Source organism: Lygodium microphyllum, chromosome 23 (genome assembly GCF_053477565.2).
Source record: "Lygodium microphyllum isolate KBCC chromosome 23, Lygodium_microphyllum_v1.1.10, whole genome shotgun sequence".
Lineage (NCBI taxonomy): Eukaryota > Viridiplantae > Streptophyta > Polypodiopsida > Schizaeales > Lygodiaceae > Lygodium > Lygodium microphyllum.
Window position 1 is genome coordinate 972,276 of NC_141157.1, and position 144,179 is coordinate 1,116,454.

General features: G+C 40.5%; 1 protein-coding gene across 1 annotated transcript; it reads left to right on the top strand.

The window, feature by feature from the left end:
• Positions 1-12,762: 12,762 nt before the first annotated feature.
• On the top strand, positions 12,763-111,627 carry LOC148015797 (ABC transporter A family member 7-like). Its single transcript, XM_087663562.1, has 18 exons — positions 12,763-13,175; positions 34,238-34,616; positions 34,719-34,795; positions 35,055-35,196; positions 35,465-35,584; positions 35,685-35,809; positions 35,894-36,052; positions 71,938-72,100; positions 97,143-97,268; positions 97,362-97,445; positions 104,410-104,777; positions 104,871-105,071; positions 105,145-105,254; positions 106,408-106,492; positions 106,791-106,919; positions 107,044-107,149; positions 110,724-110,812; positions 110,894-111,627. Exons 1-18 carry the CDS (start codon positions 13,050-13,052, stop codon positions 111,182-111,184), a joined length of 2,880 nt encoding a protein of 959 aa, XP_087519688.1. The 5' UTR covers positions 12,763-13,049; the 3' UTR covers positions 111,185-111,627.
• The last annotated feature ends 32,552 nt before the right edge of the window (positions 111,628-144,179 follow it).

Genomic DNA, 144,179 nt, shown 5'->3' on the forward strand with positions numbered 1-144,179 from the left:
AGAAACCTACACCTTCTTGCATTTCAAACATCACCTTTTTTTTTAAATACATATTTCATCAAAGAGCATTTATGTCATGAAGTTTTACAAGTCTCATGATAGAACAATGGTCATTTAGCAAATCTCAAATCTTATTCCCAATGAGTTCAACCCTTGAGAGAAAATCTATATGAATGTTCACATCAATAATATTTAAATCTTATCCATAATAAAAACAAGCCTTGTGGGACTTTCAATTTGAATGCCAACCTTAGTATCTAAACATCAAGCAGAATAATCCATTACTCATATAGTTGATGCACTCATAATTATTATCAACATTAGTAGAAGCAAAATTATCCTTTTGTGTGTGATAACATATGAAACACAAAATGACTACTATCCATGGGGAGAGCCATAACTAATCGTGTTTCATATGTCAGGCTCTTTTAAGGAACGTATAGCATGATTCATTACACAGGTACAGAGCTATCTCAAATTTGTCAAAAAATTTATATTTTTAAGGCCTTGGCGCATATGCTGGGCGATGAAATCTTCCCAAGTCGCCTTGTGCTACGGAATAATTTTGAGCTGTGACCAAGTTAGCCTTGTGTTGGTATTATCGAGCATAGAAAGAGCTTTGTCTTTGGAAAACTCTTTTTTGGTTCAGAAATTGGGTTTAAAAGGATATTTGTTTACACATGTGGCTGCTATTGTAATGCGTAGTTAACTTGACACATGCGACGAGTAGACTGTTTTTGACTCGAAACTTGTGTCACATGTCACATACATTTTTGGCATGATAGCGCTTTTATAGCTCCACTTATTAAAGATAAAATATAATTGCTAGCCTCTTCTTTTTTATTTTAAATGCAACTCTTCTTAATAAGTGCACAATACTTCTTGAACAAACGTGTGGTGACAGTTGCCATATATATACAACTCAAGGTCCGATTTATGTTAATTTTTCTTACACGCATTTTGTTTTGTCTTCCACAAACCATTTATCTCGTGTACATTGCAAGGCCAAACCAGGTGTATTTCTACAAAAACCCATTTATTCTCAATAGGAAATACAATTCTCAGGTATCAAACTTTTTCTTGTCACTTTTTCTCTGCAATCCTAAATTTCAAGGCATTAAAGATGATCAAATTTGTTAGTTTTCCTACGAAATGATTCATTGACATATGAAACACGATTGAACCATATGCAAAGAGTTTTGGAATATTGTTGTCAAGTTTCATGAGTCCTAAATGTAAAATAAAAACAGATCGATGAAATGCAAAATTGCATGCCTCCTCTGTTGCTCAAATAGTCAACTCACTTTTTACAAGACACTGCTATTGTATTTTGATTAATTTAATATGTGTGGTATCTTAGGAATTTGGACATGAAGGATAAATGAAATAAGGTATTATTGTTGGACATTGTTCTGTGTTTGTTGGTTTAAGAGGACAAAGATACATCAAGAAGTTAGAAATTCTATAAAGGGTTTGACTAAATTTTTCTATCAATCTTGGTTTAATCTTGCACATATCTTGAATGATGTGGTTTTGATGTTCTAGATGCATTATCTTAGAAAAAAAAATTGGATGTATGAAACATAATTTCATCAAGTTTTTTGGATTGACTGACATATGAAACGTGATTTTATCAAAACTGAGAAGTGGTTTGGATCATTGTTATCACGTTTCATAAGTCCTGAATGTAAAATAAGATGAGACACGAAATTGCATACTTCCTCTACTGCTCAAAGGGAAAATTCCCTTTTTACAAGGCAATGCTATTATATTTTTACCAATTTAACATGTGTGTTATCTTAGGGATTTAGACATGTAACATGAATGAAGTAAAGTATCATTATTGCATATTTTTCTATGTACGTTGGTTTAGGAAGAGGAAGATAACATTGTTCTGTGTTTGTTGGTTTAAGAGGAGGAAGAAAACATTGAACCCTTGCTCAAAATTTGTTAGTGAGTATATCATATATAAGGATCCTAAACTTTAAATCCAAGAGTGAGTTCTTGACAGAATATTAAGTAGTCAGAAATTCTATAAAGGGTTTGGCTAAATTTTTTAAGCAAACTTGCTTTAATCTTCTTGATGTGAGCAAATGTGGATTGGTATATTGTGTCCCTAAATTGACTTTGTTGTTTTCAGGATTTGGTTTTGTAAGTAATCAGAATGACTAAAAGGAAGTTTTCTTTAGAGAGAATGAAGGAAGAGGATTTGGAGGATACGTATGATGAAAGGCTCTTTGATTTTCTCCATGCAACTGAAAATTCATCTAGATTTGTTTACAGGAGATATGCTCAATGTTCCCTTTGATTTGCAAGAGCTCTTGAAGGATCTTGAAGACAAACTGAAGGATTTTAGGGAGTTTTATGATAAACATATGGAAGGCCTAGAGATTGAGGGATTTGTCCATTATAGTGATGTAATAAAAGCTACCAATGCTGCTAGAACAACTTTGCAAACAAGGTTTAGCCTTATTTATAACGAATTCAAGAAGTGGAAAAAGTGGATTTCCCTTTTCATCAGAATCAGCATCATGTCTACTTGCACAGAAGGATGTTGGATTTCTTGTATATCTTCAATATATGGATAGTTGTTCTTTGGATACAACACAAGAGGAGAAGATAGAGGATATTGCAAGCAAAAATAAAGAGGTTAAAGAGAATGGAAAAATATTTCAGGAGGATATTGAGAATCTGTTAGTGCAAGGATTTGATGTTGCTTTGTTTAAAAGTGAGAACATTACAAAAGTGGAAGAAAAAGAGATAGAGTTGAGTGTTGAGATTGAAACAGGTCCTCTTGAATGTGTCCCAACATTTCCTAGTTATCTCATCAACAAAAAGAGATATGTACTGCTAAATGATATTCAACACATTTTTTATCTTAGAGAATATTATTGCTTGGCAATCCTTGCAGCATGGGGTCAAAATGATAAGAATTTAATAGGTTATGAACATGAATTACTAGTAAGTCTTAATGTTGAGGGAGAGAATTTTCAAGACAGCTCTATAGCTTACATTCATGTATTAATCAGATCATCGAATATGAAAATGGGGGGGATACTTGCATAGGAAGAGTTTTTACAAATTCAGTAGAGAGTTGGTATTTATAACATGGGGTATGAAGACAAACTGAAGTCTCCATTAGAGGAGAAACCAAAAAGTTCAATAAATCTTTATGATGATAGTCTTCTGGAAGAAGATGAAAACCCTAAAGTATAAAAGATAATTCTAATATATCTATTGTAGTTTATATTAGAGTATGTTATGCATTATAGACAAATATTATTGGATATTTATCTATTGATATCTTATACTATTGTGCTTTATTGTACATATAGAAATTGAAGATGCAGACAACTTTATTAGAAGAGCTAAGGGATCAAGGCCATTGTATCTTTTGGCAAAAGTCAAGACCTTGGTTATTATATTGAAAGCTTAAATAATCAAACAATTGCAATTTATCATACCAGGTTGTCAAGCTCTCCAAGCTTACCAATGATGGCTTTGAACGCTATCTCCAAGGTGATTGGATCCCAAGTTTTCAATAGAGGTTCAAACAATATAATTTTGATGGAGAAAGAAAAAGCTATAAGAGTTTCTGGCTTCATGCTTGGATACAATGGATCTAGGGCATGATACTTTGGAGTTCTTGGCTCTTAATTGCTCTCCCATGTAGAAGATGCCAAGAATTTGAAGCTCTTTCCAGGCTATATGAAACAAGAGTTCTTGAAATATAGAGGTCTCATTAAGTGGGATGAAACAAAAGATTCCTCTAGAGGACTTAGTGAATTGCTTGAAACTAAAGACTATTCTGCAAATAGAGTCAGACTAAAAGATGTTAAGTGTTTCTTGAAGCCCATCTTTTTCCATCTCTTTGTCTAGTTTGTAACCATTCTGAAAATCTTTACTTTGCACAAGAGTTTAAATATCCCTCTTTTCTTCTTTGGATAATAGTGGATATAGTCCTTGCCAAAGATGATGTATTACATGATGTGGTTGTGTCTTTGAGCTTGAATTTGTGCTAAATTTGTCTATAGAACCATTGAAAGACCTCTAATAAACTATTTACTTCGTATCTTCCACCTCCATGTCTTGTGTGTCTAAAGTATTTTATTCTTGCTTGATAATGTGATTTTCATATTTCTTGATAAAATATGGAGCATAGTTATATAAAATATGCCACATAAAGAAAGTCAATTAAAAAACCTTAAATGAGTTAGACAATAAAGAGACATACATATGTAAACTTCTTACTATATAGTAAGTGAAGTGTTGATTACCCCAAGCTTCTGTCATTGCCTTTTTAAAAAGATTCAATTGGTTTTTGAAGTCTTTGAGCTCATCATTCCTCATCATTGTCTTTTTAAAAATGTTCAATTGGTTTTTGAAGTCTTTAAGATCATCATCATTCCTCTCAGTTTTATCACAACAAAAGAATACTTAGTCTAGTGTTTTCCAAACATTGGCTTTTCTATTTCGAGCTTGTCCATTATTAGCATGATTCTTAACTACATTATATAGGGACTTCCATTGATTGTATCTAATAATTGAGCCACCATTCCTAGAGTTTATCTTACCAAGCCTCCCATGAAAGCCTAGGAACCTTCTAGCCTTCACTCCACCAATAGATGGCCTTTGGAGGACACAATTGTCAACCTTAGACTTTTGAAGATTTGGTTTAATAACAACATTACTACCATGCAGACTAATTGTAAATAAGACTTTTTCAATCTTTATTATAACATATGCTCTAATTGATAATGGCTTCAGCTTCCATGCAAATCCTATATAAATATGAACAAGCTTTTCAATCATCCTGCAAAGCGCATGAAGTATATAGATATGGGCATTCACTAAAGAAATATCTAGGACTGGCTTAAACTGTGGATCCTTGTTGTGCCTAGAGAGAGCTCTCTTCCAATTGCTTGAGTTCAACTCTATGGTTGGGGATATACAATATAGGCAAGGAGATCTGGAGTTGGCTCCCTCTTTGATACATTGTACATACATTTAAGTGTATTTAAGTCACTAGCTATGTGCCACTCAATCTTATAGTTTCGAAGTCCTTCAACAAATAGCTCTTCTTCTGCTTGTTGTCTCTTAATAATATCATGTATTGGTATTCGATAAAAAATCCAATACAATATATCAATATCCTTTGTATTTACTTCGAATGCTCCTTAGCCACCAGGTGTTGTGTTCTGATTAAACACTAAATGACATTGGGTAATTGCAATGATCTTATGAAAGTGCTCTATTCATCAAGGTAATAGAGACTCCCTCTAGTTTTGTGCATTTCAAAACCTCATTTTCATTCAATATAACCACAAATCTAACCATTCCTTGTGCCTCCTTTAGTGACAACTCATAGAATCTAATCATTAAACATTGTAGGGTGGATAAGTCAAGGAAAAAATTGTTAAATTCATTGAATACAACTTCTTTTTTCTTGCCCTTGAAGCTAGCTTTGATATGGAAAGGCTCACCCAAAATCTCCATCGCTTTGTTATTCACTCTCTATTTGATAGTTCTACACAGATAGCCTTGGAAGTATGCAATTGTGTACTTATCCTTGCTTCATATTTGACTGTAAAAGTTGACAAAGTTACATATAAGCATCTTGACTGATACCAATATTATCTAGTGCCTTCTGCACTAACTCGATATCGAAATAATGATCCTTTATAAATGACTCAAAGCATTGTTTCTTTGTCTTTTTAAATATATTCTTCTCCAAAATATATTTTGAAACTACTGAAGAAAGAAGATGATAATAAAACTGAGATACTTTTAAAAAATCTATTTCACTTGCATTCGATTGAAGAAAAGAGCTAAACAAAATCAACATCACAAATCAATACAATTAATTATAAACAAAGCTATATTTAATATTTTTAAAGTGAAAAAAAATATACATTGCTACTTGGATTCTTTTACTATAATCACCTTTTCCTTGTCTAAGACTCTCAATATTTTTAAGAGCCTTTTGTCGATTTTGAAGGCCTAAAATTGTTTGCTTTTGTTTATAAGATTTTATGTGTTTCTCTAACGAGAATGAATCCTTTGTAAATAGCCCTCTAGCTTCTACAACAACTCGTTGTTATGTTTTGATAAAAGATGTTTTTCCAATCAAATTACATTTTTTTCTGCAACCAAGTTAAGTGTATAACCTAGAAACCCATTATAACTATCACCAATGAACCTTAATAATGATGAAGAGCTATTATAGAAAGACGGAGTGCTATTTTTGCTAGGATCTTTGGGATATAGCCTGCCATCTAACCAAAGATCAAGATTCTTCTTTCCTTCAAACATGAGTATATGTTTCGTAGACTCTATAATAGTAATGTGTTTTGTTCTCTTCCTTATTGGTTTATACTCACTATCCAACTCAATATGAAGATGATAGAGATGTCTTTTACTAGAGCTACAAAGATCATTGGATGATTGATCCATAGCTAAGGATGTGATTAGAAGATTGGATTGAAAAACTATGCGAATTAGAAACAATAAGGGAAACGGAGAAGAAACTAATAAGGATGGGAAAGAAAGAAGATAGTAAACAAAATTCAAATTGAATATTAGTTTTCACTTGAGTGAGATCTTCAATATGACAATCTTTATCACCTTTATGGCGGCGTAGATTTCTAAGTTTGATGTGACCATGAGAATATCACGACAATTACTTATTAACAATTTTTGATATATTTACTTACAAAAATATAAAAGTTTTTAAAATTTTCTAAAATGATTTTATTTTCTAAAATGTTTTCTCTCTAAGGATCGCTTACAGGGCATTTTCGAGACCTCAAAACTCCCTTAATGCTAGTTATTATAGTTGTCATTGGGTACACGGCAAAAAGTCTCATATCTAAAGACTATAAGATGTGTATATAAGGGAGAATTTCCAAGCAATAGTTTCTCTACAACCCGACAACCAATAGTAGTGCATGGGATTTTGCATATCAAATGTATAGTAGTAGTAACTATCTCAATCAAAAAATACTGTGATAAGCCTTCTAAGCATGGACTTTTTTTTGAATGATCATATTCATGACATCTACAATACCATTGGTGTGGGGTGTACAAGGTAGTTATCTAATGCTTAATACCCCTCTTATCACAAAACTACTCAAATGCTTTAGAAACATACTTGCTCCCATTGTTAGAACTTAGGCATTTCAACCTATATCTAGACTGATACTCAATAAGAGCAAGCCAACGTTGAAAGATAGATAAAACATTTGATTTTTGCTTAATAGGATATGCCTAGACCTTATGCAAATAATTGTCAATGAATGTAACAAAGTGCTTTGCGCCACCCAATGACTGATAAGACATGGGACCACATACATCAGAATGCACAAGAGCTAGAGACTCACCTATGCACATAATGCTAAACTTCTTATGAGAACTATGTGTTTATCTACCATAAAGACAATGGTCACAAGAATAAAAACATTTGTAATCAAGAGACGAAAGATAATGCGAACGGGTAAGGATTTTCAATCCCTTAAGAAAATATACCCCAAGGCGACGATGCCATAAAGATACATGTGGTATGGCAACTACAACCAAAACATGTTCTAGAGATCTAGATATAAAAAGATAGAGGCTGTCAATCTTAGCTCCTCGAGAAAAGACAAGATTTCCATGAGTAATTTTCCACATGAAATCACCGAGGGATACATAATAGCATGCATTATCCAATTATCTAGCAAATAGAAGGATTTTGGTCAAAACCGATACATGATGTATTTTATGCGAAGTAAAAGAGTTATGTGAAGAAAATTGTAGCCCTTGACTCAAGTAGCTAATATCGAGAATATGTAGACAAAGCATTGGTCAACTGAGAAGCATCAAGACAGAAGCTGCTAAAAGATGTACTCATCATCTAACTCAGGCTATACTACATTTATCTCTTCAATCTTTATATTGGACTTCCTAGGGATAATGATGTGATCATGAGACTTTTCCTACACTTTGCCCTTGCCTTTCTCTTTGCACTTATCATCGCACATCTTATAGCACTACGACCAAATATGACCCTACTTCCCATAGCAATGGCATGTCAAAGAGGACTTACGACCATGGGACTTACTATGAGACTACCCATGAGATTGAGACCTTTGTGAGTCTCTACCACAACAGTCATTATCACTCTTACCATCATGTTTGGCTCTAGTAGTCAATGCATGAGAAGTGCGGGTTGCATCCGCATTCTTCTTGTTTATCTCCTCTATTAGTAAAGCACCCTCAACATCGTGGGGTTTCAAGCCATCCTTAAGCATATTTGTACACATGGTTGTATAGAAAGTGTCCCATGACTCGAGAAGTGTCACAAGCAATAACAAGGGAGATAGGTTATCCTTGAACTCAATGTCCTACAAAGTCAATTGGCTAAAAATCAAATGAAACTTATTTAAATGCATGGACATGCTAGTCCCTTCCTTCATGCAAAGGTCCATAAGTTGTTTCAACTAATACATCTGTGATGTATGACTTGCATTGTCATAAAGATTTATAACCATCATTATACTCAAGTGCAACAACATTGTAATAAACTTCTTTGGACAATGATATTATCAAGGTGGATTTACATATCTCATCGCAATCATCCTAATTGATGCCTTCGGGCTTTAGACTCTTGGTTTTCAACAATCTAACTTTCTTTTTGAACCATTACCTACCATATTTGCATCATTCAATAGGTGAAATTTATGCCATCAAGCTTTTCAAGATTGAAAATAGCACTATCATTCGAAGGACCATTCATAATGACTGTATAGCAATGCAAAATCCAAGAGAATGGGTTGCTGTATATGATTACAAAATAACCCCAAAACTCAATCAAAACTAGGGCAAAACATGAGGGAATATCAAAGCTGAGAGCTATCCACCAATTGCGAGCAACACACTACCAAAGTAAAGTGTTTGCTCTCCAAGACAATGCTAAAAACTATAATTACAACACCACTGTAATAAATACAGTAGTATGAGCGAGATCACTATGGGTAAATAATCAAGAAATACCGAGCATTGCCATGAATATTTGGGTAACAATTGGGATATATAAAAGCAACTAGTAGTGAATAGACATACAACCAACACTAAATTCCATCATAAACTCAAGGGAGTTAATAACCAATCTATCCCATAGGCATAGACATTGTGTATGTAAGAGATCTCAAGATCAAGTGTAGACATCCATCACATACACAACTGACTAAGCATAAAATAATGAATCTCAATACCTAACCAAGAAGCATGTATACATCACTGAATCTTATTGACATTGGTAAGTGCCTATGTCCAAAGCATGTAAATCAAATCAGCCCACTAGCAAGTGTAACTATATCCAAGGGTATCCAAGAAAGCATGTACATAAGGCAATAGTCCCACTGTCTTTGTAAAACAAACTCAACTGAAAATCCAAAGCTCTAATGCAATGTATCCAAGTAAATGCAAATATCCCAAATCATATCTATTGAAGCATATCTGGAGTGTACAAGAGCATTGTAAGACTTAGAACATCAAGTACATAACATTTGGGTGCCCATAGATATCAAGCAATATATTCGAGAGCATAAAACCCAACGAGAAACCCATAAAATGACAATTAGTGAAGCAACTGAAGTATGTAGCCAAAGCTCCAAGACATCAGATTCAGCTCAAAATCGAGTGTCAAAGCATTCCACAATCATATTTGGGTCCAAGCATCAATGCTAAACATCAGTATATTCAAATGGTACACTTGAATGGCATCAAGCCTTGATATGCATAACCTTCCCAATTAAAAAACTTGTTGTCCAAACAATGTACAACAATGAAACCCTACAAAAATTGAGCCATTTGAGCTCAAATGAAGCCAATGAGTACCTCAATACATGATCATAACATTCGGGCATCAATATCAAGCTCAAAGGCATCACATAAGCAATAAGAAGCTCAATACATACTATCCTGGGTGTTTACATTAGGCAGCCTACACTATTCTATAGTCAATGATTGAGATGTTTCACTTCAATGGAGACTTCGAATGCAACAAAGCAATGCTAGGAGGTGTCACGAGTGGTCAACCAAGTAGCCAAGAGGCCTAAGAGTTGGAGGAGTACTAGAGCAGAGCAAGAAAGTAGTGCTGAAAAACAAGTGCGAAACAATGTATTTTATTGCTGCCCTTGATGTTGATGTCACTACCTCCATTGTGGCACTTGGAGAGCTCTAGGCAATCTCAATAAACCCCTGAAGTGGGCCTCAACAAGTATGAACAAGTTGGAAAGAAGTGGGAGTACAATGTATACCTTGGAAAGAAGAGGGCTAAACTGCCATGAAACCTTCAAAATGAAGCTTATAGTCACGGGCTAAAGGAATGCTCAAGGAAGCTCATCGAATGGTAAGCTGTGATACTAGTTGAAGGGTGAAGCCCAAGTGGAAGCACGAGCAAATGCAAGCTATGGCGGAGAGAGAGAGAGAGAGAGAGAGAGAGAGAGCGAGAGAGAGAGAGAGAGAGAGAGAGAGAGAGAGAGAGAGAGAGAGAGAGAGAGAGAGAGAGAGAGAGAGAGAGAGAGAGAGAGAGAGAGAGAGAGAGAGAGAGAGAGAGAGAGAGGATTTCGGAGCTCCAACAAGCACAATGTGTGATTGGCCTTTCCTTATTCACTAGTCACTCAAAGAATAAAGAATAAAGTGACAATGATGGGCACTTACCACCTGTAGTGTACATGTGTTCGAGTACAGTGTATGTAGTGAATACATGGCGGTGTAGGCACATGCACCTTTACCCAAACAATTGTTTCTTTGGCATTCTCAAAATTGGTATCAACATTGCTTATTATAAGCTCAAGCTTCATATTTAGAAGAGCTTTTTAAGATCGAATTCACCTTGAAAGTGTGAGAGCAACATAACCTACACACTTGGGGATGTTTTTTATATCTAGTAAGCTACCTCTTCTCTTTTGAGCATTATGCTTACATAGGAGCCAACCCAAGCCCTCGTGCGATAAAAAATAATTATAGCTATCATCCTATGTTGATACTCTATCATCTCTAGCCTCGTACCTTTTTCAATTGCATCGAATAAGCAATTTATCACATAACTCTATTGTGATAATGCTTTTTCCACTCATTGTAACCAAGGTCAACTATCATGGAATTGTTTCTTGCCATGCAAGTTTGTTAATTTTAGACTTGGAACATTTTCCTAAGCCTAGGGAATTATAGGTTGTGTAGACAGTATAAATTTTGAAAAGTAGTCCACTATCCTTAACGTCCACAACAATTGCCATGTCAAATACATGAATAAAACATTACACTTGACTACAAGGGTTTTAATCTTGAAAGTTGACGCTCATGTACATGTGTCAACTCGATTGAAATAGTCAATTGTGTAATATCCAAAGCTATTGTATGCAAGTTGTATTCTATGAGATTGGGAGAGAAAAGATACCACTTCTTTTAAACTTGCACTTTTCGAAACTATGTACTTGGATAAAAGGAATGATGACTTTTTTGAAAGTATATTTTTTCAAGTCTATAAGATCCTTTAAAGAGCTTGAATAGTTTAATGGAAAATCAAAAGTTTCAATGGAAAGTGATAAGAATGTGCATCTAGCTTTCCAAACATATAATAAATATTCTAAAAAGACTCGACTTTATATATCACTATATCCTAAGAGATTTCCGTTCTACTTCCCTCAAATACCCCTTTGGACTTAACGTCCCAATTTGCCTTGAGAGCACTAGTATGCACATTTTTTAGAGACCCGTAGCTTTCACCTTATCATGAGAGTCATGTATCCCAAACATGTAAAACTACACGCTATCTAAACTTTGGTCTTGAAGGCCCCACATCTCCAATGGAAAGATTGTCTTTGTGCAACATCTAAGAGTTGGGTTGCACTTAGGGTTAGTGGGGGGGAGTGTGAATGTTCTCCCCTTGCTAACCCTTAGTCGCACCTAGGGTTAGCAAGGTGAGTGGGGAGAGGTTCACCATGCACTCACCTTTCTAGCACTTGTTAGAAACAAGGTGCTAGTGTTGTGCTACTAGGGTGAACTCATTTCAATCTCTAGTGGACGATATGTGCAAGTGGACCTAATTAGATTTACACCCTTTTTCTTTTCCGGTCCCAATGCTGACCAAAAGCCATTATTAATACTTGTATTGAATTCTCTCCAGCCCTTAGAGATCATGGTGCAACCGCAAGTTTAATGTGCAAGAAGGAGACGGGGTGACCCGGCTCTAATAAATTTAATAACAAAAGAAAGGAAGAGCCAACGGTTCTCCAGAGTCCAGACCCATCGAATGGAGGGGTCACTAGGACAATTTAATCAGTTAGCGTCACCGTCACTGACATATTCACGTAAGAGTAAATGATTGGAATCATTGTATTCGATATTTGCAAAGTGGCCCGAACCTTCTGACTTCAAATTTCAACAACCATACCGTTTTATTAAATCTGAACTTCGAAGGGCCTTCGTGAATCGTGATTTTAACTGAAAAGAAAAGTTGATTTCGCATTCGCAGATTTGATACTTTTTGGGAGAACGAAATGTCTCAAGAGAAAGGCTACAGTCAACGTGTTAGCGCTTTTCGAGGCCGACAAAACCAAAAAAGAAGAACACGCAACCACCACGCACGGTCGGGTTCGGGACTCGGTGGGCGTCGTGTGGAGAAGTAGGCTCGGTACCGAACCACACAGACTCGGTTTTGACTAAAGTCCAAAGGGCTGGCCTGACGTGGCCTAGTGATACACACACACTCTCTCTCGCGCGCGCGCGTCGAGGCAATCGCGACCCTCCCAGGAAGGAATACGAGCGCCTGTTGGCCATCGCGTTTGTAACCAATCCCCGTTTTCATCATCCCTTTCGAGCGCCATAAAAGTTGTACAGGAGCTCTTGGATTTCAATTCCCCTTCGATTGGCAGATTCACATTCCTTCCTTCCTGCTCGCTAATCTCTCTCTCTCTCTCTCTCTCTCTCTCAGAGGGAGTGTTTGCGTTGCTCTGTGTCAGAAGCGCGCCCCCCCCCCCCCCCCCCCCCCCCCCCTCGGGGCAAGAATGGAAGAAGCGTCGCCTCCCGCAGGCGACTCATCATCATCCGCGGCAGCTCAAATTAGAGATTTGCAAGTCACCTCCTTCGGAACGCAAGCCGATGCCCTCTTTCGCAAGAACCTCACTTTCCAGGTACTTGAGTAGCTTTTGCGTAATTGATTGCATCGTCTTGTTGCGATTGATTGAGTCTTCCCATCATCAACAAATACTCTGCTTCTACGTTCTTGAATTGGATGCTTTTGGATTGTGAATTAGGATGTTCTGCTGAGATTGCGATTGAGTCTCCTTTTCTTATGATAGTAGAAATAACAATATTCTACTCTGTATTTCTTCGTAGTGATTCATGGAGATTAAAAGAGCGTTCCTAGAAACAGGCCTCGTATAATTAATTACCCTCTTCACTATTTCCTCTTTGCTCTTTGAGAGAAGGAAGACACAAGCCCTCGCTTGTGGCTTCTACAACAAGATGTATAACTTTCATCGTGTAGCGCGTCCTTTGTTCTTTTAGCGAAAATTTGAATTCGTTGAAAATTCTAGAAATGCACACTCTTGAGGAATATGTTTACTTTGATTGAAAGAATGTGACAAGTCTTGAATTAGAGAGTAAGCAAACATTAGTAACTCAAATTTAGTGCTCAAGATGCAAGGAGTAATGTTCATTTTCAACTTAGAGGATTGCCATAAAACAAGTGAAGAGTTTGAATGGCATACAACAGTTTTTGCTTAAAGACATAACCTTTTTGTGAAGGGTAACAAGGAAAGATAATGTGACATGACCATGAAAGGCAATCATCATGGAGATGATATTTTTTATTCTAAATTATGTGGTACTAATTTAAAAAAAAAGATAACAATGCAATAAAAAAGTCAAATGCTGAAAAATAATAAGTTACTATGGTGAGCAAAACTTAAGCAGCTCATTGGAGCGGGTCGCTCGTTAGGCTACTTCTTTCCACTAGGCAGCAAAGGAAGGAAGGAGCTCCATAAATCTTACTAGCGTTCCGCGGCAGCTTCGCTGCCTTGAAGTGGCAGGCGAAGTTGCCATGCTATCACACAATAACTTTGCTCAATAATCCATTTCTCATATTTCTCTTTTCTTTTTTCCCTCTCCGTTTCTATTTTTTTTTTCACCCTCTCTCTCTTCTTTTTTTCTCCCTCTCCTCTCTCTCCACTCTCCTTTCTCTCTCTCTCTCTCTCTCTCTCTCTCTCTCTCTCTCTTCTCTACTTTTCCTTCTCTCTTTCTCTCCCCTTCTTCTTTCACTTCCCTCCCCCCCTCCCCCCCGCCCCCTTAGTCTCTCTTAAAGTATGTAAATTTTATCTTTTCCCTATATATAATTCTCTCTTTGTGTTCATATTCTCTCTCTTCTTTTCCTCTCTCTCTCTCTCTCTACTCCCTTTTCTTCTCCTCTCCTTTCTTCTAATTTTCCTTTTTTTCTTCTCTCTCTCTTCTTTCCCTCCTCTCTAAAAAAATATTTAAATTAAAAAATACTATTCTCTTTCCTCCTTTTGCTTTATCATTCTTCTTCTCTTTCTTTCTCTCTCCCCGCTTTTCTTCTCTCTCTTCCCTCTCTCCTCTCTTTTCCTTCTCTCTCTCTCTCTCTCCTCTTTTTTCTTTTTTCTCTTATTCTCTCTTTAAATTTTTTTATTTTCTCTTTCTTTTAAAATTTATGTTTCTTCTCTCTCTCTCTCTCTCTGTGTTTAAATTCTCTCTTCTTCTTCTTCTTCTCTCTGTCTTTTTTTCCCTTTTCTTTTCTCCCTCTTTTCTTTTTTTCTTTTTCTTTCTTTCTCTTAAATTTTATATTTCCTCTTTTTATAATTCTCTTTATTTTTCTCTCTCCTTATTTTTCTTTTCCTCTCTCTTTCTCTTTCAAGTTTTTTTCTCTTGCTCTCTTTTTTCTCTTTCTCTCTCTCTCTCTCTCTCTCTTTATTTTTCTCTTTCCTCTCCTTTCCTTTCTCTCTCTTTCAAATTATATATTTCATTTCTGTCGTTCTCTAAGAAAAAAAACTATATTTAAAAAAGTTTACTTTAAAAAAGACTACTCTCTTTTCTCTTTCCCTCTCTCTCTTTGTCTTTTTCTCTATTTTTTTCTTTTTTTAAAATATTTATTATTATTCTTCTATCTTCCTCTCAAAGTGTGTGAAAAATTATGTTCAAAAAATATTTAATTAGAAAAAGTTGAAATTAAAAAGTTTAATATGAGAGAGAGAGAGAGAGAGAGAGAGAGAGTGAGGGAAAGGGGAGGAAGAAAAATGTTTAATTTAAAAAAGACTATTTTCTTTTCTATTTCTCTCTCTCTTTATCTTATTATTATTATTATTATTCTCTATCTCTATCTCTCCTTTCTCTTTTAAATTTTAAAAAAAGTTAAAAAAATATTCAATAAAAAATTTAAATTAAAAAAATTTAACCTAAGAGAGAAAGAGAGCTTAAACTCTACACATGAGAGAGAGAGGGGAGGAATTTAATTAAAAAGGAAAGGGTGAAAATTAAGTGAGAGAGGAGGGGGTTTTAATTTGAGAGAGAGAGAGAGAGAGAGAGAGAGAGAGAGAGAGAGAGGTGGGAAGGGGGAAAAGAAAAGAAAATATTACATAATACAAGGGAGAGAAAAGGGAAAAGAAGGGGTTTAATTAAAAAAGGAAAATTTGAAAAAGCTTTTCCAACCTACAACCAAAATAATATAGTAATAAGAGTAAAATAAATTGGCTTTCCATTTATGTCTACTAGAATGGAGTTAGATAGGTGGGGTTCCCTATGAACAAATAATAAATTGCCTAACAAAATACAACAAGGAGTGGCCATGCCCCCAAGTCTTCGAGAGCTAAGCTGGAGAGGAGACTCGAGGGGAGGCTGGAGGGAGAGAGCGAGCGAGCCATGGTGCACACAAGGACCACTGGAGGAGGTTTTCCTTGTCATGTCGAGTTCATCAGCCAGTTTACGGAGTACCCCAAAGTAGTACCCCCTTTTGACGGGGTACCTACTACTACTACTACTACTCGCTCACTTACACTGCGCTCCTTTTTGATGTATATGTATCCTTCTCTTCTTATCGTTTGAACGCCCCCCTACAAAAGTGTTTGTACATGCACCCCCCTTTGTAGCTGTTAGCTCACACAAAGTGTAAACATGCTCTCTTTTTTCTGTCATGGACCACTCTGGGGTAGGCTTTGTGATGCACGTGCGAGAGAGACCAGAGGGGGTTCAGCTTCGGCATACACAGATAGCCTCTGCATTCGATGGAGTATATGCAAGATAATCTTTCGGAGACAAGGCACACACGGAGGTTTTGATGGTAATCATGAAGGAGATGATGGTGGCATCTTCGGGATGTAGTTGGCTCCTACCAATGAGCATTTTTTGCATGGGTTCCTATCAAAGATTGGAGGCTCGTGAAGTGAAAAGAACCCATTGTAGATGTTCTTGACAGACAGACAGCATGGTGGGTGTCACTTGGGAGAACGTCGACAAACAAGAGTTGGGAGGGCATTGACAAATGACTCAATGGGACCCAATCCGATCTCACGGTTATTTATCCTTTTCGCTCTTCTTGTCTCTTCTAATGAATATTCACCAGTGCAAGAAAACTTCTTTCCCATCATTTTGAGAGTGAGCTAATTAGATAAAAGGAATATTTTGAAAAGAAATCTATGACACTTGCCTAGACTTATAACCGAAGTGCCCAAATTTTAACCTTGAAAATTGAGGGCCAAATTAATTATGACTGAGATTTGTTGTTTTCAATTGATAAACTTAAATAACCCGGATCATATAGAGTCTATGTTGCTTGCTTGGATTTATAGCAAAAATAACAAACTTTTACCCTTTAACTAAGAGTTTTCATTTCTAACCTTGAAATTTTGCATTACATACTTTTAGTGCTTGTGAAAGCAAGCCCCACAAAGGTGGAGTTGTTTTCCATGACTTGCAAGGGAAGGGACAAATAGTCTTCTTATTTGTTCACTCACTCTAGAGGAGCATAAGCTCTTGGCCAAGGATATTACCATCCTTTCTTCATAGGGATGCTTTTGTAGACAAGAATCACATGACTAGAAGAGGATTCATTTAGTTGTAAATATGACTATGGAAACAAATTCAATATATAATTGATCATGGAAAATTTAATTATAAAGGAGACACATTCTTTTCCAATTGTGTTGTGACAGTCTCTCTATCACTTTGTCCAAGGTAACTCCCATGGTGGATCCATGGGTCTGTTTGAGGTGTGCCTCAAGTATTTGATGTGGTTGCAACTTCGAAAAGTCCTTTTGTGTGTGCTACCCTACATTCCAAGGTATCTCTGTCAAGACCGCATGAGGTGCTCTCTATGCTGGTACATCTCCAAAAGGAAGAGCCCAAGGCAACATTGATCTAGAAAATCCATCACCCTGGATTGTGGTTGAGATCCCTCTTGGAACAAGCAGTGGAAGCAGCTTTTCATCTAATTATTCATAGGGCATTTACATATGTAATGCTTAGTCTTTGGTTGAAGTTGATAGAGTTTGGCGAATCCGATCTAAGGGGAGAGAATTGGCTCTATAACAATTGGTCTCTATCCACAACTAGTGTGAGTATATTGAAGGTGGATTAGTTGCACATTGTACTCCATGAGCGAGGTGTATATCCATGTACCTCTACTCAAGGACAAAACCATCACCACCTTCGTCCCTAGTAGCTTAGTATGTGTAACTTATGTCTTAGCAATGTGTAGATGAATGACATCCATCCTAATGATTCTATTGAGCTCCTCTCCAGGAAAAGGGACTCCAGACTACATTATAGAGGTAGAAGATGATCCATGTGTAGCCCATATAGTTGTAACCATGTACTTGAGTATATCAACAATCTGTATTGCCCTGTGAAGTTAGTTGTTTAGATGTCTCTAGAGCAAGCCTACTATATCTTTGTCTCAGGAGGCTCCAAAGTCTATCTATATAAAGGTTAGTCTAGAAGCCTTAGCCACAATAAGTGGTGCCCTTGTCCCTCCTCTGACTATCTGATTTGGCATTGATGACTTACTCTTGATCATCTGAGATAGTATCATCACTAGGGATCTTTTCATCTGCTGCCATTCATCATGAACCTCCCCTTTGTTTGGTGGTGATTGCTCTATTTTAGGTCTCCTCTTGATGTGGTAGAGGCTTAGTCCCCAAGTAGGAGCTCAATATAAGTGTTGGTATAACCGATGTGTCAAAGAACTAGAGCTTTGTTTGGGGCTTCCAGAATTGTATGTGAAACCAGCCTTCCTCCTCAGATAGGGTGGTAAATAACTCGATTAAGCACTATTTGCAGCAATTAACAAATTCACAAAACTGAAATGCACACTTTACCATATAATCTTGGACATTGAACACCCTGTTGGCCCCAAAACTGGTGCCTCTTTCGGTATTTATTTAACTTAATTGAAGAAGAAGTTGATATACAATGGGATTCTCCCAACCCCTTTCGATATTTCAACTTCCCTTGTTGTCCGAAATGACTAGTAAGTCTTCAATCTGATTTACTCCTTGATTTGGGCAGTCAATTAACATTCACCCGCTTTGATGGAGATAGAAAATGCCCCAAATTCATTGATTTTATGGCCCCTCCACCCGAATTTAATTGAAAACAGTTCTAGTCATGTTGAATCCAAGTCTTGGGGCTTCCTATTTCTAGCACGCTTCTTGAGGCTGTTGTTGCTAAACCCTAATTTCTGCTACAGATTAGGGTTTATAGCAAAGAAATTTGAAATTTCTTAGCCTCTGGTGATCTCTATGTTGTAGCCTTCGGAGCAAGGCTGTAGAAAGACTGGGAGATGAGAGAGAAAGGAGAGGGGAGAAAATTCAGACTTTCTTCGCAAAGAACTGAAGAAAATCTGTCATATACTGCTATTGCCCTGTCTCAACAGCTTGTAGATGCAAAGAACTGAAGAAAGTTAGTCATTTACTACTGCTGCTTTGTCTCAACAGCCTGTAGATGCTGTCACCTGCTGTTGATTAGTCTTCTCTTGCCCTTGGCTACCATAGAAGGTCCTCCAATGGCTGCAAATTAAACTAGCAGCATCTCCTCTCTCTCTCTTGCAAGCTGAATACATTAAAAATGCCTCTCCAACCTCTAAAGACGTTTTTCAAACTTGGATGGGCATTTTTGACAGTGATAGCCTTTTCAAATGGTTTTTTCAGCATTATCTATAATTAAATATTAATTTTCAGTCTTTAAATACTGAAAATTATTTAATAATAATTTCGGTGTCTTGAAAAATAACGACTGGCCAATAATTAAATTGGCTTGGTAACTTTCATTCTCGAGTGTCTCTGTGCTATCTTTGACTATCAGATTGGCGTTAAGTACCATTAAACGCCACTTCTCGAGTGTCATCAACTAACATTTATGGCCAAATGAATGACCTAGGCCAACAATTGGCACCAATAGATACCACCAAGTACCTGTGCGGCATAACTTATAGCAACTTTTGCCTTTAACATCCCGTGATTTTCTCGGGTCTCGGGCATCATAAATTTACTCTAACCCTAGTTACACCTCATATGTGCAACATTCACTTAATCATATGATTAAAAATTAATCCACATGTTAGGTGAGGTTTAAAAAATACATGCCCTAATGACAGTCCTTCTCCATAAAATCCTTGCAATCGATCGATTGCACTGCCAGATGCATCAAAAGCAAAATAGTGGATTGGAATTTCCACAAGGCATCATAGTTAACACAACATTGCACATTTGTTGCTTAACCATTCCATATGCCCAACACATGCTGAAAATTACCAGCCAATCATAACGTAACATAAGACTCGAAGAATCTCAAAAAACATTACCAGATTATCATGTGACATGTCCATTTCTCATGAGCTCAACTCATCTGGTAAAACCAAACCATAGCATAGCATAACCAAATATAAACCATGGCTAAAACATCAATGGCAATATAACAATACTATTGTCCATGGAACCAGATGTAAACCATTGAAAACTGAGCATAATCTTATCATAAACTGATCACTTGCTGAATCTGAGAACTGATCACAAATTGCTTCAAATGTGACCCCAAACTGATCACAAATTCATTGCAAAATCTGACTAGCAATCAATGCAAAAATTGACGCAAAAGTGATCCCAAAAGTGACCATAAATGATTCTCAAGTTGATCACAAACTGAGCTGAAACCGATCAGAATTTTTGCCTCAAAATTGAGGCAAAATTCATGCCAAATTGATCATAAGCTGATGCAAAAGTATAGTTCCAATACTCGGGTGAAACTCATACCTCATGGCAAACATACTGTCAGCGCAATACCTTGGATACATGCTGAATATATCCAAGATCCACTACATACGAGAGTTGTCCATAAGTGGTGGAGTGGAAGTGCTATCTTCCCCTTGAGCATTAGGCAATACTCTGGACCCTTGCTTTGCTGAACCTGATGGAGCTCAAACTAAAGTCGGCTCTAACTGAAAGGCATCTAGGTAAAGCTGCAACAATTGAGGATGGTTTGCCAAGTCATCCTTTTCCATCCATTTGGCATCTATTGATGAATAATTCTGAAATTTCACCAAGTATCTCCTAAAAACTTTACCTTTGACATTTCTTTCCTTATGTGCCAAAATTTGCTCGGGTACTAAAATCTCATTCAGCTCCTTAACCTCAGGCTGAACTTCAACATACATATCTTTTGGTACATCACCATGAAAAGGCCTCAACAAATTGACATGAAAGGCATTGTGTATCCGCCAATGTGGAGGTAATTTCAGCCGATATGCCACAATGTTGATCTTGTCCAATACCTAGAAGGGCCCATAGTATCTCATACTCAAGTTCAGATACAATCTTTCTTTTCCTTTCATCTTTTTCAACCTTGCCCTTTTAAAATGCAACAATACATAATCATCATCTGCAAACTGCAAAGCATGTTTGTGGCGATTAGTTGCCCTCCTTCGCTTTTCTTGTGATCCCTGAAGTGCATTTTTTATCTTTGCATAGGCTATATCCAAGTTTTCCACATAATGATCAGCCTCAAAGATCTTATCCTTAGTTTACAAAATAGGTGGTATCTTCTTGCCATCCTCAACCATCTCAAATAGAGCTTTGCCCGTAGGACTATGCACTGTGTTGTTGTAAGCAAACTCGATCAAGGGCAAATACTACTCCCACTGTGTCTTGTGGTCTGAAACATAGCACCTCAAAAGATCTAACACAGTGGAATTTGCTTACTTAGATTGACCATTTGTTTGCTGATGGAAGGATGATGAGAATTTCAGCTTGGTACCCATATTCTCAAACAACCCCTTCCAAAATAAACTGGTCATTTGGGGGTCTCAATCACTAATCATCGACTCTGGCAGCATACCACGATACTTAAAGATGTATCTGCAAAAATAATCGTGCCATATGATTAGCCTTTATTTTCTTCCTCAAATGAAATGGGCTTGTTTACTAAACTTGCAAATGATAGTCCATATCCCATCATTCCTTGTAGGTATCTTAGGAAGCTAAAAAATAAAGTCCATTGGAATGCTCTGCCAGGGCCTATCTAGAATAGGCAAGGGCTGCAACAAGCTCGGCATCTTTTGCCTATCATGCTTTACCTTTTAGCATATGATGCATATCTTAACAAACTGTTCTACATCATGCCTCAAAGCTGGCCAATAAAAAGAAATGCTTCACTGCCTTGACCGTGGCATCAACACCTTTGTGTCTTGCATACGGAGAAGCATGGCTTTCAGTGATAACTCTAGGCCTTAACTGCTTTGTGACACACAGTGGTCCATGTATCATCAGAAATCCATCTCTTAGCATAGAGTCTTCATGCCTTTGGCCATTGCAAAGCTGACCTTAAACATTAGCAAAGCCCGAATCAGCAACATATTGCTCTTTCATGGCATCCAACTTAGTGTGATAAACCACTCTAACGGCTGAAATTTGTGGCTTACATGACGGTGCATCAACCACAACATTCTTTTTACCATCAATATATACAATTTGAAAATGAAACATAGAGAGAAAATTTGCCCATCTCATATGCTTCTCTGATAACTTTGTCTGCATTAGAAAGTACCTCAAAGTTTGACGGTTTGCTTGCGTACATACTTTCTGTAGTAAGAACATAAATCCAAGAAGTTGCGGATCTCATGCACATTTCTCCTCAACCTTTGCAAGGTCCATGGTAATACCATCAGTCGATACAATATGCCCCAAAAGATTTTCCAGCTTGCTGCCTATTGGGATGGTCCCTTGCAATGTGATCCTCTTGTTCACAAATAAAACATTTATTTGCAATCATCAATTCCCTGCATTGTGTCAATGTTTTCGAGCCCTTTCTTTGATGTTTTGGTCACTTTTCAAAGTGTTTTTCAGATTTTCCCATTTTCTCGGCCTTAAACAACTTTTTATTCGGCTTTTCTCCACTCTCTAGGAAGCCCGAATCCTTCTTACGTAGCAAAGCATCGGCTGTAGCAGCAGTCTCTATGAGCTGAGACATGCTAGACACGATGGATTTAATGCAAAAATCCCTTATTCCTTTGGGCAGCCCACAAACATATTTCATATTTTTCCACTTTGCTCATGAAGGGATATGGGGCAATAAGAAGTAATAGGCAACGATGCATCCCAAAACTTCTTATTATATTGCTCCAAATTCTTACATTCCTTAGCATCCAGCTTATTCCAAGCTGTCATGATGTCTACCTCAAAGGTACTTGTTAATCAACTCGATGCAAACATTTACTTGAATTGTATCCACATTGACGGTGCTCTACCTTGCATCAAAAGAGTGGACCACCATTGTAATGCATTTCCTTTCAAGAAAGTGGCTGCCTTTCGAATCTTCGAGGACTCTGTGAAGTTCCCCCTTGAATAGGTTGCATCAAACTACTGAATGAAAGTCAAAGCTTTCAGCCTATCTTGTACACCACTGAAGGACTCAAACTTCATTGCTTTTCCACCCTTATCATAGTCTTTTGCTGCCCCTTTGGGCGTCAAGTTGTCATACATTGGCTGCTGCAAAAAGAATGCATTTGCTGAATTTACATCAGAACCAATGCCAAACGGAGCATTTGCATGACTAGCATTCATTCCTTGAGCCCCATAAGCATTCGGGGGTGCAAATGCAGTACCAAATATGCTACTTTGTGTCCCAAGTATCAAGCCAATGTTGCCATACATAGGGTTTTGCATATTTCCAGCTATACGTGAATACATTGGGCCTTGCACACCATACATTAGTTGCTGCATACCATAGGGATTTGTGCTATACATTCCCGTATGTGGTCCTTGTCCAACCATAGCATGAAAAATTGTGCTTCCACCAAAATATCTTGGTTGCTCCATCATAGCATGCATGCCCGATTGTCTAAAATCCATTGGATTGGCACTTCCATGATGGCCTTGTATTTGCATTCCTTGCCCCGTAGCTAACAACTGTTTTATTTCATTACCATCTTTGAGAGCTTCGAATGAAGGGTTTGGCATTATCTTTGGTGCATCTTGTTGTCGTGAAGGTGTAAAATACGTTTTTTTCTTCTTGGCTTTGCTATCCTTCTTTGGAGCATTCAAAAATCGGGTAAATTGAGGATCCATTGTCAATTCAACAAAGAGATTTGCTGCTGTCCTCATTTGATTCTTGAACTGGTCATCAAATTCCTCTTCACTTTGCAGGTCATTAGCCTCCTTATGCCCTGAAGGCCGTGCATCTTACCCAACAGCAACATTTTCAGCTTGCTGTCCATGGTCTAAGCCTTGTCCAAGGTTAGGCATTGCATTTCCTTCATTCCCATGTGAATGTTCATATTGAGAGGTATCAACACTGCTTGAGTCCATCTCACTGTATGAAGACACATTGCTGTAATTTCTCAATTGAGAGTAAAAATCAGCACTAGGCTTTAGCTTGCAATTAGGTGTCTCGGGTCCACCAAATCAAGGGATTGAGTGGTATTCCAGCAATGGAACCATGCAACTAGCCTTTTTCCTAGGATAGGGTAGTAAATAACCTGATTAAGTACTATTTGCAGCAATTAACAAATTCACAAAACTGAAATGCACACTTTACCATATAATCTTGGACATTGGATACCGTGTTGGCCCCAAAACTGGCACCCCTTTTGGTATTTATTTAACTTAATTGAAGAAGAAGTTGATATACAATGGGATTCTTCCAACCCCTTTCGGTATTCCAACTTCCCTTGCTGTCCAAAATGACCAGCAAGTCTTCAATCTGATTTACCCTTGATTCGGGTAGTGGATTGGCCTTTATCCGCTTTGATGGAGATAGAAAATGTCCCAAATTCATTGATTTTCTGGCCCCTCCACCTGAATTTGACTGAAAAAAGCTCTAGCCTTGTTGAATCCAAGTCTTGGAGCTTCCAATTTCTGGCATGCTTCCCGAGGTTGTTGCTTCCAACAAGTCTTCAATCTGATTTACCGCTTGATTCGGGTAGTCAATTGGCCTTCACCCGCTTTGATGGAGATAGAAAATATCCCAAATTCATTGATTTTCTAGTCCCTCCACTTGAATTTGATTGAAAACAGCTCTAGCCTTGTTGAATCCAAGTCTTGGAGCTTTCAATTTTTGGCACGCTTCCCGAGGCTGTTTTGCTAAACCCTAATTTCTGCTATAGATTAGGGTTTATGGTAGAGAAATCTGAAATTTCTTAGCCTCTGGTTCCCTATGTTGTAATCTTCGGAGCAAGGTTGGGAGATGAGAGAGAATGCTGAGGAGAGAGAAAATTCAGACTTTCTTCGCAAAGAATTGAAGAAAATTTGTCATGTACTTCTGTTGCCTTATCTCAACAGCTTGTAGATGCAAAGAATTGAAGAAAGTTAGTCATTTACTATTGCTGCCCTGTCTCAACAGCCTGCAGATGTTGTCACCTATTGTTAATTGGTGTTCTCTTGCCCCTGGCTATCTCAGAAGGTCCTCCAATGGTTGCAAATTAAACTGACAGCATCTCCTCTCTCTCTCTTGCAGGCTGAATACACTAAAAATGCCTCTCCAACCTCTAAAGACGTTTTTCAGTTCCGGGCATGGTAAATTTACTTGAGTTCCGGGCATGGTAAATTTACTCTAACCCTAGTTACACCTCATATGTGCAACATTCACTTAACTATGTGATTAACAATTAATGCACATGTTAGGTGAGGTTTCAAAAATACATGTCCTCATGACAGTATGTGGGTGCATTGGTTGTCCATGGCTCCTAGTACAACATAGCCTTTGGTCAACCTATCCTGTGTGCTCTCCTCATGGTGGATCTTGGTGTATTTGCAACCTATATGGAGTATTTGAGATAAGTATAGTCTCATCAACTCATAGTAGTAAAGATATTAACACTCCCACAAGGCTAGCTCCATCTTATCCTAGCCTAATCTACATACCTCGCTTTACCCCAATGGTGTTGATAATCTCCTTTGACATGTCCCTTGGAGCTTGGATGCGCCCATTGAATAACTCTCAATGGGAACCTAGAGATCTGGAGTCTTTGTGCCAACGAAGCTTGTGGCACCGTATCAAAGGCTTTGTGGAAACCCATAGAGCAACAATAGATGCTCCCATGTGTGCCCTCCTTGATGATAACTTAGAGTATGTGGATGTGGTTGAGTAGTATATCCTCTCCTAATCTCTGCTTGTCCACATGCCCAATGTTTGTGCATCTCTATGCTTTTGCTTAGCTCATGCTTTAGTATGGATTCATAAATCTTGGCTAGCGAGTGGCCAACCATGATGATCTTGGCTAGTATGGATTCATAAATCTTGGCTAGCAAGTGGCCAACCATGATGATCTTGTTGTTACTAGGAACCATAAGATCTTTGGATTTTAAGATTGGTACTATCTTATTAGCTAACCAATTGTCAGGGAAGAGTGCTCTGTTGGTAGGGAAGCCTTCACAAAGGGCTTTATTGAACAAGTCACCTAGGAGTAGTAATGATATGTCCTTTTCATGTATAGGTGCTTGTGATTAGTCCATCATGGTCCTATGCCGAATTGTTTTGTAGTTTGCCGATGGCGTCTCAAAGCATGCCTATAGTGAAGAGGGTGGAGGAGGTGGGTTTGCTCTTTGGTAGTTGAAGGAGAGGGCCTTACTTTAAGCTATATGTAAGGGTGAGGAACCATGGGTGGGTATTGCGATTCCCTTTGTTTAAAAGTTAATGTATTCATCCATGGCAACACATGGATTCATGCTTCTTGGTGGCATTCGGAAACTTCGGCTCTCAAATTCTATGTTGTGGCAAGAAGTTCTACAAAATGGCTTCTTGAAAACCACAAGAAACTCTCAAAAGGCAATTCACTATAGTAAAAAAATTTGGTATCCTCCCAATCAATTACATGGTTGAACAAGCAACTCATGCATATACAATTCAATTGTATAGCAAGACTTGGTGTTATTAAGCCTATCTAATGTATTGCTTCCATGAAGGAAACATATTCCTATATTTTCATTTGGTACACTGCATTTTGGGAATTCGATGGGGACACAGAGCTATCTTGGAGCAGCTCCAAGGTAGCTTGACATCATTTTTGGTCATCTTGTACTTGGATTCTACTTGCAATGGATGGATTGGGTACTTAAAGGCCACCTGACACAACTTCAGCTTTTCACATGCCAATAAGAACAAATAAACAGGTTGGAAAAAAAGGCTAACAAAGCATGGCATTTATGTACAGCAGCCTCATGGTGGAAGGCAACAATGTTTCGTAGTTGGCACTCCCTATTACCATTCAAAGTTAAGGTCTTTATACAGAGAACTATGGTGGGTAGTTTACCAATTGGGATGCACTTTGCTGTGATGGAGAGTAATGGATGAGACACTTTTTTTGCACTACACTCCAATACTCTCTCTTCGCCATAGATTTACTAGATGCCAATAGCAGGTCATATTTGGTCCTTTTTTAGCTGTTTAGGCTTGGGTAGCTACCCAATGGAGTTGGGGCTTTAGTTGGTTCTTTGCTGCTTAGCATTCATCACATTTCAGGCTCCTCTTCAACATACTCTAATATTGGGTATTGTGAATCTATCATTCAAGCATTTTTAAGTTTCTTCTTTGTGAGTAGGTATGTGCTTGCGATTCATAGCACCTTTTTGACTGGGGTGGTATCATGGAGTTGCATTGGGATGTTGTTGTCTATGACTATACTAGGATATATATATTGCCTTGATTTGGTCGAGATTCAAAAGCGTCCTTGTTCAAGTCTTAAGCTATGAACACAGGTTGAGGCTTTTGCTCGACTTTGTTAACCTTGGCGTGTCCTTTGATAGGTTTCTTGGCCTATCCTTCTTGTTTAGTGCCTAGTAGTGCCACTACACAATATCCTTTTTTAAACTTTGTGAAATGTTTGGGGAGGTCTTTGGGCTTTCTCTTGGACCATATGAAATGCCTTTATTTTTCAGGTCAGTAGTGGAGTGAAGGGCCGCTTTCAATGCTTGTGAGGCATGCTACTTTGGCAAGTGTCTTCATGTGTCACCAATGGTACTTTAAACAAGGCATATTGACATGGAATGGCCATTTTATAGCTTCTTGTCCCAGTTTCAGTCTATCCTCAAAGTGTCCCAATCTCATCCCCTTGTTAGAGCCCCCTCTGATGGTGACAGGAAATGGCAATTCTAGTCCCCATCCCCGTTCCCATTCCTGTTCCCAAAACTCATCCCATGTCACTATGAAACAAGGATCATGTTGATCCTTGGATTGTGGCTCTTTCTTCAGTTCCTTTTTAGTTGAGTCCTTGGTCTTTATGATGAGGGGGCATCCTCATCTTAACATGTCTGTGTAAAATGCTAATACTACTTTTTTGTAATTATGAAACAAAACCAAAGTACATCTGTGTCTAATGTCATCTCATCATGAAAGAGAAAACAGTGTATCCTAGTATAAGGCTAATACCTAAAGATCTCTAATTTTAAAAACTGTATGTATAAGATATCTAGGTCCAATAGCTCCTCTTTGAATCTCAAGGTCAGCACATGATCCTTGCTATGATGTGGTCTGGGGCTGCTTTGTTGATGTGTCGAGGGGTGAGTCTCGTGTGTCTCATGATGATGACTCTAATCTAACCATGTTATGGCCCCTTAGTCATGGACTAGGAGGTCGACGTTGTGATACTAAGCGAAATGCTGTAGCCCTGTCTACTGTGACTCCACGGAGTGGGGTAGATGCAGTTTGGTGGGATGAGTGTTTGCTGAACCAGTAGTACTTGTGGAATCTGGTCTGTGGAAGAAATCTATCTCGCTGCTCTTTGCATGGGTTCCTTTGGGCAACTTGGTCTCCTATCTTGTAGTAGTGATGTACGACACTTCTGGAGTTCTAGGAGGAAAAGCCCTAGAAATCTCTGGTCCTCATGCTCCATGACATGGTAGAGATGTCCAACGCCTTAAAGGAAGAGACAATGTTCCTTGAGGGACAATCTCTGGTCCTCATGCTCCATGACATGGCAGAGACATCGAAAGCCCTCAAGGAAGAGACAATGATACTTTCCTTATATGTCATAATTCACTATACATCTGTACATGTAGTGCTTCTCCATCTCAGGCTCTTGAGTACATAGCTGACATATCCATCCTCTCTTGGAATATATGTCCATTTGCTTGTCTTCTCTATCCTCAACCGATGGGAGGAAGTGTGCCTTTGTCCAATAGCAGCCTATATACCATGGGAGAGGTGTGTGTTCATATACTATGGTTGAACAATAAATCCATCCTTAGAGAGATGTAGATAGTAACTTCTATAAACACCCCAAACAATGTAGTATATTCACTTATTTTCGTGGCTTAATCGTTCAAGAAATTGAAAAGAACGAATACTTGAGGCTGAACATGACAACTATCTAGAAATTTACAGGTATGCTTTGGCTCTATAAATGAAACATCATCCATGAGCACTTAAAAGAAATGGAGACAAATTGAGGTTGAGGATGGGTAATCCCCTCTCCTGCGTAGGAGGATTGTATTTTTGCTCAACCCAAGTCCCCTTAGGGAAGAGCTAAGCTACAAACAGCCTGAGAGTGAGAAGAAGTATTTCTCACTCTCACAAGATCATGTAAAGATATGCATGCATCACTTACTATGCAATAGAAACAATAGGTTTCTCTTTAAGATAAGAATAGAAAGAGGGAAAATCAACCTTTTTCCCTTGTTGATCAACAACACATTGATATGGCTTGCTTCTTAGTTCTTGAAATACTGCCTTGTAAAACAGCAATGAAAGAAGAGGGAATATGGAGGTGTTTGATGATGAATGGAGGTGGATGGGGCCATTTTTAGCCTAGCTTCAATTGCTGTAGAAGAGTTTACAGCCAAAAAAATTGACGTAGGATGAGGAAAAATGAGCTCTCTTTATAGGAGAAAGAGGAGAGCTAGTGCCAAAAAGGAAAGTGGAGTTGCAAAAATAAGTATTTTGCCACATGTCATGAGGTGTGATAAGTGGTGGGACACTTGGATCATCGAGCCTTTTTACCTTGCACAATCGATTCGATAGGCTATCCTCTCAACCCACTCTTGTTTGCACTTGCTGCTTACCCTATTCTTTCTATGCTATTGCATCTTGTGAATATGAGGTAGTTAGCTGGTCTTTCTTTACCTTTGCAACGACAATTTGTTGGTTAGGCACTAGCTAATGATACTTTTATGGTTTTGAAAGTGCATGCTTCTAATCTTTGGACAACCTTGAGGCTTGGATGTATGGGAATTATTTGGGTGTGTGTCAAGCTTGCAAATAAATGCTACCAAATCTTCCCTTATCTCTTATTGATTGCACGGCCTTCAATTTGCTAGATTTAGGGTGGTAGGGTATGCTTGTCCAATAGGGAAACGTTGTAAGGTATCTTGTTTACCTCTTGGGGGTTGATGTGTAGCTGAAAGTTTTGTTGAAATGGATATCACAAAAATTGGAAGCCAAGTTTGTTTATTGGAATCTCAAGCTTGGCCATTCCATGTGCACCTCAAAGTATTGCAAATTATTATGCTTCCCATGCTTATCTACTTCTTGCCATTGTTGTCTGGAGAGTCTCGGACCAATGTTGTCTTGAAGGATCTCAGCGGCACTTCTGTTTCATGCTTTGGAAGAAAGATTATGTGTAGGCAGATATATCTTGAATATGATGGGGTCATGTTTGCATCTCGAAATCCATTGGAAGTAGCGTTGTTTTGGATATGGGGATCCATATCAGAGCCCTCTGTTGGTCACTGTTTTAGGTGCTATGTATTGGTCAACTACTTTGGACTTTTATTGCTTGCGCTTTCATTGAGGATTGAGGCCTTTGGCATGACAATTCAAAGATTCACGGTTCGTGGTGGCATGTGCTTAATGTTGAGGCTCACTTTTTTATGTCTACCTTAGTTCTTCTTAATCATTTGGTGTCTTCATGGAAAATGGTCCTTTCCAAGGCCCGTTGGCATCTAATAGAGGACAAATAGACAACTAATTTATAGGCGATGGAAATTCTAGTAGTGTATCCCATTCTTTCTTGGGAAGGAAAATTCGAGGAGAGACCTAAGTTTAATGACATGTCTCGTCTTGGATTGACCTTGGTGTGGCTAATGCCACTCTCTTGCCCTGAGGCACTTTGATGTCCTTTTGCACCATTAGATGAGTCCTTTGGGTACCTTGTAGCTATGGTGATCTTTGGGGTTGAGTTTCTGATCTCTTGCAAGACTGGGAACCCTTTTCAGTCCTATATTCTGATTGCCCTTGGCAAGACTGGGATCTTGTAGGGCGTTTGACCATTCAATCCTCTTTAGTTAATCATATTTATCATTTCATGATTAGAGACTACACATGTTGACCACCAAAGCCAATATGTTGGCAGGGCGTCCTCCTTGTGTCATCACTTCACCATAGAGGTATTTCTAATGGGAATTGTTTCTTCTGTACCACTATGGTTGAGTCTTCCCATCACAGATTCCTCCTCTGCCCTTTTGCTTGGAAGATTTGGGCTCTTCTCTCGAACATTTGGCATGTTGTGGTGGGGACAAGGATGCGTCCTCTTGACTGGTTTTTTGGTAAAACTAAATATCATGGTTTGCTGCAACCTCATATGAAGATCCTATTTCATTTTTCTAGATTTTGGGGTTGTTGAGCCTTGGCATATTTGGGTCACTCGCAATGCATTCATTTTTTATCCTACTTCGGGCATTCAACGTCATGTTGGGAAGCTTAAGGGACTTCTCTAGTGGTAGGTTGACCTTCTAGAGTATGCTGATATCTTGGTCAGAGATGATTTAGCTCCTTGGCATATGGCAATCTCCTCTGTTCCTTTGCTATGACTTTGTATCTTTTTATGCATGATGGCCTAGAGGCTAGAACCATCCCGCATCTCGTAATCTTGCAATCTTGTACTTGTACTTCTTCACAATTAATACAATTACCTATATATATATATATATATATATATATATATATATATATATATATATATATATATAGAGAGAGAGAGAGAGAGAGAGAGAGAGAGAGAGAGAGAGAGAGAGAGAGAGAGAGAGAGAGAGAGAGAGAGAGAGGAGAGAGAGAGAGAGAGAGAGAGAGAGAGAGAGAGAGTTATATTAACGTCTACAACAGGCCAAGTTGGCCTATGAGACCAGAATGTTGCATACAAATGTCTGGGAGATTTCAAAAGTCCCAGTGAAGCTAACATTTATGCTATGTTGAACTAAATTGAGTAGGTACAAAATGATATATGGACTAGATACAATCTAGAGGTACTCCCAGTGCGGTGTGGAACTGCTCCTGGGGTGTTCATCCTAGGATGTCCCGCATGGGTCGGTCTAGCATGGAGAGGCTAAAGCGGCGGGGCAGGGCCCTCCGATGGCGGCGTAGTATCCCTTGTATCTTCGACCAGTGTCTAGCATGGAGAGAGAGAGAGAGAGAGAGAGAGAGAGAGAGAGAGAGAGAGTAGCATATTTACGGGGAAAAAAAAAAGAGAGTAGCATATAGATTTTATGGAGAAAAAAAGAGAATAGCATATAGATTGCTACAAGTATGGAAGTCAAAGTTTCCATACTAGGGCAAGGTCTTCAGAGTGTTCTTATTGGAGGTCTCTCTATTGGTGATGATGCAAGATCACCCTTGCTGATATTATAGAAGCTATGTACCACAACAATGAGACTCTAATGTGAACAATTTGACCATGAATTCGAGAGACAAAAGTCCAAGATAAAAGCACTTATAGTATGCGAGAAGTGCCAAAGTCCAATCCAACCTAAGAAGTGAAACAAATGAGATATTGTGGCTGCAATTTGTCATTTTGGGGTAATCTTCCCAAGACCCATGTGAGATTAGTGATTCTTTGAGATGTCATTGAAGTCCTCCAGGAAAATAAAATCCCAAATTTGTCTAGCAACCGGACATGAAACAAAAAGATGAGATGTAATTTCCACATATTTAGTGCAAAATATATGATGGCCACCCTGTGATGTGGCTGCCCCATGGTCAGGGATTATTTGTATGACTTTAATCACTGCTTGTGCATGATGGTGCAAGATATTTTTACTGCTCAAGGGTTCAACAAGTTTTCTCTTTCTTGTTGTCACACTTTGTGACTATCCTTGGGTTTTGTTTTTTCCGAGTGGTGAATATGGCTTTTGCATGCTGGCCAAATGACTTCCTATACATCTGATTATTTTTAAATTTCAGCCACACACAGAGAGAGAGAGAGAGAGAGAGAGAGAGAGAGAGAGAGAGAGAGAGAGAGAGAGAGAGAGAGAGAGAGAGATGATTTCCTTCTTTCTGCCGTTGCTGCTTTGGACTAAGAAGTCCCTTTTGGATTTGGTCCAGCCTATCAGATTTATGGTGTGGAAAAAGAAAGGCAATCGTTTGGGGTAGGTATGGATCTCTTGGCAGCATGTCACCACTCTGAAAAGGATGGGGGGTGCGGCTTTGTTGGATATTAATTTGCATATGGCCACTTTGAGGCTGTCCCTTTTGCAGAGTCTGTGTATTTAGTGTCATCCTTGGTCAGATATTACCAAATTCTTCATAGAAAAGACTGGCATCTCTCATGGAAGCACGGTTATTCATGCTTCCTGGTGGCATTCGCTTAATTCTACGAGGCCCATAAAGGTCTCCCAGCCTTTTCTCCTTTCTCATTTAATTGCTTCCTGGCAGGAGATGCTTCGTTTTGCTGTCTCGCGTCCTCCAGATATTCGTAAGAAGGAAATTTCGTTGCAAGGAGAAATACTGGCTTCCTCAAGGTTGTTGGATTGGCCACACAAATATTTGCAGCGAGATAAGTTTAATCGGATGGCTAGGTTAGGGTTGAAGACAGTCTGTGATGGGGTTATTCGTGGGCAGCCCCGCCTTTATTCTTTTAGGCGTATTCGTCAGTACTTTAGGGTGCCTCATGGATACAAGGAAATATTTGGTCATCAATATGAGACCTTCTTTAGAGGTTCTCTCCTTTGCCTATGTTGCAGCCATTGCATCCATGGTGTGATTGGAAGTTTGTGCTTCCTGATGACTTTCAGATAAGGTCAGCGAATTAGATATATCATCAGATGGTGGAAGCTAAAAGATGGGTCACGGGGAAGGTTAATAAGTTCTGGCATCTCAGGGATAGCAAAAAGAAGTGGCGGGACAGATTTATCCAGCTTTGGAAGTCTAAGGTTCCGTATTAGGGTAAAGTATTCATGTGGAGGCTGCTCATTGGGGGTCTTCCAACGGGAGAAGTGCTCCGAGCCCGAAAGATCTCTGCAGGGTGCTGTGTTTTCTGTACCACGTGCAAAGCCCTGTGGCACATATGGCATACTCGCAATGCCTTTATTTTTGATTCGGCATCGGGCATCCATGGGCAAGTGGCCCGTGTGTGTGGATTGGTGCTATGGCAAATCACTTCTATGATGTCAGCTGACCTGGTCCTTCCGGACATTGCTGCTCCCTGGCTGGCAATTGTTCGCTCTACTCCAGCTGTTCTTTCTGTCTGATTTATTAGAATTGGTTATATAATAGGTTGTTCTCAGAGCCTGCTTGCATCTTGTAAATTTCTATAGAAACTGTGAGAGAGATTGAGTATGCTGACCTGATGGTCTGATGTAATAGAATGTAAGAGATACAGAGAGAATGTTGACCCGATGGTCTCATGTAAATATTTACTACTTAATTCAATTATCTTCACGAAAAAGAGAGAGAGAGAGAGAGAGAGAGAGAGAGAGAGAGAGAGTCTTTATGCTCATACTGTCTGAGATCTTCTAGACCTTGATGTACTCTATATTCTCATGACATCCAGAAACGGAATGCAAAGACGAATTGCTGCATAATCTCTGTCCCTGTAATTCTGTGCATTTTTCTACTGGCACTTCAAGTTGCTATCAATGCACTCTTTAACAATTCAAAATATAAATGTGGCTGTGTACCCGTGAATGGAAGTTCAACATCTGAGAAAAAGTGTGGAGTAGAATATTCAAATGATATTCAAGCAGCGAGCTGTGCCATACCTTCACCCTCACAATGGCCAGCATTTCTTCAAGTACCTGCTTCTCAGTATCGGGCTGTGAATGAACTTGAAGATCCTGAGTTTTTGGATCTACCTGACGCATCTTGCCGAAATAATGGTTCCTGCCCTGCTACACTTTTGTACACTGGACTTAATCGTTCATTAGCTGATGGTATGTACATTAGTTTAGGCAAGGAGAATGCTGCATTGGTGATGTTTTGATAGATACAGAAATAGATATTGCCTCTAATGTTAATACTTCTTATACTGGCAGCCATGGCATCAGTTTTGTTTCAGGGAGTGCCTCAAACTGTTTCAGAATTCTTGGAGATTCTGTCAATTATAACACCTGTGAGTTTTCATTTTGCTCTCTTAAATTTGTTGCTTTACTTGCTAAAATTCTTTGGTTGTGAGATGATCCTCACATGCTGGACAAGGACCAGATCTAATGTAAGTGCTTTATCAGACCGTTGGGATGCTGACAAGTATTCATTCAAGCCCATGATCATCTCTGACACTTCATTTCTCTGCCCAGTCCTAAAGTTGGATTGAAGGAAAAGATACTCAGGCATTTCATGATATGTCTTGACCATGATGATTTGATTTTCAGGGAACAGATGCATGGAGTACATTGAGTAATTTTATTGAACCAGCAATCTTGGTGGATGACTTGTTTGTGCTTCCATCAAATTGTTCATTGTTTCCCTTCAGAACCATTCCAGTGTCACTTGGACAGCAATCTCTCTCCATAGGTAGACTTGTTCAATTACTTGCTGTTTTGGAAGTTTGTGTATGCCATTCATGTGTATGCTCAAACAGTGAGGCATACAATTGTATTCTGATATGTTTGCTTGGCCCTCATGTGTTTGTCTCACGTTCCAAGAAGTCTGATAACTTGCATTCTCACTTATCTGGTAATAGTTGGAGATTCCAAGATTAGAGAATCGAAATTAAGCTTACAATTTCAAGAACTTTAACTCTGTAGTGTCCTTTTCCTTGATCCTTGTTTGAAAATAAAAGACATCCAGTGTGTGAACACAAAACTTTTATGGAGGGAGAACTATGATATCATCAACAAAGAGCTCTATCAAGGATTTAGAAAGGGAAATCCAAGCAGGAAGATCAATGAAATATCAGTTGGTGAGTTTAATACCTCGAGATTGAATCATGTAAGCTTTCAACATTGGTACAGTACTACAATCTGTTCATGTGTTCCTTCCATTTCTTTTGCCTTTTTCAGCTTACGACTTTGGATCAACAACACTACAAAATTTCAATGTGGTTATTGGCTATAATGGCACTTATAAAAATGATACATCACAATCACCTCCTGGACTACTCCGTGTTTCTCGTTCAATGAACCTGGTAACTCATCACAGAATGTTTCTCTGAAAGAAAGGAGACTTTGACGCTTTCCTACAGTTCTTTACAAGGGTCATGATTATGCAGGCTGCACAAGCATTTCTTCGGTTATTTCAAGGAGCTGATGCAGAACTTCCTATATGGTTTGTATCAGAAATGCCAAAAGGAGAGACTAGTTTGAGAATAGATTTTGCCTCCCTTATAGGCCCTTTATTTTTCATGTGGGTCATTCAGCTTCTACTTCCAGTAAGTTTTTATTATTCCATATGTAAAATGAGCCAGTCTATCATTACATTTTTTAGATTTAACTATGTGTAATTGAACTAAATATGGCAAAAGCTTTTACTTATGATTAGCAGGATAGGAAAAATTTCCTGTGGTCTACTTTTCACATAACAGGCATTCATATTATTGTCACAAAGGAATTTTGGCCTGTACTTGCTTACAACCATGCAAGTGGTAACTTCTGATTGTGTAGTTTGTCTTGTATGGAGGCACCTCTGATCTGGTTGTGCCATGGTCTTGCTTGGAGGACCATATCCCTCTCTGAATAGACTGTTGCAGTATCCTCATTTCTCCTAGTAGGCAGGGCATCGGCATATTTATGCTTTCCATCTGGCTGCTCTGACATACTCGATTTTATGTATCTCTCATGAGTATCTGCCTGTCCTAAGCTTGAGCTGATGTGAGGAATCTGTAGTGGTCTACTATGGCATCCCAAAAGACACGAATCCGACTTGGTGGTGAAGCTCATCTGAAAGTGGCTAAGAGGATGATTCTTATAAAAGGCCATCTTTATGCCAAATGGTGCTCTCCAGCTGCAAGGCATGTCCTCAGATTGTCCATGCTAGTATGACTGTGTTGGTTTGCTAGAATGATCCATAGAAGATTTCAATACCACTCAGGATTATGCATGCTGAGTTGGCTGCTGCTTATGTGGTTGGTTGTATGCCAGCACAATCCTCACTGCAGCTTCCAGCAGGGAGGCACAAGCTGCTGGTTTGGTCAGACTGATGCATAAAAAGTAAATCATGGCTTCCAGATGGATGCATTGCCAACAGTCAAATAAGCATGGATGTGCCTACCTTACCTCAGCCACACAGAGCTAAACTGAGTCAGAAAAAAAGATATAAGGGCCTTTCCATCCTCCTGCATCTATGTGGAGATCTATCCCCATAAGCAGCTTGATACATTAGGGTAGGACTGAGTAGGGTGTCAAAGCAGCTTATGGACATATACTCCCCAATAAGCAGCTTGATACATTATGGTAGGATTGAGTAGGCCCTAGGGTGCCAAAAGAAAATTCTGTCAATAATACCTTGGAGGAAATGCCCTGGCCCCCTGAGGTGAAGTACAAAGAACTTTGTAAGGAGTAGCTAAGTACATCACAAATACAATGGTTGTGTGGACAACCAATCTAGTGGGTTCTAATGCCATACCATTGAAGGGGCAGTATGGAAAGAAGTGCCTGAGTCTTAGGTCCACAGGAAGGCCTCTCCTCAGCTTTGTCCTCAGCTCCTGAAATTGAACCTGCGCATAGTGTCTCTCAAGAGCCAAAAGGCCATAACATCCCATGCAAGTCTAACACATCTTTTCCTTTCCTGTGGAAAACTTAAAGCTAGAGAAAGTGATCCCACATGTACATGTGATGATAATTGCTCCACCATATCTTGTGTCCAGAGAATCTGTCCCCAAGATTTATGTATGAGTCTGTGACCACCAGTCGGAGTGTAGGACGGAGAGGATGCAACAAACGGAGGTCTCAGGAGGACTTGGTGCACCAAACGCAAGCTGGACAGATGATGAAGAGGGTGAGCAGCTGTCGCTTGGTGTGGAGAAGCTGTTGCCTGATAGAGGAAGCTGTCACCTGGGAAGATGACATCAAACGCAAGCTGTGGATGCAGTCGCTAGCTGCCGCCAAGTGTAAAATAGGTCCAAACGCAGCAGCAAAAGGTCACCTGATGATGGAGATGGGCTGCCAGCTGTCGCCTACACACTGGAGGAGTAAACGCAGCAGCAAAAGGTGTGGGAACAGTGTTTGGGGCTGGACAGCCACCCACGAATGTGTGGACTGATGGCTGAAATCTGCACTCAAGGGTGTGAAACCTGCACAGATGGGAATGAGGCTGAATGGGGGCAGCCAGTCTATTTATAGATTTTGAAGGGTGCCCCGAAGAATTAGAGTTTTTGGGGGACTATTGAAACTCTCTCGGACAGCTCCCCTTTTTAGGGTTTTTTCATTAATTAAGTGTGTTTTGGCGCTGTTTAAGAATGCTAATCAGTTGAAAAGCGTGTTTTAGCTCAACACCCCCTCTAAGGCCAAAAAATGGAGCCAAAATGTTAGGCCAACCACTTTGATTTTTACTTACTCCAAGGTGTTCCACCCAAAGCAACCAGGGTATCGGACAAAGGGTGCACGTCGGCTGCCCATTGTCCTACCGAGCTCTACAAAGGCGGATGGAACCACATTGAACTTAAAAAAAAAAGAAATGAGTTAAATTTTATGGGATGCAGCCAATTGAGTAACAATGACCTAGAAGACGGGAGTAGGGAGGGTACAACCCAACACATCACAAAACAGTACAAGCTTACCCATCCACTCAAGGGTGTCAATGATGAGGGAAAATGTGATGAGGGATTATGGTGGTGTGGTGTAAACAACCGCCGATGGAAACAACTTATGATCGGCTCAAGTGGTGCTTTGCATAATGACATGCAAAGTATGCTACATGTTGAAGAATGCTCATGTAGCAGGTGCCACTTGGATAGTGTCCCTCGTGGGAAAATTGTTCACTTGCCCAAGCGCCCTAGTACAAAGATGATGAAATCTTGCAATGCAAAGGGGAAAGGTACAACAGAGGGGAGAAGCCAATGTCGAAGACAAAGTGTTGAAGTCTGTAGAATGCCCAAGAAGGGTAGGAACCCTCTTTCAACTTGGATGTAGATGCCGAAGAAGGAAGAGCAGCTTGGTGTCGGTCTTTGTGTGGAGCTGAGAATCATAAGAAATGGAAGAAGATGAAGTGGATGAAGCACCCTGTTGGAAGAGCAAGTTAGAAGTCATCGCCACAATTGGTTCATACTCATTATCCAACTCAATATGAAGACGATAGAGAGGCCTTTCACTAGAGCTACAGAGATCATTGGATGATTGATCCATAGCTAAGGATGTGATTAGAAGATTGAATTGAAAAAGTATGTGAATTAGAAACAAGAAGGAAAACGAAGAAGAAACTAGTAACTGTTGCCTTTTATGCATCCATCTCACCTTCCTCTCCGCCTCGTCAAGTGTTCCCTTGGCAGAGCCCTGCTATGGCTGTTAGAAGTCATCGCCACAATTGGTTCATACTCATTATCCAACTCAATATGAAGATGATAGAGAGGCCTTTCACTAGAGCTACAAAGATCATTGGATGATTGATCCATAGCTAAGGATGTGATTAGAAGATTGAATTGAAAAAGTATGTGAATTAGAAACAAGAAGGAAAACGAAGAAGAAACTAGTAACTGTTGCCTTTTATGCATCCATCTCACCTTCCTCTCCGCCTCGTCAGGTGTTCCCTTGGCAGAGCCCTGCTATGGCTGTACGCGATGGTGGACACCTTCTTAGACTAGCATGTCTCTAGGTCCTTTAGGATACCCTAGGTTAGTCTAGCATTCATTTTTCGCACTCTTAGAGTCGGGCCCGTAGGATTCATTGTCCTTAGCTTTTCCATTCTTAAGTCTTCCGCTGCATTTACTCACACGCATACACATTCATTGCATTGTCTTTTCAGTTAGATTTTCTCTTTGTTACATTTTGCTTTGGAGCATCTTACCACTAACCTCTGTGTTTGTAGATTCTCATCTCTTTTGCAAGGTTTTGTCTTTCAGTGTAGGGCTAATTTGCAAATTGCTTTGGTCCTACCTAGGCTAGAGACGTGGGGAGACCTACAGACCAATCAGCTAGTCCCTCAGAGGTAGTAAAAGAGATTGTTTTTACTGAGGCTGTGCACGGGCCACATATCCAGCAACAACAAGGTGTGTTGAAGGAGCAGGTAAAGTAGGAGCAGAAGGTGTAGCCCCACTGGTCTGTGACGTCACAGCAGTTTGCGGAGGCTTTTTAGGTGGAAGACCTTGGGCCTTGGAGCGACACTTCTCGTCCATATGGCTTGCTCTCTGGCAGTGTGTGCAAAACCGGTTTTTCTTAGGGAGTTACTGCCATATAGGTCTAGATTCCTTGGTTCCATTTGAGGAAGAGGAGTCACCCTTTGATTGGCTTGCCTTCGCATCTTGTGAGTTCTTGCCACTATTGGTTTTCCCTCTCGAAGAAGAGGCAACCAACCCCCTCTGCTCTGAATAAGTTTATGATGAGGATTTCTTGTGGACTTAATCATGCAGTCTTGTGTAATGCAAGAACTGGTACTCAAACTCGTAGAAGTTTGGTAATCGAGGCTGTAAAATGATGTGCTAAATGAAATTGAAGTATTTCTCGAGCAACTTACTCAAGAAGAATATAACTTGATTGTGAAATGACGTGCTGAATGAAATTGAAGTATTTTTTGGGCAACTTATTCAAGAAGAACATAACCTGATCGTCATCTAACTTTGGAGAGTCAATAGTGGCAAACTCGGCGAATAACCGCCTATATTTAGCCAGCTTGACTTTTAGACCATCCCCTTTCTTAATAGAGAATTCTTGAAGCTCAAAATCGATATTTATGCGCCGAGTACGATCTTGGGCCGCATAGCGATGGAAAAGGTGACTCCAATGCTCCGGTGCGTGCAGGAAGTGCTATAACTGAGAGTGAAACTCGGGAAGAAATCCCTGCATCAGCTCAACATTGACTGTGGCATTGCAGGCTCTCCATTGACAGATGTAGTCAGGGTGAGCTAGTCGAGGGTCTTTGGCATAGGCTCTAGACCAATAACGAGGTCTCAAAGACTCTGAGACTCAAGCACTTGTTGCATGAAATTCGACCAAGTGGTGAAATTCGACCTGTAAAAATGAGTCTTATCCGTGAAGGCATTCTTGGCCGTTGCAACTGGAGTGGTAGTGCTCCGAGATGGGTAGTGTGAAAAAGTGTAATGGGTTTAAGATGGGGGAGTGGAGTGCACTTGGGAATGGGCCTCAGAGTGCCCACCAAGCATGCGGGTAGTGTACAAGGTGGATCCATAGGTAGGGATGGGCTGACTAGGCATGGGCATGGTAGCCGTATGAGAAGCCCATGGTGGAGGTGGGATGGGAACATATGGAGTAGAAGATGGAAATCCTTGCATAGGTATAACCCAAGGTAAGTGGAATGACGTACCATAAGCCGAGGATGGAATCCCCTACATTTGAGTTGTCATGTGAGAGGTGAATCTGGGAGTAGCAAGGGGGATGCCCATTATAGCCGTCCCAGGTGCTGTGAGTGTGCTCATTTGCGGAAAGGTGAGAGGCACTGTGTTAAAGGGTGTATTCCCCCTAATGAAGTATTGTCACTAAATTGATTGCTTATTACGCATTCTCTATTTAGTAAATTTATGTCAATAAACTAATGACTTACTTTTCTATAAGTGTTGATGATGATCTAGCATGGCCATGAGACCATTTAGACTATTTAGAGACTAGTATTCCTAGTACATCACTTAATGGGGTGATCAGAGCACTGTGACGTGGATATCTGGTACAAGCAGTACAAGTTATGAAGGGGGAAAGAAGTGTCTGCCAAGTGTAAGAGTGTACATAAGAACCAAGGAGTTACACATAAATGAAGATGGATTGAGTCCTAAGAAGAGGAAGTGCATTAGCATTGTGTATATGTATTTATGTGTGTATCTTGGGATGCCTGGGAATATTTACTTGTGTGTAATGAGGATTGCATTCATTTGGGGTCATCCTCTCCCTTACAAGTCAAGGTTTTGAGGTCTTTCATTAAGAAAGACGAGAGAGGTAATTCTCTCACTAAGAAAGACGAGAGAGGTAATTCTCTCACTAAGAAAGACGAGAGACGTGATCCTCTGGAAGTGAGGAGAGAAGTGATTTTTCCTTTCTAAGATCTAAAATGACACAAGCTTCTGTGTGAAAGTTAATCTTAAGGTTGAGGCCCAAGACAATCTAATGAACTCTCATTATCTATGGCTCAAGGTGATTGCATGGACCATAAGTTAAGAATAGAGTTTAAAAAGTTGCTTATATTAAAATAGACATGGTGAATCCATTTTTAAAATATCTTATGATAGAAAGTTGATCTCTAAAAGTGGCCCATGCAGATTATCGAAAACGGCGAGATCTACAATTTTTGTGTTAGACGTTTTTCCATCCGAGCAATGCACAGAGAGATATTCCAAAATTAGTGCTACAGAGTAGGTCCTGGAACATCCACATCTTGCATAAAGATCAACCTTTTCAATCTTGGCACTCAAGTCTCTCTCCAAGAAGAGAAGCTCTTGAAGCCTATAAAAGAGGAGTCTCTCCTTGGGTGTAGGAGAGGCGAAGGAAGCATCACTTTGCGTGCATGTAAGAGGAGAGAAGGTGGTTCGACTCTCACAGAGTGCTGTAGAAGCTCTGTTGAAATCAAGTTCCAAGAGGAGACTCCTACATATATTGTGTAGGAGAGAAGGTGCAAGTGTAGCGGAAGCTCTGCTAAAATCAAGTTCCAAGAGGATATCCCTACACATATTGTGTAGGTGAGAAGGTGCAAGTGTTGCGGAAGCTCTGTTAATCAAGCTCCAAGAGGAGATCCCTACATATAGTGTGTAGGAGAGAAGAAGAGATTCAAGAAGGATCAAAAGGTGCCAACTTCCAAGTTGTGCAAGTGTTAGCCAGTTGTATACTGTGCAAGGAACCGTGATCTTGTTCCCAAGATCTACAAGTTAAGAACTAGTTTATGTGTAACGGAGGAGCTTGCTCCTTGTTAATAATATAACTCCACAAGGGGGGGGATTGGCCCATCTTCCAGTCCCTAGTATGTTGTCAATCTCTCAATCTCTCTCTGTGTCTCTCTCTATATCTTTATTTTCGCTTATCTGTTCTCTCTCTGCGCTAGCATAATATTCACCATATATATTTTAAGTATATAAGAAGGTCGAGCATGTATCTCGGATCTTATAACAAGTACCATGGTGCAAAGAGGTAGAGAATGGGATAGAGAAGGAGAAGGTGCTAGGAGGGGAGATGGAAGATCCAACCCGTAGTGTGTGTGGAGCAGATGTGGAGTGTAATCCGAGATTTTGAAAGGATGAAGAGAGATGATCAAGGGTAGAGGTAGAAGAGGGTGGGATGGTAGGGAAGTAAGAAGTGTGTGTGACATGCCCAAATGAAATAGAAGTTGTAGATGTGCGTGAATTCCGTTTGCTTCGTGAGCCCCTCTATTAAAGTTCACTTATGCAAAGCCATTCGGATCCTGCATCTCAAAAGAAGAAATATGCGAGGGTTTTGATTCATTCAATTGAAAAGGGTTGTACGAACCTGACACTGGACCTAGCTGAAATGATGAAGATGGATCGCCAGACGCTCCAAATACCATATGTCCTCCATGATCGGAGAGGTGGCTAGCCTCACCAACCGGTCTAAATGTGGTAGCAAAGCCTGTAGGAGAGGTGTAAACATTACCGTACTGGTTGCGACAATGCTCCTCAAAGTCCTCCTTTGTCATGTTAGTGAAATTTGAAATAGGAGTAGAAAAGGAAGGTGAAGGTGAAAGTGGAGTGTCGTCCTCCTCATCGAGCCCATAATACCATCTCAGGGCCTCCAGTGATGGAGGAGCTTGATAGGACATCATAGGAATCTGAGAAGAAGGTGTCTGGGACATTGTGATTCGGTTATGAGTCGTATTGTGTGCCTCACACAAAGACTAGCTCTCCACAATATCTGCAGGATACTCTTTACAAGAGCACCGGCTTTGATACAATATGAAAAAAATTGCTAGGGTTTGCACTTAGGAAACACAGAGTGTATGACCACAACAAAAACACAAAAAGACAAACATAGACACAGAAAGCAAAACTCAAACCCTTAACGCAAAACTCAAAACTCAAACATAGAAACTCAAACACAAACAGAAGTAGGGAAAGAACACAACTCTGAAGTGAATGAATACTGCAAGTGAATGTAAGAGTGTACAGATACTCAAGGGCACAACAATGTGTTGGAGAGTGACGACCACCAGAGACAGATCTCAAGTGTGTGACCACTAGTTGGAGTGTAGGATGGAGAGGATGCAACAAACGCAGGTCTCAGAAGGACCTAGAGCACCAAACACAAGCTGAACAAATGACGAAGAGGGTAGGCAGCTGTCGCCCGGTGTGGAGAAGTTGTCGCGTGATAGAGGAAGCTGTCACCTGGGAAGATGACATCAAACGCAAGCTGTGGATGCAGTTGCAGCTGCCGCTAGGTGTAGAATAGGTCCAAACGTCAGTAGCAGAAGGTCACCTGATGATGGAGATGGGCTGCCAACTGTTGCCTACACATTGGAGGAGTAAATGTAGCAGCAGAAGGTGTGGCAGTAGCGTTTTGGGGCTGGACAGCCACGAGTGTGTGGATTGATGGGGCTGAGATCTGCACTCAAGGGTGTGAAACTTGCATAGACGGGAATGAGGCTGAATGGGGGACAGCTTGTCTATTTATAGATGTTAAAGGGTGCCCCAAAGAATTAGGGTTTTTGGGGGACCACTGAAAAACTTTCGGACTGCTCCCCTTTTTAGGGTTTTTCATTAATTAATTGTGTTTTGGGGTTGTTTAAGAATGCTAAACAGTTGAAAAGTGTGTTTTAGCTTAATAGGGGTGGCTGATTGGGTGCATGATGTGGCGCTAGGGGATGGAGGGGTGCCTGTATGGGTGCATGGGGGAGTTAGACTTAAATGGGTCGACCCATAAGCAGTGAAATTTTATTATGTTGTAAGTTATAGTATACGATTCTATTATCTGGTTGATAGTGGCCAAAGACTGACAAAACTCGTGTAGTGAAATTTTATTATGTTGTACGTTAGAGATACTAATAAAATTTCACTACACGAGTTTTGTCAGTCTTTGGCCACTATCAACCAGATAATAGTACGTTAAGAGAATTGTATCTCTAACGTACAACATAATAAAATTTCACTACACGAGTTTTGTCAGTCTTTGGCCACTATCAACCAGATAATAGAATTGTATACTATAACTTACAACATAATAAAATTTCACTGCATTGTAACTTACAATCTAACTAGATAAGAGAATTGTCTCAAACCTTTATCTGGCTAAATTAGAGAAATTGGTAAGTTAGGCAACTGTCTCAAACCTGCAGCAGCAAGAAACACAGAAAGGACAGCTGTTGTAGATGTTGCCTGCTGGCTGGCCTCTGGACTGCAAAACAGAGCCTATCATGTCAATCCCCAAGGGCAGGAAGGTGGCCATTCAGATGAGCAAAGGCAGCAGAAAGAAGTCTTAAAATAGGTTGCTGAAACCAGCCTTCCTCCTCAGTGTGGTACTAACCTGATTTAACACTAATTACAAGAAGTATAAAATTCAGTTATAAAACTGAAAATACAAATGTTACCACTAATCTTGGACATCGGACAGCCTGTTGGCCCCAAAAATTGGCGCCCCTTGTGGTATTTCTTTAAGTTGTATTGCAAATGGATGGAGTACAACTGAGATTCTTCGACCTCCTCCACTAATCCAAGTGCCTCTTGTTGTCATAAATGGCCAGCAAGCAAGCCTTCAAATCAATTTGTCCCTTAATTTGCTAGGGGATTGACTTTAACCCGTGCTCCTTGGGAAATAAATTAGCCCCAAATTCAATATTGGTTCATTGGCCTCTTGAATCCTCGTGAAAAACTTTGATTTTCCCTCTAAAAATTCAAGTTTGAAGCCTTTAAATTTGGGCATGCTTCTGGAGGTGGCTGTCAAACCCTACTTTTTGCTGTAAATTAGGGTTTATGGCAAAGATTCACCAAAATCTCCGCTTCCAATGGCTAGATTGCTATAAAACTTGGAGCAACCTTGAGAAATAGCTAGAGAAAGAGAGAGAATGATGTAGAGAGAGAAAATTTAGATATTCGTCGTGAGAATTTGGAGAAATTAAGCTACTGGCCTAGTTTTCCAGCTCCAAGTAGATTCATGAACAGCAAAGGAAACAACGGAGGTTGTAATATTCAAGAGAGAGTGCATTAATTGCGATCACTAGCTTCTCCTGGTTAAGAATATGCAATCGCCTTCATTGAAATGGTCTCCAATGGCTGAGAAGCGACCCCAAAAGTAGGCAGCATCAACCCCTCCCTCTCTCCACACACACACACACACACACACACACACACACACATCCTCTCTTCCCAATAGCTCCAAAATGCAAAAACGAGATTTCCCTTTCCCTTCAGCCCCAATTTGGCTTTTTCAAAATTGCATGGGCAAGTTTTGCTAAGTGACAACCTTCCAAACTGAATTTTCACCATTATCCAACCCATTAAATTAATTTAATAATTATTTTTGTGCCCAAAAATATAATCTAACCAACCAACAATGAAATTGGCTAGGCTAATTTATCACCCAACTGATCTTGAGCACTCATTAGCCCGGAATTGGCATTAAGTACTTAGTTAATGCCAATTCCCTAGCGTCACTATTGACTTTAATGGCTAATTAAATGTTTTAGGCCAAGTTCTCACACCCAATACCATTTAGTACTTGTTAGGCATTGACTTATTACAACTTTTGCCTTTGGCACCAATTGATATCTCGAGGTCTTGGATCCCACATCATGAAATAACTAATGTGCATCTCACATGTGTAAGTCACATTTACATATTTGATTTAACTTTTAATTAAAATGCTAAGCAAAGGAATATAATTTCACGTTCTCATGTGACTGACCACCCCCTTGAAATCCTTGCAATCATCCTTGATTGCACTGGGGTTTGCAAAACATACTACATTGTAATTTACCAAAAGGCATCATGGAAAAACAACATTGGCCACTGTTGCTTAAACATTCTAATGCCAAACAATTGCTGAAAATTCTCAGCCAGCATAAATAAGAGAATTCAAGATTGCTGCCAAGAGCCCATAGAATGCACATTTCTCATTAACATTTCCCAATTGTTCTGGTAAAATAACCATAGCAAAGCATAAATTGAGCATAAACCATGGTTGAACTACCAACGACATTCATAAAACATATTGCTGTCCACAAAACCAACTAAATACCAATGAAAACTTGTGATCATCACTAAAAACTAGCAACCAATAATCAATCTCTGATAATCATAGATTGATGCATATTGATGTAGTTTATAGTTTCAACGCTACGGTGAAAACCATATCTATCTGCATACCAACTACAATGACTAGTACATTGAATAGTGACCTCATGGCAGACATACTATCAGCACAATAGCCTAGATGCACACTTTGAATATATCCAAGATCCACTATACATGAGAGCTGTCCATCATTGGAGGAGTGGAAGTGCTACCTTCCCCTTGAGCATTAGGATGCTTTGGACCCATGCTTTGTTGAACCTGATTGAGCTCAATCCAAAGTCGGCTCTAATTGAAAAGCCTTGAGATAAAGCTACAACAATCAAGGATGGTTTGCCAAGTCATCCTTTTCCATCCACTTAGCATCCATTGGTGGATAGTTCTGGCGCTTCACCAAATGGCTTTTGAAAACTTTATGTTTGATCTTTCTCTCTTTATGTACCAAAATATACTTGAGTACCAAAATCTCATCTCGCTTCTCAACCTTTGGTTGATTTTTAGTAGATACATCCTTGGGCACATCACTATGAAAAGGGCTCAACAAGCTTACATGAAAGGCATTGTGTATCTGCTAGTGTGGAGCCGATTTCAGCCTATAAGCACCATCACTGATCCTCTCCAACACTTGGAAAGGCCCAGAGTATCTCATACTCCGTTTTGGATGTAACTTCTCTCTATCTTTCATCCTTTTTAGCCTTTCCTTTTCAAAATACAACAATACGTAATTGCCCTCTGGAAATTGCAAAGTATGTCTATGGCGATCAATTGCCTTTTTTTGCTTCTCTTGAGACCTCTGAAGAGCATACTCAACCTTTGTATAGGTTACATCCATGTTTTCTACATACCGATTAGTCTCAAAGATCCTGTTCTATGTGTAAAATAGGAGGCACTTTCTTACGGCTTTCCACAACTTCAAATGGAGCTTTGCTAGTGGAACTATGTAGTGTATTATTGTATTCAAACTCTATCGAAGGCAAATATTGCTCCCACTATGACTTATGCTTAGATACATAGCATCTCAAGAGTTCAAGCACAGTAGAATTTGCCTCTTCTAATGATTGACCATCTATTTGTGAATGGAAGAACGAAGAAAATTTCAGTGTAGTATCCATATTTTCAAATAGTCCCTTCTAAAATAAAGTGGTGATCCAAGGGTCTCGATCACTAATCATCGACTTTGGTATGCCATGATACTTAAACACATGCTAGAAAAATAAGCGTGCCATATGATCAACCTTTATATTTTTTCTCACAGAAATGAAATGGACTTGCTTACTAGCTTACAAATAATTGTTCATATCCCATCATTCCCTGTAGGTATTTTAGGAAGCTCAAAGATAAAGTTCATAGCAATGCTCTGCCAAGGTCTATTTGGAATAGGCAAGGGTTGCAATAAATCCGGTATCTTTTGCTTATCATACTTTACTTTCTGACATACGATACATATCCTGACAAACTGGTCAACATTGTATCTCAAAGAAGGCCAATAAAGAAAATGCTCCATTGCTCTTAACTGTATTATCAATCCCTCTATGACTTGCATAAGGAGGAGTATGACTCTCAGTGAGATCACTTTAGGCCTCAACTATTTTGTGATACACACTTGTCCATACATCATCAGAAAACCATCTCTAAGCACAAAGTGCTCATGCCTTTGGCCATCGCAAAGTTGACCATATATATTTGCAAAGTCTAAATTAGCAGTATATTGATCTTTCATGGCATCCAACTTAGTGTGATATATCATGGTGATAGTTGAAATCTGAGGCTTATGTGACAACGTATCAACCACCACATTCTTTTTTCCATCTATGTGCATAATTTGAATGTGAAAGTCCAAAAGTCATGATAAGAAACTCATACAACCCAAAAGATGTCACATCCTCTGGTCTAATGCAAATCTAATGATACCGACTTTTTAAATCTATATGGCTGTCCCTTGCAATCTATCCATAACATCATAGATCCGAGGGATCAGAAACCGATTCTTTATCGTGATTTTGTTCAAAGTATGATAGTCAATACACATATACCATGAACCATCCTTTTTTTGTACCAAAAGCATTGAAGAACAAAAGGGGGATGAGCTGGGTTGAATAAATCCTTTTTTCAACAGCTCATTTACCTGACTCATTATCTTCTCTTGCTAAGCTACACTTATCGTATAGGGTGGCTTATTAGGTGGGCTACTTCCACGGATAAGTTCTATGCCATGATCTTTTGGCCTTTCAGGTGGTAGTTGCCTTGAAAGTGATTGAGAGAAACAATTAGCATACATTTTCAGAAATGAAATGTGATCATTCTTTAACTTTGACATGTTTTCAAGATGTTCATTATCCTTAGTAAAAACGAGTACTTTGAAAGTTGATTGTTTCTCACTTTGGAAATGGCAACAACTAATACAAGAGGGATAGATTTTCTTTTCAACTTTACTTCCAAAATATGGGCCTTATCCTTATGTTGAATAATGATCACTTTAGTATGTGAATCAATCACTCCATGCACAAGATGGCACCAAGGTATACCAAGCAAGACATCACAACCTTCAAGTGGAGCAATAAATAACTCTTCGCTGTCCATGTATCCTTAAATGTGCAAACGAAGTTTTCCAATAAGTGGTGTGATAGGCCTTGCATGGCCCTTGCATGTCATACCAACTTCTCCCATAGGCTCCATCTCATCTTCTTTGACGCCTAGATGGGCTTCCATATCCATAGAGATAAACTTAGCTCATGCTTCATTATTAAAGAAAATCAAAGCATGTTGATCTCTAATTTTTCCGCATGCTCTACATAGCTCAGTAGCATCATCATTGGGTTGATCACTAATAACATCTGGCATTGATCTAAATGATGCTTTGGGATTTTACCCTTGGGATCTCCTTGGTTTTTTGATTTTCCAGCTTGGTGCGTATTGGGACAATCCTTAGCTATGTGACCCTCGTGTTCACAAACAAAGCATTTATTTGCAGCCCTTAATTTCCTATGTTGTGCGATTGATTTTTGGCCCTTTTCTTGTTGTTTTGACCTCTTTTTAAGTTGATTTTCAGATCTGCTCCTTTTTCCAACCTTTGAAAATTTCTTATTCGGCTTCTCCCCACTTTCTTGGAAGCTCAAATCTTTCCCATGTAGCAATGCATCAGCTGTAGGAGCAGTCTCTATGGGTTGAGACATTCTAGACATAGTGGATTTAATGTAAAAATCCTTGTTTTCTATAGACAACCACATATATACTTTTCCACTTTCTCATGAAAAGGAATTGGATGATAAAAATTTACTTGTAGCAAGGCATCCCAAAACTTCTTGTTATACTGTTCTAAGTTCTTGCATTGCGTTGTATCAAGCTTGCTCCAAGTTGTCATGATGTCCACCTCAAATGTACTAGTTAACCAATTTGATACAAATATTTGCTTGAATTGTACCCATGTTGACCGTGTTCTAACTTGCACTAGGAGCATGGACCACCACTGGAATGCATTCCCCTTTAAGAAAGTGGTTGCCTTAGAAAGGGCATGCGATGGTAAGTGTTGATTAGAATTTAGAGAGACACAGGGCACAGTTTGAGTATAGGACTACAATAGATTGCATTTAATGCAAATATGTTCAGTCATCTTTTTTTCCCTTGTTTTTTTTTTTGGGACAAGTAGGGGGCAACTTTGGTCGACAATGGGATATCTCTATTTTTAAAATATTTTCAAAAGAAAGGTTATAAATCTTACTTGGCTTTTCTTTGTTCTCAAGAAAAAAATAATTATACGTGGACAAAGAAAATTTGACCACGCGTCGCTTACGGCCTGCCTGCCTTCCAGGGAATGGACTCCCCCAATCCACGTGGCAGAAAGTAAACGTGCTCCAACTTGCGACTGGCCCCCGCTCCATCTCGTTAAGTGCCGTGAGCCCCATTAGTCCTAATTGCCGGATACATTGCGTGTCAGTCCTATCTGCCTCTTTGGTAGATGTTCTGCCTAATGTCCTGCGTGGAGACAATTCTCTCACTTCGTCTCCCCCCGGCCCGCCCCCCGACAGAGAGGAGCTCCGATGGAGAGGAGAGAGATACACTCTATATACGCTCAACACCTGCCGAAAGGCATCATGTAGCCAGTCAGCACGCACACTCTCTTCCAGAGACATAATTGTCTCTGTCCGGACTCTCTCTCTCTCTCTCTCTCTACATCTTCACAATCTTTCTCTCTCTTCAACGTCAGAATGTTTCTGATTTCTTTCTCTCTCGCCGACACCTTGGTAAGGATTAATATTGAAAGTAATGTTAATTACATTAATATTAACAGGAATAGTAATACCGCTATTGTCAACAGAAACATTAAATTTCAACATAATCATGCTAACGTTAATATCAATGTAACCCTTAACATTAAATGTTGAATAAACATCAAATTTCATGATTACATTAAAACTAATTGTTATTGTTATAATAAAACTTATTGATGCTTATACAGGCTATGAGAGTTCGGCTGCTAATGAGGGCTTGCCATAGCCTTGGAGTGGCAGCTCCTTGGACTCCAATCATTAGAATCACCTAAATTCTTGCACGCAAGTATCACCCCAACACAAAACCCAAGCATGAGTACTGGACAAGAAACATATATTATTAATGTACCCATCACCCGTAGCACGTGCCCTCTAAGTACGCCCCTCGTTAGCAGTATCCCATGCCATCCTTAATGAGATAAAAACATACTTGTCAGGCATTGTCGGAGAGGTTTCAGTCAAAAGGTTGTATCATCCACCGGGGAACAAAGAGAGAAGAAAGTAGAGATTAGGAGACAACAGAGAAGAAAAAGAATAGACAAGAGATTCAAATAAATCCCAATAATACTGGAAATCAAGTTCTCTTCAAGACTTGTCTATACATCATGAATCAATCATAAAACCTTCTGTGCCAAAGTCTTTACACAAGATAATGACAAAGCTCAATGATTTAGACTCTGCATTTATTATATGTAAACTCTACTATACATCCAAGACAAAGAGTCCAAATAACCCAAATGTCAATAGATTTAGATGATTTCTTGGTAGGAGGATCCCAAGTACTTCTCCAAGTAGCACTATGTATCAATTGAACTTGAGAAAGGAAACAAAAGCCTTGTGTAGGACTCCAAACACACTTCAGCCTTGTGTATTCGTGGTCATTACAGTAGTCATAAGCTGATCGTTTGATGGCTAAACTCCAAGATAAATGGTTCTTAGATTATCTAGACAATGTCTGCTACTAGTTGGATGCAATCTTTAAGCATAAGATCTCCTGGAGCTCCCTGTTATACCAAAAAATGTGCACCAAATACTAGCTTCTACTCTATTGCTTAGATGGCAAATCTGATGGTTCTGTTGGCTCCGAAAGGAGTGTAAAACTGTAGGACACTTGGTCAAAATTCTCGTTGATCGCTCCTTCTCCCTCCTCGCTGTTGAAAGTGCTGTTTGCTACAAAAAAATTGCGATTGCACACTATGCGAATTTAGGAGTCATTTTTTTATGATATTTCTCAAAATTGGCTGAAAAACCATTTGCTTTCTGCATGTCACCTTATTCTAGAAGTTTACTACACCTTTTGAGGATATTCATAAGAAATGATGGCCAAAATATAAAAAATAAACTAAAACGGTTCGAAAATCCCATATTTTTGAACCATCCATACTATGGATACTAACACTAATGACTAATATGACATTGACTCTCTAGATTAATAAGAAAGCTAGATGATGATGCACTCCAGGGTTTTTCACATTGTGTTCGTGTAGCGGCCCGACATCCACCCTCTCTGAATCTGCATATCTTACGGTATGTGCCATAGTCCTAGTTATCACTAGATTTAGAGTCCTCATTCTTTGCAACTATATCCTTTGCTTATTCATCTTTCATATCTTCTTGGTTAGCCCTTGTATCATGGCCACTATTTTCATCCAGTTCTGGCAACTCATAGGCAAGAGATTCCCGCATCTTGAATAATTTGATTCTTTTCTCTTATGTCGGAATTCTTATGGCTGTTCCATCCAACTCATTTAATGCATAAGTAGCACTATCAAACACCTATCTTACCACATAGGGTTTGAACCATTGTTTGGAGACTTTACGCATGGCACTATGTTGGTTTTCCAAACTGCTATCATAAACCAGTACCCAATCCCCAACTTGTATGGTTATTGGCCACTATTTTTATCTAGTTTTGGCAACTCATAGACAGTAGGTTCCTGCCTCTTGAATAATTTGATTCTTTTCCCTTCTATCGGAATTCTTATGGCTGTCGTATCCAGCTCATTTAATGCATAAGTAGCATTATCAAATACCTATCTTACCACCTAGGGTCCGAACCATTGTTTGGAGACTTTACGCATGGCACTATGTTGGTTTTCCAAATTGCTATCATAAACCAGTACCCTATCCCCAACTTGTATGATTCTTAGTCTCAATCTATGTCTTTTGTCAAACCATTTCTTGTTCTATATCCTTACTGCCCTTAACTTTGCAACTGTTGCCTTTATGCCTTCTGACTTCCTTTCCAACTATCTAATATGTAAAGCCTACGCTCACATAGGAGTGTCGGTGATCAGTAGGACATTGGGGTACTTTTTACTCTTGATAGGAGATAATTTTTTCCCCAGACTTATGGTATTATTTCGTATGTGCTTATGACACACACTTACGGGCACTTACTGTGTTCGGGAGTGAACACCCCCTACAACCCTAAGGTTTAAGGGTTGTACCTTGTACTTTCAGCTAATACTCTTTTCAGTCTATTGCATTGGATGTCGTGCTTCACTCTCATATTGTCTACTGTTTTTCTGTGCTGAGATTCGATCCTGCCTTCCTCTCTCACATTTGGTATCAGAGTAGCCTTGGCTTTGCTCTTTAGCTCCGTTCAGCTCAACTCCGCTCAGTCTGTGGGAGCTCCCTGCTCAGTCTAGTTCTGCCCCATAAGTTGCCTCACTAACAACACCTCAGTGGAAGACCACAAGGGTCCTCTGCAGCAGCAGCTCGACTTGCTCCTTGGAGCTGTCTAGCCAGATGCCTGCTGCCCCGCCAATCCGACTGCACATGCCCCGCCAGTCTAGACTGCACACGCACCGCCAGTGCCGCACGTCAACAGTCGCCACGCCCACCTGCGCCCGCCTTTTGTGTTGCGCTTGCTTGGACCAGTACCCACCTGGAACAACGCCCTTGTGTTGCGCTCGCCTGGACCAGCGCCCGCCCTTGCATGCGGCACCTTTCCTGTGTGACACACCTGCTAGTCTGCGACGTCTAGCCCGTCGATTGTCCTCACGTTAGCCATGTCACCCCCTTGACACCTATCTGTCGTCAGCGACAGCCCATCATTACCAAGGTATTTAAAAAAAAACTTTTTATCCTTTCATTCGAGAATAAATTTTGGAAGTGGGGGTTTCTACGTAGCAGACACAGAATTCAGGAAATGTGTCTGGGACACATTGGATGCAAATTTCTGGGCACATTCATAAAATTTTTTGGGGCTTTTATGTTTTTTGAAGACATTGGCATATGTATTGCACTTATAGTCATTGATAGATTGTTTTGAACGAATTTGGGGCAAGAAATTTTGGGGGTTTTGCTGATACAATGTTGCTGAACACTGATTGCACCTTGAATTACATGCATCAAAGACAGTTTTGACAAAGTGCACCTAAGTACACTAATTGCAAAAAGTTATTTCCTACAATTTCTGGGATTTTTCAGATTTTCAGTTTGGTCCTGCTTTGATATTGCTCTTTTGCCTTTCTTCCAGTAATTGATTATCATGGCAAATCAGGGAGGAGATGTCTTCACCTATGTATCCAAGGAGGATAGATTGGATGGAAATAACTATTCACTTTGGTCCTTCATGATGAAGAATGTACTTGTGGCAAAAAATCTTTGGGATTATGTCAGTGGAGAAGAAGCTAGACCTGGAGTTGTAGCTCCAGCTACTCCTCCTCCAGGAGGATATGCATAACGGGCACCTCAGCCTGCTCCACTTCAGCCACTTGCACAAAGATCAGCAGCTCAAAAAGGATGGGATACACGGGATGCACAGGTCAAATGCTGATTGCATTGGCAGTTTAGCGGTCAATCATCCCCCACATTTGTTCAGTAGCTTATTTATGAGAAGCTTGGCTAACTTTGGAGCAGATGTTTGCAGGCAAGAATGAGACTCGCATCTCTTTCTTAAAGAAAGAGCTAGAGACATTGAAAATGGATGAGGGTGATTCTATTCAGGATCACTTGAACAAAATTTAGGACTTGTGTGAGCAACTCATGAATGTTGATGAGTACTATTCGGATGTAGAGATTATATCTACCACTTTGAACTCATTACCTCCTTTGTACTTGGCTTTTCATACGGTCTTAAACCTCGCCATGAGGATTGCTGCGCAGCCAATCACTTTTCTTTAGTTAGTCAGTTTGCTTCTAGAGGAGGAGCAAACAAGAAGAAATAGTGATGTGGATGTTATAGTTTCTGAGCAGGATTTTATGGCTAGACAGAAGGGCAAAAGCAGCCAAGTGAAGAATGCTCTGCAGAGTTCTGGGACTTCTGGCACATCACAGGTAAGTAAAAAACAAGGGGGCACGCAAGCCAAAAAGGGCAAATGCCATTATTACAAAAAGCTAGGCTAATACATTACTGAGTGCAGAAAGCGCATTGCCAAGGAGAAGAAGAAGGAGTTAGGAATGTTTGTTTTTGATGCTCCTTCCATTGCTACTGAGTCTGCGTCCTTTGTTGTAGACAGGGACTATTGCTTTTACACATGTAGTTATGACACTTCTTGGGCTGACCGATCATTTAGCTCTACTAAGGATGCAGGGTCTTGGTTTTTTGACAGTGGTGCTTTGAGGCATATTACATCTCGCAGAGATTTATTTGCTTCTGTTGGTGTAGCTTCAGGTGGTAAGTTTATACAGTGTGCCAACAATGTATCATACCTTGTTAGAGGTATTGGGGAGATTGTGTTCACAGCCATTGATGGCTCTATTCTCCGCCTACAGGATGCTTTGTTCGTGCGAGGTATAAAGAAGAATCTGCTCTCTATTTCTTCTTTGGCATGTTGTGGATTGCAGGTCACATTTGATGATGACAGATGCATGGTGAGAGACAAAGAACACATGAATTTGGTCTTGACAAGCACTTTATGTCATGGGTTATATGAGTTGGATGCTCTTTCAGTTGATCAGACAGTGTACTTGGCATCCACTCTTACTTCTGCTATGATATAGGCAGAGTTATGGCATGCTAGGATGGGGCATGTGAACTTTGACAGCTTGATGCTCTTGCAGCGTACGTAGATGCTAGATGGATTACCTCTACTAGAGAGACCTCCTGAGCACTTGTGCGAAGGATGTATTTTGAGAAAAATGCATCGTTTTTCATTGCCTCGTGATTCTGCTTTTAGAGCAACATCCAAGTTGCAGTTAGTGCATTCAGATGCATGTGGGCCTATGCAGACTAAGTCATTGGGAGGATGTTACTATTTTGTGACTTTTATTGATGACTTTACTCGATTTTGCTGGGTCTACTCTTTGGTCATAAAGTTAGAAGTGTATGATGCATTTTTGGCTTTTATTGCACTTGTTGAAAACCAATTTGGTTGTAAACTTAAGACTCTCCGTTCAGACCGAGGGGGGGAATACATGTCCTCTATGCTGAATTCTTTTTTGAAGCAGAAGGGCATTGTCCATCATTACACTACTCTTTGGTCAAAAAGTTAGAAGTGTATGATGCATTTTTGGCTTTTATTGCACTTGTTGAAAACCAGTCTGGTTGTAAACTTAAGACTCTCTGTTCAGACCGAGGGGGGGGAATACATGTTCTCTATGCTGAATTCTTTTTTGAAGTAGAAGGGCATTGTCCATCATTACACTATTGCTTATACTCCACAGGAGAATGGGGTTGTAGAGAGGAAGAATCGCACATTCATGGAGATGGCCAGATGTATGCTGAAGGCAAAGAGCTTGCCTCACAGTTTTTGGATGGAAGCCGTCATGTGTGCTTGCCATGTTTTGAACAAATGCCCCACCAAAGCATTGAAGAAAATTACACCTTTTGAGTCTTGGAATAGCCAGAAACCTTATGTTGGACACTTTCGTACCTTTGGGTGCCTTGCATATGCACACATTCCAAAGGTACTCAGAAAAAAGTTGGATAACAAGGCTGTCAAATGCATTTTTGTGGGTTATAGTAGTGAAAGCAAAGGCTACAGACTCTATCATCCTGTTTCTAAAAAGGTGTTTGTCAGTAGGGATGCACTATTTGATGAAAAATCAGAATTGTCCCTGGCTGGTTTAGACACATATCAGGCTGCTCGTGATGTATTTGAAGGGCTGCTGCCCATTACATTTGGTGATTCAGCTGGAGTTTCAGCAACAAGTGAACTCAATTTTCAGCCAGTTGCTCCTTTGGAAAATGCAAAAAATCAGCCATTGGCTGATCTGAATATTGAGCAGAGTGCTGCAATTGAAATTCAGCAAGAGCTTATACACAGTCAGGAGGAAAGACAAATGACTAGATGGTATTTACAAACTATGAAAGATAGTCATATGGATGTACCTATGATTGGTCGTACTAGAAGGTAAGCTTGTATGCATGATACTGTACATACCATGGAGTTCGTTATGGCAGCAAGCACCCTTGATGATGAGGAGCTTGAATCTTTTGAGGATGCACAACAGAGTGTGCATTGGATGGCAGCAATGCAAGCTGAATTGGACTCTATCTCTAAGAATCAAGCATGGGATTTGGTGTCTTTGGCATTTGGGAAGAAAGCCATTGGAACAAAATGGGTCGACAAGCTGAAACGGAATGCAAATGGATCCATTGACAAATACAAGGCAAGGCTTGTCGCTAAAGGCTATGCACAGAAAAAAGGCATTGACTATGAGGAGATATTTTGCTCCTACTTCCCGCATGACAACCATCAGGTCTATGGTTGCTTTGATTGCTCATTATAGATGGACTGTGCATCAGTTGGATATTAAAACTGCATTTTTACATGGGGGAACTTCATGAGGAAGTATATATACAACAACCCATTGGTTTTACAGTTGAGGGCTCAGAACACTTGGTTTGCAAGCTGAAAAAAGCTTTATATGGCTTGAAACAAGCTCCTAGAGCTTGGTATGCAAAGATAGATGCTTTCTTGCTTAGCCAAGGGTTCATAAACAACTCATCAGAGTCTACCCTTTACATATGTAAAGAGGGGGGACCCATGCTAATAATTTGTCTTTATGTTGATGATCTCTTGCTTACAAGGGCACATGTTGATTAGATTTCAACATTTAAACAAAATTTGCAGCAAAATTTTGATATGTTTGACTTGGGGTCTTTGCATTATTACTTGGGCATTCAGTTCATACATGATGCTAGAGGTATTGGGCTATCACAGTCAAGATACATTGGTAAACTTCTTGAGAAGTTTGGCTTATAGGATTGCAAGCAAGTCTGTACACCAATGGAACCTGGACTAAAGCTGTCATTACATGATGATAGTGATTTGTTTGATATACACACATATGCTCCAGTAGTTGGATGTCTAATTTACTTATGCAACACTAGGCCGGACTTGCAGTTTGTAGTTTCAGCCCTGAGCAGATGTATGCATCAGCCACGCATGTCACATTGGCAAGCTGTTAAGCGTGTCTTCCATTACTTGCAGGGTACTAGATCTCTTGGATTGCTTTATGCCAAGGGGGGACCACTGCAGTTACATGCTTATTGTGATTCTGATTGGGTTGGTGATTATGATTCATGTCACTCCACTAGTAGTAATTGTTTCTTTCTTGGCTCGTCTTGCATATCTTGGCTTAGCAAGAAACAATCCACTGTTGCCACATCTTCATGCGAAGTTGAATACAAGGCAGCTTTCACCACCACAATTGAATGCGTATGGATTAGACGCTTGCTAGCTGATTTGGATGTATTTGTTACGGAGCCTACTCCTTTGTTCACTGACAGTCAGAGTGCCATTGCAGTGGCACGGAACCTAGTGTTTCACGCACGTACGAAACACATTGAGATACATTATCACTTTGTCAAAGAGAGGCTACATGCATGTGATATCAGCCTTGTCTATTGTCCTACCACCAGTAATGTGGCATACATTTTCACCAAGGCTTTTTTTTCTTTTTTCCCTCATGAAAAATTTGAAGCGTTTCACATTGCTTTAAATTTGATCTTTTTTTGTGGTAGATGATCCTTGTATTCTTGACCACTCTTCACTCCAGGGGGGTTTGTTGGGTATTTCACTCACGCTTCACTTACATCTATGCTTAGATAGGAGTGTCGGTGATTAGTAGGACACTGGGACACTTTTTACTCTCGGTAGGAGAGGTTTTTTCCCCTAGACTTACGATATTACTTCGTATGTGCTTATGACACACTTATGAACACTCTCTCATACCAAACTCTCACAGGAGCTCACAACCAAGAGATCATAGATTGACAAGCTAAAATAGGTAGGCTAACTCCCTCTCTTAGATCCTAGGAGAGTCCGAAGACCCAATAATCTCATGTGATGAAGTAAAGAATCCTCGGGCAAAGGCTTCGTGAAGAGATCAGCCGCATTGTTCCACGGGCCACTGCCACCTCCGAATCCACAATCCGCTCTTGAACATAGTGGTGCTGAACCTCAATGTGCTTTGCGTGAGCATGAAACACCGGGTTCTTGGCTAGAGCTAGGGCACTTTGATTGTTCACGCGTAGCTCTGTAGGGCTTGTCTATTGAAAGCTAATCTCCGCCAACATACAACGGAACCAAACTGCCTCCATAGTGGTCAAACATAAGGTCCGATACTTAGCCTCTATAGAAGAAAGGGCCATAGTAGGTTGCTTCTTGCTGCTCCAAGAGATAGCTCCTAATCCAAGGGAGAAGTCATATCCAGTAGTGGATCATCTTGAATTTACATCACCTACCCAATTCGAGTCACTCCATCCACAAAGAGTGATCCCCTTTCCATACATGATCCCATAGGATCGAGTCCCTTTTAAATATCAAAGAACACGCAGGGCGGCCCTCTAGTGATCATGTGTAGGAGTCTTCATGAAAGAAGACAATAAAGCCACCACAAAAGAAATATCCGGCTGTGTGTGGATAAGGCAGATAAGGGAGTCAACAAGACACCTGTAACAGGTAGCATTTGTTAGGGGAACTCCTTATGCCAACCACAAGCTTGAACTTAGGGTCCATGGGGCAAAAAATAGGCCGACGCTTGGCCATACGAAACTTTCGAAAGTTGCTCGGAGAACTTGTGATAGGAAATAAAAATACCCTATGCTATCTAATAGATCTCCAATCCAAGAAAGAAGATGTAGGATCCCAAGATCTGTCATGTCAAACACCTGACTCAAAATAGCCGGAGTATGATCCATCTCTTGAGTGTCGCTCCCTGTAAGGATAAGATCATCAACATACAAAATAACCAAAAAACATCGGCCACCCTCAACCTTGTAGTATAGGTTGGGGTCATGATTGGAGCAATGGAAACCACTCTATACAAAGAAGCGGTCCATCCTTTGGTACCAACCTCTAGGAGCCTGCTTTAGGTCGTAAAGGGTCTTCCACAGTCTATAGATATAGTCCTCCTTCCCCTGCACAAGAAAACATGGAGGCTGTGAGACATAGATCTTCTCCTCAAGGATGCCATTCAAGAAGGCCGACTTGACATCCATCTGATAAACAGCCTAGCGGTGGTGGGTTGCAAGAGCCAAAATAGCCCCAAATAGTAGACATCCGAGCCGTAGGTGCAAAAGTCTCAAAGTAGTCCAAACTTGCCCTATGAGCAAAACCCTAGGCAATAAGCCTAGCTTTGTGCTTGTCCAAGGAACCATCTGCAAGGTACTTGGTCTTATAGACCCACTTCACACCAATCACGTTCTGCTTCTTGGGATGCAAAAAGAGCTCCCAAGTTTGATTTAGCTTGATGCAATCAAACTCATCATGCATAGATTGTTTTCAAACATTCTATCCAAGAGCCTCCACAACCGTAGAAGGCTTGAAATCTTGAAGAATCTGTGAGATAAGAGCATAATTCACATAGAGTGAACTATCTTGTTGGGCCTTTAATCGGGCTGATTTGCGTGGACCTAAAGGAGTAGTAGGAAAGTGAGTGACACCTGAATCCTGCATACACTGGCTATGCCCTCGAGGAATTTGAATAGATCCTTGTGCTGCTGTGAGGGAGATTGAGTAGCCTCCGGAACCTGCAAAGCACCTGTGTAACTCTAGTGGTGAAGAAGCCCTTCTAGAGGCAACCTGTGGGTGAGGCTGCCTATGTTGCTTGTGCTTAAGCAACTAGGGCATAAAGTGTGAAGAGGAGGGCAATCGGGAAGTCCCTCCATCATCTTCTTCTGCTTCCGAGAAGCCCATTGTATGGCATCAAGATGAAGATGCCCATAATGAGCATACCAAAGCAGCCCAAGCCCATGGGAAGTTTGCGCAGCTAAGGCTGTGAGCTTGTAGAGTCCACCCTCCTGTGTATCTATCTAAAGAGTTGCACCTGTAGAAGCATCCTCCATGGTAATTGTATCTTGGTTAAAAATGACTCGGGTACCTAGGTGTGTAAGACACGGACAATAGGTTAAAGTGTAAATCCGATACATAAAGAACTCTGGCGGAAGAAGATTGCCTGTCAGAGAATAAAGGTAAAGTTCCCACATCCCGAACAGGAACAATAGAGTTGTCACCAATGGTGACTGTGCCCCCTCTAGAATGGATGTCTTGAAGCCAATCCTTCCTGAAGCTCATGTGAGAAGTGCCACTATCCACAAGCCAAGGGTTCTCTTGAGTGGTGGAAGCAAGGGCTGTATCCTCCTTGACAATATACAGACTCTGTTGTGACTGGGGTCACCTTCGAATCTTTCTTCTTGGGCTTCAAATGGGGGTTACTTCCGCCAACACTTGTCCTCAGGATGAGTGCCCTTTCCACAGTGTGGGCACTTGGGCTTCTTTTCCTTGGAATCCTTCATGTCCTCTTCCTTCTTGTCCTTGGCCTTCTCCTTCTGCTTCTTCTTCTTCTTGCCACTTGTACTTGCAGTAAAAGCCTTGGTGGAGCCAGACCCACTGGCTCCCACCTCTCTAGTCGCTCATCATGCTCCAAGACAAGCGGTGAAAACTCCTCCCATCGAGGTGATGAGGTTGGTGTAGAAAACATTGAACTGGGGAGATGTTAGCTAAGTCAGGAGAATCATTGTCATATCCTCAGAAGAGATTGTTCGTCCAAGAGAGGCAAGCTCACCTCTCATATCCTCCATCTTCGTGATGTGCTCCTTCATGGAAGAAGAATCATCAAGATTGAGCATCCACAATTTCTTCTCAAGGGAAATCTTGTGGGCAAACATCTTGTGTTGATACAAAGACTCAAGCTTCTTCCATACTTTTGCCATGGTCTACAAGCTGCGAACATGTATAGGAACTGAATCTTGTACAGTGTAGACTCATGAAGAGAAAGGATCGGGCTCGAGAGTTGAGCCGATCCCATAAGGCTGCACGGTTCATGGAGAACCCATCATCAGGGTCCTTCTCGGGACGAGCAATCGTTGAAGAAACAAGCTCCCATAGGTCTAAGTTGTCGAGGATACACTCCACCTTACAAGACCATAATGAATAGTTGGAACCATCCAATTTGTCTTCCTTGGGTAAAGGAGGGAGTATAGGCACATGAATAGAGGGAATCATAGAAGGCATACGAACATCTGATGGAGGCTTCTTCGATGGAGCCTTCAATGTAGATCAAATCCTTTGAGATACATGGACAGAAGAAGGATGGGTTCGAGGAAACTCCTCCTGTCGTCAATCACTAAACTCCCATTATTCATGTCTCTACTCAAAGGAGTGTCAAGAAAGGAGCTCCTCCTCCTCTGAGTCATCAAAGCCTGAGAACTGGTAAGACATCTTCCAAATTTGCAATCACCAAGCTATTGATAATACAAGATAGAGAGAGAATGTGCTGACTGCACAAAAACGTTCCCTAACCACCACAGATGCTACCGCCTTGGCCTGAGAGATGTCGACTACAGCCAAATGCAATGCCAGATGAGGTCGTCTCCTCCTGAGGATGCCGTTTGCAGCCAAACACAATGTCTGATGTGGTTGCCTTCTCCAGATGATGTTGCCTTAGCAAAATGCAAGGTGGGGACTGTTTGGATATGGCCGCCTCAACTGTGTTTGATGATGGAAGGTTGGGGGTTGATGGCTGGTGTCCTCCTCTGTAAGAAATCTCTCCTCCGTGCTCTCAAGTAGGCGATGATACCATGTGAGAGTGCGCAATGGAAGAAGGAACATGAACACAAAGAGAGAGAGAGAGAGAGAGAGAGAGAGAGAGAGAGAGAGAGAGAGAGAAAGAGAGAGAGAGAGAGTATATTAACGTCTCTAAAAGGCCAATGTGGCCTATGAGACCAAAGCAATACATACAATGATGGTGTGTTTCTCATCTGGAACGAGAAAAAGATGAAAAACATGTCACTGAAAAAAAATGAAATAGTGTCCTATAAAAGGGAAACATGTCAGTGATCTGAAAGTGAGAGTAGAGAAAGGAAAACTCTCCATCAATGATATGTTTGTTCTCTAAGGAGGTGTATCTCTGCATGGCTGAGGAGTCTCGGCATCGGTCTCCTGTGGCACTCAATGATGGCTTTAATTTGTGTGTGGTGTGGATGTCTAGGCCTTCGTCCGGGTGGACGTGGGCACCTAGACTGGCTAAGTGCCATTGCTCTATCCAAAGGGACACCTACAGAAGATGAGGTCCGATGATGATGTACTCCTGTAGGCTGTGTGGCAGTAGTAGTGGTATCTGCCATACTCTGTCATGTATTAGTGAAAAAGTCAGTGACTGCTCTCTGTCTATGTGAGCCGAGCTGTGGGGGCCTTCTACTCCGTAGAATTGTTGCTCTGCGCCTCTGGAGCTCCAAGAGGAAGAATCCTAAGGATCTCTGATTCTCAAACTGCATGATCCGTCTCAGGGGTCCAAAACCCTCTCGAAACAGATAGTGGTATCTACCTCGTATGTCATAATATACAGTGCATCGGCACATGTAGTGTTCCTCTGTCTCTGGCTCTCTGTCGCATAGTGGGCATATGCGTTCTTCTGTCTGTATACCCTCCCATCTGCCTGTCTCAATCCTCAGGTGGTGGGATGAGGTGCGGAACTGACCAATAATTGTGCGTAGTCCATGAGGTAGCTGTGTGTCCATGTAATTGGGTCGGGTGATGAAACCATCCTCAGATACCTGAAGGAAGTGGGTCTGGTAATGTGCCATCCTCATGCCATGGGGGGAGGGGGATCGGATCTAGGTCTTCTCCGTATCTAACTTCAGTATGTCTGCTCTGATCACATGGTTTAGCTCTGATTAGCTTAGGTCAAGTGTGTCCATGTAATTGGGTCGAGTGATGAAACCATCCTCAGATACCTGAAGGAAGTGGGTCTGGTAGTGTGCCATCCTCATGCCATGGGGGGAGGGGGTTCGGATCCAGGTCTTCTCCGTATTTAACTTCAGTATGTTTGCTCTGATCACATGGTTTAGCTTTGATCAGCTTAGGTCAAGTGTAGGGCAATCCAGGCTATAGTCAAAGGGGGGCAGTCTGTCAATCTGCAGCCCATGTAGACTCATCCATGTACTCATCTGAGCATACCAACAATGTCTGTTACCATCTGCTGCTAGTTGTCTAGAAGAGGCCAGGGCTAGCCGTGGGTATCTATCTTGGGGGAGCTCCCATAGTCTATGTATGAAAGTCCCTGCCTCGACCGAGGCCTTAGCCACCATGGGCGATGCTCCCAACTCAGCTCTGATAATCTCATGTGGGGTCGAGCTCTTCGCTCGTATCATACGTGAGATCATCATGACCAGTGGTCTTTCTATATGCTCCCACCCGTCATAGTATTCCTTCTCTGGTCCATCCTGGTCTCCCAAAGGCTATCTCCTCGTGTGAGAGACTCAGACCCCAAATAGCTGCCCCATATAGGAGTGTGGGTGTAACCAGGGTGTCAAAAAGCCACAGTTTGGTTCACGGTTCATGAAATTGTATGCGAGTACATTGCCTCTCCAATGCACCTAAGGCTGCATATGCTTTTTCCAAACGAGCCTCTGATGTCTCTCTCCAAGAGAACTATGGTCCCTTCCATGTGACCCCCAAATAGACATACTGCCTAACCATCTCCACTGGCTGTCCATCAAAAGTAAACTGGTGCCCAACTCTTGTTACCCAAGTAGCTGAAGTGTTAAATACCATAACTTTAGTTTTCCCAAGGTCCACCTTAAGATCTCTATCTCTGCAAAAAGCTGATAATGCATCCAAGTGTCTATTTAGTCCCTCAGGTGAGTCAGATATAAGTACAATATCATCGGCATAAAGCAGTAATGGTATCAGCCCTCCAGCTAGGCTGGCTCCAGCTCCACCAGTCCTATCCACATATTCTGAAATTTCATCTATATACAGCCCAAATAGTGTCGGTGAAAGTGGACAGCCTTGTTTCACCCCAATGGTGCTATTGACTGTATCTGAGATGCCCTCAGGTGTTCATACTCTGCCCGTCACTGTCTCATACAAGGCATAGATACTCCACTGTATCTCTATTGGCACATCAATGTTTTGCATTCTTCTCATGAGTCTAGCACGTGGCACTGTGTCAAAGGCCTTATGAAAGTCCACAAAACAGCAGTAGATCTTTTTCTTGAATGCCTTGCCTTCTTCAATGATTGCCCTCAATGTAAAGATATGGTCTAGAGTTGTATATCCCCTCCTGAAGCCAGCCTGGCCTTTTGATCTCAGGCCATGCATCTCGGCCCATTCACTCAATGCTTGTTCCATGATAGAGCCATATATCTTGGCCAGCATGTGTCCAATCATGATAGTTCGGTAGTTACTAGGTAGCGCGGGGTCTCCACTCTTAAAGAGCGGCACAATAATATGATCCGACCAACAGGTTGGAAATCCCTCACAAACTGCCCTATTAAAGATGTGAGCCAGCGTTGGTGCCAAAATATCACAGGCATGCGCAAAGTGTTCAGCCACTAAACCATCATGATCTTGGGCTTTTCCATTTTTCAGTCTCCATATGGCATTCCTCACTTTTTTTTCTGTGAAAATCCTGCAATTTGCTGGTCTTGAGGTTGAGGGGAGTGGCATAGGCTGTTGGCCAGGAACATCATAGAGTGTGCAAGCATATCCATGCCAATCATCCGGTCTAGTAATTACTGCACTTACTGAAATGAATGCTGAATATATATATATATATATATATATATATATATATATATATATATATATATATATATATATATATAGAGAGAGAGAGAGAGAGAGAGAGAGAGAGAGAGAGAGAGAGAGAGAGAGAGAGAGAGAGAGCAGAAAATGAAAGAAGAAATACTGCACTTACTGAAATGAATGCTGAATACAATGATGTGGACTGATCAGCCTGGAGTGTTAATGAGGGCACCAGATCAGGCTGAAATGAATGGCAGCACCAATGTTGGAGAGGAACGGGAGATAGAGTGCGGAAATATGCAGAAGAGAGTGCATATGAGTGAGTAGGGGGGCTGCTATATATAGCCCCCACCCCCCCAATTCAGCCGACTTGTTGGCGGCCAGCCAAAACTAGCTGACTGGCCCTAAATTTGGCCGACCTATAGAAAATGGCCTAAAATGGGCTACTTGCCACTCGAGAAGGAAATGCAAACACACACAAATGTTGAATGAACTGATAGAGCTCCTTTCTCTCCTGCTCGACTCTCACAGGAGCTCACAACTAGCAGATGACAGACTGACATGCTAAAATAGGTAGGCTAATAGCTTTTGACTCTTGTATAAGTAGAACCATCATTAAGCACCTCTGTCCCAAGATCAATGCATATGAGGAACCTTCTTGAGATCCAACCTCAACATCTAAGAACCTTCTTGAGATCTGTGGCTTCTGTCCAACCTCTTTCATAACATGCTCGAGAGGTGGCTGATTTGCAGCTTTAGGCTGATCCACACTTCTTTTTGTCACTCTCTTAGATGTTCCTGCATTATCTTCATCTCTCTTCCATTTCTCTTCCATAAGTACATTCATGTTTTGCACTTGTTGCAAAACATCACTAGAAACTGTGCTTGAAGGTTCTTCCATCCCACCTTTCCTTCTGACAACCTTTCATGTTGGATAAACTGATGCAGGCAGAGTTTTACTTGAAAGATCATATCCATTGGGGATGAGAGAGAGAAGGAAGTAGAGAAAAGGGGATAGCAGAGAATAAAAAGACTAGGCAAGAGATTCAAATGAAACCTAAGAATGTTGGAAATCAAGTTCTCTTCAAGATATGTCTATACATCATGAATCAATCATAAAACCTTTTTCCATGTTTGCCAAAGCCTTTACGCAATATAATGACAAAGTTGATTGATTCAGACTTTGCATGTATTACACGTAAACTGTGCTATACATCCAAGACAAAGAGTCCAAACAACACAAATGCCAATAGATTTAGATGATTTTTTGGTATGAGAATCCCAAGTACTTCTCTAGGGAGCAATGATTTCTTGGTAGGAGAAGCCCAAGTACTTCTCTAGGGAGCACTATGTATCGATAGAACTTGAGAAGGGAAACAAAAGCCTTGTGTAGGACTCCAAACACACTTCAGCCCTGTGTATTCCTGGTCATTACAGCAGTCATAAGTTGATCGTTTGATGGCTAAACTCCAAGACAAATGGTTCTTAGATTATCTAGCAATGTCTACTACTAGTTGGATGCAATCTTTAAGCATTAGATCTCCTCGAGCTTCTTGTTATACACAAAAATGTGCACAAAACACTAGCTTCTACTCTATTGCTCAGATGACAAATTTGATGGTTTTGTTGGCTCCGAAAGGGGCGTAAAACTGTAGGACACCTGGTGGAAATTCTCCTTGTGTACTACACCTTTTGATTATATTTACAAGAACTAATGGCCAAAATATCAAAAATAGGCTAAAATAATCCAAAGCCCATATTTTTGAACCATCCATACTATGGACACTGCTGACTAATATGACATTGACTCTCTAGATTAATAAGAAAGCCAGACGGTGATGCACTCCACGGTTTTTCACACTGTGTCCGCATAGCGGTACGACAGCATGAATCATCATGGTTCCATGAGCAAAAGTGGTTTTATGCACATCGTCGGGTCTTGTGTCTAAGTGCAAGTTGGTGCTTTGATACCAACGAAACGTCCCGCTAGGATCCAACCTACACACGAGGCACGATACGAGCTATATTCATAATGAAAGGGACTGAACATCAAACTCACCTTCGAGCCATAAGCCAAACGGGTTCACCCATCGAGCCTGGGAGCTAGCAATACTCCAAGTCACGACCACATCCCAAGGGTTTGGCTTCCCATACTACCAACCCACACCATCCCCATGTACGGATGCATCCAAGGGCCCAAGAGTGGTGATCACATGAGGAATGTGCCCAATAGGGCTTTGAGTCCTATAAATAGGACTTAGTTGCCCTCACCCAAAAGTGCCCTTAGTACATTCGCACTAAGTCACTTCATGACCATTGCGACCAATGCTATTAGCACCCATTTGGATGTCCAGGGACATAATAGTTTCTCCCAAGGTGCTGACAGGCAGCCAACTGGATGAGAAAACATAAATGCAGCGATAGATCCAAGCTTCCTATCTTTGAGGTGCAACCTGCTAGATGGAAAGTGGTGGTTGGAGAAGAGAGTTGGTAAGCTGAGCGGTCATCTCAGACCGACAACAACAGGAAATACAGAAAGGTTGGCAGCTGTAGATGTCCCTACTGGCTGGGAACCTCATGACTGCAAAAACACAGCCTATAAAGTTTGTCGGTGACCACAGGGCAGCCATTCAAACAAGAAAATGCAGCAGAAAGAAGTCTAAAGACGTGTTGCCAATGTGGTTGGGATGTCACAAGGCTGATGAAGATGGTTGCCAAGCTGTTGGAGATGGTTATCAAGCTGGGGCCGCACTTGCAGAAGTTACACAAACTGTGATTGTCCTTCGTGTTGGGGTGTGGACAGCAGTGGAGAGTGCTAAGGAAGAATGCCCGATGAAGAATGATTGGGAGGAGGATTAACAATTCCCAGAACATGCCCTATTCATAGGGGACTTTGGAACATTTGTCCTACCACGTGCAATAAGTTCCAATAAATATAAATAAAGCATTTTTGGGGCTGTTAATAGAGACCAAATTTTAGGAATTAATGCAGTACAATCAATGTTAATGCATTTGATGACTTTGGTTCCTCAACAATAGTGACATCCCAATCTACCTTTACACTTCCTAAAAGAGAGTCTAGTTGTGCTTCTACAGAAAAACTTCTCTTTTGACGCCCAAAAGATGGTAACCAATGAAGGCCAAATGAAATATATCTCCAGGCTTTGATGATGGCAGTTGCGAATGACCTCAAATCTCCTCTTGTAAGTCATTGGTCCTGATCTCTTGATCAGATTTAGTCCCATGGTCCTCCATATGTAGTTGTAGTAGACTAAAGCCTCCATAGCAAAAGTTTCTTCCATTGCTCGTTTGATACTAAAGACGAGATGTACCAACTAGTGCTCCGAAATAATGTCAATCCCATTGAAAACCAAGGTGAAATCCTCATGGGGCCGATTTCTCTCATTCTTTGGTTAATAGTACACATGAGCTTGGCAGTGGGCACATGGCCTGATTATGGCAGGTTTCTGGTAACATGTGTCAGATGTGGAGAGCGAATCCAGACCAGAGGTACTGTTTCCGGGATTGTGAAAGAGCCTAGGAGCTGTGGGGAAGAGGCCTTAGGATAGTCTTTCATGTGGTAGCCAAGATTAAGATAGTCACTTGGGGGGCAGTTGCAAGGATTACAGATAGGTCCTTGCATGTAGATACAAGGACTTTCAGTTTTTTCACATTACTGGTCAGCAATTGAGCATGATCCCAATGTCGGACTTTGCATAGAATGAGTAGACAGAGGGCCATTGCTAGAAATGGGAATTGATTGCCAGCATTATTGCTTTGGTTCATCTGGATTGTGAGATGGTGGTCATGCCGTTGATCTGCAAGACATACCTATTTGAAAGGCTCTCCAAGATTTGGACAACTATTCTCCATACAGTCTGTGGGAGATGGGAGAGACTGCTAGCTGACTCTTAACACATGGGAGGAGGAGAGACTTTTCTTTGCACTTGGGAACTCAGACACTTTTCACTTAAGAATCAGTATATGGTTTGGTATTATAGGCCACTTGATTGGCTCTTTCTCATCCCTTGTATAGATTTTGTTTTCTTTTGATGTATCATTGATCTTGTATGCTGGGCTTACTTTGTAATTTTCTATTGGGAAGATGTTTATGAGGTGTTTTTTAATAAATTTCTCAATTATTTAAAAAAGAGCACTTGCAAAAGAGCCCCATTTCAATTTGAACTATTCCCCACTTATAGAGTGCACTTTATCTTCAAACCTGATGATGATAGAACTAGTTTGTTTGTATACCCTAGAACCTATTTTTTATTATAGTTACGATAGTCAAGGATGAATAGGTTACTTCTCCAAAAATGCTGCAAGCATAGGTACAACAGCATTGTAATGAGTGGGAAAGTCGAACAATCTCAACCCACACAGGGAATGCATGCAGTTAAAGACATGATAGTCCTTTGGTGCACCACATGATCCATCTCGATACCTTGAAACATCAGTGCTTGAGCAAACAATTCTGTTTTATATCTAGACATTTTATAGGAACTGAACTGTTTATCCATGTCACAACTATGGAAGAAGAAAAACGATGTCGCTCTGAGGGATTTTTTAATAATGGGAGGACAATTTCTTTGGGAGAACACACCACACCTGTGGTGCTTTATCCTGCCATTCTGGTCTATTCTCTTCTGAAGCTGTTTTAAGCACCTTGTGCAAGTGCTCTTTTTTAATGTAGGAAGAACAATTTCTCTGGGAGAACACACACCTGTGGTGCTTCACCCTGCCATTTTGGTCTAGTGTCTTCTTAAGCTTTCTAAAGAACCTTGTGCAAGAGCTAAGAATTCAAATCCATAATAGAGACATCCATCCAATGGGTTTTTAGCTTCAAATACTCCTTTTTGTATCTCTTAGTGAGGCAGATAGTACTTTCCAATTCTTGAGAAGAAAAAATAAAGTTCTTTTTAATGCCTTGCATTGTCATCTGCATCATTTACAGCAAACAAAGAAACACATTGTTAGTAGGATTGACTCTGATTAACTTTATCTGATGATGAACTTACCCTTTAATGGTTCACTTAGGCTTTCATTTCATGACTGATCAAGATCAGATTGCATTTATGAAGCCAAACATAATTTGTCCCCAGAATCTAATAATAAAATACATAACATTGATGATGCCACTTTCTAATGAAAATATATGTAAATGCTTTACTTCAGAAGTGTATATGCCTCAAAGTTGGGTACAGTAAAGAGGTAGAGAGAGGAAAGATATGTGAAAGAAATAAGACCCTTTTCATTGTTTTGCTATCTTTTTGTCCTTTCAAGAAGTTTGGAGCATAGCAAAGTGGTTGGTTTCCTTTTAGCCATGTTACTTGAACAGCATGATATACATAGTAACAGTGCACTATTTTGTATTTGGCATGTAACAACATACTTTTAGTATCTAGCATCCAAGTATCCGAGTATTGGAACTCCACAAGAATTTACTATGTGTACTTTTGGATACTAGGCACCTGGCTAAGTATCCTTGGGATTATTGTTCCCCATCCACACCCACAAAATTACTTATAGAAGCTCTTGTATGCTAATGATTTACAAAATACTATAAAAAGCTATCAAAGTACTAGCAATGAGGAGATCTTGCCATAAGAAACTTGTTTGTGATATTTGTGCTCTTCTTGAAGTTACAACGTGAATTCTGTACCTTGTTTGAAATGTGCTTTGAACTATTTCCTAAAAACACACTGCCTTTTAACATATTGTGTCTATTTGGATTCAGGTTATTTTGACAGCGTTGGTCTATGAGAAACAATATAATCTTCGAATAATGATGAAAATGCATGGATTGGGTGACAAACCATACTGGTTTATTTCTTATTTCTATTTCTTAGCACTCTCGATGGCCTATATGTTTCTGTTTGTCCTTTTTGGATCTCTAATTGGTAAGGAGACAGTTTTACTATCATTTTTCTCCACTTTTCTTCAGAAGTGTATTTTTTAGCTCTTGCTTCTCAACTGAAAATTTATTTAGTTGAGTGTTGATGTTTCTCATGTTCTCCTAATTCACTTTAATTTCATTTGTTTGGGTTAGTTAGGTGTGTTGCTTCTTTGAGAAATAGAATTTGTATAATTCAGTATGAAAAGAAAACAGTGTGCAATTGGATAGCTAATGGCTGGAAAACCAAGAGGGGTTATAAATTCAAAAATCTTCATGTAGGAGCTAATGGAGTTGTAATGTTGTGATTCCAATAGGGTTTAGATTGTAAGAATACACCTCATGGTCCCATACCCTTTTGAATCTCTTCTTGAATGATGCGGGCTATTATCCATGTAGCTATTAGTGTAGGGTGTTTGTTTTGGCATGCGATTGGATCAAGGACACCCTTGATCCCCACATGGATTCCATTTGTGTACAAACTAGCTTGTAATCTTGTAAGCCAAACCTCTCAAGAAGTTTACCAATGTATCTCGACTATGACAATCCTGTGCCTCTAGCATTATGAATGAACTGAATGCCCAAGTAATAATGCAAAGGCCCTAAATTTGACATAAAAGTTTACTGCAAATTTTGTTTGAATATTGAAATCTGATTAGCACGTGTCCCTGTAAGCAAAAGATCATCAATATATAGACATATGACCAGCAAGGATGTCCCCTCTTTACATATGTAAAGGGTAGACTCTGATGAGCTGTTTATGAACCCTTGGTTGAGTAAAAAGACATCAATCTTTGCATACCAAGCTCGAGGAGCTTGTTTCAAACCATATAAAGCCTTTTTCAACTTACAAACCAAGTGTTCGGATCCCTCGACTGCAAAACCAATGGGCTGCTGTACGTACACTTCTTCTTGAAGCTCCCTATATAAAAATGCAGTCTCTATATCAAGGTGATGCACAGTCCATCCATAATGGGCAGCCAAAGGAACCATAGACCTAATGGTAGTCATGCGGGAGGTAGGAGCAAATGTCTCCTCATAGTCAATGCCTTTCTTTTGTGCGTAGCCCTTAGCTACAAGCCCGGCCTTATATTTGTCAATGGATCCATCTGCATTCCTTTTCAACTTATAGACCCACTTTGTGTTGAGAAACCCTTCACCCTTCACCCGCAGTTTGCGTTTTTGCGTTTTTGCGTTTTGCATTTAGGATTTGCGTTTAGGGTTTGCAGCCCCAAAAAGGGGCGCTATCCTAGACTGACTGTGTCTATTTATAGGCCACTCTCTCATTCATTCCTCACGATTGATTCATTCAGTCCGTCACCTCTTCTCTCCAGCCTCTCCACTACCCTCACACCCCTTCAGGAGGACATTGCGGTTCGTGGTTCGTGGCTGTCTTCATCAGCTTTCTTATGCTACGGCACCCTTGTTCCCTTATATCACATTCACTCCATGATTCAGAACTTCTTCATTCCCTTCATGAGAGTTTTTTTCTCTATTTTCTTCTCTTCTCCATGTTTGTCGAGTTCACTCCGTGTTCCTCTTCACAAACCCTACTGTCTCGCTGGTACGTCATCTTTTGACATGGTATCAAAGCTGGATCTACTCAAACAATGGCAAAGATCCTTCACTCCAATGAAGGCAAAGACCGGTGGCGGGTTCATCATTCACTTGTCTTCTTCTTCGGCTGCATCAAAATCTCGTTTTTGCAGGTTTTAGGTGTTTTCAGCTTGCTTCCCACACCCCTTTCACGGAGGACATCACAGTCTTAGCTGTCCCTTGCTGTCATCTACAATTTGGCACCTGTTTCACCATATCCTAGGAACATGCATTTACAGGACTTTGATTTAAGTTTGCTGCGTTTTTCTTTACAAATGTGCACAAAAGCCTTGCAGCCAAACACTTTCAGATGAGCATATGAAGGTGGCTTGCCCGACCACGCTTCTTGGGGAACTCCCCCCGACAAAGACTTGTTTGGTGACCGATTAATCAAGTGAACGGTTGTCATAACAGGCTCTGTCCAAAAGCATGGGGTAATGCAGCATGAGACAGCATTATACGGACCTTATCTTGTATGGTTCGATTCATACGCTTTGCAACTCCATTTTGGGGTGGATTATGAGGGGCAGTGAGCTCCCTCTTTATCCCTTTGCTGTCACAAAATGCTTGAAAGGCCTTGGATACATATTCCCCACCATTGTCAGAGCGAAGACACTTAAGTGTCTTATCTGTTTGATTTTCAGCCAATGCCAAGAAATTTTTAAACTTATCAAGCACTTCATCCTTGCTACGAATAGGGTTAACCCATACTTTCCGTGTAGCATCATCGACAAAGGTGACAAAATATTTCTTTCCCCCTAAAGATAATCATAGCATTTGATATACATTCGAATGTACTAACTCTAGAGGAGAAGATTTCAAAGCAAGAGATTTTTTATGTGATGTCTGTGCATGTTTGCCATAAATGCAATGATCACAATGCTTAAAATCAGCATAACGAAGACAAGGCAAGTAACCCAAACAAGAAAGCACTTTCATTCCTGTTTGACTCATGTGTCCCAACCGGCCATGCCACAAAGAAACGCTTGGCTGCTCGGTCACGGCAACAACACCCAGCCTTCCACCCGCAGTTTGCAGTTGTTTACAGTAGAGCGACTATTGCTGATCACTCTCCATTTAGAAAACAATCTCGTTTTTGCAGATTTCAGGTATTTTAGCTTACTGCCCACACCCCGGACGTGGAGAACATCGCGGTCCAAGCTGGCCATTGCTGTCTAGAACAGTCTGGCGCTTGTTTCCAGCCTATCACACACTGTTCGGAGCTGATTTCAGCATATTGATTGCTGCTGCTGTTTTTTCCTGCATTTTTAGTCTTTCACTCTCTTGTTGCCTGTGTTTTTAGTCTTTCTCTCTCCTGCAGACTGTCTCGCTTGCATTTTTAGTCTTTCTCTCACCTGTTGCCTATGTTTTTAGTCTTTCTCTCTCCTGCAGGCTGTCCTGCCTGCGTTTTTAGTCTTTCTCTCTCCTCACCTGCGTTTTTCTACTGGTTATTACCTCTTACTGCTGGTCACATCTTCCTCCCACTGGCAGCTCACTTCTAGCCCTTCCACTACCCTCCCACCCCTTGAAGCGGACATTGTGGTTTGTGCTTCACACTGCCCTCACACCCCTTGAGGCGGACATTGCGATTTGTGGTTCATGGTGGCTGGCCTCTTCCTTCTTCAGCAAGACACATTGGTATCCATGGCTTCTTTACCAACAGATGTCCAGACTACTGGGTGCTCCTACTATGGCATCACCGGACACACCACCGATGCTTGCTGACTTTGACCTTTGCTCCCCATCCCCCCGGAGTATACGCGTCTTCCACCAGGCACTCCTTGTGCCACCTCTCCTTTCTGGGCCACCGAGATCGTTTTGCATCGGCTATCAGAGTACTATGCTCAAGGCAATAAGACGCATCCGATGCACACTAAGTCCTCTCGAGTACATGGAGGATCGATTGGCACTACGACCTTTTAGAGATCGTCGCAATGCCAACGGTAGTCTTCTCCCACTTATTTTCCGGTACAGTGGCTTCCACGACCTACGGATCTGCAGTCTGCTCCTTCGAGAGACAATGATTGTTCGATACCGTCTTCTCGTCAGTCTGCTCCTTCGAGAGCTAGTGGTTGCTCGACTCTTTGCTCTTCTTCGGCTACCCAGTCTGATCCACTGAGAGACATCGATTGTTGCCTACCTCTTGCTTATTCTGAGCCCCACCCTTCCCCACCCTTGGCTCATCCTGAGCCTCCTTTCCCACCCTCTTCCACTTAGGTTCAAGAGGCCACTTCTGGGTGTGATCCATGAGTTTTTGGATTCTCTCTCTACTTGAGAGGGGGACGTTATTTCTTTGCCCTCAGAGGGGGCATCTACTTCTTCGACTTTAGCGGGGGCCCCTCCACCTCCCCCCCTCAGAGGGGGAACTTACTCCACATGAAGTTCTTTACCCATCCTCAACTTTCTTGGGGTGGCTGATCTCGACCAGTCATCTCTTCTATTGATATCTAGGATCTTTATGTACCACCTAGATCGGGACATTGGAGGTTCAGCCGCGACTTGGTGACGAGGCCTTCGCATTCCTTCCTGCATGGATGCACGGAGCTAGTAGCTTCTCTCCTGAGGTTGAGTTTCAGGTTTTCCAGTTCACTCTGTCTAGTGTTCTTTACTGCAGGTTCCCTTTCCGGTGGAAATCTTGGATCTTAGGGATCCTCTACCTTCTATGCATTGCATGATTTCATCATCTTCGTACTAAGGCGCTTGGGCAAGTGAACAATTTCCCCCCAAGGGACCTTGCCCAAGTGGCACCTGCTGCATGAGTATTCTTCAGCATGTAGCATTGCATCTCCACCTCACTCTTCTCTTGTTCCCCTTTTTGGGCCTGAGAGGGGGTGTTGAGAAACCCTTCACCCTTCACCCGCGTTTTTGCGTTTTTGCGTTTTGGGTTTGCGTTTAGGGTTGCCTCAAAAAGCGGCGCCATCCTAGACTGGCTGTGCCTATTTATAGGCCACTCTCTCATTCATTCCTCACGGTTGATTCATTCAGTCCATCACCTCTTCTCTCTAGCCTCTCCACTACCCTCACACCCCTTCAGGAGGACATTGCGGTTCGTGGTTCATGGCTGTCTTCATCATCTTTCTTGTGCTACGGCACTCTTGTTCCCTTGTATCACATTCACTCCATGATTTAGAACTTCATCATTCCATTCATGAGAGTTTTTATCTCTTTTCTCTTCTCTTCTCCATGTTTGCCGAGTTCACTCCGTGTTTCTTTTTGCAAACCCTACTGTCTCGCTGGTACGTTATCTTTTGACACTTTGTACCAATGGCTTTCTTCCCAACTTGCAAAGACACTAAATCTTATGTTTGATTATTTATGATGGAATCAAACTCAGCTTGCATTGCTGCCATCCAATGCACACTATGTTGTGCATCCTCAAAACATTGAGGCTCCTCATCATCAAATGTATCTACTGCCATAACAAACTCCATGGTATGTGTACCATCATGCATATGAGCTTGCCTTCTAGTACGACCATCAATAGGAGCATCCGAATGACTATCTTTCATAGTCTGCGAATACCATCTAGGCATTTGTTTAGCCTCTTGATTGTGTACAAGCTCTTGCTGAATTTCAAATTCAACACCTTGCTTAATATTCTGATCAGCCATGGGATGATTTTCTGCATTACCCAATGGAGTAGCTGGCTGAACATTAAGTCCACTTGCTGAAGCTCCAGTTGTATCACCAAAAGAAATGGGCAACACCCCCTCAAATACATCACTGGGAGCCTGATGTGTGTCAAAACCAGCAAGGGATAATTCTGATTTTTCATGGAAAACCACATGCCTATTGACAAATACCTTTTTAGAGATAGGATCATATAATCTATATCCTTTTCTCGTACTACTGTACCCACAAAAATGCATTTAACAACCTTATATATCCAACTTCTTCCTGAGTACATTGGGAATGTGTGCATATGCAAGACACCTAAAAGTACGAAAATGTCCAATAGAAGGTTTTCCGATGTTCCAAGCCTCAAAAGGTGTGACATTCATTAATGCCTTGGTGGGGCACCTATTCAAGACATGGCAAGTATACATAACTGCTTCCATTCAGAAACTGTGGCAAGCTCTTTGGTTTCAGTATACATTTGGCCATCTCCATGAGTGACCGATTCTTTCTCTCTACACCCCCATTCTGATGTGGAGTATAAGCATGGTAAGCACACATAACTGCTTCCATCCAAAAACTGTGTGGCAAGCTCTTTGGTTTCAGCATACATTTGGCCATATCCATGAGTGACCGATTCTTCCTCTCTACAACCCCATTCTGCTGTGGAGTATAAGCAGTAGTGTACTGATAAATAATGCCCTTCTGCTTCAAAAAAGAATTCAGCATAGAGGACATGTATTTCCCCCCTCGGTCGGAACGGAGAGTCTTCACTCCACAGCCAGATTGATTTTTAGTTAAGTGCTACAAAAGCCAAAAATGCATCATACACTTCTGACTTTTTCACCAAAGAGTAGACCCCTAAAAAACGAGTAAAGTCATTAATGAAAGTGACAAAATAGTAATAGCCATCCAATAACTTTCTATATAGGGCCACATATATCTGAGTGCAGAATTTGTAACTTGGCAATTGCTCTAAAAGCAACATCACGAGGAAACGAAAAACGATGCATTTAACCCAAAATACATTCCTTGTATAAGTGCTCAGGAGGTCTCTTCAAGAGAGGTAAACTAACAAGCATTTGTGTACGTTGCATAAGCATCAAGCTACCATAGTTTACATGCTCCATGCGAGCATGCCATAACTCTGCCTGTGACATAGTCGGAGTAAGAGTGGATGCTAGATAGACCGACTGATCAATTGAAAAAGCATTTAACTTATATAACCCATGACATAGAGTGTCAGTTAAAACCAAAGTCGTATTTCTTATCTCTCACCATGCATTTGTCATCATCAAAGGTGACCTGCAAACCACACCTTACTAAAGAAGAAATAGATAACAAATTATTCTTTATGCCTGGCACAAACAAGGCATCCTGCAAGCCATCAATAGCTGTCAACACAATCTCCCCAATATCTCCAACAGGGTATGATGCATTGTTAGTACACTGTATAGACTTGCCAATTGGAGCTGCAATCACAAAAGCAAATAAATCTCTACGAGATGTGATGTGCCTGGAAGCACCACTGTAAAAAAACCATGTTCTCGCATCCTCAATAGAGTTAAATGCTCTATCAGCCCAAGAAGAGTCATAACTGCATGTGTAAAAACAATAGTCCCTGTTTGCAACAAAGGATGCAGACTCAGTAGCAATAGAAGGTGCATGAGAAATAGACATCCCTAACTCCTTATTCTCCTTGGCTATGTGCTTTCTACACTCAGTGATGTAGTGTTCTGGCTTCTTGCAATAGTGGCACTTGCCCTTCTTGGCTTGCATGTCCCTTTGTTTCTTATTGCCCTATGAAAAGCTTGAAGTCCTAGAGCTCTATGAAGCATTCTTTGCTTGGTTGCCCTTGCCCTTTTGCCTTGCCATAAAAGCCTGCTCAGAGGCTATAACATCCATACCACTGTTCTTTCTTGTTTGCTCCTACTCTAAGAGCAAACTGACCAGCTAAAGGAAAGTAAGTGGCTGTGGGGCAATCCTCATGGTGAGGTTCAAGGCCGTATGGAAGGCCAAGTACGAGGGTGGCAATGAATTCAAGGTAAGAGATATTAACTGTGCATCTGAGTAATACTCATCTACATTCATAAGCTGCTCACTCAAGTCTTGAATTTTATTTAGATGATCCTGCATAGAATTACCCTAATCCATTTTCACTGTCTTAGCTCTTTCTTCAAGAAAGAGATGCGCGTCTCATTCTTGCTAGCATACATCAGCTCTAAGGTCAATTGGGCTTCTCATAAGGAATCTGTAGACCAAATGTGAGGTATGATAGACCACTAAACTGCCAATGCAATTAGCGACAAAGCTTGCGCATCCCGTGTATCCCATTCTTTGTGTGTTGCTGATCTTTGGGGAAGTGGCTGAGCTGGAGCGGGTTGAACAGGCTGAGTTGCCTGTTGTCCATGTCCAGCAGGAGCCACAACTCCGGGCCTAACTTCTTCACCGCTGACATAATCCCAAAGATTCCTCGCAATCAGCACATTCTTCATCGTGAAGGACCAGAGGGAATAGTTGTTATTGTCCAACCTATCCTCCTTGGATACGTAAGTAAATACATCACCTTCTGGATTTGCCATGATAAATAATGCTAATCAAAGAGCAAAAGAGCAATGTCTCAAGCCGGACCAACCTGGAAATCTCAGAATTTCCAGAAATTACAGTGAGTACTTTGCTGTAATTGGCAAATTGAATCACACTCTGTCAAAACTCCTTGAAATGCATGCTGTCCAAGGTGCAATTAATGCTCTGCAGCATTGAAAATGCAAAAGCCCCAAATTTTCTTGTCCCAAAATGCACGAAATCATTCTATTTCAGACTGACACAAATGTACATTTATCAATCACTTAGCTGACTGCAAAATCCCCAAATATCTGGCCCAAAATGCACAAAGGCTTTGCTGTAGTTGTGTCCCAAACAAGTGCCGAATTCAAGATTGCCTGCCTGGGCAAAAAGCCCTCTCCCCAGAAGTGAATCTGAATTAGAAAATAATTCTTAAAAAATCATTTACCTCTGATTTTGAGCTGCTGGACTGGCGGGTGCAGTTGGAGGTTGAGCTAGAGGCAGGATGGTGGCACAGGTGGTGCACAAAGCAGCTGGTAGGCAAGCTAGGCTAGGTGATGACTCTGCCTGGCGGGGTGGGCTGGACAGGCAACACAGTACTGGAGGCACAGCCTGTCTACTAATGGCTGTGCACAGGTGAAGAAAGGGCAGGTGCTGGGATCTGGCTCTTGTGGAGGCGGTGCATTGAGAGAACTGGGGCAGGGTGCACGCCAGAGGATGGACAAACTGGTTGGCTGGCTCACTACTCTAGTGCAGGTGACTGGAGCAGTAGCCCTTCATAGGGAGCTGTCGAGCTGAGGATAGCTTTGGAGTTGAATGCCGAGGAGCTTGGGTTCAGCTGGAGATGGTGGCCTCAGGCTAAGCTGAGCACAAAGCCACTTTGATACCAAATATAAGAGTAGGAAGAGATCGAAGCTCTACTGAGAGTAGAGTAGACAGTGTAGAGTGTGAGGGCACGACGCCCAATGCACTAATCTGAAGTGTTAGGTGCATGTACAATGTACAACCCTGAGGGTTGTAAGAAGTGCTTAAAACTATGTAACATAGGCACATAAAATAAAAGGAATAAATTTGGGGGAAAATACCTCTTGTACGGAGCGTAAAAAGTGCCCTAGTGTCCTAATGATCATTGACACTCCTGTGTGAGTGTAGGTGTGAGTCACATCCAACACATTGTAGCTCGCTTGTTTAGTTGCTCATTATTTCATGTACACAAGTTTTTTTTTTCAAGTAAAATGTGGCTAGAATTATGTTACTCAGAAGGTTGATTACAATGAAGTGCACATGCTCAATAGACTAGTTGGAGCTGATGCAAGTCACAAATCTGTCATGTATACAAGCCTCTCAAGGCGGTTTGAGGGGATGGGGGCAAGAAGCCATGGAGGGGGGGCGTGTTGCCATTTGGGGCTGCCCACCTGCATCGTGAAGAACAGGTCATGGCCGCCCCAAGTGACCAGAAAGTGAAGACGGAGCTCTTGACGAGCTCGAGACTCACCCTGCACTTGGTCCCACTGGCCCCGCAGAGGGAGTGGATGATGGAGGTCCAAAGCTCTGCCAAAGTCGTATATACTGAAAGGCACTCCCTACCAAAAACTACTTGACAACGTGCCTTCCAAATGTGCCATCCTGTAAGACTCCCTATGATCTTCCATACTTCTAAGCGCTTTGCTGAGAGCAGTCCACATCTCACCAGGCTCCACCGGCTCTTAGATCATTTTTGGATTTTGTAGCACTTGTTGAAAATCAATTTGACTGCATGCTTAAAGCTCTCCGTTCGGACCGAGGGGGGGAATACATGTCTTCCATACTGAATAATTTTTTGAAAGCAAGGAGGCATTGTCTATCCGTACACTACTGCTTATTCTCCACAGCAAAATGGGGTTGTAGAGAGGAAGAGTCAGTCACTCATGGAGATGGCTAGATGTATATTGAAAGCAAAGAGTTTGCCACATAGTTTCTAGGGATGGAAGCAGTTATGTGTGCTTGCCATGTTTTGAACAGGTGCCCTACCAAGGCATTAAAGAATGTTATGCCTTTTGAGGCTTGGAACAGCCGGAAACCTTCTGTTGGACATTTTCGTACTTTTGGGTGTCTTGCGTATGCTCACATTCCCAAGGTAGTAAGAAATAAATTGGACAACAAGGTTGTTAAATGCATTTTTGTGGGGTATAGCAGTGAGAGCAAAGGATATAGATTATATAATCCTGTCTCTAAGAAGGTATTTGTCAATAGGGATGTGGTTTTGGATGAAAAATTAGAATTATCCCTTGCTGGTTTTGATACATATCAGGCTGCCAATGATGTATTTGAAGGGCTGCTGCCCATTTCTTTTTGGTGATAGAGCTGGAGCTTCAACAAGTGAACATCATGTTTAGCCAGCTGCTTCATTGAGCAATGCAAAAAATCAGCCTATGGCTGATCTGAATATTCGGCAAGATACTGAATTTGAGGTTCAGTAAGAGCTTGTACACAGTCAAGAAGTTAGGTAGATGCTTAGATGATACCTGCAAACTATGAAAGATAGTCATTTGGATGCTCCTATTGCTGGTCGTACTAGAAGACAAGCTCGTTTGCATGATGGTGCACATACAATGGAGTTTGTTATGGCACTGCATACACTTGATGATGAGGAGTTTGAACGTTTTGAGGATGCACAACATAATGTGCCCTGGATAGCAGCAATGCAAGCTGAGTTTGATTCTATCATAAAGAATCAAACATGGGATGTAGTGACCTTGCTTGTTGGGAAGAAAGCCATTGGTACAAAGTGGGTCTACTAGCTGAAAAGGAAATGCAAATGGATCCATTGACAAATATAAGGCCAGGCTTGTGGCTAAAGGCTATGCACAAAAGAAAGGCATTGACTATGAGGAGACATTTGCTCCTATATCCCACATGACTACCATTTGGTCTATGGTTGCTCTGGCCCATTATGGATGGACTGTGCACTAGCTTGATATTAAGACTGCATTTTTACATGGGGAACTTCAAGAAGAAGTATATGTATAGCAGCCCATTGGTTTTGTAGTTGAGGGATCCGAACACTTGGTGTGCAAGTTGAAAAAGGCTTTGTATGGTTTAAAGCAAGCTCCCCGAGTTTGGTATGCAAAAAGTGATGCCTTTTTACTTAGTCAAGGGTCCATTAACAGCTCATTAGAATCTACACTTTACGTATGTAAAGAGGGGGGATTCTTGCTAGTCATAAGTCTTTATGTTGATCATCTTCTGCTCACAGGGACACATGTTGATCAGATTTCAACATCCAAACAAAGTTTGTAGCAAACTTTTGAGATGTCAAACTTGGGGCCTTACGCACTATTATTTGGGCATTTAGTTCATTCATTATGCTAGAGGCATTGGATTGTTACAGTCTAGATACATTGGTAGACTTCTTGAGATGTTTGGCTTACAGGATTGCAAGCCAGTTTGTACACCAATGGAGATCGGTGGACTTAAATTGTCCTTGCATGATGACAATGATTTGTTTGATATCCATACGTATGCTCCAGTAGTTGGATGTCTCATTTACTTATGCAACACAAGGCCGGACATATAGTTTGTAGTTTCAGCTCTGAGCAAATAAATGCACCAGCCATGCATGTCACATTGGCAGTTGTGAAGTGTGTTTTTCGTTACTTGTAGGGTACTAGGACTCTTGGATTGCTTTATGCCAAGGGGGGACCACTGCAACTACATGCTTACAATGATTCAGATTGGATTGGTGATTTTGATTCACGTCACTCTACGAGTGGTAATTGTTTCTTTCTTGGCTCATCTTGCATCTCTTGGCTTAGCAAGAAATAATCCACTGTTGCCACATTATCATGTGAAGCTAAATACAAGGCTTCTTTCACTATCACAGTAGAATGTGTATGAGTGAGACATTTGTTGGCTGATTTAGATGTATCTATCACAGAGTCTACTCCTTTGTTTACTGACAGTCAGAGTGCCATTGCAGTGTCATAGAACCCAACGTTTCATGCATGTACGAAGCACATAGAGATCCACTATCACTTTGTCAGAGAGGCTACATGCAGGTAATATCAGCCTTGTCTATTGTCCTACCACCAGTAATGTGGTAGACATCTTCACCAAAGCTCTTTCTTGTGACAAATTTGAAGCATTCTGCAATGCTTTAAATTTGATCTCCTTTGGTGGATGATCCTTTTATATTGATCACTCTTCACTCCAAGGGGGTTTGTTGGATTTGACTCACACCTACACTCACAGAGGAGTGTCGGTAATCCTCAGTAGGACACTGGGACACTTTTTACTCTCCTTACGAGAGGGTTTTTCTCTCAACTTTATTCTCTTTGATTTTATGTGCCTATGTTACATAGTTTGGGCACTTATCGTGTTTTACACCTATCGGGTGTGAACACACTTTAGCAACCCTAAGGTTTAAGGGTTGTACTTTGTACTTGCACATTACACTCTTTGATTATTTCATTGGGAGTCGTGTCCTCACTCCAACACACTCTCTTCATTGTCAAATGTACTCTGAGCTGGCTTCAATCTGTGTGCATCCTCTCACCTCTAACATTTGCAGGTAGAGCATCTATCCCATGTGATCTCAGCCATGTGCACATTTGGGCATATCTACAGTGAGTCTTGTGCTCTATACCCAACTGTTCAGATGATATTAGTACTAGATGTGAATGCCTTTGGTGGGAGAGATCTTACAACATACGAAGGTCACCACTTGGAAGAAAGCCTTTATGAGCATGGGTGCTGCATTTGATGATGTCATGATGCAAACTAATCACTTGATGAAAATCATTTGGGCCATCATCATAACTAGTGGTCTTTCCATATGCCTCCAGCCATCGTAGTAGCTTCTTTGGTCCACCATGTTGCACTAGTGGCTCTCTTCTAGTGTGATAGAATTTGGGTCCCCAAATCTGAGCACCCAAACTCTCATCACACTTGGGGGGGGGGGGGGGGGGGGGGGCGAGAGAGAGTGAGTGTGTATGTTCCCCTGGCTGCAGTGACTTCTATGGTTTCTATGGCAGACTGATTGGCGCAAGATTGACTGCCGAACTGGACTGTGACTGTGCAGGCCCGTGTCTGTTGAACAGTGGACTGGAATGGCTGTGTGAGAGAGAGAGAGAGAGAGAGAGAGAGAGAGAGAGAGATGTGTTCACTGCAGGATGCATGCCTGCAGTCAGTCCAGACTGTGCCGACCCTCAAACCAGGCAGTCTGTTGTGAACTGCAGCCTGTCTTCACTGCACAGTGCAGTCCTGCATGCTTTCCTGCAGATGGCCCTCAGAGTGGATTTGGAAGCTGAAGAGGAAGACAAAATGGTTACATGCACTGAGGAATTGGTACCAAGCTCTGATAATCAGCCTGCAGTTAAGTGCAGTAAGCACACTGCGGATGAATCAATGGTGGGCTCCAAGGTTCCCCTTCCTCTAGAGCTTCTGGTGTGCACTTATGCTCAGTTCACTATTGGCCCTGATGAATCTCAGGAGTTGGATTGGGAGCATCTGTTGGAATTTGCCAATACTTTGTTGGCCGCTTATGTTTAGTATCACAATGCTTTTCCTGGCATTGGTAAGGAAGATGTTTTGGATGCTTGCATGGATACCAAGGCAATGCTGCACTCGTTTTCAGGTTTTTATGAGAAAGGTGTATTCTCTTTTTCATGGTACAGATCCTTGTGCTTTCCGCTTTCCTGGATCCATTAGTGGTTGAACTCACTGTTGCAGGAAGAAGGTGTGGACGAAATCTTTGTGGGACCAAGGGCCTTCTATGAAGTACTGTTCAAATCATCTACACATTGTGGTGCACTCTTAGCTCAATTTCCTTTGTTCTTTGATTGCCAATTGGTGCATGTTGTGCCATGGAGGCTGATGTGTGTCATGGAGGCCGATGGTGGATTTTTTGCATTTGCTTCAGCAGGAAAGGACGATTTGGGTAGAGGTAATTGTCAAGAGAGAGAAGACAGAAAATGCAAACAATAGTGATGATGGCGACAACTAGAGGAGAGACGCTGATGGCTGAGTGGCAGTGGGAACATGCAAAACATCTAGTAGGGCTGACATGGCAGGCTGTACAATAGTAGGGAAGTGATTAGCATAGGTCACTTCGCTGACAACAGCAAAGAGACGGCTGAAAATAGTCATGAATAGTTTGAAATGGTTGGACAATAGGCACCTGAGGATTGGCAACTTTGGCTAAGATATCCTCCGTGAATGGGGTGTCTACAACAAAGCTCTTTCACGTGCAATCTGCAAAAATGAGATTGAGGCTGAATGGAGGGCAGCATGTCTATTTATAGAAAGTTTGGGTCCTTAACAATCTAGAACCTCTCCCTATTTTACCTCTCTTGAACTGTTGCCCATTTTCTTGGGGCTCTCTAAGAGGTTAATCAGCATGTAATGCATATTTTAGCTCAACACCCTTTCTCAGGCCCAAACCTGAGCTAGAAAGTAAGGCCAACCCAAAGTTTGTTTGTTTTTGTTTTTAACCCAAGGCATCCCACCCCAAAGGAATTGGGGCATCAAACAAGGGGTGCATGTGAGCTGCCTAGTGGCTTACCAAGACTACAAAGGCGATGGTTATCTTACCAAGGGAATCCAAGGTCACCCCAGGGTGGCCAAGGCATCAGACAAAGGGTGCACATTGGTTGCCCAATGGCCTACCAAATCCTACAAAGGCAGATGAAACCACAATGAACTTTGTTTTTGTTTTTAAAAATTGAATTGATTGTTTAGAAGATATGGGTTGTGGTCAATGAAGTAATTGTCTAGAGACTAACAAAAAAGATGGATAGACCCAAGACCTTTGCAAAACGACCAAGGTATCGGACAAAGAGTGCATTTTTGTTTTTAATAATTTGATTGATTGTTTAGAAAATATGGGTTGTGGTTAATGAAGTAACTGTCTAGAGACTAACAAAAGAGATGGCTAGACCCAAGACCTTCACAAAACAAGCAAGCTATCTCTACCATTACTAGGTGTCAATGACGAAGAAATGGGATATGGTAGGTGAAGCAAATATGATGGGTATTTGAAGAGGCAAAATTGATTGGTGGAAGCAAGCTAGATAAGCTAAGTAAGCAAAGTAAGCAAAGGGAGACTATGTAGGAGAATTGCCATAGGATGTCCATGAATATGGTGGATCCGGAGTTGACTACTCAAAAAGACCCAAAATGGATAAATATGCATATATGCATGTTTACAAGAACAGAATGCTATGCATGGAGTAATCCAAGGGAAATGCAATGATGGCATGCTCAAGCAAAGGTCAATGCAAATGGTGCCAAAGGACAATGGCCTTGTAAGGAAATAGTTCACTTATCCAATGTCCTTTTACAATCACATCATCTTGATAGTGCAGATGAGAATATAAGAATACAAAGGATTAAATGTTTGAATCAAAGACTACGAAACCATCTTGTCACTACCAAGAGAAGAAAGTTGGCCCATCTCAAAATGGAAGGGAAAGTTGGAGGGCTGCATCCTGTCCCCGTCAAGGTGAAGAAGTAGGAGAGGGTGCACCTAAGCCGATCCTAGGTAGAATATATTGTAACATTGGCTGATTGAGTGCTTTGGTCAATATATCTACATAGTTGTTGGATGATGACATAAACTCTTAGCGTATACTACCTAGCTCAACTTGCTCTCTGGTGAAGTGCAAGTGGACTCCCACATATTGTGTCCATGATGTAATGATTGGATTTCCCATAAGGGCAATGACACTTTACTTGTCGCAATAGACAATGGTAGGAGAGTCACATGGGAAATGAAGCGCCATCAATACTCTCTAGGTAGATGGCCTTAGTGGTACCATTAAACTCCTATTACTCAGCCTTGGCTATAGAAGCTACCACTATCTCCTGTTTACGATTTGACCAAGAAATGGGAGCCATGCCCAAGGTAAAGAGGTAGCCGTTGTGGAAACGCTAAGTGTCAGGGTCTTCTTCCCAATCCAAATCAGTGGTAGCCTTGTAAATATAGATCAAAGCCATATGTCAAACCTGTCAGAAGCAGTGCAACAATGGAAGCATAGACAAGTGCTGAAATAAACTGTTGAACATAAGGCAAAAGAGAAAGAAAACATAAGAATACTACAAAGAAAGATAACTCAGATATGCACTCAAGAAATGGCATGAAGGATAGCTGCCAAGGGAGTGGGACGTAGTCCTTAGATGCTGTCGGAGATGAGGAAGATGATCACCGGCTGTTGAGGGAGTGAAGTGCAATCCTCAAGTGCCAAGAAGTAGGCTAGGCTGCAAAATGCAGCTGTAGAACATGGCAATAGAATGGGGCAGTAAAATGTGGCAATAGAATGCAATAATAAAACGCCACAGTAGAATGTGGCAATAGAATGTGGTAATAAAACGCCACAATAGAATGTTGCGATAGAACGTGGTGGTAAAATGCCACATTAGAACGCAACAATAGAATGCGGCAATAGAAGCTACAGTAGAACGCCAAGTGAAGATGGTGGATGGTAACCACGAATTGCAAGGTCCTTCGATAAGGGTATGAGCAGCAATGGCGAGGAGAGAGAAGGGTGTCAGAGTGATGAAGAGAGAGTGGTGAATGAATGAAAGAGGGGTGAGTGTGGAATGAATAAAGAGGCAGCCTATTTATAGGCCTCATCTGTCTAGGGTGGCGCCCACTGAAAAAGTGACTGGAATGAGGACACTTGCCCTTTTTGGGGCTGTCTATGCAAAACCCTAACTGAAGTGGATACACAAAAGAAGTGGTTTCTCAACAACACCCTTGGTCTCTTTGGGATGGCACCTCTTTTGGTTTAGTCACGAGGCCATCTCCCTCAGGATCCCATTTTGGACTTGAGAGGGGTACCATATAATTAACCCTCAATTTATACATCTTTGTTGGCTGATTTTAATCGGTTCTCGAACAAGCCCAAACCATTATTTTAATCAATTATTTAATTGAACATGAGACATGAGATTTGTTAGGGGAAAAATGGATCTATAAATGGGGTAAGTGTGAACTACCCCTTCTATTCCTAACCCTAACCCTAACCCTAACTTTTTCCTTCTATCCCTAACCTTCTATAAATGGATCTATAAATGACGTAAGTGTGAACCACCTCTTCTGTCCCTAACCCTAACTTTAGCTCTAACTTATCCTACAAAAGGTGCTGCCCACTTTTGGTCACTAGATTGCAACCAATTTGGGTGCCCCCCTGCTGGTCAATCCATGCCCACTGCTGCTGGTCTCTCCACCTTCCTACTGTTGCAGCAACATGAGTGACTGCTGTCTACTGCTCTTCCCCATCTACAGCAACCTTTCCTCTCTGTTGCTGCCTGGTGCCATCATATTGAGCCTGTCAATATCATTTGCAGCAGGTTGTCGCCCTCAGAATGCTGTTACATTCATGAACATTGCTCTGTCCATCGGAAACCAGCCCTTGGCGCCTCTGCATGCTAAGCACCTGTTCTACATTGCTATCACCATACTACACAGCCTTTGCTGCTTGGCATTTCATTAGCAGAAGGTTGACAGTGTTTGGCTGCTGTCATGATGGTTATGCTGCCATGTATCTGCAGGCTAGAAGTTGTCTTGGTTAGCATTCCCTCTTCATCAGCCTCAAACATCGTTTTTTGTCAGTCCCTGTTGGGTTTGACTCATGCCTACACTCACATAGGAGTGTCGGTGATCCGTAGTAGGATTCTGGGGCACTTTTTACTCTCTATAGGAGAGGTTTTTTCCCCTAGTTACATTATTCTCTATTTGTGTCTTTATGTTACACAGTTCGGTGACTTGCTGCACTTTCGGGTGTGAACACACCTTAAGGCACTTGCACAACCCTAAGATCTAAGGGTTGTACTTTGTACTTGTCTTACACACTTGTGAATGAATCATGTGTCAAGTTGTGTCTACACTGTCACTCTCTCTCTATTGTTCACACCATGTGCTGAGCTTGGAGCTACCATCTCCATCTTCAACATTTGGGATCAGAGCTCAGGGTTCGTCAGGCCAGCCTTTGGCAGCTGTAACACTCGTTAGCCTCGTCAGGCTCACCCGGTGCAGCTCCTCATCAGCTCTCCCGGAACTGTTGCCTATAGCCAACCACAGTGCTTGCCCAGCCCAGTTCGCCAGCAGGCTGCCAACCCTACGCTTGTGCCTGCAGCACTGCCTGGTGCCTCCCTGTCCAGCAATCACCACCTGACTGCTCCGCCTGTGCTGCCCCTTGCTCCGCCTGTGCCGCCCTGTTCTGCCTCCCTGCACCCTCTGTCTTGTACCCACAGCAAGCTCCACCACCAGCTCAGGCAGTTCCACCTACACTTTCGGCAACCACAGCTGGAGCTCAGCTCGTTCTCCACATGCTCTTGGCTGTCATAGGTATATTTTATCATTTTATTCGAAAAATCAGAGCTATAGCAAAGGGCTTTTGCAAGGGAAAGGTGCATTTGTGCTTCAGCAAGTGCTTTTGGTCACAAATTGCAGAAATTTCTTGGAATTCGGGTAAAAAATTTGGGGCTCTTGCATGTTGGGCAGACATTGGCACATGTATTGAAGGCTTAGTCAGAAATTGACTGAAATTTTGCACATTGGACAGTAGTGATCAAGTATGACACAGTTTTGTTAATTACAGCTTAGTGTTTGCTGTAATTTTTGGAACTTTGCAGATTTTTATGTTAATCCAGCTTTGGTTATTGCTCTTGTGCCTATTTGGAAGAGTGACATTTATCATGGTCAATCGAGGACAGAGTGATGTATTCACTTAGGTATCTAAAGAGGTTAGATTGGATGGCAATAACTATTCTTTGTGGCCCTTCATGATGAAGAATGTACTCGTTGCTAAAAATCTTTGGGAGTATGTTAGTGGTGAAAAAGTCCATCCTAGAGTTGTGGCTCTTGCACTCCTCCCCAAGGAGGATGTGGTCAGAGGCTAGCTCCAGCTCAGCCCCACAACCCCAAAGAATAACTGCACAAAAGGCTTCGGACACTCAGGATGCCCAAGTATTGTCACTTATTGCATTGGCAGTTTAGTGGTCCATATATACGGTTTGCTACTTATCCACGAGTAGCATGGGTTACACTTGAGTAAATGTTTGCTAGAAAAAATGAGATCTGCGTTTCTTTCTTAAAAAAGGAGCTTAAAAATGTGAAGATGGACGAAGATAATGCTATGCAGGATCATCTTAACAAAATTCAAGACTTGCGTGACCAGTTGATGAATGTAGATGAGCATTATTCTGATGCATAGATGATCTCTACTACTTTGAATTCCTTGCTACCTTCTTATTTGGCCTTTCACACGACATTGAATCTCACAATGAGAATTTTTCCACTGCCACTTACCTTTCTTCAGTTGGTCAGTTTACTGCCGGAAGAAGAGCAAACAAGGAAGAACAATGGGGTGGACGTTGTAGCCTCCGAACAGGCTTTTATGGCAAGACAGAAGAGCAAGGATAGTCAGTCTAGGAATGCTCCACAAAGTTTTGGAAGTTCAAGCACTTCACAGAACAACAAGAAGCAGGGGGGCATGCAAGCCAAGAAGGACAAGTGCCATTATTGTAAAAAGCCAAGTCATTGCATCATAGAATGCAAGAAATGCATTGCCAAGGAGAAAAAGGAGCCGTCTGGGATGTCTGTTTCCGATGCACCTTCTTTTGCTATTGCTAGAGAGTCCACATTGTTTGTTGTTGACTGTAACTACTGTTTTTACACTTGCAGTTATGCTTCTTCTTGGGCAGATAGAGCATTCAACTCTACAGAGGATGCTAGCACTTGGTTCTTTGATAGTGGTACTTCTAACCACATTACATCCCATAAGGATTTGTTTGCCTCTGTTCTTGCAACTCCTGTTGGCAAATTTGTGCAATGTGCCAACAATGCATCTTATCCTATTAGAGGTGTTGGAGAGATTGTCTTGAAAGCCATTGATAGCTCTACTCTCCATTTGCAGGATGCATTATATGTGCCAGGAATAAAGAAGAATTTGTTGTTCATTTCTTCTTTAGCAAAATGTGGAATGCAAGTCATGATGATAAATGCATAGTTAGAGATAAAGAATTCTTGACTTTGGTACTTATTGGCACATTATGTCATGGACTCTATGAGTTAGATGCTCATTTGATTGATCAGTTAGTCTATTTGGCATCTACTATTATTCCTGCTATGTCTCAGGCAGAGTTATGGCATGCTCGCATGGGGCATTTTAACTATGGTAATTTTATGCTTATGTGGTGTACTCAGATATTAGATGGTTCATTTTGGTGAAAATGCATTGGTTCTCTTTTCCTCGTGATGTTGCTTTTAAGGCAACGGCCAAGTTGCAGATTTTGCATTTAGATGTATGTGGACCCATGCAAACAAAGTCATTGGGTGGATGCTATTATTTCATTACCTTTATTGATGACTTTACTTGCTTTTGTTGGATCTATTCATTGGTGAAAAAGTCAAAAGTGTATGATGCATTTTTGGCTTTTATTACACTTGTGGAAAATCAATCTAGCTGTCAAATTAAGACTCTCTGTTTAGACTAAGAGGGGGAATACATGTCTTCTTTGCTAAATAATTTTTTGAAGCAAAAAGGCATTGCATATCAACATACTACTACATATACTCCACAATGGAATGGGGTTGCAGAAAGGAAGAATCGGTCACTCATGGAGATGGCCAGATGTATGCTGAAAGCTAAAAACTTGCCATATGGTTTTTGGATGGAATCGGTTATGTATGTTTGTCATGTTTTGAATAGGTGCCCTACTAAGGCATTTAAAAATGTCTCGCCTTTTGAGGCTTGGAACAGCCATAAACCTTTAGTTGGTCATGTTCATACTTTTAGATGTGTTGCATAGGCTCATATTCCCAAAGTATTGAGAAAGAAGTTGGACAATGTACATATTTGTGGTGTACAACAGTGAAAGCAAAGGGTATAGATTGTAGATCCTATTTCCAAGAAAGTCTTTGTCAATAGGGATGTGATTTCTGATGAAAAATCAGAATTCTCTCTTGTTGGTTTTGACACATATCAAGTTGCAAATGATGTGTTTGAAGGGTTGTTGCCTATTTCTTTTGGTGATACAGCTGAAGCTTCATTAAACGAGTAAAATGTTCAGCCAACTGCTCCATTAAACAATGCAGAAATTCAGTCTATGGCTGATTTGAATATTCAACAAGATGTTGAACTTGAGGTTCATCAAGAGCATGTACGTAATTAGGAAGCTAGACAAATGCCTAGATGGTACTTGTAGACTTTTAAAGACAGTCATTTGGATGGTCCTTGTGCTGGTTGCACAAGAAGACAAGCATTATGCTAATACAATGGAGTTTGTAATGGCAACAAACACACTCGATGATAAGGAGCATGATTCTTTTAAGGATGCATAACAGTGTGCATTGGATGACAACAATGCAAGCTGAATTTGATTCTATCATGAAGAATCAAACATGAGATTTAGTTACATTGCTTGTTGGAAAGAAAGCCATTGGTACTAAATGGATCTTTAAGTTGAAAAAAAAAAGTGGATGGATCCATTGATAAGTACAAAGCCAGGCTTGTGGCAAAAGGCTATGTGCAAAAGAAGCGCATTGATTATGAGGAGACATTTACTCCTACATCCCGTATGACCACCATTAGGTGTATGGTTGCTTTGGCTACCCATTATGGTTGGATTGTGCACCAGCTTGACATTAAAACTGTATTTTTACATGGGGAACTTCAGGAAGAAGTGTATGTTCAGTAGCCCATGGGTTTTGCAATTGAAGGATCTGAACACTTGGTATGCAATCTAAAAAAGACTTTGTATGTTTTGAAGCAAGCTCCATGAGCTTGGCATGTAAAAATTGATGCCTTTTTACTTAGCCAAGGGTTCCTTAGTAGCCCATCAGAGTCTACTCTTTATGTATGCAAAGAGAGGGGATCTTTGCTGGTCATTTGTCTTTATGTGGATGGTCTTTTGCTCACAGGGACACATGTGATCAAATTTTAAGATTCAAGAAAAATTTGCAGCAAACTTTTGAAATGTTAGATTTGGGGCCTTTGCATTACGATTTAGGCATTCAGTTTATTCATGATACTCGAGGCATTGGATTGTCACAGTCCAGATATATTGGTAAACTCCTTGAGAGATTTGGCTTTCAGGATCGCAAGTTAGTTAACACACCGATGGAGACTGGACTCAAGTTGTCTTTGCATGATGATAGTGATCTGCTTGACATTCATACATATGCTCCAGCAGTTGGATGCCTCATTTATTTATACAACACAAGGCCAGATATTCAGTTTGTAGTTTCAGCCTTGAGTGGATATATGCACAATCCACGCATGTCACATTAGCAAGCTGTGAAGCGTGTTTTTCGTTACTTGTAGGGCACCAAGACTCTTGGATTGCTTTATGCCGGGGGAAGGGGGGGGGGGGAAGGGCTACATTTACATGCTTATAGCGGTTCCAATTGGGCTAGTGATTTTGATTCACGTCACTCTACAAGTGAAAATTGTTTCTTTCTTGGCTCATCTTGCATTTGTTGGCTTAGCAAGAAACAATCCACTGTTGCCACATCATCTTGTGACGTTGAATACAAGGCAACTTTCACTACTATAGGTTAATGTGTATGGCTGAGATGTTTGTTGGTTGATCTCGATGTATTTGTCACAGAGCCTACTCCTTTCCTGACAGTTAGAGTGCCATTGTAGTGGTACGAAACCGAAACAACCGAGTGTTTCATGCACGCACGAAACATATCAAGATACATTATCACTTTGTCAGAGAGAGGCTACACGCAAGGAATATTAGCCTTGTCTACTTTCTTACCAACAATAATGTGACAGGCATCTTCACCAAAGCTTGCTGGTGACAAATTTGAAGCATTTCCCAATGCTTTAAATTTGATCTCCTTTGGTGGTTGGTGGGTGATCCTTGTATGCTGATCCCTCGTGACAAATTTGAAACTTTTCACAATGCTTTAAATTTGATCTCCTTTGGTGGGTGATCCTTGTATGCTGATCACTTTTCACTCCAAGGGGGTTTGTTGGATTTGACTCACGCCTACGCTCACATACGAGTATCCGTGATCTATAGGACACTCCAGCACTTTTTACTCTCCGTAAGAGAGGTTCCACCAAACCCCCCCCTCCGTTACACTATTCTCTATTTGTGTGGCTATGTTACATAGTTCGGTCACTTACCACACTTTTGGGTGTGAACGCATCTTAAGGCACTTACATAACCCTAATGTCTAAGGGTTATACTTCGTACTTGTCTTACACATTTTTGAATGAATCATGTGCCGAGCTGTGTCTATGCTCACTCTCTATCTACTATTCACACCGTGTATTGAGCTTGGAGCTGCCATCTCCATCTTCAACAGTACCACATATATGCACAATTTGGTTGAGTCCATATTGTCCAAAGTGCCCAAAATCTAACCCAAGTACTAGGACAACCTACATGACAATTCTCCAAATAACTAAAAAGTTTTTCAAATCACAATGATGAAAATCTGGCATGGAAGTGGCAAGAAAGTCTATCCCAAAGCTCAAGGGAAATACCAAAGGAAATATGGAACAATCTCCAAACCAAAGGAACACCTAGGCGTATGCGAGATGAAAACTTGGTTACAATGTTTTGTGCGCTTGACCTCCCTCATACAGCTCCATCAGCTGTGGACAATCCACATCTCTTTCTTGATGGCCTTGAGTTGCTCCATCAGAAGAAACCGACGCTGCTCTCCACTTACTTTCTCTTCAATCGCCTTAGCAATCGAGGCCTGTAGCTTGTAAACATCCTGTGACACACGTGCTACAATGGCCGGGACGTCTGAGAGGATGATCAGCCACACTGGGACTGAGACACGGCGAACACTGCAAACACTAGGGCAAAGCTATTTGACATTTTACCAATTTTTGACCTACTTGAAAGTCTCCAACCATGTACCTTCAAAAAAAGAGTGTTTGTTTTGATAGCAGCTTGTTCTTCCGAATGTTGCCGAGTTTGTTCTCAACCATCATGGTGATTTGTTCAAGTGCCACAAATCATTCCCATATTTGTCAATCCAAGGAGGTGATTCTCATGACTTCGATCTCTATGTATGTGGTGGTTGTGCAGGACACTTGCAGTGCTCAGGGGCTTTAACTGCTAGTAGCCATGTTCGGTTTTTTTTTCTTGTCTTTGCAATTGTACATATGGCTTTGCATGTTGGCTGAACAATTTCTTGTACATTTAATGATTCTTTATTTCAGTAACCCTCAAGAAAATAAAAGGGAGAGGCTAAAATGACCTGTGAGACTCTTCAGAAGCATGGTCTCTTGATGCTTCAAGAGGCATTTGTAGGATTCTAGCCATCTATGGTGATTCTTCAAAATACCTTTGTGAAAAAAATTTTGTGGTAAAGGACCATTTGCTGACTTTAACATCGTAAGTACAGACCATGTTGATCAAGCATGCTGATCTTGCTACAAGGGCACATCTGCAGGTGGATGAGGTTGAAAAGTTTGCGTTTGTAGACCGTTTGTTTGGCATATCTGCTAAAGTTGGCCATTGTTGGCTGTATGACTCCCAAAGGGTGCTGGAACTCTATCCTTAGAATTTGTTGGTACAACAATCAGAACCTGAGTTTCTCTCTCATGGAGAGTCATTCCCTGCCTTATACTGTGGCCAGCATGATTTGGAAAGATATTCAGTTGGGAGACCTGTGGGACATCCCTAGTTGAAAGCAACCATTGGGCTGTACCTTAGAATTTTGTTGTGTCATCTGTCTGATTTGTTTCAGGGTCATTATTTATTTTCTTGCCTGTGAACCAAGGTGAAAGATTTATGAACCTTCTGAGGCTCAACCTTGATTTAGATGCCTCTCAAACAAGACAGTGCTGGAAATCTCTGATGTATGAGCTTGCTTGGTTATTTGGGACATGCATTGATGGGTAAAATCTTGTCGTGGACAACATATCCTGCTGATTAATAAGCCAAGCTGCATCTGAACTGGAAATGAATATCTGTATGCATCCCTAGATTTCACCTTCTTTGGGCCTTGGAGAAGATAAGAGCATTGTTCATGAGTTCTGTAACATTCTCACATTGTTAAAGTCCTTGAAATATCTTTCTTTCTGACCTGTGCACACATGATGGAGAGTGAACATCTCACTTCAATGATTTCTTTCAAGTAGAATTTCCTCTAGCTGGAGAACAACCATTTCACTCCCCATATTTTACTGGATACTTATATTTCCAATGTACCATCTAATTTCTACAGTTTCGGTTAATGATACGTGGTGCTTTCTTTTGTTCAAAATCATCATCATGAGATTTAAAACTTTCTACTTTTTGTGGGGGTTTCACAGATCTTAAATTCTTCAGATTGAACTCTTACAGCATCCAATTTGTATTCTACTTCATCTTCATTAATGTGCAAGTGGCATTGGGACTTCTAGCATCGACAATATTTTCTAATGTCAGAACTGCTACAGGTAGCATGAAGGAAAACTGAAATGATGCATTATCTAAAAGTCACTGTTTCTATTATTATGTGTTTTTCAACATCAATAAATTTTCTCTTGCAGTTGTTGGATATATGTATGTTTTTGGATTTGGATTGCTTGGGCAATTCCTATTTCGAAACTTTGTCGAGGACAAAAGCTTTAGTGGTAAGTATTCCAAAGTCGCCACTATTTCCAACTCATCAAATGAGACTCCTATAAGGAAAAGGCAAGCCATATTATGAGAGAAAGCCACCATGTAGTGATATTTGTTTTGGCAATTCATGAGTGCATGTTCTATTTGTTTTGGCAATTCATAGATTCATGTTCTGCCTCAAGTTTAACCCTAAAAGATCCAACCAAGTGTCAAAGTGTCCAATCAATGGTTCTAAATAACTTATAACAGATAGCTTAGTTTGTGTTTTATTAACAGGGATGGGTGTTACCACTTAAGAGTACCGCATCCAGTGATTGGATAGGCTATTCTTTGAAGCAGTCTTGTTGTATTGCACGTAGCAAATCCATAGATTGACATCTTTTTCAACACGGGGCTTATTCATCCATATTCTGTGTGGCTTGAAATAGTCATCATTTGATCATATAGAAGGATCACGCATGCCTCTAGGATGGCCACCAATGGCTTGTTCAACAGTCAAAGTAGTTGCTACTTTGGTACTTTTTGGCACAAGTTGTATGGCCTTTGGGCATGTGACACTAGATAGCCAGACTGGAGACCTTACAAGGATTTTGCCTAGGCTCCCTGCAGGATCGTGGTGAGATATCTTGGATGTCAGGTGTGGATTGACATTGCTTCAGAGCAACAGTTGGCACCTCTTCTATTTTAAGCATCAGGACCTTTCCGAGGCTTTCTTTTGCAGGTAGAGTAGTGGTTGCCAACTAGGTTTTTAATCACTTCATGTGGGGACTTCTCTAGGTCATGCATTGGCTAGGTGAAGCACCTCATCAGGAATTTTAATTGGTGAGAAGGAGATGGGAGCCCAGCCAGGCAAAGGTGTCTTGGGAAGTTATTCTTAAGCCTAGATTGAGAGGTGGCTTGGGGATTATAACCCAGATAGCTAGACCAGAGCCTTATCAGCTAAACTCATTGTTAGGGGCCTTTTTCTAGGTGAGGAGCTTTGGAAGAAACTTTTGCTATAGAGGCTGCAAGTTGCTACACCTACACTTGGAGCACCATGGCAGCCTAGCATTTGGCGGACTTTTCAAGAGATCAGGATGAGAGAGGGAGGAGCTTTGAGGTCAGATTTGCAGCTGTCATCATCACATCTAGGAGATGTGTTTCATTTGGCCTCCATTTATTACAACTGCCCACAGTTGGAGAGAAGGGTAGGCAGCCTGTTCTCTTCAATCAATACTTGAGATCAGAGTCTGGCCACACTCTTGGATAGAGGACTTATCTTTCCTAGGGGAGGTTCTCCGTGCAGATTGCTTTCTTAGTGGGATATTGGTTTGCTTTTTAGGAGCTAGTGCAAGAGATCCAGAGGTAGAGACTACATGGTCCTAGAGGTGACCGAGTTATGGTAGAGACCATGACAGATGGAGTCCCTTCCAAGTGGAGGATATATTCAACCACTTTTAGAACTGGATGGGTCTCTTCTCAAGAGGAGACGTATGTGACTAGCAAGACAGAATCTCAAATTTCATGGTGGAGGAGAACAACCCCCTTTAGAGAGAGAACTTGGATTAGGCATAGTTCACATGCTGCTCTAGACAGAGGATCAGAGTAGTGGCACATTGTGAGGGAAATCATACATCAACCTGGACCCAGTCATTTGCTTTGATGGATGGATGGAGACACTGAGCTTATAAGAGGAGGTAGCTTCAAAGTTTTCACAGGGATTAAGGAGAGTGGGGGTTAAAGATTACAACTTGGGAACCATTGTATTTATGATGTACTCAGTTGTTCTTTACAGAGCCCTTTTTGTACTTAGTACTTTTTTCTCAAGAGGGTTTTCTCAAACGTGTCATTCATAGAAGTTTTCTTTTCTTTGGAAAAAAAAAATACTGCAAAGGCTTTGATTCAAGAGGTTGATATTTCCTACAGCAATACATGAATTCAAGTATCCTCGTCACATATTTAAAAGCTACCCAAGCTTCTTGACTCCTTATTCTCATTTGCTACCTATGGGATTAAAACTCCATATTCTTCTTTGCTCTCTTACAAAATGCAAACCCAATTTGAGTCAAGGTATTGCTTACTTTTAGATTGTTGGATTGGCCAGATAAGAATTTGTTATGTAGTATGTACTAAATTTGACAAGATGGAAATGTTGGGTTTGAGGATACTTTGAGATGTAGTAATTCCTAGGTAATTGACAAATTTCTCCTTTTGTTTTAATACAGATGATCAGGATTAGAGTGGTGCCAACTGGTATCCAGCATTGGTTTAGACAGGGCAGTTCTTCACTTGTCTTGGCTAACTATTAGAAAAGGTTGTGATCAACATTATCCCGACAGTAGTTTACCGTATGCGTGCTTCTAAAGTGACTATCCCCTCTCCCTTATTAGCTGCCATTGCTGTCAACACTCTAGCTGTCTTCTCTCACTGCCACCTTCCTGCCCTATTGCCATCATTGCCTTTCCCTGCATCCAGCTGCTTGCCCTTACCACTTGCTCTGCTGTATTGTTGCCTCCCTCTTGCTGCCTACCTGCGTATCTCACCACTGCCACCCTCCCTTTCTACCAGAACTGTTGCCCTTACCTCGGCTTTCACCAACCATGTTGTTGCCTCACTTGCTGCCAACTGCTTGCTGCCTAAAGTAGCATGTGTCATGCCAGCCACTGACCCTTTGTTGCCCTCTCCCTCAATCCCTATTTTGGCATTTCCTCTCCAACCCCAGCTCAATATCCACTGCCCGTTTCTCTGCAGCAGCATTCCCCCAATCGCTGGACTTGTTACTTACTCGGGAGGTCTTTGGCGAGCATAGCAATGGAAATCTTTGTTCCAACATCAGCACATCCCCCAAGTGCTCCCAATCACATGGTTCGTGAGTGGTCCTCTCAGAGGAACACCTTCAAATAGTCTGCACTATGGAGAAAAAACTAGAGGAGACCACAGTCTTTCAACAAGTTGTGGATCATTCTCCCTCTTGGGCACAGCTCCATGATTGGCTTCATTCCACCTTGCACATTGGCCGCCTCACACAGTAGAGGTGGCACTAATGGGCCAGGGCATATTCATGGTTCATCTCACCTCAATGGATGCCGCACAAGAGGTTGTCAATAGCTCTTTGGTTGCATCCACTAAGGGGGTCATATACATTGTCCCATGGTACAATAGCTTCATAGTCTCCTTGGGCATATCCATAGATTCTCCAAATATCTTGTTACCCTCCTCTTCCCAGGTCTTGCAGTGGAGTACCGCAAGCTAGTAGAGGAAGGTGGGCAACTCTTTGGCATAGTACTCCCAGCGACGTTTGCCGATGCAATGATGGGAATAGGGGTGCTGAAGGTGTGTGTGGTAGTGGTAGATGTTAAGAAAATACCTAAAGTTTTGGAGATTGAGGAGCGTACACCTAGCATCTTGGAACGTGAACAACCCCCATTGTAGTGGAGCATAGGGTCCCAAGACGTTGATTGTTTGACTAGAGCTACAACTTGCCCTTGTAGAATGCATCGATATCGTTCTTTAGGAGCATTAGTTTTCCCCTTCCTAGGCCAACAAAGTTGGGAAGGTACTTTCAAGAGGTTCTCACACCTTTTGGGAGTGCTCTATCAGCACCCATGGTTTGAGTGGAGGAATATGCACCTCGATTGCCTCATGCTTACCATCATGTGTGTGGGATCATAGGACTATCGTTGCAGGTAGAGCCTTATGGGTGAGGCTATACATGGGGGTTCTTGCATTGGAATCCACAATGTCAATGTACCTATTTGAGGTTTGAGCATGTACTAGATGTTGGATAGAAATTGTGGCTGGCCTGCCTATGGTGAACTCTTCAATTGTTGGAGGCGACTTCAACAACTTGGAGACCTTCAAAGATCAGCAATGCAGAGGCATTGACTTCTAGGGTATAGCTGATAGAGCGTCACTATCTCTTTTTTTTTAAAAATATGGTGCATAATCCATTCACTTTTGTACATTGAGGATATTATGCAAAATGTTTTGCCCTTTAATGCACCCGTATTTGAAAAGGTGCATTGCATTTGGAAGGTCTTTATGCAATCGATTAGCCAGCACATTGGCCAAAAATAAATCTTATACATACCATCAATCAAGGAAATAGGCTTCCAATGTTTGAGAGAGGAAAGGCAAAGGTACCTTAGGTAGCAATTTGATAACTACCATTTTCTAAGAATCAGCCATAGTTCCCATTCCCCAAACTTCTTGACAGATTGAGGTAAAAGGTGGTGCAAATGGAGGTCAAAGGTGGCAGATGCACATCTGCATACTTTGCAAAGAATCCATTGATCAAGCTTCTAGCTAAGGCTTGTCCATGGGCACATGTGCGAAAATCACATCCACCTTGTCATCATTAAATTTGCTTCCAAGGATGCAGCTATGTGGGGGGGAACTTGATTTTCTACCAAATTATAAAGCATAGACTGAGTGGTTGCAACCCTCTCAGAGGCATGCAACTAGGGCCCAAGCATGGTTGTCACGTTTGATGGCATCCGATTGGTACTATCCGATAATAGTACGGTACTAATCGGACTAATAAACCTTGGACCTACGTCTAGTGGTACGTCTGATTTAAAAAATTGTATGTACATTTTTAATGCGTATCTTACTATTGGGACTTAAAATAATACACTTCAAACATTTAGAGACTTTATACCAAGAGTTTACATATTAAGAGCTTGAGGATAGAGAGGATGGAGAGCTTGAGAGTGGAGGTAGGGTGGAGATGGGGCGAAGGAGAGCTTCAAGAGAGAGAGTTTGAGAATAGAGAGCTTGAAATTCGATTTGGAAATTAGAGCGAGAAAGAGGGAGAGAAAATAAAAGAGAGAGTACCCATGTGTTGTGGGAGAGGAAGCCTAAACAACACTGCAACTTACCCCAAAAGTAATCCCAAATGGTCAGAAACAGGCACTTTAAAACAGTTGGACAGTTTCCATTGGACACCATTGAATGTGATTGGACATGTCGTATTGGACAGGACAGATCGAATGAGTTGATTCGTCTGTTGGACGTGGACAACAAGGGCCACCAAGTAATTCCGTAAATTAATGTCGCATGCATGTGAATGCACTCTTACAACTTGGTTATGTGGGACAGTGCTTGGGCAGTGTCAAATAAAGGCCAGGGCAACAAACATGCCACAAAAATCATTACTTTCCTTTAATTTATGCAAAGGTGAAATGTGAGGGTTTTAAATGCACATTGAAACATTTAATGTTTCAAAGGGCTTAGACATTTTAAATGTTCGGCAGCATTCAGTGTTATTTTAATGTGGGGAGGGTCAAAGTGCTATTCAGGTTGAATTCATATGTTAAGGCCCCAATGAAATGGAAATTTGCCATGTGTGAAGTTTGGGTCAGTTCTGGGCTGCATGCAAGTGTATCTTCCATGGGGGGCTCTTTTTCACCTTAGCCAAAAAAATTGACAAGTTGGTCTACTTTAATGCAACAAGTGCTTGAGTCTCAGGGTCTAACTTGTCCTTGGGATAGAGCTTATGCTTGATCCTAGTCGTACCCACCTTGACCACCTTAATTGATGTCGAGCTCACAATACCATCGCTAATGTCGAGCTAAGCATATCATGATGTATTTCTTTCTGTCAGTTTTAATGTTTTCCATCTTTTCACCTATTTAGTTTTTCATTTCATGCCTCATGCTAACCCTTTCTGCTTTGACCATGAGCTATACATTCTCATACATTGCATCATCTTTAGTTTTACGCAGTTTCTCCACCCTCATCTAGATAGGGGAAAGTGTAATTTCTTGCATTCTTCTGTAAAAATGGAGGTGCAATTTGGGTGGGGTTTGGTAGATCCCTTTTCTTCAGCATTTCCATCATTTTCAACATTTTCAACATTGTCTCCCAGTTCACAGTTTTCAACCTTGTCTCCCATTTTATAGTTGCAGGTTTACACTTCTCTCAATGGCATCAATGGCCTCCAGAATTAGTGCTGTAATCACTGTGCACACCCTGCATGACTACAATACAGTAGCTAACAGTAGTGTCAAGTATCAATGTAAAGCTGCATTATTCTGCATCAGAGTTCACGACCACAGGTATCAATACATAAGAGTTCATGATTGCAACGTGCAGGGAAGTGCATCAGAGCTCAGAGCTGCCTCAGAGCACCAGGATTTATGACTGCCTTAGCGCAAAGATCTCCCTACATTCATGCTGTCCAGTTCAGCAGTCGCTGATCACACCGGGATTTCCATTTATGCTTCATAAAGATGTTTCCAAAGTAATCTGGTCTTCATAAAATGGATCTCTCTAAAGTCATGGCTTACACACAGGGAGTGATGTTGGCATACCATCAGAGAATGGTGTAATAGAGTGTAAGTATAAGATTGTAATGGGGATGGCTTGGATAATGTTCAAGCAAAGGCTGCCTTAGTTGCCTAAGTTTTTTTGGGCTGAGGCAGCTTTTACCAGTGTTTCCTGTTAGGTCTCCTATAGTGGCGGTTTCAAGTCTGACACCCTTTAAGGATTTCCATGGGAGGAAACATTTTGTGTTCATTTCTAGGCTTTCAGATGTGTTGACTGTATGTACATATATTGATAGATCAAGAGGTAGCATTAGATGATTAGTTAAGGTGCCACATTTTTGTGGTTTACAGTCAGGTGCCTTCAGGTTACAGGCTCTATGATCTTGAGACAGGCTAAGTGATCGTCAGCCCAAATATATTCTACCTTGTGATGGCTCCACTTTTCCATGTGCTTCTGGTTACTAGCCTCTCATTATTCAAATTCGGGCACTATTACTCCCAGCAGCAGAGTGGCCCTGGCCCCTAACCTACCACCATATTCCCCACTTTCAGAGGAAAAACCAGTTTTAATTGTTGAAGGCTGACAAGTGACCTGCATTTGACCCTTTAAGAATTAGTCATGTATTCTTTGTTCAGAGTCACTTAGTCCTCTGAATGACTGCAAATTACAGGTGTCTCATTTGCTTTGTTTTAAATATAAAATCATCCTTGGATGTTTGTTTCACAGGGGCGGCAATATTTATTATGGAGCTTCTTCCCGGATTTTCTTTGTATAGAGGTCTCTATGAATTCTCGCAGTATTCATTCATAGGAAACTACAAGGGTACAGACGGAATGGTCTGGAATAACTTAAATGATCCTGAAAATGGGCTGAAGAGAGTTCTTGGAATACTGTCAGTTGAATGGCTTTTGTTTTTACTAGCTGCTTACTATCTGGATCAAGTGGTAAGTTCTGGAAGTGGTTTGAAGAAGGATCCTCTGTTTTTTCTGAATGGTATTTTGCAAAGAAAGCAACAAAGTACAAGAAAGCCCAGTTCAAGAATTATAGGCTCCGAAGTGAGTGTTCAATTGCAAAAACAGGATGTTATTCAAGAGGTAGAGCAATCTGTAAACTGAACACTAATTTCTATTTTATGAACAAGTCTGTCTGTAAGTGTCCAATCATTTTGCATGCCGATATTGTTCCAGAGGGAAACCGTTGAGAAATATCTATCAGGATTGGGTCTGGACCATGCCATTATATGTGATGATTTGAAAAAAGTGTACCCAGGCAAAGATGGAAATCCTCCAAAGCATGCAGTAAAAACCCTATCCCTTGCTGTACCCCACGGCGAATGTTTTGGAATGCTTGGTCCTAATGGTGCCGGGAAAACAACTAGCATAAATATGGTAACTTGGCATTTTTTTGGTCGCTGCCAGTTTATAGGAGGCATTGACTGATGATGTTTGAGTTTTGTCGCAGATGATTGGCCTTTCCCCTCCAACTTCAGGAACTGTGTTTATTGAAGGATTGGATATCAAGGAAAATCTTAGCAGTATATATTCATGCATGGGAGTATGCCCACAACATGAGTGAGCCCTGTTTTGACCTATCTCACACCATTTAGATTGCTTGAAATGCCATTCACAAATAAAAACAAATGCTGCAACTATGTTGTACATGCTATGATTTTGCAAATGGTCAATGTCCTTTATCTTGCACTCACAGAATATTTTAGGTTGAATTCAGTTAATCTAGTCTTGATGTTGAACTACTGTGTTATACAGTACAAGGAAGGCTTCCAAGTATTTATAGTATGCATCAAAACCATGAACCTAAAGGTCATCAACTTTTTCTGGAAAGCTGTGCTCAAGGAGTAACTTCAGATTGTTATTTTCATTACCAACCTAGTGAGAGTTTTAAGTTTTGAAACACCTGAAATAGTCTGGTAGCAAAGTTATGAATGCTTTTCCTTCCTTCTCTTTGTAAACATCTTTGTCTCTGTTTTTCTCTCCTCTTGTCACTTATTTTGGTCCAACTGATTACGACTGTTTGGACGTTCTGCACTTATTGTTCAAGAAGTTTTTCTGATGAATGCTTTTCCGTCCTTCTCTTTGTAAACATCTTTGTCTCTGTTTTTCTCTCCTCTTGTCACTTATTTTGGTCCAACTGATTACGACTGTTTGGACGTTCTGCACTTATTGTTCAAGAAGTTTTTCTGATTCCTGGAAGGATACCTCCAATTCTATGCATACACTTCTGATATTTTACCTTTGTTGAGTGGTGGTCACTCTTCTACCTCAGCTGATTCCAATATGCCTTTCCATTTCAGTTTTCCAGATATTTTACCTTGTTGAGTGGTGGTCACCCTTCTACCTCAGCTGATTCCAATATTCCTTTCCATTTCGGTTTTCCAGATATCATCAAAGATATGCACAAATCACTAGTGCTTTCTAACATTTCTTCTCATGAGATTTCCGTAGCTTTAGGTATCATTTCGTACGATATGGGGTTTCCCTGGAATACCCTTCTATTATGAATGTGATTTCCTACGCAAGCTATAAAGAAGAATTAGTAGGGTAAGGGAAAAGAAGTCTTTAATTCATAGAGAAGAATACATTGGATAAGGGAAAAGATGTCTTTAATTCATAGAGAAGAATTCATATAAGGTAAGGAAAAAGATGTCTCTAATTTTGATAAAGTCACTTATTTGAAAGAAACTGAAGTATTCTTTAAATATTTCAGCCTTCTGTGGGAAACACTTACAGGAAGGGAACACCTTTTATTTTACGGACGCCTAAAAAATCTCAAGGGACCTGACTTACTATCAGTAAGTTCAAGAAAGAGTGCACATGGAGTATAACCTTTAGTTTTGAAATAAATTCATATGTTCATATCAAATCATTCTCATTTCGCATCATCATTTTTCATGGTTCATATCAATACATTCTTGCCTTATCTTCACATTCTCACTCATCGTGATGCGAACCAGGTTGTTTTTGTTACCTTTGGTACTTGAGCATCCCCATTTGCCTGCTTGATAGACACAAACTACTACTTTCTAATTTATACAAACAAGGAGAATTGATAGCTTAGCAATTGAACTGATTGAAACTGTGCTACATCAGGCAGTAGATAGTTCTTTAAAAAGTGTGAATCTATTCAATGGAGGTGTTGGTGACAAGCAAGCTGGAAAATACAGTGGTGGCATGAAGCGTCGACTCAGTGTTGCTATTTCTCTTATAGGAAATCCAAAAGTAAGTGTGCTTTCTTTCAGTAGCTGTAGAGATGTCACATTCTTCCCAGTAATTCAATTTCATGGTTTCTTATGTGAGCTATATGCAAAATGGTCACAGTTTGATGGAGTAAATGTTTATGCAGGTTGTGTACATGGATGAGCCAAGCACAGGACTTGACCCTGCCTCAAGAAGCAATCTGTGGAACGTTGTGAAACGAGCTAAACAAGAGAGAGCAATTATATTGACAAGTAAGACCTCTCGCTATTTCCATTTTTTCCTGGAGCTGTCAGGCACACATGCTATGCAAATTCTGAATTATATACATACAGCTTTATCTTTTGTGATCAAGAATTCTACTCTAAACATGGGATAAAGGAAACTTTTAGGTTCATTTGGCATCTTGTAATTTTATTGGAATCTAACATGTTTTCCTTGTATTAAGAAGAAAGAGGGCCTCATTATTGGGGACCTCAACTGCTAAGCCAGAAGATAGTCACAAGAAACGTTTCATTTTGTTTGGAGTATCAGGCCAATTTCAATTTCTCTGCATGTACGGTTTATCCAAATCCTTGGGTCGAAGTGGTCATCTGAATAAACTTCCTTTGTTGAAGAAAGAGTTCTTGCATCAGAGGCAGGTTGGGCCATGAAGGCAGCATTGGATAACAGATGTCAAGCTGTGAGAAGGAAACATAGTAAGGATGCTCAATAGGACTACGGTCCTCAAGCATACAATTGAAGAATGCATTTGTGGCATGAATTTGGTAGACATCCAGGCACTCTGCATTGTAACTCTCAACCCTCTTGGCTCATGTGACTCATTCTCATAGCGAAAGAGGAGGGATGTGGCTGAATATATGAACAGACAGAACATTCTGCAGCTCAAATAGTGAGAAGTCCACAGTGCTTTTACATAGGCCAACAAGTCCCCTTAGACAATAGAAGGCTTGCAATAGAGGCTGTCACGAGAATGTGAAAATTTGATGCTTTGCTTATGTTTAATTGACATTTGATTAAACGATTAATCAAATGTGCAATTAAAAGATGCACACGTGTTGCACATGTGAGGTGCAAGCTACTTTTTCACAGTTAAAGGCCAAAGGACCTTGTGAAAAAGATGGGTGTCAAAGGCAAAAGTTGTAACAAGTTACACTTGTTAGATTCTAGGTGAAATTTGGTGTCAGTTTGCCCCTATAACCATTAATTGGCCATTAAGTGTCACTGGTGACACTAGGGACTAGGCATTAATTAATGGATTAATGATTGTCCAAGGGTCAATTAATGTATGGGACCACTTTGGGTTGCAAATGGCCTAGCCAATTAATTTTTGGATGGGCAAGGTCAATTTTCTGGGCATGGATTAAGGGCTGAATTAATTTTCAGAATCAATTAATACTGAAAATTAATTAAATGGTTGGAAATCGCTGAAAATGGATTAAGAAAGTTGCCACGTGGCAAAACTTTCCTATGCAAGTGGGGGAAAGGCTAAATAGGGCTGAAGGGAGAGGGAAATCTCGTTTTTTTTCATTTTGGAGCTGTTGGAAAGAGGTGTTGGACTGTTGCTGCCAGCTTTTGGGGCCATTTCCCAACCATTGGAGACCATTTCGGTGATGGAGATTGCATATTCTTGACCTTGAGAAGCTGGCAATTGTTGCTGATACACTTTCTTCTGAAGACCACAGTCTCTGATGCTCCTATTGTTGTTGGTGCATCCGTTTGGGGTTGGCACAGCAGGGCAACATCAGATTTTGATCAGTTCTTCGCGACAAATCTTAGAATTTTCTCTCTCTATAGTATTCTATCATCTCCTTCAGCCTATGCTCAGCCATTTGGAGGAGATTTCAGCCATTTTTGGTGGGTTGATCTGTAATTTCTGTAGTAAACCCTAATTTACAGCAGAAATTAGGGTTTAGCAGCCACCTTGGGATCCGTGCCAGAGATTGAAGGCTCAAGGGACTGAAATCAGCAATTGATAATTGAAGATTATCAAAGGATTTCAGGAGCCAGCCCATCCCAAATTGATTTGGGGTAGCATTTGGCCAACCAAGGGTCAAATTGGAGAAGTCCTGGGTGAATCAAGGGGCAAATGACCCAAAAGGCTTGCTGGTCATTTTTGACAGCAAGAGCAATTGGTTAGCAAGAGGAGATTGAAGAATCTCAAGTTGTACTCCTTCCAATTTAATGAAAGCTAAAGAAATACCTCAAGGGGCGCTAATTTTGGTGCCAACAGGGTGTCTACTCTCCAAGAATGTTATGGTAAAGTGTGTATTTCATTTTATGTGCATTTATTTATTGCTGTAATTAACTCTTAAATCAGGTTATCACCACCCATTCCAAGAAGGAAGGCTGGTTACAGAGGCAATCTTCCTCAAAAAAGTGGCTATCTTAAGGCCATACTACAAGATCTTGAATATGATGTGAACGTAACTTCATTGGATACTAAAGAACATGTCCTCATAAAGCACATTTGTACTAATCTATATTAAGACAAACCTATGGACATCCATTCATCAAAAAATTATAGCTTGCCTGGTTCTAATGGAGATAGTCAATGAACTACTACAGTACTTGACCCAACTTGTCATGCTGCAAAACGTGTCAAAACCTTTCAATTTCAAACAACCCCTATACTCCAGATCTTCAGGTAGCCACTAGCCTCCTTGTAAAATCAGCTACAAGCCATGCTGATCAGCCTGCTAGGCCTTCTGGATCTACATCTTGTTCTGTCAGAACTTCAGTAATGCTAAGAATCAATTAATCTGCATTGTGCAATACAGTCACTTGTAGAAGACTTCATAGTCATGGGGAGTACTGACTGGCCTACCGTACATGATCTTGAACGTTTTAAGCTTCATAGAAGCATGTATGATGCTCAACCAACTGTAAGTACTCCCACAAACCCTACTGATCATGGTAGAGACATCCCAAGGTCTTTGACATACTTTCTATGTGACGGGTAGTCTGTTGAGTGAAATCAATAGAGCGTGGAAAATATCCAAAAGAAAGTTAAGGAAAGTGATTTTCGTGCTTTATTGGAAGGTCATCGGCAGCACTTCATTGGTGGCTCTTGAGAACATCGTAGTTACACAGCAGAGGTCTGAAAGACTACCTGAGGATTTGATGTATCCGATCCCCAACGGCAATAGAGATGGGTGGAGATCATACAGTGAGAATGATTACCTTGCCAGAAACTCCTTATAAGATCCTAGCCAAGCTGACAAAGATTCACATTTTGCGAAGCCACAGCTCACACTAGACGGTACCGTGCTCATGCTTGGCATCAAGAAGTGGGGCTAGCAGCTCTATACTCGGCCAATAGCCAGGTTCTCAGTAAAGAATTTGGCGACAAGGCAGGGGTGCCAGGCACCCCTTTCCTATTCATTTTGGTAGCTGAGGCTGTGATCTGCTTTCTACAAGACAGACGTACTTGTATCAGAGGCATCATGCTAGCCATTGCGGATCAGGATGAGCTTTCAGATGTTAAGTTTGCAAATGATATGAAGGCATAATATCTAGATATTGGCAATGCTTCTGAGTCATTGCTTTTGGTCTTGACACGGTTGGCGCTGGCTTGCCCGGAGCAACCAATGCAGCATGGTGTTTTGGCCATGGCCGGACTATAGTCCCTAACCCTCACAACAACGTTGCAATCTTGCATGTTTGCGCACATAGGACTGTCCGATTCAGTCATCCCTTGCACAGTTCCTGTTTGTGTGCTCAAAATCTGTGTGTGGATAAGTTATGTGTTCCTCTTTTTTTTCGAACCTTTAACTTAATTAAAGAAAAATTAAAATTTTATTGCATCTTTTTGTCATAAATCTACAGCACATTCTATGGAGGAAGCTGAGAGACTCTGCGATCGGCTTGGAATATTTGTCAATGGCGAGCTGCAATGCATTGGGAGTTCCAAAGAGGCAAGACAAGAACAGGATATTTAGACTGATTCTTTATTGGGCATTGTCATAGAGTCTCACGAGTCTGGTTTAATTTTGCAGTTAAAATCGCGGTACGGGGGCTCTTATGTATTTTCCATTACGACCCCTCAAAGCCAGGAGGAGGAAGTGCTGCTGCTGGTTAAAAGGCTCTCTCCGAATGCAAAGAGACTGTACAACCTCTCTGGGACACAAAAATTCGAGCTGCCAAAATCAGATGTCAGCATAGCAGACGTCTTTCAAGCTATGGAATATGCTAAAACCCAACTGAGCATCCAAGCATGGGGTTTTGCAGACACCACTCTGGAAGATGTGTTTATCAAAGTGGCCACCGAAAGCGCTGCAGATTCTTAAACTTGAAATACCAGCATTATTTAAGTACCCAAGTCAGTGAATCTATCGATGCTGATGGACGGTTATAAACCGTTATCCACATCGTCAATATTCCTGATTTTAAGCACTATAATACCCTTTTGAGATCGAAAATTGTAGCCAATGAAAACCTTGAATTCAGAATCAGAGAATTAAGATAGAAGCAAAGCTCGTGCAGAAACATAGATTACAAAAGTTGTTGAGAAGCAATAGGGATCTACATGGAGAGGAGACGATGTGCTGAGACTTTTTTTCTGTATAGAGAAAGGTAGAAGGCACGGGCAATACAATAAGAAGCTGTGTAGGTTCCACAAAAGCAGTGACTTCTACCTTCTGGTCCCATGAGTGCTTGAGTAGTGGTCATGAACAACCAAGGTTTTAGTGTCAAACATTTTTAATTTGAGAGAAAAGAAGTTAATTTGTCAAAAGAAAATTTTATAAAACTTTAAAATCTTTAGGGTCAATTTAATTAAAAGATAAAGGCCTGCAACTTCTAGAAAGGACTTGCAAATCATCAAGTCGAAGGTTTTCATATCAATTGCTTGCTCTTCATTCTATTATTGCAAGAAGTATCATTCTCATTGGTCGATTACATTGAACATAAATCAAAGAAAGAAAGAAAGTTGTATTAATGTATTTTTAGATACCTCAAAGGCATATATATATGACAAAGATATAAATCAACATTTGTGATTTACAGTCCACTTCGAGGAGCCATTGGCACAAACAAAACCCATAGCAAGGTGCCATTAGCATCCAAAAGACAACAACTAGTAAAGCTATCAGAGTCAATACATCATGACCCAAAAGTAACTTGGTGTCTCTATGATGACTTTGCCACCTCAATAAACTATCTATTTGCCCCAAAAGTAACTTAGTGGCAAGGCTTTTTGAACTCCTCTATGATGACTTTGCCAGCTTGATAAACTATCCATTTGTCCTTTCTAGCTACTTTCATCTTAGCAATTTCACCTAGTCACACTTTTTGAGTTTTGTTAGTGTAAGTTCATTTGTGATTCATAGTTTGCTTTGCTTTAAACATTTTGATTGCTTCAGTACTTTGCTTGATTCTTTCCTTAAATGATGATTTGTCATGGTCTCATTCATGTAAACCTTTTTTTTTTTCTAGTATTGGCCTTAGTTTGGTCTCTAGCATGTATGGCTTAGAGCATTCTTTGTACATTTTGTCAATTAGTTTCTCTTGTGTTTCTTCATATAATGTCTCAAGAAGGCCTTCAACATGTGTAAGGAATGCAATATTCTTTTGCAATAGAGCTTCATTGACTATTAAAAAGATGATTTTTGTCATACCTTATTGTTGTGCCTCCTTTCTTGCTTTGATTTTCTTTTGTATTTGTTCATCTATCTCCTTTTTCATTCAAACATCCTCTTGTACTTTGGTGGTTATTTCTTGGACATCATCTTCAATCCTTTTATTGGTTGTAGTTTGTTTTATTGCTAGCCCTCCCTCTAGTTTTGTCAAGTTCATTCAAATTTCAAACTCATTGATGTAAATACTCATTTTATGAGCTTACCTCTCGATTCAGCTTGGGTAGTGATGCCAAGCCCTCTATGATGGATTCATCTTGCTATTAGGGCAAGAGCTTATGCTTAACCCTCACCCCTAGGTATTGCCCATTGCCCTTCCATCCAAAGTGGAGGTGATGAGAATGCTTAATTGCTCAAACCTTTTGCACAAACAAATCCTTAGTGTGGGGATATGTGAATCGAAAAGAAAGTGTGGAGGGCCCATTGAAAATGCAAAAGATGATGAACATGTCAAGTGAAATATTAAGTGTGTTTGGGATTGAGTGAAAATGCTAGTGGGTGAGATATATATATATAAATTGGTAATATATCTCTTGAAACTATCTACCTTAGGTCCGTTTTAAAATTCCTTTTAAAAATAATTTATTTCTTGAAAAACTAAGTTTAGGATAGTTCATTGGAAAAAAATAAGGTAAAGCTAAGTTATACTATATTGAAGGCAGTAACCTTTGATAAGGACACACCTCCAAGTAATGGCAAGGATGAATTTTGTAGTTTTTTAAACTTATTTGCTACTTGTAGACATCCTTGTTTGGAGACCCTTGTGTTGCTTGTCCAAAACTGATTGATGGATTGAACAACCTCTTCACTTAGACCATCAATTCCACATTTGCAACCTTCTCATACCCGAGCAACTCTTCTCTAAGTATTATCCTTGCACCATATATGGGGAGGTGAAGCAAGGTGGAAACAAATGCTTGTTAATACATGTGAAGTAAAAGAGTTTAGGTGTTTTGTAGTGATTGTTGGCTATCTCTACAAGCCATGGCAACCATACCTTCATTATAGACAATGCAATCTAAGAAGACACACATATGCATCCACACATGTACACACTTATATATGCATGCATACACGTGCATGCATCCGTGCATACATGCATATATACAAGTTGGTAGGTGAATTGGGTAGTCGGCCTCTCCCCTCAAGACAACACCACATGATAAAGGCTGAGGATCTCCCCTCAACAAATCCCACGAGATAGCACCATTGAACACATGATCAAATATTCCTGATCACTCACTCCTCCACTAAGACTTCAACTCAACACTTCAACAGTTTAGACCTTCAAGCTCAAAATTTACCATTTTTAGAGAGAGACTAATGTAGAAACAACCATGGTTGAGACTCTGACGATACAAGCTTTTACATTTACACAACTCTTATTTTTTAGGGATGGCAGTCCCGTGCAGAAATTGCCTCACAAACTGTGGTTGCCTCAAGCAATGTAAAATCGGTTGTAGATCCTTTTTGTTCTTTTCTCAGAGCACACATAAATACAAACCAAAAATGCAAGTAACTAAAGCTTTATGCGGTGAATTTTCATGCCAATTCAACTGCTACAAGCATTTCACTGTTCTAGACATTGCATTACTGTATCAAAATAGAGTTTACACCGATATATCAATGGATAATCATAATGACTTTTATGGGAAACCAAGTTGGTGGTGTAGATATTGCTGAATTTACATGTTATCTCATGCATCATAGAAATTACTTCATAGAGCACTACAGAAATATACTACGACTCTATGCAGCAAACACAACTTCTTTGCTCCAAGTACAAACTTGCAAACGCAAGGACACTTTCCTTGATTTTAGATTATCATTTCAGCATAACAACAAATACATCTCAGCATATCTTGCATTGATGAAGAGTTACAGAGCTTCGAACATTATGAGCTCTAATTCATCATTTTTTGGTTGCAAATCCTTCCAAATTTTTGCTAACTTGAGTTTGTACATTCAACACTTGCCCATAGTACATATTTTCTGCCACATACCCAATTTCAGATATTGAATCCCTTTACTTTCATTCTTCTGGGAAGCCTCACGCAAACAACCAACATACATTACTCTCAACACAACGAAGAACATGCCTTTGCTATCTCTCAATCATATCCATACATCAGAATAGATGTGCATACTATGTGCCCCACGTAGCAGTAGAAGAAAACAAGACAAAAGGAAGACTTTTATTGCCATCATCTAAAAAGTGAGAACTTGCATAAGCCAATTGGCTTCAACAGCCCCATCTTTAATATACTACCATCATGCTCCACAGCTCCAATAACTTCAATTGCATTGCCTCTGTTTTCTAAAAACTTCTTTTTCTGAGCATCAGATTTCTCCCTTCTCTTTAAATTGCAAGATCCTTCTCTCTCTCTCTCTCTCTCTCTCTCTCTCTCTCTCTCTCTCTCTCTCTCTCTCTCTCTCTCTCTCTCATACTCTAATTGTCTTGTGTAGAATCCTTATTTTCCTCTCTTCTTAAAAATTAAAAAAAAAACTCCTCACGTTTTTGCTTTTAACCCTATTCTACCAAGCTGCCCCCTCCTTTCCCTTAGTTATACTAGATGGCAAACATGCCCTCTACCACGTAAAATGTGATGAATGAGACTGAGAGGAGAGAGAAAGAGAGTAAGAAGAAGAGAAAAGAAGACTAGAAGAGGAGAGAGAGACAAAAAAGAGAAGAGAAGGAAGAAGGAAGCCATAGAAGCTGGAGATCAAGGTGAACAGAATGTTCTTGATAATAATTGGTTGCCCCAATCTAGGACTCTTACACCTTATATACCCTGGTCAGTGTGACTGGGTGTCTAAACCCTACTTGATGTGTATCCTGCTTGTTACAATCCATCCCCACCCTAAAGGTTTTTGCCCTAAAAAACAAGAAGAAGTAGAGGGGAGTGATGGGTGGGCTAAGAGAGGGTTGCAGAGTACTACTCTGAGCCCTTTTACAATGAAAATTGGGTGGGTAAAGACTAGGGATAGCATATTGTCCAGGACCAACCTGCTGAAGTAAACGGGTCATAAATTTTGATAGGCTGCTCCAAATAGGGTGTACCACATGTCGAAACGGAGATTATGACGAGTGCTTTCAGCCTATGTAGGATGCACTTACCTGAGATTTGAATAAGTACAAAATTGTTCTAAAACAGTGTGCAGTCTGCAGGCAAAGAGTGGTCGAATGGGGCATGACCTGCTAGTCTTCCAGCCGTGGGGCCTCTTGAAGATAGGGGAATTCATTGACAATGGTTGCTAGGTGCCAAGAGGCTTCTTCCAGGGGTAGACCTTGCCATTTGATGAGGTATTCTTTCATGAATCGAGACCATCAGTGCTTATCTCGCTGCCCAATGATTGCCTCAAGGATATATTGAGTGAAGCCTTCTTCATCTATGGGGGGGAGTTCTTCCACATAGTCCACTAAGGAGCCCATGAAGGGTTTCAACCGGCTGACATGAAACACATTGTGGACTTTGGTGGTAGGGGGAAGTTCTAAGCGGTAGGCCAAATGACCAACTCGATTCAAAATCCAGTATGGGCCATAGAAGCGGTGGGCCCGCTTGTTACTGTTGCCCTCTTTAAGAGTCGAGTAGTGAGACTTAGGCACTTTTAAAAGGACCAATCCCTCTTCATGGAATTCCAAATGCCTTATTTTTTCATTAGCATAGAGTTTCATGTGTGTTTGGGCCTTTTGAAGGTTCATTTTACATTGCTGAAGTAAGGCTTACATGCGATCCAACTCAGCGGACAGCTTGGTGAGGCGATCAACTAGCACATAGATACTGTTCCACCCTTTCTTGGTCACAAGAAGGCCAGTGATAAAGTCCACTGTGATGTGAGTCCATTTCCCTTCAGGGATAGGGAGAGGCTCCAAGAGGCTAGCAAGCTTGAGTGTATTGTCCTTGTTCAGTTGGCATGGAACACATTTGGTCACAAAGTCCTTGACATTTCTCCATAAGCCTTTCCAATGAAAGTTCTTGGCAATCCTATCCTATGTTTTGAAAACACCCAAGTGACCAGCAATGGGGCAAGAATGCGTCTCTTCCATGATCTTCTGTGTAAAGGGGAACGTGTGGGGGATGACAATCTTGCCATGGGACCAAATAAGGCCATGCTTGAGTTGATATTGGGAGTTTTCAGCCATGACCCCATGCTGAAATTTCTGGAATACGTGGTTAAAGTGATTATCTAACAAGTATGCCTCTTGAAGCTCTTCAACACAATCACTGTGCAATTCAGAGATAGAAGATACTCTGCATGCCCAGATTTGAGAGAGTGAATCAGCCACAATATTATCCTTTCCCCGAGTGTGCGAAATGTCAAAGTCATAGTTTTGTAAGGTTGCGACCCATCACCTTTGCGTAGGAGTCAAAGTGGACTGAGTCAAGAAGTACTAGAGGACTCGATGGTCGCTTTTTACTTGGAATCGGCTGCCATACAAATAATGGTGCCATTTCTTAATGGCGTGGAGGATGGCCAACATCTCCTGGTCATATACATTCATTTGCATCTCCTTCTCATCAAGCTTGTGGCTCTCAAATGCAATCACACCATGCTCTTGCAACAATACTGTACCAATGCCCCTGCCACTTGCATCACAATGAATGGTAAACAACTTGGAGAAGTCAGGGCAAACAAGGATGGGAGCTGAAGTAAGCACATCCTTTAACTATTTGAAGATATGATCAACAGTGGCATCCTAAAAGAACAACTCCTTTTTTAAGCGATCAATCAAAGGTGTTGCAATGGTGGCATAGTGCTTAATGAAGTGTCTATAGAATGAAGAGAGACTAAGGAAGCCACACAAAGAAGTGGTGGTGGAAGGAGTAGGTCAGTCTCTAACACATTGCACCTTCTTCGGGTCAGCTTGTATGCCATTTTTGCTCACAATGTGTTCCAAGTTCTCCATAGATGTCTGCATAAAAGTGCATTTGCTTTCCTTAGCAAAGAGTCAATGCTCTCTCCATATGTCAAACACCCTTCTAACATATGTCAAGTGCTCTTGGACGACTTGTTATAAATGAGGATGTCATCAAAGAAAATAAGCACAAACTTGAACAGAAAGGGTTGTAGGATTTTGTTCATGAGCCTTTGAAATGTGGCGGGGGCGTTAGTCAACCCAAAAGGCATCACTAGAAAGTGATAAAGTCCACGATCAGTTATGAAGGCCGTTTTGACCTCATCTCCCTCCCTCATACAAAACTAATGGTAGCCACAGCGCAAGTCAATCTTAGTGAAAAAGCATGCCCCTTTCAACTCATCCAACAAATCGTCAATCCGTGAAATGGGGTAGCGGTTCTTCACCGTGATTTTGTTTAAGTCTCTGTAGTCAATGCACATGCAAAAGGAGCCATCTTTCTTCTTGACTAACAGGACAGGGGATGCATAGGGAGAAGAATTCGGTTCAATGAAACCCATCTCTAACAACTCCTTGACTTTCTTTGCAACCTCTTCTCACACTCACACTTGGAAGGGGGCTTGTTTAGTGGCTTGGAATAGGGCTCTAAGTCAAGTGGGTGGTCCACTTGTCTCTTAGGAGGAAGGGCTATAGGCATCTGAAATAAGTCATTGTATTCCTCAAGTAAGGCATGAAAGGCTGAATCATTAGATACTGCAAAGGGCTGATCGAAATTTTCCTTATTCAATTGTAAAACAAAGATTTGTGAGCATTTCTTAAACTCCCTTTTGAGGTGCTTTGTTGTAATGAGCTGAAAATCAGAATGATCTTGAACTCCCTCTAGGTGGATAGGCTATCCATGCATCGTAAAATCCATGTAGAACTGAGAGAAGTCCATAGCGATTTTTCCCAATTGTTTCAGTCAATCACATCCCAAGACAACATCAATGGGGCCCATATCTAAGGCAATTAGATCAACTAGTGCCACATAGTTTTCAGCCAAGCATAAGGGATCTACGGGACATATATGTGTGCTGATTTCTTCTTCTCCATTTGCTACTTGGACCTTCAAGGGGTGGTGTAATGCCATAGGGGTGCATTTCAATCGATTAATGGCTGATTTATTGACAAAATTGTGAGTGCTACCACTGTCCACAAGGATGAAGATATGCTTTCCATGGATACTTCCTTAAATGAGAAGGGTGTTGGGGCTTCGAGAACCTGTCCACACGTCCAAGGAGATAGAGCAAAGGGAAGTGGTAGGTGGGTGGGATATCAGATCAAGTATCCGTGATGGATCACCACCCGGGTCGAAGGGAAACCCATCCTCTGGGTCATAGAACTGCTCATGATCAACATCCTCCATAGGCTCAGCTTGGTCGGTGGGCAGGTCATCCTCATTATTGTGCCAATCTTCCATGACATACATGCTATGAACCTTGACCTTAGTTGTCTTGTACGGGCATTTGGAGGCATGATCAACAGTGTATTTATCTCCACATTTAAAGTGTAGCCCCTTTTCCTTCTGTTCCTTCATAATATCCGGAGAAATGAAGCATTGGATACTAGATCCATGGGAAGGTGATGTAGTGGACTGATTATTTTCAGCATACTTATTCTCAGCATTAGAGCCAAATGATGTCCCAAAAGTGCCCATTTTTCTTTCAGCATGGAAGGCGGGGTAAGTGGGTGCTTTGGGGTTGTTATTAGGCATAGAAGTGCCTCAAAAACCAACTCCATATGGGACTGATCATGAAGGGATGCGGGGCTATCCAAAACCTTGCTGAAAATGTTCATTCTTACAGTACATGCTTGCATATCTCTCAACTAGTTCAATTGTATCAAACAGTGTGGTCAGTTTTTGGGCCATGACATCTACTGATAGGCTTGGTTCCAACCCATAGATATACTTGTGCAATTTAGCATCATCACTAATGCTCTCCACATACATAGTCAAATTCATAAACTGATTTGTGTACTCATATACAATGAGGCTACGCTGGTCAAGAGTGTACCATCGTCTTGCCAACTGCTCTTTTTCCATAGGAGATACAAAAACTTGGATCATATGCATTTTAAAATATTCCTAGTCAATGAACTAATGATTCTCTCGGTTGATATAGCGCCACCATGTGTGGGCAAATCCTTCCAAGTGGAGAGAAGCAAAAAGTATTTTCTGATCATCAGTGCGAGGGTAGATATTGAAGTAGGACTCCAACTTGGGCGTCCATTCCTCTAAGTCATATGATGAGGGGGATTGCCCATTGTACTTTGTGAGGATGATCTTGTTACGCAATTCATTAGGGCCATGCAGCCCATGCATCCCGTGGTGGCCGTACATGCCTTGCTGTCCATACATCCCATGCGGTACATTTATCCCATGTTGTCCATTACAGCCAGGCTGTCCATGATTGCCAAACAGGTCATTGGTACCATGTTCTCCATGATGGGGCTGATTCATATAGGGTGCATGGGGGCTTTGAGGGAGAATGGGGGAATTTCGACCAAGGGTGGGAAAGGGTCTTAGTGGAATGTTGGCTACATGGCTGACGAGGGAATTCAACAAGGGCTCATCCTATGCATGAGAGGGTTCACTAATATCATTAGGTAGAGGGGAGAATTTCCTTAGCACCAAGTATACCTTGTGGACCATGCAATGGCTCCTAATGTGGAGGACGTCTAGGCTCATGCCGCCTGGAATCATTGACCTTCTCTTGGGCTGAAGCGGTAGCTAATTGAGCAACAATAGAAGTGAGTTGCTCCAAGGTCCGTTGAGTCTTTGAGTTGGGTGCTCGATGGCTTCATCAAACTTGGACATCATTTAGTGGTGGTTGGTGACCATGTCATTATGCCGTTCCATGTGTCGAAGCTCATGCTCACATAGGGTGTGATTGAGCAAGGTGTATAAGTCCGTTTTAGGCATTTCTTCCTATACAACACTATGGTAATCTTGTGCCGAGCTTGGTTCCTCATTCATGGAGGTCTAGGAGTCTCTAATCTCCCTATAGAGTTCCTCTTGGGCCTTGCTTTTACTCTTCTGGCCAACCATTTGGATGCAATCCACAGGGCATGCTGTCAGTAAAAAAAGGCGTAACTTTTTGTAGGAAACTCTGATTGATGATATTTTTAGTTCAGGTTGGAGGGGACAAAGTCCTCTTTGAGAGGAGCTATTAATCTTTGTGACAAAAAATGATTAGAATTTTTTGTAATGGAATTACCATGCCTGTCTTGGAGCTTCTACACCTTGTCCACAGTGACCCTAGAGCACAAAAATGGGCATAACTTCCAAATCGTAGCTCTAATTGGGGAGGTTTTTGATTGAAACCAGAGGGGACAAGGCCCTCTTCAAGGTGAGCTATAGGTTTTACTCCCAGATCCAAAACAAAAATTTCTACAATAGGGTCTTCTTGACTATCTTGCAGGACTGTGACCAAAAACACTACCTGGCTCTTGTTGCAAAAGCCTTATATGGATGAAGCATAGTTAGAGAGGCATGATCAGCAACAAAAATAGCATCCTAAGCATACTAAGCATTATCCCAAGCATAATTGCATACACACCTTCTCTTCCATCAATGCATAAGTAAATTCATTGCCATACATCGCTTTTGACTGTGTGCACTTCAATTGTCATATATGGGTGCCATTAGCATCGAGGAGGTGTCCAAGGGGAATCATTCAATCAGGAAAAGTGGGGATCATGGGGAAGTACCTGCACCTAAATACAAGTATCGGGCTCCGGATCACCAGGAGATAGGCAAAGTCCCCCCCGGGCCGTTGTGCACCCCTTCATGGTCTTAAGTGGTAAGGGAGGGTCACCTCTCTTTTGTCTTACCAGCTTGCCTAGCATCGACCTTTTTCCTCAACCGGAGTATACATGGCATATATTTTTATTAAGCAATCGACATGAAATCATTGGAAAGGAGACATTGGGAATTTTCATGAGATGCAAGGAATGAACAAGAGTTGGGATAGGGGTTACCTTGCCAGTCTAGTGACTCACTGGTTGCTACTTACCCAATTTACAATGGCTATTATTCACTTTGAGGCTTATCCAAGGTCACAAGACAAAATGGGGTTAATGTCAGCCAATACAATGAGTTTTCAGGATTAGATATGATGCATGCATGCAAGGGGGATTGAGCTACTGAGCCTATTCAATCTTTAATCTCTCCAACAAGGGATTAAGCTCAATAAGTGGCTAAATTTGAGAGATTAAGATCAGATTGACATACCTCTTTAATGCTTGGGGAGACTGTTGAAGCATAACTCATCATGATGCCCATTTTCTCCATCAATCAAGCCCGGTTGGTTGGGGCATTCCCATGGAGAAGACTTTAGTATTCGAATGCTCCCAATGATGATGATGGCTCTCGCGCTTGTTCCCAAGCTTGAGCTTCAAAGAAGAAAAGCTTCAAGTGAAGCTTTCATGGCTGCCCACAAAACTCTCTACGTCCTGAGCTCCATGTCTTCAATCCGGGTAAGAGAAATCATTCACAAGCTAAAGGGCTTGTGGGGGTTGAGCTTTCAAGATCAGAGATGGCTTCAGTTGAAGAATCCATGGCTACCCAGCCTATCCCAAACTATCTAGCTGCTGCTGTCCATCTTGGGGGTTGATTTTCGGAAGCCAAGAGTGTTAGGAAGGGGGAGTCTAGAGTGTCCAGCTACTACTGATCAAGTGTCGTGGAGTGTCCTGCAGGGGGGAAAGGTTGGAGGGGGGAGCAAGCAGAGCAGGGAACAACAGTGCAAAAGCACCGCAAATTGCGAGTTGTTCCCTAGGCTCTCTCCTGGCCTGTGACCCTTCACAAGGGTGGGCAAGAGGGGAAGACTCCTCGGGCTTCAGTAGAGCACTTCCATGGCTGCTCTGGGGAAAATGAAGGGTTCTTCTGTATTGTGTCGCTATGGCAATTTGCATGGGAGGAGAGAGAAAGGGGCTGAAGCAAAAAGTAGCTGAGTTTTTGTCATTCTCCAAACTCTGAGACTCTAAATTTGACCTAGAACCCTTAAAATTTGCATGAAAAGAAGTGACAACTTGCTATTTTAAGCATTTTACCTCCATATATGTGTGAGTCTCTAGCCATAGCTCTTGCTTGCTCTAAAAAGTTGAGGTTAAATGTAGTCCTTCTTGTTGTACATGTATCTGTAAGTTGAGTAACTAGGGATTTTGGGATTTGAAAAGGAAGAAAGGGGAAAGAAGAAAAGGACCAAAGCCTAAAGATCTGATACCACTTGTAATGAATGAGACTAAGAGGAGAGAGAAGAAGAGTTGAAGAGAGAGAAAGAGACCAAGAAGAAGAGAAAAGAAGACTAGAAGAGGAGAGAGAAAGATAGAAAAGAGGAGAGAAGGAAGAAGGAAGCCATGGAAGTTGGAGATGAAGGTGAAGAGTATGTTCTTGATAATAACTGGTTTCCCTAATCTGGGACTCTTACACCTTATATACCCCAGTCAGTGTGACAGGGTGTCTAAACCCTAGTTGTGTATCCCGCTTGTTACATGAAATTCCACTCGGGTACTCAAAATCGGAAGCAAGAACACGTTTCCTGTATGAGGATATCTCTTCCTACATGAGGCGTGTGTCTCAAAACTGAAATATCACAACCACGTGTCGAACATGCATGGTATCACTTGGGATTTCCACCTATTAACTCAATTCCCACTACGGGTAGGTGTTAAAAAGACAAAAAAAAGATATTTGCATGTATTACTCCACTTGACCCTATGCAGCATCATGTCCCCCCGGTCGCTCATTTTCACCCACCATGATTAGCCACCCCCTTGGTTTGGAACACAAAATGTGAAAAAATATTTATTAAAAGCTTTGAAAACATTTGACAAAGACAAATTCCTTTTGCTGAAGATCTGCCTCATAGAGCACTGCACATAATAGTTCATAACTTTCTAACTAAGTCTCGGATCACCGAGATTCAAAAAGGAAAGTTGTAGCTCTCAAAATTCTCCAAAACAACTCAAACCCAAATTCTTTGAGCTGTTGTCTTGAAACAACTCTGTATAGCATGCAGTCCTAAATTTTTGCATGTAGTCCACTTCAGACATCAACCTTCTAGAGACCATAACTTTCACATTCTTGCTTGGAACAACACCAAACTTGATAGAGACCTTTAGTAGGTGTCAAAGCACATTTTAAATATGACGTCCATCATTTACAACTATCCGATTAACATTAGATTTTAAAAAACTGAATCTACCCCAAACAATAAACTGGAAGCAACCTACTCTACGTATAGTATGTACACTACTTACATCCCCTTTATTGATAGAATTTTGCAAATATTTTTCTTTAGACGAAACCCAGCTCTACAAGATTCTTCTTCTTTAGCTATGCATTGAACCATTCCCTTCTCTTCACAATTTGTTTTTCATAACAATCCATTGCTTGTTGCCTATCCTACTGTAGGGTGTGCAAGTTCAGTCCTTTGTCAACTCCCAATTCTGCTTGATCTAATTGATACTTTCTTACAAACTCCATCGTAGGAAACATGACATTCATAGACAATAAAGCATCTTGACCATATACTAACTGAAAAGGGGTAAATATTATACTTGTTTTCTTCATTGTTCCATTGAATGCTTCGACCAGTCCGTTGCACTGAGGGTAATAAAGAGTATCAAATCTATGTTTCAAGTTTTGTTTCCCTGTTAATTCTCTCAATAGCTTATTTATGAAGCCGGGACCTTGATCTGTCATTATTTCTAGTGGTATTCCAAATCTGCAGCATATGTCCTCCATGAGGAACTGAGTTATGTCCTCTTTCTTGCAATTCCTTATAGCCTTAGTTTCATGCCATTTGATCATATAATCAACTGTAGTAAGAATGTAAAACTTTCATGTTTTTGTACCAGGAATCCAAACCCCACTTTTCAAACGGTCCATAGGCAACAATGGCTTTAGTAGGTTCTAAAATTAGTACCCTTTTTGCATATGATTAGCAAGCATGATAACTTTTGTACCAATGAGCAACATCAACACTCATACTAGGCCAAGTAAGTCCTGCTAGTAGAATTTTCCTTTTGGTAAGCTCAAAACCAAAATGACCACCAAATTCTTCCTCATGACAGGAAGATAAGCAAGTAGGAATCTCAGGATTATCCAACACCCTTCTCGGTACATTATCAATCCCCTTCATATACAACTGATCATTTGTGAGCACATATGCCCTAGCCTTTCTGACAATAACAAGCCTTTTGTATTTATCAGCCAATAACGTTAACTCCCCAGTTTTTAGAAACTCTTCAATTAGGTGAAGCCTTTTCCTACCCTCATATCTAGGATTATCCACTCTCGTGGCAGCAATATACTGGAAAAGAGCATCTTCAACCAATTCATGAGCTCTACGATTGTTCTCCCTATCAATATACCAAATTTTAATTTTTGCAATTGCCTCATGAGCCTTTTTATCTTAAACAGCCAGTTCTTCAAAGTATCTTTATTGGCTTTCCAAACATTTTGAACTTGTCGAACCACCAACATAGCATCTCCTTTTGTAACTATCTTTTTGTATCCCAGCTGAATACACTGTTTCAGGCCATCATGTAAACTCGCGTATTCAGCTTCATTGTTACTTTGTATCTCTTTACTTTCTTGACTTCTAGAAAAGACTTCTTGATTTTTAGCGTCCATAATGACAAAACCCAGCCCTCCATTTTTTAGTACTCTTCTGTAATTGCCATCAAAAAACAAGGTAGCATCTTTATCCTTCATCTCCTCATGAATTTGTGGATGCAGAATTAGTTTTCGTCTTATAATAGTTGCACTTTCAACAAGTTCTTTGTACGTCAAAATATAAGCTAAGCTAGCTCTTACAATATCCTCCTTCAAACATGTAAATTCAAATTCTTGCAGAGCCATCAGTCACTTAGTAACTCTTGGAGCATTTTCAATAGATCACAAAACCTGTGGAAGCAATTGAGAACTAGTAAGTACTACAAATGGTTTTTAAATCAAGTATGATTTCCATCTTTTAACTGCATATACTAGCCCCCATACCAACAATTCTTCTTCCCTCCAAGCTTTTTTAATTGCTCCAACGGATCTACTTATATAAAACACATGCCTCATATAAGACGTCCCCTTTCCCTTCTACATTAAAATGGCTCCCATTGCATTTTTCCCAACATTGATGCTAATGAAGAAAGGTTCATCCCATTTTGGAGGCATAAGAACTAGCAAAGTGCTTAACTTTTCTTTTAATCCACAAGAATGCATCCTCTTCAACTTGTATCCAAACTAAAGGATCCCTTTGAGTTGCTTTCTATAAAGGATATACATTCTCAGCCAGCATATGGAATGATCTTGATAGATACCTCAACTTTTGAACAAAGTTCATCAGTTCTTTTACAATTTTTGGAGAATCCATAAGAAGTAAAGCCTCAACTTTACTAGACTCAGGTGAAATACCATTAGCAGACACTTCATGACCCAAGAGTATCACTCTAGTTATTGCTATTTTACATTTATTAGGGTTCAGCTAACTGCCATCCTCATCAAGTCTATAGAAAACTTCATTAAGTTTTTGAGAGTGTAATGCCCTTGAGTTGTATACACAAAAGTCATCCATAAACACTCGTAAAGATTTCCCAATGAAAGGGATAAATATCCAGCTAACCCATCTTGAAAAGCTAGAATATGCATTCATTAGACCAAAGGGAATTACTCTATAACAGAAGCATCTACATGGGGTAATGAACGTTGTTTTCTTCTGATCTTCTTTTGCTATTCTCATTTAGAAATATCCAGAGTATCCATCGTACACACTGTAAAATTTATGACTAGCCACTTGATTCAAGATTTCATCTTGAAAGGGAAGAGGATAGTAATCCCTCTTAGTTGCTGCATTAAGAGGCTTGAAATCAACACAGACTCTTCACTTTCCATTCTTCTTTGGCTTGATTACAACAGGAGATACCCACTCTGCATCATCAACAAGATAGATAATCCCACATCAAGCAACTTCTCAATTTCAGCTTTAAGTACATTTTCTTGAATTGTACCAAGTCTCCTAAGTTTTTGAGCCATTGGTTTATATCCTTCTTTCAATTTGAAATGGTGCACAATTTTCTTAGTACCCCTCAGTTGGTGATATTCTATAGCAAACAATCGGGTATTTCTAAAAAATGGCCAAATATTTATCTCTTTCATCATTATTCAAGTCATTTCCCAGCATATTCATAAGCTTGGGTAGTCTAACATTCATTTCAGGTTGTTGATCACATGTTTCCCACATGAGGTTTGTACTTCATGCAACAATATTTACAACTCTTTCCTCTCTTTTTGAACCTTGGATTGACAACCCGAAGAGGTCAACATTCCTAGAGAGTAGGCTAGCTTCGCATTCTCTATATTCCTCATCAAGGTTGGAATTTTCTGAATCACTACTTCCATAACCTCCACCATCACTTTCATGTCCATTTTGAATGAGGGACCCTGTTCTCATGTCAAAGATCACCCTCTTATGAGCTGGCTTCTCTAGATAGAGTTCCAATTGACCTTTATACCAGTCTTGTCTGGACCTCATACCAATCAACCACCATAGTCGTCCCAAAATGAGTTTGAGTTGTTTGCCATTTTGACCTTAAACAACGACTTCCCTGTCATTTTAAGATGCATTTGCAGCATTGCTTCTTTAGTGATTACACAAACTTACGCACCACCATCAACATAAACTTGATCAATTTTCCTTCCATGTATCCATGCATCCATGACAGGTATAATGTCTTTCACATCTGATAGGTATACCACTCCAATATGCCCAATTCGGGTTTTTCCTAACCTGATGCTAACCAACCCATGCCATTGCCTTCTTAGAGATGAGTTCATCTATAGTAGTTGACCATATGTAACATCAACCTTCTTGCCTTTAAATCCTCAAGAAAGTTCTAAGGAACTTAATTGACTCCCAAAGCAAAGTCCCCCATTTGGATCTTCCTTCATTGTCTAGCTTTCTTGCTGGTTTCTAGATCATTTGCAACCTGTTTTCCAATTTTAATCCTTACTTCCCTCTAAGTTTCATTTTTAGTACCCCTCTCTCTAGCTCTCTTGTTAGCTAAAACATTTGCATTTTTTCCATCATTAGACATACTGGCTTCAATCAGATTCATACCCGATGTGCCTTCATCAGGTCTTCTTTCCAATTGTTGCCTAGTCGGTTCAAGTGGTCTTTGTTCTTGTTGAGGTCTAGCATCTTGCCTAGCATTTTTTTGTGGGATGGATACATCTGCCCTCCTATTCTTCTTGGATAAGGGCAATCAGGAGTAATATGACCTCTCTCCCTACAATTAAAGCATTCAAAGTTTTTCCATCTATTTCTTGGAGGTCCTCTAAATCTAGGTTGCATTTGAGGGTTGTCTTGCCTGCAATAGGCTCATATTCAAATTCAGATTTTCCAACTGTTCTTACAATTTATTAATCACATCATCATCAAGTTTCCTATGGCCTTGTTGAGTTCCATTCTCTACTCTTTCAAATGTCCCATGAAGATTCACAACTTGTTGTCTTGCATTTCTTGCAATAGTCTCAACCTGATTAGGCCATAAAACGCATGCACAACAATACCACTTGATTGATCCGACCTCAATTATATTTTCATTTTTCTTTGGCTATTCGACTGCATCCTCATATATATCTTTGATCAGAATCCTTTCTCTAATTTCAAGCCTGAGCAATGAAACAAACTTGTCCTTTTTCAAGAACATCATCAGAGGTTGCTTCATACTATGTGCAATTTTTATCCATTTTTCTTTAAATCTCGCAGCAAATGTAGACACTTCCTCATTTTTCCCCTAAAACACTCTTTCCAAAGATTTTCATGAACTCTCATGAGCTTGCTTAGCTGCAAACCTTGTAAGGAACTCATTTTTGACTTCATTCCAATTTGCTATTGTCTTTTCATTCAGTGAGTTCCACCATAATCTTGCAGAACCTTCAAGCAACATGCTGATCATTCAGAGCTTATTTGAATCATTGTCCCTTTGATCTTGGTAAGCCATCCACTCCAATCTTTTGATAAACTAATTAGCATCCTCATTTTCAGTACCAAAGAAGGGTTCATATCCAAAAGCAGCCATGCTTGAGTTTGTGTACAGGTTGGTTTCCAATCTTTTGATAAACTAATTAGCATCCTCATTTTCAGTACCAAAGAAGGGTTCATATCCAAAAGCAGCCATGCTTGAGTTTGTGTACAGGTTGGTTTCCAAACCTTACACTTTTCAACTGATAAGATTAGCAAAAGAGATCTTCAACATGGAAGATCCTCAGCAGAGGCACCAATCTATGGTAGGTAAATTAGGTAGTCAGCCTCTAACAACCCCCAAGACAACACCACACAAGATAAAGACCATTGATCTCCCCTCAAAAAACCCACGAGATAGCATCATTGAACACATGATCAAATATTTCTGATCACTCACTCCTCACTAAGACTTCAACTCAATACTTAATCAGTTTAAACCTTCAAGCACAAAATTTACCATTTTTAGAGAGAAACTAATGCCGAAACAACCATGACTGAGACTCTGACAATAGAAGCTTTCAGATTCACACAACTTCTATTTTTAAGGGATGGTAGCCCTATGTGAAAACTACCCCACAAAGCGTGGTTGCCTCAAGCAGTGCAAAATCAATTGTAGATCCTTTTTGTTCTTCTTTTCTTAGAGCACACATAAATACAAACCAAACAAGTAACTAAAGCTTTATATGTTGAATTTTCATGCCAATTCAGCTGCTACAAGCATTTCAATGTTGTAGATATTCCATTACTGCATCAAAACAGAGTTCACACTGATATAGCAATGGATAATCATGATGGCTTTCATGGGAAACCAAGTTGGTGGTGTAGATGCTACTGAATTTACCTATTTCCATAGCATAGAAATTGCCTCATAGAGCACTCCAAAAGTACATTATTGCTCTATATAGCAAACACACAACTTCTTTGCTCCAAGAAGTACAAACTTGCAAACAGGAGGACACTTTCTTTGATTTTAGATTATCATTTCAATATAATAGCAAATACATCTCATCATATCTTGCATTGATGAAGAGGTACAGAGCTTCGAATTCATCATTTTTTGGCTGCAAATCCTTCCAAATTTCCACTATCATGAGTCCGTGCATTCAACACTTGCCCATGATACATATTATTTGCCACATACCTAGTTTCAGATGTTGAGATCCTTTACTTTCATTCTTCTCTTCTGGCGGGAAGCCTCACGTAAACAACTAACATACATCACTCTCAACATGACAAAGAACGAGCCTTTGCTATCTCTCAATCATATCCATACATCAGAACATATCTGCATCTTATGTGCCCCATGCAACAGTAGAAGAAAACAAGACAAAAGAAAGACTTTAATTGCCATCATCTGAAAACTGAGAACTTGCATAAGCCAATTGGCTTCAACAACCCCATCTTTAATATACTGCCATCATGCTCCACATCTCCAATAACTTCAGCTGTACGGCCTCTTTTTTCTAAAAACTTGTTCTTCTTCTTCTTAGCATCGGATTTCTCCCTTCTCTTCAGATTGCAAGATTCTTCTCTCTCTCTCTCTCTCTCTCTCTCTCTCTCTCTCTCTCTCTCTCTCTCTCTCTCTCTCTCTCTCTCTCTCTCTCTCTCTCTCTCTCTCTCTCTCTCTCTCTCTCTCTCTCTCTCTCTCTCTCTCTCTCTCTCTCTCTCTCTCATACGCTAATTGTCTTGTGTACAACCCTTCTCCCCCTCTCTTTCTTTTTACAAAAAACTCCTCACGTTTTTGCTTTTGACCCTATTCTACCAAGCTACCCCCTACTTCTCATCAGTTTTACTAGATGGCAAACATACCTCCTACCACGTTAAATTCCACTCAAGTACTCAAAATCGGAAGCGAGAACACGTTTCCCGTATGAGGATATCTCTTCCTGCATGAGATGCATGTCTCAAAACTGAAATATCACAACCATGTGTCGAACGTGCATGGTACCACTTGGGATTTCCACCTATCAACCCAACTCCCGCTATGGGTAGGTGTTAAAAAAACAAAAAATTGATATTTACATGTGTTATCCCACTTGACCCCATGCAGCATCATGTCCCCGGTCACTCATTTTCACCCGCTGTGTGTGTGTGTGTGTGTGTGTGTGTGTGTGTGTGTGTGTGTGTGTGTGTGTGTGTGTGTGTGTGTGTGTGTGTGTGTGTGTGTGTGTGTGTGTGTGTGTGTGTGTGTGTGTGTGTGTGTGTGTGTGTGTGTGTGTGTGTGTGTGTGTGTGTGTGTGTGTGTGTGTGTGTGTGTGTGTAAAGAGGCCAAAAGGGCCTTTGAGGCCCAAAAATGAATACATTTACTAATATTGTCTCATAAGAGAGAACAACCAAATGAAATAAAAGACTCAAAATAAATAAACCAATCTAACTTGCAATTATATGAACTATATTGACACTGAGCTACTATAATATCCTGTGGCCTATTCCAATCTCCTCTAGTTAAATATCTCCCCTATGGGGTGATCTAAGTTGGATAGGTTGCAAAAGTGAGTCATGTACCTGATGTGGGAGGTAATAATGGCTTTCATTTGCAAGGGGCATGTTTGTCAGTGGCAATGTCCAATCAATGTGTCATTCATAAGTGTGTTGACCAGGGTATTTGCACTAAAGAAATCTAAAAGAGTCCCATTAGGTTTGCTTTTGAATCAAAAATGGGCCTCTTAAGAAATGCTTTCTCTTCTTCATTATTACTTCCACCTCTTGGCAATTTACAAGAAGCACGACACTAGATGCTTAAAGTTACCTTTTTTTTCTTGATTGTTGTAAATCATAGGCAAATCTGAAGGGCTCATTGTTGTCAAACCCCACATTTGTAAGATTTTCCAGTTTCAAGTTAACAAAGAGATTCTACATGTACTAGGATGACCATTCTATATTGAAGATACATATATCTCAACAGCAAGGGGTGTGGTTTATGATCAATATAATAACATATTTTATGATTTGGAGGCTTTGCAATCCATCAGGATTCAATTGTTTGAAGTCACCCCTATAGAAAACAGTGTGTTTTAAAATAGATTATCAAACTTAATAAGCATCAAATCATTAAGAATTAATCATTAGAAAGAGTGTTATTACTGTGATGAATAGAGCTCTCGGTCCTTCCACTTGGAAAGATGATCCAAAATGGTTCAATGGGCAATGAAAGAATAATATATTGTCTCTAAGATTGTTTGAGATATATCTAACTTTGCTATCTATGGGAAGGAAGTGAATGTTCATTTTGCACCATCTAATTTTTAAAAAATGTACCATGCATTCTAGGTTCCCATGAAGAAATTTATATTTCACATTGAGTATTTCATAAGGCTTGAATATATAAGTTCACAATTAGCAAAGAAATGGAAAAATTATGTATATTCAAGGCATGGGAGAATATAACGTGGAATGGCATATGCAGGTGATCATCCATCATTGGAAAAAATATGTTTACTAGAAAGTGATGCCATGCTATAGTGTATGACAAGTGATCTAAAGACCTTGAAGCGCATAATAACATGTCAAGGGGTGTCAATTCTAAAATTGTGTGTACATATTGCAAGAACTCTACAAATATGTTCGATAAGAGGTACTGTAAGAAAGCTCTAGAAGGCACATAAAGACCCTAATCTCAAAGTAGTATTCAACATTCCACTATGCAGAGTCTGTATAACCATGCTCTAAATCATTGAAAAGCTATTATTTCTATGCATATGCTTTGTATGGACTTTGCACCCTAGAGTAGAAAGGAGAAATCTATAAGAGCACTTCCAAAATTTTCTTTGAAATTGTTTTACATGGAGGAAATGTAAAGATCAAGAGAGATTTTAAAAAGATCAAACATTGATGTACCCAAAAAGCCCTCCATAGGAGGTGTTAAAGATCAAGAGAGATTTAAAAAGATCAAACGTTGATGTACCCATAAAGCCCTCCATAGGAGAGATTTAAAAAGATTAAGAGAATTTTAAAAATATCAAACATTGATGTACCCATAAAGCCCTCCATAGGAGGTGTTAAAGCAAGAATAGTCCTATCTATACCACCCTAGGACAATGACCCTCTACTTGTCATTGACAAGAGAATAGCTATGAATGTCGAAATTATAGGAGGCAGGTCCATCAATTATACAGCATAACAAATGGAAATGCATTCACAATCCAATAGTGGACCATGGAGACTAGGGACATGCTAGAGCACAAAAGGTGACACTTTGTATATTTGGAAGATGAAGTCACATAACTTTGTGATATCACAATACCTTTCAAGCAACACTTAAAGGATTTAGGAAATCAATGGTTAAAGTCTTGATAGACCATTACATAACCCCCTATATGGTAATGAAAGATGGTGTACAAACAACTTAATGTATTATATAAGAAATTTTTCAAATATTGTACACTATGGGTGCTATGTTTGTTGCAGCACATTATCTACACTCACACTCCATGGTTTGCAAAAAATATGGTACTCTCAATTTGCTCAACCCAAGAAATTGAGAAAATACATTACCAATATGGTAGTCTCTCAATATGGCCAACCCAAGAAATTAAGAAAAACACAATCAAGCTACTTCAAAAATACAAGATACGATGAATTCTGAGAGAGAGCTAATAGTCTAGAAGAATTACATCATTGGACTTACATGAATCTTATCCCCACATAATGAAAAGGAAGGCCAAGCGTAGAACATCTAGCATCCACCAAGCATTAGCACATAAATAAAGAAAAGAGGAGCTGCTTAGTAGTAATCTAATGCATGATCTAAACATGTGAATTAGCGATAAAGGAAAAAAAGAGATGGAAAATTTTGGACAAACATGTGAAGAGATGTAATAGTACTTAAGAAAAAAAAAGTAATATATTAGTTTCAAAATACATCCATACATTGGTCTTTAATATACATCAATACACTACTAGCTAAATACATCATTGGGCACTCTCTTCCTCTGCTTATTCTATTCTTGTCATTTTCGAAGATGGCCCAACTTCTTGTTGCAATCATTAGGTACCAATAACTGTTGGTTTTCTAGCCTTATCAGTTCTCTCTTTTTTTATTCAGTCAAAATATTTGGGTCATGGATCCCACCAACCCATGAGTTACATATGTCAAAAAATTAGCTACTCCACATAACATACAAATGAGGTTGCTGCCCAAAAATAGAAACTATTAGTTGCTTGTCTAAAAGCATCACTTTAGATATATTTCTTCTCAAAGGGAAAACTTCTAAATAATTGAACAGATCTTTCACAAGAAACAATGAAACTAAGCCTTATCTTTTCTAACTTGGTATGGAAAATTGCAACATTTGGAAACCTAATCTTCCCTATTTAGGTTCCACGTATAGCATCCCTATCTATGCCCTCAACATGCTTCCCTTTGCATTGGCTCAAGAAGTTACATTCATACACAACTAACTACAAAACAATGAAACATACATAAGGAGCACATGTAATAGTTATCAAAATCACCAAAACAAAATAGCTATCTAAACTCTACTAATAGTCATGTGAATCAATAAAACAAAATGTTAGTGAGATGAGTATTTTTAGATTGTCATCGTCCACCACCACAGCATGCTTCCACAAGTTAATAGTTTTGTTATCTATTTGAACAGAGGATCACCTTCGCTCGAATCTCCCCATAGCCATGATCTCACAACTTTTCTATGTAGCCTCAAACTCTTCTTCCACTAGGCAGCTACATTCAAAGTGCTTGACATCATTATACATCAAATTCAATGCTTTTACTAGTGCAAGGAATTCACTTTCTTTGACATGAGAATCTTGCAATGAAATTTTCCACTTCATCCTCTAAAAAATTATTGTCCACATTGAGATTTTTCCCAATGATCGAGCCAAGTAGCAATCCTCCCTCAGGTCAAAGATTGATTGGATCAGAGAAGAGAACAGGGTCATGGTTACCAATGGCAAACATAAGAAGAGCAAAGGGTGGGACATTGCCTTCCTCCTTTGTTACATTTTCCTCCTCTTCATTGATGATAATATTTATGCTCCCTCTATGAAATATCTCAATGTCTAATCATGTTGTCTCCTTACTCTCCATTGTGGGGTCTTTCTCTTCATTGGTATCTTGAATTTCGTCATCCTTTCTAATAGATTTTGTTGCTATCTCAACCTCTTCCTTGTCCTTGGACTTCATACCCTTGCCTTTCATAACATGTAAGTAATAGAGAATTGGATAATAGTATTCCACTAATTTGTACGCAAAATTTTGATGGACATGTTGAGTGTTGATATATACATCCTCTGTCGTTAGTTTGTGCAGGCCGTCCTTCAATGACTTCTTTTGTAATTATAAAAGTGTAGCCCAAAAGACTAACACATGGACAAATTGTTTATTCTCATAAGATAACAATGAAATGAGAAATTTCATTGAATTTCTATTCTGTCTCCTTGATGAATGGCTTTGCATTTGTGAGGCATCCTCAAATATTTATGCTTGCTGAGAAAATACGAGAGATTTGGGGGTGCTAGTGATGCTATTAGACTTTTGCCAAGAAATGAAAAAGTTTCTCACTGGGCTTTTCTTTAAACTTCACCTCAAGTTCCTTTTGGATGTCTAAAAAATCCATCCGTTAGCTACAACGAGACTATAAAAACACCAGTTTACATTAAAAACTATTTTAAAAAACGTTTACCACAAGAGTACAAGAGGATGCCATTGAATAGGACAAGCAACCAAACCTCACACTCAAAGAACATACAATATACAAACACCCCTACTTGAATCCTATAAGAAGTCATCTATATAACGTGCGTTTAAAGGATATTAAGAAGTACCCTTTCTTTACATGCTATAAGGCCTTAACATTACCCCTTTTACTTTATTACACTTACAATTTTTTTGAAAATTGTAATTGAAAACCCCCTTTTGTAAATATAATATTGTAAATTTTACTAAATATAATACCCTTTCTTTTGAACTCATGTGGTATCTTACAAAGGTGGACCCCCCCGGGAATAAAACACGTTTATCCCAATAGCATGAGGAGATAAGGATACATGTAATAAAACACATTTATCCCAATAGCACAAGAAGATGCCATTATAAGGACAAATAGTCTGTCCCTATCCCAGTGTTGTTCATGTACATACAATAAACAAATACCCCTACCCAAATAGTATGAAAGGACCACATTCTAGTCATAGAATAAGATCCTCTCGCACCATTGGGGCACTCTTGTCACAACTCTATAGAAACAGAATTTGTATCCTTTTTCATTAATTTGTCTATATAATGATTTATTAAATTTATTTCCTTTGCACTAATTAGATATAAAGAAAAGTGCATTGGAGCTGGCCACTGATGAGTGGTCACCGGTTATGGTGGACCCACGCGGTGGGTTAGAGAAAAGATAGTTCACACTTCCACCTATAAGACCCGATTGGGCACCTGTGACTAGAACTCACGCATATCAGGGTTAGACTCGCACACAGAAAGGATTGATGCCTTGAAGTGTGGGCTAGATCCACCAGAACAGACAGTTACAATCAACAAGATGGCATGATCATGAAATGCTTGTATAATGTGCATGTGTGGGCTGAAAGCTTGAAATGCACATTTCTTTGCATAAGAAAGTCACATGAAGATTCGGATATCATTTTTGCGATGTACACGGAAAAAGCTTTCATATGACACCCATATTGGGGGGGTCCCTAAATTTTAGGAGATCCCTAAATTTTAGGAGGTCCCTAAATTTTAGGAGCCTCGAATTAGCCTAAAAATGCTAGTCCTAAAAAATAGGGATGTCATTCTAAAAATAGTAAGTTCTGTACTCTGACTGTGCTTACTAAATTTGGTTGTTTCTATTCTTGACAGTATTCAACCCAAAAAGGAAGGCCATAGAGAAGAGACAAGTGTCAAGACACTTGTCACACAAGTTTCCAAGTGTCCCACCACTTGTCACATCTCATGACATGTAGCTGGACACTTGTCTTGTGCTACTCCACTTTCCCCTTTTGTACTAGCTCTCCCCTCTCCTATAAATAAGAGCTCGTTTTTCTTCATTCATCATCATTTTTCTTTGCTGTAAAATCATGTACATCATCATCCCCCACTTCTCCATTATCAAATTCCTCCATATTTCCTCTTCTATCACTGTTGTTTTACAAGACAGCAAGCCTGTAAATTCATTACAGCACCTCCTTCTTGAGCTCTTTCTTCCATTTTAGCTATAAGAAGCAAGCTCTATCCATGTACTGCTGATCCACAATGGAGAAAGGTTGAATTCCCCTTTTTCTTCTCTCATACTGTAAAGAAATCAGTTCTTATCATTGCATAATAGATAATGCATGTGTGTTTGTACATCGTTGCATGATCTTGTGAGAGTGAGAAATACTTCTTCTCACTCTCAAGTTGATTGTAACTGAGCTCTTCCCTAAGGGACTTGGGTTGAGCAGAAATACATTCCTTCGGGGGGGGTTGCCCATCTTCAACCCTCAATCTTGTCTCCATTACTTTTACATTTTCATGGCTGTAATTTTGTGAGTAATTTTCATTTTCAGCTTTAAGTGTTCATTCTCTTTTATATTAAATCTCGAAAACAAGCAAATATCATAATTGTTAAGCATACTACGTTGTTCGGGGCGTTTACAACTCTTGAATGATTTGACCCCAAACAACACAAAGGGAGGTCATCCAAACAACATGAGGGGATTCCATTGTGCATGACAAAACCCCACCTAAATGTGTATCATAAAATCTCGTGTTGTTCAAGCACATATGCAATACAGAACTCCACCTGAATGTGTATCATAAAATATATTTACCGCGACAATGAGAGAGGATACCATTGTGTAACACAAAAAACCCTCCTCACGTTGTTCGAGCACATATATTTTACAAACCTCCCCTAAATAGTATAAAGGGGCCACATTCCAAGCATAAAACAAGGTCCCCTTACGCTATTGGGGCACTCCTAAATGGTCTTCAAATTGGTCCAAATAACATAAACGGAGGCCCTCCTAAATGAAGCAAGGGTACTTCTCGCACTATCAGGGCACACATGTAATTAAAACACATTTATCACAACAATGCAATACGATATCATTATGCAGGATGACACAGCCCCCCTCATGGGGCACTCTTGAATAGTCTTTAGATTATGCCAATGCGAAGGAAGACCATCCTACATGAAGGGAACACCTTGCACTATTAGGGGTTCATGTAGTAAAATATATTTACCTTAAGATCATGAGGGGATGCCATTATGCAAGACGCCTCATGTTTTTTGGACACATATAGTATACAAATACTCCCCACTTGAATAATGCAAAGAGCCACATTCTAGTCACTAAACAAGTCCCCCTCATGTTGTTGGGGTACTCATGGTATGAATGATCTTCAGATTGTGCTCAAACAACACAAAGGGCAGCCATCTACAAAGCATGGGACTCCTCATGGTATTGGGGCACATGTGTAAATATATATACCCCAATAGCACAAGGGAACAGTCTTGTGTAGGACAAAGAACTTGCCCTTGTGTTGTTTGAGCCACTTACATAAAACAAGGTCCCCTTGCACTATTGGTTGCTATTTTTAACCAATATTTTTGTAGCCCATGGCAAAATGGAGGTCAGGAGCATGTCCTATATATTTGACACATGAGTCTCTCGAACACATCAACTTAAGGATGCTTCTAAGTTGTGTTTTTAATGTTATAATGAACTAAGCATCATGATCCATCAAAGATGAGAAAAGAAAAAGAAAATGTGAGAGCAAGTAAAAAGAGAAACAATAGTAAAAGCATGGAATAAAAACGTAAAATAAAAATACAAATTATCATTGACTAATTATAGTATGTATTATCGCACACTTGGATCATAGTAAACTAAGATTATCAAAATTGAAAGTACTCAGGAGTTTAAAAAAGGTTTATATTCGTTTTTTATGATAAATTTTTTTACAAGGATTCCACTATCTCAAGGATATGTGGAGAAGCACATTGTTTACATGTCATGGATTGCTCACTACAATCCTGACTTTTCTATTATCTAAATTGAAATAGAAGTTGCACAGGGGCTCATTGGACATTAATTGGATTTCTTGTCTCATAAAAGAAATGGGCCAATTTCTCTCTATGCTAACCACAAAAGGATTATGACCATTCCATAAGATAATTGCATCTATGAGAGATGTATGTGTCTCATCTCGGGTATCTTGATCCAAGCTGATCCACTCCCCTCGCAAAAGTCGCCATCTTCTATATCAAAAAAGCGAATACACAGAGTTTGTCTAGCAATGAAATACCTATAATAAAAACAAAAATAATGGTAAGTAAATGTGAATAACACAACAATTCATGTAAGCAAGACCTATGTCAATTAAATTAAGGCATTCAAAGTAGTAAAAAAGATTTACTTGAATGTGAGATCAGATTGGTTGACCTTGTATTCAATCGTCTCATCAAAATGTGTTCTTTTGACTTACCAAGACTCACCCAATAGTTGACTCATCCATTCCTCGGATGGACACTTGCATTGATAAGTAATCTTTGTTTTTTTCAAAACATCACATGAACCAAACAAATGTTGCAAAACAATGAGAATGGAATAAACCAACTAAGATGCACATCTTTGGAGCCTGTGATGGGTTTCATAGCACTATTGATGTCAGATTTTATCTTGGACTTACATGCTCTTGACAACTCCAAGCTACCAATCAGCCATTTACTAGTAGATAGTGGCGGCAATGGGACATATTGCAATCTCTGGCTTTCTGCTACATACAATGAATATAAAAAAAGATATTTTGAGTTGCAACTTGACTTGCATAGCTATTATCATAGATCAAAGAACCTATGTCTTCATGCCAAACATGTATCTTGCCGCTCAAACATCCCACATTTTGCCATTCATGCAAAGTTGATGGATATAGAGCTGTCAGTAAAACAAGATTGAATTAGAACACTGTAAATATTTTTAAAAACAACTCTGATGCAAAATAATAAACAATGATAAAATTTAAAAACTTATTGTTTTGTTTATAATTTGCAATGTAGTTCTTGTCATGCACAGAGATTTGTTTGTGAGTATAAACATGTTGGATCAACACTTCTGTTACTGTACTTGTTCCATTGAACACTTTTTTGAACTCTAAAATTCTACCTTTCCAATGTTTGCTAGGGTTTGCAACATCCTTACGCCTGACCTTGAAGCTCCCTTGAGTACTTGGGTGCATCAAAATCCAATCCAACTTATAGTACTTATCACAAATCCAATTACTGTCACTATCTTTCTTATTGAAGACCTCCACTGCAAGTATGTTACTGATGTTTTTCCTTTGTGAAGACATCTATGATAACCAAATAGAAAAGTTATCTATCAGCATGTGCATAATTTGTAAATGTTCTCTCCAAATGAAATGAAATTTAAATGGAGAAATTTAAAAAAACATTATACATGCAATTCTTTTCACAAAGAAGCCCAGAGATGTTGAACAATAAGTTGACTTATAAAAAGACCATTGTTCCTTCACTGACAAATTCCTAGAGTACAAAAACAAAAGAAATATCGAGTCAAAGCATACATATAACTTACATAGGCTTTGTCCAAATGAGTTGAAACTTAACCATGGGGCAACAAAAAAAAGTGGTAATATACTTCTCGCTCTCTTTGCAAAGAAGCCCAAAGATGTTGAAGAAGCTGAGATTTTAAAAAATCATTGTTCTCCACCCTCAAAGACTCTCGGTGTAAAAAAACAAAAAAAAACTTAGTATGCATATAGCTTGAATACATTTTGTCCAAACGAGATAAAATTTAACCATGGAGCAGTAAAAAAACAAGACAGCATACCTGTAGCTTTTTTTACAAAGAAACCGTAAGATGTTGGCGAAGAAGCTGAGTGTTCAAAAGATCATTGTTCTTGATTGTAAGAGACTCATAGAGTACCAAAACAAAAGAAATTACACGTCAGAGAATACACATAACTTGCACAAGTTTTGTCCAAACGAGATAAAGCTTTACCATAGAACATCCATGGAAGAGAACAATATACCTGTAAAGTTTTGTGAATAAAATCTTAGGGCTTTGGTAGAACAAGCTCTGCTTTCATAAAATGTGTGAAACTCACTCTATGTTTGTGTAGAGGAAATGAAATTTCACAAGGTTACAGATAAACCAAGCAACAATGAGTCTGTACGATTTCATTAGGAAAGAAGAAGTGGGGAAAGAGATATGATAAAATTGAGTTCCACCTAAGAAAGAGGGGGAAATTGAAAATGGGAGAAATGAAAAGTCAAACAAAAAAACAAGAAAATGAAAAATTGAGTCACAAACTTCCAAGAAGTGTCAGCATTGTATTTCCCATATTTTCCTTATTTTATTGCTGAGGGAAGATTTGGGCGAAGATATGGCTAGAAGATTCATGTTACATGAATTTGGAATCCCAGCTCTCTCATTGGTTAGGCCTATATTTCTTTATTCACTCCTTAAGGGGCAAAAAAGAGAGTCCATATTTCTCCTAATGGAGCTATGCATTACCCTAGTGCTCGTCATTTACCTCGGATAGAATCCTCCAACACAAATCCCTCATCTAGTTTACACTCTAAGGGTTTGGAGCAACTATTATTCATGGAAGAGGTTAGATCATGTTTTCTATCGAGTCTTGCCTTGAGGGGGCTAACTAAGTAATGATAGTTAATTTTTAACATAAATAATATGCTTATGGATATGTGAGTGAGAGTAAATAGGATTTTGAGTAAGCACCATTTTACAAGAGCTTAAAGAATGTTTTCAATATTAAGTTTTGCCTTGAGGAAGCTACCACATCAAGAGGTCCAATTAGGTAGGTGAGTATATTCAATGTGTAACATGAAAAAAGAAAATGAAAATGAATATATGTGTGCAATAATGGATGTGTTATGACATTGCCAAAATGCTCCAGAGGATGGTTAGTGATATCATTAATAGAACCTTTTACAATTCATGTAATTGAATTAATTCAATCCAATAACTTCTTACATGACTATTGAGAGATGCAAACATTTCTAGAAATAAAGTTCATGTTATAGTAAGAGTAAACTAAAATAATAACACTGTCCTCATAACAATTTGTTAACCCTGTGCAAAGAAAGCGCAAAGAAAAGTAAAAAAACACAAAGGATAGAGCAGAAATAGGCGGCCTAATGGAAAAAATAGGAGGAAAAGAACTAAAAGCACAAGAAGCAAACTCAAAAGTCCAAGGTAAGTGCAAAAAGGGAAAGGCATGTTTCAAATATAAAGGTGCACCCTAAATCCTTATAAAAGAGCGCTTGGCTCCCTCCTGTGCAACTTATAAATGTAGACAGGCATGGGTGAAGAAACCATGTAAATAGAAAGGGAATAGGGAAATAGGATCTAGGCTAAAATGATCGGTCATGTAAAAAAGGAATGGCCACCCAAGGAGGAGTAGGGCATGTATAAAATGGAAAAAATTGAATGAAGAAGCTCATTCTTATGTGTGGCCAAAACTAGCTCTCTTCTTCTTCTTGCTCTTACTTGTGCTTGTCATTGAGAGAGGGTTGAGAGAGGGTGTGAGGGAGTGAGTGTGTAAGGGTGAGGGACCATGGTGGAGAAGCTCTCCATCTTCTCCTCTCTTATTCTTCATATTCTCTTCTCTTGTCTCACATGCGGCAATGGAGCGTGGAGCTTGGAGCTTGAGGATCGAGCTTGCTTGAGCTTGCACCTTGGATAATGGAGCTACTGGAGAGCTTAAGAGAGGAGGCAACTCAATCGGGCATAAAGGTAAGTTCACTACACTCGTAGGTGTGAGAGAGTGCATGGCTATGTGAGAGGTAGCCATTGCACTTGGCTTGAAATGTTTGAAACAACAAGTAGTCCGTGGATCTTGGCAGTTGAGCACAAAGCTTACACATTTTGGTTCCATTGCTGGTGTAGAGGCGAGCTCAAGCTATCGCCAAGACCCATGGACCACTTATTCTTTCAAGCATTTCAAGCGAGCACAAATGGCTATCTCTCACCTAGTCAATGCACCTTCGATCCTACCGGGGTGTAGTGAGCTTACCTTGATGCCCAAACGAGTTGCCTCCTCCCTCAAGCACTCTGGTAGCTCCATGATTCTTCATGCAAGCTCAAGCAACCTCAAGCCTCCACCTTCAAGCTCCATCCTCCATAGCCACGTGCGAGATAAGAGAAGAGAAGAGAAGCGAAGAAGAGAGGAGATGATGGAGAGCTTCTTCTCCTCGATCCCTCACCCTCACACACTCACTCCCTCACACTCTCACACTCCCTCTCTCAAGCACACACAAGCAAGTAAGAAGGAGAGAAGACGAGATGAGAAGAAGAGACCACTTTAGCCACACACCAAAGAATGAGCTCTTCATTCACTTTTCAACTTGACGACCCCCTAGAAAGCCCTCGGATACATAGGCAAAATGGCTATGTGTAAAGCCATTGTATTAATTAAGGTTTAAGGTGGATTATTATATATTCTTCATCTTTAAACTATCAGCATAAAAGTTCATATTTCTTAGTAGTCCAACTAATAACCTTCTTTGCATACTTCAATTCACTAAACATCACTTTTTATCTTTCATTTTGAATTACAACCTATCATTAAGACACTTCACTTTTTCTCTCTGAATACAAGTTATTACGAGATATCGAGCTCACCTTTGCTTGCAAAACACTGATGGTTGCATCCCTCATAGTTAACTATTCCATCAATTGAAATTGTTCTTGTTCTACATGTCGCTCTCCTGTAACACCTGCTTGGCAAATTTCTCAGTTTGACTTATAATCTCCTCTAGATAATTTATATAATTGTTATAATATAGTTGTAAATATTGAGCCAATTTTTTATTCTTTAATGCTTCATGCTCTGCAACAACTTTATCTATCTATAGTTGAGTGATTTTATTCAGCAATGGTTGAATGAGATCACTATCATCTGCTACCTCATCTTTATTATATAAAATTTCCTCCTCCAATGCATCCATTGAGTAAAATGCATTCCCTTGAGGCATATTGTAGAGGCGAGCTCAAGCTCAACCGCCAAGACCCATGGACCGCTTATTGTTCAATCATTTCAAGCGAGCACTAATGGCTATCTCTCACATAGCCAATGCGCTATTCTTCTTTTGTAGAGGCGAGCTCAAGCTCAATCGCCAAGACCCACGGACCGCTTATTGTTCAAGTGTTTCAAGTGAGCACTCTTGGCTACCTCTCACATAGTTGACGCGCTATCCTTCTCTGCGAGTGTAGTGAGCTTACCTTGATGCCTAATTGAGTTGCTTCCTCTCCCAAGCCCTCTAATAGCTCCATGATTCTTAATGCAAGCTCAAGCATCCTCAAGCCTCCACCCCCAAGCTTCATCCTCAATAGCCGCATGTGAGACAAGAGAAGAGAAGAAGAAGAGAGGAGAGGATGAAGAGCTTCACCTCCTCGATCCCTCACTCTCACACACTCACTCCCTCACACTCTCATACTCCCTCCCGCAAGCACACACAAGCAAGTAATAGAAGAGAAGAAGAGAAGAAGAGAAGAAGGTGAGTCTATTGTTGACACGCACCAAAAGAATGAGCTCTTATACATCTTTTGAACTTTATATATAAAGCCCTAAATCCCATTTGGGCGGTCATCCCCTTTTTACATGGTCAACCATAGCCTAGGCCCTTTTTTCCATTGTTCTCCTATCTTTCCTAGCTTCCTTCCTACTGCCCATCTACATTTACAATTTGCACACCGGCTCTCTTAAAATAAATCATGGTGTGCCTTGCAC

Excerpts from the sequence above, each read along its gene's own strand:
- LOC148015797 (XM_087663562.1), top strand. The coding sequence starts at position 13,050 with ATGGAAGAAGCGTCGCCTCCCGCAGGCGACTCATCATCATCCGCGGCA. Across the intron at positions 97,446-104,409 it reads CGAGGACAAAAGCTTTAGTG|GGGCGGCAATATTTATTATG; the intron begins GTAAGTATTCCA and ends TTTGTTTCACAG. Across the intron at positions 105,072-105,144 it reads AAACAACTAGCATAAATATG|ATGATTGGCCTTTCCCCTCC; the intron begins GTAACTTGGCAT and ends GTTTTGTCGCAG.